Below are 129,036 nucleotides of genomic sequence, written 5' to 3'. Positions count from 1 at the left end.
CAGCAAAGCCCGGCACTTCCCCAGCTCTAAAGCCCGGCCGCCCCGAGCGCAGCCCGCAACAGCAGCTCCCGGCCCGGCCCCGCACGGCGCTGCCGTGGAGCAACACTGACACCGTGTGCCGCTGCCGGGCTTTCCTGCAATGACCGCTCACAGCACGGCAGCTGACGACAGAAATCCCACCTGTGTGAGAGAGAAATGCGGGGAAAACAGCGCGCATCGCAACCCGCACCGCAGGCCGGGATGCGCCGCCAGCCCCTCTCACCTCTCGGAGCCTCCTCCTTCCTCCCAGGAGCCCAAATTCACCTCCCGTGTTTCTTTCTATGAAAACCAGCAGCCACGTGCTGTGTTGGAAACGTGTTGGAAACGCCGCGCTGCTCGTGCAGGCTCCTGTCTTCAATCCAGCTGGGATGGAGTTGTTTTCCTCCAGTGCCCGCATGGCGCTGCGCTGTGCGTTAGGAGCAGTGGTGGTGACACAGCGTTGGTCCCAGCTGCCGCTGAGCAGCGCTGCACGCAGCCAAGGACACTCGCTATTTCCCACTGCCCTACAATGGGGGCACAAGGGGCCGGGAGGGGATGCAATGAGGGCAGCTGACCCAGCCCAGCCAAAGGGACGTTTCCCATTTCACTGTGCGACATCGTGGGGAGGGAGAGTTTAGAAAGGGGGGATTCTGCTCTCTTCCTCCTGCTGCTTGGGGGGAGCAAGCTGGGCATCGGTCAGAGGTGGTGAGCAATTGTGTGCATCACTCGTTACATACATACATGTATTGTCATCACCGTTAAGCTTTTCCTTTATCTTAATTAATAGTTTCATCCCAGCCCACAAGTTCTACTTGGCTTTTCCCCCCTGTTCTCCACTGGGGAAGGGGAGGGGGGTCAGTGAACAGCTGAGTGGTGCTGAGCCACCCACAAGGTTAAACCACAACTGTTCTTACTGCAACTACTGCAGCACATCCTCCATGTTAATTCCAAGCTGTACTGCACTTCTCCATGTGCTACAAAGGGAACCTGATCACTCACTTGCAATGCAGAAAGGATTAAAAAAAAAAAAAAAACATTCACAACAAAAGATGGAGATAAGAGCCTAAGTACCAAGTTCCAGTCCGATAGAAATGGCTTAAATGACTGGTTAAAAATACCCCAAATCTTGAGCAAATAAGCCAACAGCACACTTGTTGCTACGGTGGTGGTGTTGGAAATCACAATAGTGCATAAACACAAACACACAGCTCTGCTTTAAAGCAGCAGTAAGACTGGATGGGCTTTGACCAAAGCTGGGAAGCTCAGCACTCAGGCTGCTGCCCAGCAGCTCTTGCTGTGCAGTGGGGACGCACTGAAGCAGCCAGCAGACACACACTGCACGCAGCAGTTGCTCAGACCTGATAAACCAAAGGATTTAGGGTTGAACCTGCAGCCAAAAGTTTGGGAAAGTTCCATCTTTGGTCATAGTCAGCTCCCTACAGCTGGCAATGGCAGCATGCAGTGTCCCCAGCACTGCACTGAATCATTCTTTCTCCATCTTATTAAACAAACTTCCTGCAGCCTCGTTATTTCTTAAGCTAATCGAAGCTCTTTTCATCCATAAATTAAGGAACCTCAGAACTCAATTACTTTCCAGTAGCATCAGTGACAGCAATATTTCACGGGGCAGCACATCATTAGAGTTTCTTCAGGCACCATATTAGCACCTAATGAAGAACATACAGTCAAGGGCAGAAGCTCACAGCCCCCATCGTGAGAGGTATTTCAATTAAGCAGCATTCTGTTAAATATGAGTCCCACCTTGGACTTTTCTTTGGACCTAAGTGCACAGCACCACCTTCATCTCACTGACCAGATCTCTCCCCAGCAGAGTGACAGAGCAGTGGATGCCCACTCTTCTGTGCTACGAGCCCAAGGACACAAACACTTGGCTGGAACAAATGCAGTCTCTCCCTTGCCCCCCACACATCAAAACCCTTCATTTGCTCCAGCCCTGCTGCCTGCCAGCCAACCTGCAGCCACACCGCTGTGGCACCAGCAGCAGTTCCCTCACACCTCTCCTGCCCGTGCAAAGTGCCAGAGCACCATGGGCAGCCTGAGCTCAGAGCAGAGGGATGCACTTCATCCTCCACGCTCGCCTCTGCCACCACCTGCAGACCCTGCACCCCTCCTGTGTGTCCCCACACTGCAGCAGGAACAGCCCATATGGATGGGACAGATGCATCCTATGGGCACTAGCAGGATGGCAGCAGCCTGGTGTGTGTCCCAGGGAGCGCCCTGACCCACAGGGGATACGCTTTTCTGTCCTGTTTTATCCCCATAGCTGGGCTTAGCTCTTTTGGATGGGTTCCAATCATTCTTGCCCACCCAAAGTACACACACACACCCCCCAAAGTACTTAAAACAGTAAAGCAGGCCTTTGCCAAGCTGGAGTGCTAATCCTTTATCTGCAGCTATTAATGGTATTTCAATTTACAATGCTTCCTGCCTGAACCACAGTTATCTTCTCTTATCATTAAGTCACAAAGGGAAGAAGCAATAAATAAAACAGCACAGCACAGTTGTTCTAACCGGTAAAAATAACTGGCAGAACAGGAGCTCCCGGCAGAAGCCCAGCCAGAAGAAGGACGGAGTGGCTGCTGCCCCCGCCCAGCAGCAGCACCCGGCTGACACCGCAGGGCCCATCGTAGAGCAACGCTCACCTCAGTGCTGCACACGTGCGCCGGGTTGGTCTGCTGCACCGCCGGGCTCAGCGCTCGGACCTGCGGCGATCGGGCAGCTGGTTCTGTGGGCTGGCCGTGCCCTCGGGGCAATGGGGAGCAGCGGGAGGTGCGGGCACGCGCAGCAGGTGCGACCTCCTGGGAGTTTTAAATCGCTGAAAACGCCAATCGGGTTCATTAGCAACTGCCGTGCTTCGTTTAAGGTGCATGCAGGGAGGTTCTGGTGCGGCTGCCGAAGGGCCCAGCAAAGCAAAATCACTTTGGGCTGCACACGGAAGATATAATACAGCTCATCATGTATGTAAGTAACAAAACTTACACTGTTTTGTTTAAACAAACAAAAAAAAGAAAGAAAAAAGCAACACCAACAGCAGCGGGTTGGGCGCGCGTGGACACTGACCGCCCCGCGCAGGGCCGTGCAGCAGAGCTCAGAGCGAGCAGCGCGAGCAGCCGCGCGCCCAACGGCTGTGGCGCCAAACACGGCCGCCAGGGGGCGCTGCGAGGCCGCCATCTGCGCTGCGAGGGACCCGACTGCAGAACGCGGAGCTGTTCTGAAATGCCGGAACCACAATTTCAGTTCCATCCAGGTGTGGATTTAGGGAAAACTCTCCAAAATCGATGTGTGCGCCCCCCCTCCTCCCCTTTTTGCAGCACATCTCACTGCCGGAGCTCTGGGCCCACCCTGTGCTCCTCTCCTGTTGCTTTAGCTCACCCACCAAGATTTTTCGTCTTTTAAAGCACCTGACCACCACCTGCACGTGAGGCACAGCCACCAGCAGCACAGCACAGGGAGCAGGCACACCAGGCACCTCGCAGCCCCTGCCCAAATGGGACTGCTTTGATCCACCACAAATCTCTCAACTTCGAAGCCTTCATCTGCGCTGATCCAACCCCTCTGGAGCCAGCTGGGTCCTGGTCCAAGGCCAGGCCCATTTTGGCTCATAGGGTCGCATATTTCTTGTGCGAGTATTGCTATGAAAAGACAGTTTTAGGATGTGACTCCCCATCTTCCTACACTCCGATGCTGAAGAAATTAAGCTGACTGCTGTCAATGAGTATTCTGTTGCTGCAGCAGTTATAGAAGTAGTAACCCCCAGGTACAGTGCTTCATGTTTGCTCTTTCAGAAGCATGGAAGCCTTGCAGGACTGGCCTGGCAATCCCCCCAGGGGAGAGGGGTGCTCAGCAGCAGACAAGGAGCAGCACCAGCCCACCCACCTTCCCTGCTCTGCCTCTTTCCTCACTCCTGAATTTCTCCACCTTGTGGATTCCAGGACATGGTTAGTGGACATGGAGGGGCTGGGATGGCAGCTGGACTGAATGATCTTAGAGTTTCTTCCAACCTTCATGATTCTGTGATTCTACCCACGCCAGGCCAGCAGCCTCCCCATTCCTGTCACTAATCCTGATGCAGCTGCTACTCAAAGCCCTTTCCCTGCTGCCTGCAGGGATGCTTGAAGCACTCCAGCAGAAGCAGCAGGCGATGTGCATGCAGGGCACATCAGATCCATCACACACCCTCCCCAGCCCATGCTGTGCACCACAACATGACGCCAGCTGGAGCCATGCTGGGGATGCACAGGGACTTGCTGCAAGGTGGCAGGGCTGCAGCCCAGCACTGAAGGTGCCAACCACCCTCACTTTTCCAGGCTTTGGTCCAAATTTGATAGCTCAGCAGCACTGAAAGTGATGCCAACAGTGTAGATTGACCCCAAAAAAGAGCAACGTTTGGCCCTGAGTCCCTCCAATATTTGTTTTTACTTTAAAAGGAATCAGACTGTAGATGACACACAGCTGAGCTGATGTGGTTGCACAAGTAACTGGGAAAACAGATTGTTGTGTTTTCAAATGCTCTTCTCTGCTTTTGACAGCTCAAATTCTTTTTAAACTTCACCTCAGACTTCTTGAGCCGTTCCATTTCCAGACCTGCAGCTGTGCTGTTTTGAGCCCTATCAAATACAATCTCACTACCAGGCACTGCTCATCACAGAGCAGCTCCAGCCAATGGCCTCCTCAAGGCCTCATCAGGGAATGCAATGCGTTGGTCCTCCATGTGTTCAGACCCACTGGGCTGACACTGCTGTCATTCCACAGATGTTCTACAAGTAACACCAAAGGATAAAAAGCAAAGCTGCAGGGGCAGCAACAGCAAATACAGCACAAAGAGCAAAACCTGCTCACAGCAGGTACACAAGCAGACAAAGCATCTCTTTGTGTTAACCCTCAAAGCACCACAGAGCAGCACCAAAATAAAATCAAGCTGAAAACATTAAACTGGCATTTTTGATTGCGCCACCCAGGTGGAAGAAGGGATCTGCAACCAACAACGTTGGTTGGCTTCACAAGGCCCCACGGCTGTGGAAAAGCAGCAGGCAGCTCTGCCACGCTTTGCTTGCTGCTTCCATCAGGGATGTGCAACTTTCCCCTTCCCACATCTGAGCAGCGATGCTAAACAGTGGTAGATATCAGTCTTTGGTGACACAGCTTTCTTACAAAAACAAGAATAACATTTATCCAATCACACAGCTATCAGAGTATCTATTTTTCTGGCACTCTGGTGCTGCTTTCCCCTCAAAGAAAGAGCATTTTCATGAAATACCAGCGCGTCAGGCATGACTTTAAAGAGCACCAGAAATAGTGTGTGGAAGAAGAGCAGCATCACTTTCTTCCACATACACATATCAGTTCCAGTGAGGGATTTACACACACAAAAATCATCCCTTTTGATTCTGACACGCCAGACCCACCAGCCCAGAAGAGCCCTGCCCGTTAGTTCATCCCATGGCTCAGTTCTCCATCAGCTTGGGGACAAAGGGCCACCTCAATCCCCAGGAACACTCTGAGGCTCACAAGCCTGCAGGAGGCTCAGCGCCACACAGCTCCTAGCCCACATCTCCCACATTATCCCACAAGCAGCAGACTCACTCCCATCCCAACGGCGATGGCACAGCTCCCATTTGTCCCAAGAGCACAGAGCTCTTTCAAGAAGCCTTAAATTCATGCACAAATACCATTCAACACCACCCAAGGAACTGCTATGATTTGAGCAAGGGCACGCTGCCACAGCCACCACGATTTACAGCATATGGTTGGGGGAAGTCTGTGAATATTAATTCAGTCAATTCTGCTGTCATAAATAGTCCTGGGCAGCCAACACCCATAAAGATGCAAATGGTTTGGTGTAGCTCCTGCAAAACTGCAGCACGAAGCACAGCCTGCTCATGGACCCCCAGTGCAGGCCAGGGCACAGCATGGCACAGTGCAGCACAGCAGTTGGCTCTGGGATACAAACAGACAAGGAGAAAGCTCCATTTTTGCTGCCTTCCCCATCTTGCCTTGAAGCCAAAGCGTTCCTATGAATAGGGCACAGCTAGGCTTGCAGAGCAGCTATCCATCACAGAAACATGAAAAAGAGCCACAGGCACCAGGGCAGAGCAGGGTGCTGCGAGGCAACGTGTGATGCTGTGGTTCTCCATTTAAAGACTTGACATGTCATCTTCACAGCTCTTCTTGAGCAGACACTGACAAAGTCACCTGGTTTCTATGCATTCCAGATGGCCCCAAGTGCCCTGTCTGCCCCCAGAACACCTCACCCTGGGTACCAGGTCCTGGCTGAGCTCCAGCGGACATGAGAGCATCCACATTCCTACAGAGTTACAGTGCTTCCTCCAAAGGCCAAATCTGTACTGACATCCAAAGTAAACAAATCCTGCACCGCAGTCCCTAAAACAACTCCTTATCATGCCTAGTGTGAATAACAAAATGTCACAATATTTGCTCAAGGCACGTGGGTTGTTTTCAGTTACTGAGGTTTAGCAGAAAAAATACAGAGGTAACGGTTCCTCTGGGGGAGATTTGGCACCTCCCAGGGGATCGGGGCCTTCACTGGTGCTGCTCCCTGCAAGGAGCAGCTGGAGCTCGGCAGACCTGGCTGCAGTGCAGGTCTCCACATGCTGCAGTGATGTGAAAGTGAGGTGCAGGAGGGCAGCAGCATGCTGTCAGCACCAGGAAGCCCCACTGTTCTGCAGCAGCCCCTGTCATGCCCCCAGCATTAACAGCAGCTGTGGGCACTGCAGAGCCTGAGGTGATGGACTGGGGAAAAAGCACTCATGGTGCTACCTGTTATCGAGGGCAGGAATTAGAGCATAGCTGACACCAGGCTCTAGCAATAACCAAGTCTCATTGCTGCTCCAAAACCCATCTTCCCAGGCAATAAATCAGGCTGAAAACCATATATTGAAGCACTGAAAAAAGCACAGCTCTCAGCAGGGTGAAGTGTGCACCTGATCTGCCGCAGCACCCAAACTCCACAGCACAGCACAAGGTGCTGAGCTTTAAATTCCAAGCAGCAACAGCACCTCCAGCTCGCTCAGGAACTGCCCCCAGCCCTCCACCCCCAGCTGGGTCCTCACGGGAGCTCCCACAGAGCGAGGTCTCTGCCACGTGTAGCAGATTTTAAGGCTGGGTGACCGCAGTGCTGCACAGATCTGGGCACAGTTTGCACCTATGCTCAGTCTGGGCAGCACCCTCTGAGCTGCTTAGGTGACGCTGTGCACAGAGCATCCCCTGAGGCAGTGGGCAGCACTTCCCATGGGCTGCAGCTGCCATGGCCTTCGCACTGCATTTGGCAGCGCACTCAGTGGGGACACAGATCCTTCCAGGACTGACAGCATTCCTTCTAGCTTACAGCAGCCCCGCTCAGCGCAGCACCCACCCAGGTCCTGCTGGAGCCGCAGGAGCCCCAAATAAAGCCTTGGCTTTACCACTGCTATTTTGGGGGGAAGCAGCCAGCACCTGGATGGGCACCTGGGGCCATCACAATATTCAGCTTCTGGGCAACAGCTGTGGGGCAGAGCTACAATATGTCAGGAGCAGGAACAGAGGGAAGAGCAGCTGAAGCTTTTCACATGCAAAGCTCCTGGTGCTAGAAATAGGCCTCTATATTCTGCTCTGTTATTAAGGGCCTAACCTCCCTCCCAGGGCTGGAAAGGGCAATTTGATTTGTGTGCAGCAGGAGCCTTCTGGGCATGCCACAGTATTGATCAGCCCTGCGCAGCGCTCCGCACATCTCTGCAATGACATCACCCAAAAAGCAGCATCTTCTCTCATTTATGAGGGGGAACGTGCCTTGCTTTTCAGGGTTGCATTTTATTTTTGGCTGCCTTGTACAAACACTTCACACAGTGTTTTACTCAAAGCTCAGATTACCCTAGCTGCCTTCAGAGAAGGGCTGGGCTTCTGGCACAGTCCTTGGGCCACAAATCTCTGCACATATCTCTACCAGCATATAGGCAAGAGAACCCCACACATCCTACTGGGCTGGAAGGGAATTGTCAGACACTCCTACAGGGGTAGCAAAGTGTTTCCCAGGTGCTAGGGGGGGATCATGTGCTTGCCAGACAGCTTCAGCTGCCAGGTTTCTGGCTGCCTTCACTACAGTGTGATGCAAAACTCCCACCTGAGCAGTGACCACAACCATCCATGTGCTGGCACTGTCCCTCCTCACTACCTGAGCCCAGATTCACAGACTGCAGCAGTTCATCTCTGCTGAAAGGGAAAACATTATTCTATGGCTGCATGGGTTTTGGTTAAAGGAAAAAAAACTAATCAAGCCTCGTTCCCCAGAATAAATAGCCAGTGGTGAGATAGGACCCCAGTTCTCAGCAGCAGCACACGAACTGGTTAAATCTGATTAGAGGAGCACCCAATTGGGTATGACAAGTGATAAATCAAGAGAAGGTCCCACTAGATAAGGCAAAGCCAAACAAGGCTATTTTAAAATGAAAATCCAGAAGAATTTAGAGTACTGGAGAGAGAGATAAGCGCTGCAACTGAGAGGAGCTGAGAACAGGCAGAGTAGGGCAGAGGCTGCTATACGGCAGCTCCCTGAGCCTGCAGCAAGCGAGGGCTGCCCTTGAAGCAGGCTCAGCACCACTCAGCAGTGCTGTGAGCAGCTCAGCCCGGTACCCTCTGCTCTCCCAGCACAGCCCCCAGACCCTGAGGCTTCACCAACCCTGCAGCACCAGCCAGGACCCCACAGCTGAGGACACGGAAGGAGCAGCTGTGTTGCTCAGGCACCCTGACTGCTCCAGAACCTGATTCACTTCATTATTCCCTTCCAACTTGAAATAGGACATTTATTCAACATTTAAAACACAGCTTTGCCCACAGCCATAGGGTTGTGATTAGGAAGTAGGTAGTGCCTGCTGAGCTGCTATGGCACCACAAATACAGCTGCACGTTTCCTGTGATGCTCATTGCACTGGGCCGATCAAACCCAGCACTACATGCAGTACCTGAGTGCCCACTGCCAGCTGCCTGCCCTCATCCCACATCCACGCGGTGCTCACAGACTGGGTGCACTGTCACACCACCAGCACAGAGCTGCTCCAGCTGCAGCCCCATGAGAGCCAGGACATCTGCACCAAAGGAATCTTGTAACCGTTCAACCCAAGGAGAATTGCTGACTGCAGGCCATTTCCCTGCTCTGTGCTGAGAGGCTCCCACAGCTGTCCCTCTGCTCCTGGCACCTGTGGCACACAGCACCCACTGCCCTGTGAGAAGTTTGAGCTCCCACCTGAGCACCTGTAACACAGGCAGGAATGGAGAATGACTTGGATATTGAATCCATGCCCTCACGGGTGTACAAACACCACAGGTTTTGCTCTCCTTTAAAGGGCAATCTGCTTTGGTTTGAAACTAACTAAGGAGACTCAAATGATAAATGAACGTTTTTCTCTACTTCCACCTCAAAATTTAATTTTAATTGACATTGCACACGACAGAGCTACTACTCAGACTTTTGTTCAGGAGCCACTTATTTTGGCCATGCCATTAAGCCTCCAGTGCAGCCCCAATGCTCCTGGCACCCAGTCTGAGCAGCAAGATCCAACCCAGCCCCACCAGACCCCACACGCTGACAGAGAGAGGGCCCAAAGGAGCTCACAGGAAGGAGGCTTGAAAAGGAGCCTCTGCTTTGCTTTTTTAGAAAAGATGCAAGGAGAGCTCTGCTCCAGGCACTGCAAGCACCAGGCCCTTATGCTCCATCCCACCTGGCGACAGCTTCCCTTCAATTGCAACAGCTCTGTTCATTTGTCCCCTGACACAGACCAAGCTGGGCATCAGTCCTTCCCCCACTCTGCCCCAACCCAGATTTCCAGCACTGCTGTCCCTCCACCCCCATGCCATGTGCTCTCAGGGCACAGCACGAGCTCCCTGTTTTGCCATGCTGCTCCCCAACATTGTCATCTATTTCTTTCCATAGAACTTTGATTTCTCTGGACTTTATTTTTTTTTTGCATTTATTCCTCTCTGCTCTAGAGGAATCTACTTCACTGGCTGGGCCCAAGCAGCAGGTTATTTTGCTGACCTCTAAGAAGGCTTCTGAATTCACAGCACGGTCCCTGCAGCCCACAGGCCAGCTCTGATCTTGATAATCACTTTAGGAAAAGAAACTCCCTCTTTGAGACCACATCTGGCCAATCCTGGGGGGGCAACGGGAGCTTGGTTTCTGCAGAGAGAAGCCTGTCGGATTTCTAGCAAACATCCCAAAAGGAAAAGTCGGAACTTTGGTGTGACCTGGATGCAGCACAGCAGCATTCTGCATCAGCCCCCTTCCTCCAGCAAGGCAGACATGCAACAAATGCATTATTGCCTACAGATGGCACTTGAGCTCCTGGTTGCCACTAATTGCTAACAAACCAGCACTATTTTTCACCCCTTGCCAGCTGTGCATCACGACTTGTGTGGTGTCCCACTTGCACTCCGACAGCACCCCAACCTATTTATATCCCCACAAGCAGCTCCCAGCACTACCTCAGACAGCTGCTGGCTGCACACAGACAGCCCAGCTCTCATGTTCCTCCTCCCACACCCTGGACACCGGATCCGCATGCCTGCAGCACCCAGCTGCAGCCCAAAGGCAGAGTATGACGCACACTGCAGGGCATGGGGCTGCACCCAGCTCTGCAGGCCCCACACAACCCCGCTGCAGCAGCCCTGCACTGGCAGGCAGGCAATAGCGTGGGGCAGAGCAGAGCAGATCCAGCTCCCCACCACACAGCAGCTGCACTCCTAAACCCAGCGCTGGGCCCCGGCCAAGCAGCACTGCTTCTCCATGAGATGGCTGTCACACTCCTTGAGCCCTGAGCCCCACACGCACCAGCACTGTGTGCTTTGCTTGTCTCCCAGCAGCACCCATCACTGCCCATATCTCCATGTTTAGCTTTGGTGAAAGCTCAGCTTGAACGACCAGGACATGGCTATTGAAACCTGCCCCAGTGCAGCAGCCAGGGCTGCCATCTGCCCAACACCCCGCACTCATTCACCTCACAGCATTCTCCCGTCCCTACCAGTGCCATTTACTGTCACACAGACTCACAGGTTTTGCATGGTTATTTCCCACTCATTTTGCTCCTGTCTCTTAGAATGCTTTGTGTTGGAAGGGACCTTTAAGATCACCTCGTTCCAACCCCCTGCTATAGGCAGGGATACCTCCCTCCCACTAGACCAGGTTGCTCACAGTCTCATCCAGCCTGGCCTCGAGTGCTGCCAGGGAGGGGGCATCCGCAGCCTCTCCATGCAACCTGCTCCAGTGACTCACCCACACAATGTGTGCTGAGGACATCTGCTACAAACTACACCACAGCAGCTTTAGCCAAGGATGTGTCAGCCCCCAGAGCCCCCCCCAGGCCACAGGGTCCCTCCAGCACAGCCCCTTTAAGGGCACCAATGCGGCACGACATTAATTTTAGCCTGGAGCACAGCCAGGGCGTGGGGCAGCTGCTCAGCTCTCACAGCCTGCCCTCTGCACTGCCCCAGCACTGCAGCCCAGCAGCGCCAGAGCCATGGCTGAGGAACAGAGAGAGCTGGAGGAGAGGATCATCATCAAGGACCAGCACACCAAGGAGATCGACCTGGTGAACAGAGATCCAAAGCGGATCAACGAAGACGTTGTAAAGGTAAGGACTTCCTGAGCACTGCTTTTAGGAGACTAGCTCCCTTCCCATTGCACAGAGTGTAAGCAGCCAGGTCTTCATCACTGCCATGAGAGCCAGGGGCTGCACTGCAGGTGGCAGGGGGAGGAGAACAGCCTCTGCCCCCACGGTGCACATGGCCCCATTGATGCTGTGTTCTATTCCTTGAACGCACTGCCCGTCTCCACTGGCCTGAAAACATATGGGGCTGCCCTCACTGGTCACAGCAGTGGGAAGCCAAAAATAAAATGGGGTCAGCCCATACCACTGCTTGAAAGGGAACCTTTGAAAAAAGCTGTGAAGATCTTGCTAATGTTCAAGGCTCAGCAGTTTGAGCAGCAGAGCACTGAGATAAGCACTGTCCTGTTTGCAAGAAGACCGTTTCCCCTGCATGCCAGCATGGGGTGCAGCAACCCGCCTCTATTTTTGATCAAAAGGAGCACACGTCTCTGAAAAGGGGAGAGGAGAGAGAAAAGGGAAAAGGAACGCCTCTTCCTAAGCAGTGACCATTGAAACTTGTCCGCTCTGTCAGCCATGTAATGGGATTTGTTAGAATAATACTGGGGTAAGGTTGGCCCAAAGTGGGGCAAGGAGGAGAGGGATGAGTTTTATTAAAACTGCTTTGAGATCAAAGCAAACGGCACACCAGGAGGGATGGCACAGCCCAAGCTGCTCACAAAACTTCTGAGCAAGCTGTGACCTTGATGGCACCAGTGAAAAGCATTTGTGTGCTGAAATGCTTTGTATTCCAGTGGAGCCCCAGCAGTGCCCTGAGGGGCTGCGCAGTGACAGCCATAGGAGGGCACCTGCAGGGGTGAGGGGTGCCTGCAGGCCTCTGTGCAGCAGAGCTGCTGGGGATAAGGGCCAGCCGTGGGAAGGGGATGCAGTGCAGGAGCAGCACCCAGTGCCTGCAACAAGGCCTCCCCCCAACCAGGGGCCATTCCCATCCCCTTTTTCCACTCAAGCTCCAAAAACCCTGCAGAGTATTTTCCAGCCCATCAACTCATGTAATTACACTGCTTCCTCTGCTTTCAAAGCATTTGATGAAGCCACCTCACATTCTTCCAGACCCAAAAATAGACCAGATGATAAGCTGGGCAGGGAAAGGCACAGCCACAGCCCCAGTACTGTGGAATAACATGGGCAGCCGAAGCCTCTCCGCAGTGGGCAGCAGCACACCAGGAAACACCCTGGGCATACATCAGAGCCGTGCAGGGGGAGGCAGCAGCCACACAGGCAAAGGGCACCCACCTGCAGGCAGCAGAGTCCTGGCACACACACGGCAGCAGCGCATGGCAAAGCCCTGGAGCCTCCAGCCTCCTCCCAGCAGTGGCACAGGATGTGCAGGTAGAGCCTGGGGGCATTCGCTGAAGGCTGTGGGGCAGAGCCCAGCTCGGCATTCAGCCTGCGTCCTATCTCTCCTCAATAGCCCCTCCTGATACACAGGGAGCAAAAGGAAGAGAAAAGGGCAGACTCCTTCTTATAGCCTGCTGCTGCCCTCACTAATCATCCCGATTAGCTGGCCAGGCAGCTGGAACCTGTTTGGATCTCAGCTGGGCAGGGTCTGGAGGGGATTGGAGCTGCTCCCCTGTGCCCACCCGCACCCACACACAGGGCTGTTCTTTCCCAGCTCATGTCTGTGTCTGTCCTGGTGCCTGCTGCCAGCCCCAGGAAATTAAAGGTGATGCGGAATGACCTTATGATCAAAGAGCTTTCAAAAACAGAAGAGATGCTGCAGTTGGACATAAATGCATAAGCAGACAGGTCAGCCTAACCAAGGAAAGGTGCTTCTTCTGAAGAAAATTGGCTTGGTTCATACATTCCCTAAAAATGGCTTCCAATGCAGCAAGGTCTGTGCATGATTTGGAGGCTCTTAGGAATATTTGCAATGCTCCCAATGGCTGCGTATAGCAATGATATTCCTGCAAGGACATGGCCAGGCTGATCCCTCCCCCTTCAGCAGAACGCAAACAGGCAGAACCGGGTATCTCACCTCCAGATGTATAACAAGAAAATCATAGATCAGGAGCACTGTGGGGTTTTACTAGCACCAACACCTCCTGCGTGTGGGCAGCCCGTGTCCTTGAATGCTAAAAAAGCATAGGAATGGGCTCTGTCTTCCTCAAGTATGGCTGTGCCCATCCCTGCCTGTGGCCATGTCCTGTCCTGTGGGCACAGTGCACTGCTGGGCACGAGGCCCCTCCAACCTGGGCCCGGTGTCTGTGCCCACCCTGTGACAGAACCAATCCCTCCCCCTGAGCTTCCCCACACACAGCAGCTCCTGCACCTCGCCTTGTGCCAACGCTCCCTCCCTCCATCCCGTGCCAGGTGGATTTTGAGGATGTGATAGCTGAGCCCGTGGGGACGTACAGCTTTGACGGTGTCTGGAAAAGCAGCTACACCACCTTCACCGTCAGCAAGTATTGGTGCTACCGGCTGCTCTCGGCCGTGCTGGGCATCCCCCTGGCCGTGGTCTGGGGCTTCCTCTTCGCCCTCATCTCCTTCTGCCACATCTGGGCGGTGGTGCCCTGCATCAAGAGCTACCTGATCGAGATCCAGTGCGTCAGCCGCATCTACTCCCTCTGCATCCACACCTTCTGCGATCCGCTCTTCGAGGCGCTCTCCAAGATCTGCAGTAACGTCAGGGTCGTGCTGCGGAAGGAAACCTAAATCCCAGCAGCACCACAGCCGCCACGCTGTGCCGGTCCCCGAGCAGCCACAGTGCCCGCTGGGTCTCTGCTGCCGTGCCGGGGCTCTGGGCACAGCTGTCCTTGGGATGTCAAGGACACAGAGGCACCTGTGTGCTCTGCTGGTGCTGCCCCGAGCGCTGTGCTGCCCTGGGGCCCGGGAGGTCTCTTTGTTCAGATATTATTCTCAATTTATTCTTCCCTCTGCTCCCAACAAGTATTTGAGGCCAAAGTCCCTCCCAACGCGATGCCACAGAGGGAGGCACAGTTTGCATGGTGCTCCTCTGCTGCGGGGTCGTGGAGCTCTGCTGCCCTCAGCAACGTTGCACTGATGCTGCACAGCACTGCGCCTCGGGGTGGCTGCAGTTACATGTAGTGAAGGATATTTGAATGTTTGTAGGAAAAAAATGTTTCTGAAAACACTTTATCACAGGTATTTTTTTAAAGGCTTTTGTTGAAATAAAAAGAATTTAAAACCACATTGGAATTATGTTCTTTGTAGTGTTGCCGTTGTTCTGCTTATTCCCATCCTGAGCCAAATCCCAGCCCAGCTCCCACCACCTCCCACCCCCACGGCCCCACAAGCAGCCCACACCGCCCTGCCGCAGTGCCTCTGATTCCCTTTGGCCCTTTGAGGTCATGGTTGGTGTCCTCCTGTGGCGACAAATCCCCACCATGCCTCACTGCCAGGAGAAAGAAGATGAACACGGGGAAAAACGGTGTGCTTTGGGAATGCCTTAAACCAGTCTGGTGGAAGGTGCTGAGATGGGCTGTGCATGCTAACAGCTCACTGAAGCTCCTGGAAAAACATGGAAAGGAAAGCCACAGCATGGCAGGTTAACAATGTATGTGTTGGTGACAGTGAAAAAAGAAACTGGTACAGATTTCAGTGCGCTTTTTGTACCCACTCCCAGTGCTAAGGCTGAGCCTTGCTGCACTCACGGGGTTGCAGGCAGTGAGGAGAGCAGCACCGGGCCCCCCTCAGCGCTGCCTCATGCAGCACATGGAACACTGCACACAGCACTCAGCGCACTGCCCTGTGCTCAACAGCACCCTCACGCCATGTCAAATGCATCACAGCCATCCATGGCCTTTGCCCTTTGGCACAGTGCTCCTCCTGCACCTCCCCTCCATCAAGACACAGCCAGAAAGTTTTATTTACAGGTATTCCTTAACAATTAAAAAACCCATGCTGTGAGCATGACTTTGTGCGTTACAAAGCAAGAAGGTTGCATTGGTGGAAAAGATCAAATGCTATCAGCTGCAGACCCAGAACAAGTGCTTGGCCTCGGAGGACCAGATGGCAGCTCCTCAACCCCACGGAGCCCCAGTGTAACCCAGATGCCTTAGGAGAAGCCTGGAGCACGCTCAGCAGATGCGTTATTGCACAGATCCCCAGTCCCACGCTGGCGTTACTCAGCCCCGTCCCAGATGAGCTCCATGCAGGAGGCAGGAGGGGCTCCGACGACGGTCCGTGCATTAAAGCCGCCGGTGGGAACGGGCCAGGCGCTGCTCAGCCCCGCACAGCCCTGAGCACGGAGTTCTCCTCGCCGCTGCCCGGCCCGACGCGGCGCGCTGCCCGCGCTCTCCCGCACACACGTCTGCACCCCTATTTATTTACACCGCACTCCCCACCGCAGTCCCAGCGCTTCCCAGCACTCGGCCAGGTGCCCTCACGTGGAGGGCGGCTGCGCCAGGCTGCGCTGGCTGCTGCTGCGGCAGCTGAGCACGAAGGAGGACGAATGGCTCTTCCTGCCCACGCTCAGCTCGCAGGCCGGCCGAGCCTTCAGGTACCGCGCAGAGCAGCAGAGGAAGCGCCGCATCAGGTCGTGGAACAGGTGCCCCGTGTACAGCATGTAGATCCAGGGGTTGCAGCAGCTGTTGAGGCTGGCCAGCAACATGGCGATGATGAAGGGGGAGGCTGCAAGGAGAGAGCGCGTCAGGGTGCGGGGCGCGAGGATTTCCTGTGGGCCCCCGGCCCCGCGCTGCCGCTGCGAACGCAAACAGCGGGCGGAGGGCGGAGCCGCGGCCACGGCACAGCGCTGGCTCGGCGCGAAGCGCTTTCCCTCCCGACGGCCCGGAGCTCAGATCGGTTCCGTCCCATCAGAACAGGGTTGCTGACCCAGAGTCGCGCCAACCCCCAGCCCTGTGCCCTCGCCCTGCTCTCCCTGTGCCCTGCTGGGAAGCACCGGGTCTGGCTGTGCCTGCTCCCTCTGCGCCTCAGCCAAAACGCGCTCACACCTCTGAAACCAGAAGAAAAGCACAAACTGTGGCTCCGGTTTCCAAATTCCCCTTTAACCCGCTCACCCATAATTCCTGCTCTAGTGACAACTGCTCCAGCTGCTCCTAATAAAAGGAAACTGCTGAAAGTCCGTGGTGAGAGAACTGAGGCACATCACAGCATTACAGACTACTTTAGAAAAAGATATACATCCATCTTTCGCGGACTCAGCTCTGCTGCCCCTGGTGCTGATAAATTGCACTTCGTAGTGCATGGCTGCACCATTAGGCCCCCAAGAGCGCCCCAGGAGCACCCCGAGAGCCAGATCGGCCTGCCAGGGCAAGGGCTGGGGACATTACATGGCGGAGATGGGGATGTCACACTGAGGGACTCCCTGCTCTGTTCAGGGGCCAGCAGAGGCAGACACGGCCGCGGTCTGTGGGCAGCTGCAGCTGAGAGCCCGGTGCTCCGCGCAGCCTTGAGGACAAAGCACCAGCGTTTGCTCGATGATGGGTCAGGAGAAGCCCTCGGGGCTGCGGGTTGGATATACAGTGAAAGACACGGCATCGTCAGCGTCTGAAAATCAGACATTCGGACTAGACAGAATTCGGAAAACCAAGAGAGAGCTGTCGGGAGCATCCGGGACGGCTTAAAAAGCTGTGCTGAACTTCCACACCTGCAATAAGTGAGCAGAGAGAAGCAAAAAAGGCACAGCGAGGGCTGCTGGAGCCGGGCAGGAGAGCTGCTCCGGCGGCAGGGCTGCGGGGACATCGCGGTGCCACCAACAGCCCGGTACTGGCGGACCGGACCCAGCCGCAGAGCACAGAGCCGCAGCCCGGTGTTGGCCTCCGGCAGCCCCACGCTGCGCACTGCCGCTGGTGCCCAAAGCGCTGCCCCTGAGCGCACTTTGCTGTCCTTCCTCTCAGCTCACAAAGTTGTGCAGAGCTTTTCCGCGCGCGGCTTTTCCCAGGTGCTGGGACGCTCCCGTGCAGGGGCAGCAGCGGCTCGCACAGCACGCGGATCTGAGCCGGGCGGTGAGTCTCACTGCTTGCAGCCCCGGGGATGGCAGCAGCAGCCAGCACCGAGCTTAAAACATAGCAAAGCGGTGACAGCGCACCCAGGAGGCAAAACTCCTAAATCGGAGGGCTTTTGGAAGACCTGTGCTTCATCCAGAGCCATACAGAAGCAGCACAGTGCCCGGGCGGGTGAGAACAGAGGGGAGCGACGGGAGGGCAGAAGAGTTGCAAGCAGAGAAGTCAGCGGCGACAGAGCGGTACCGCAGGAAAAAAAAAAAGGATTGGGCACGGGAGACGCGCGGCTCCAGTGAGGGGAGCTCAGGGGCAGCCGCCGCCGCCTCTCCCGGTGCTGCTCCGCGCTCAGAACCTCTCCTCTCCCCTCCAGACTCCCGAGCCCCCGAGACGTTGCTGTCTCTCCCAGCCCCCGGCCCGGAGCGCCGCAGTCCCTGCACGCACACAGCCGCGGGGGGAGGACGTACCTTCCTGCGGAGCGTTGGTGTCCCACACAGACCACATCTGCACGAAGAAGAAGGGCGTCCAGCACACGATGAACGCCAGCACGATGATGAAGGTCATTTTGACTGTCCGGATCTTGGCTTTGGAGATGAGCCGCGTGCTGCTGACCCTGGCAAACGCCGCTCCGCCGCGGGCGGTGGAGCTCAGCCCCCCGGGGGGGCCGTGGGCCGTCTTCAGCTTCACGTTCTGCCAGATTTTGAAGCTGATTAAGCCGTAGCAGACGCTCAGCATCAACACTGGGATGATGTAGACCATGAGGGTTATCCAGGTGACATAAGCTTTGGGTCCCCAGGGCTGGATGAAGTCCGCCCAGCAGTCGTAGACTCCGTTCCCCACATCCCGCAGGGAAAAGATGTGGATCTGGGGGATGCTGACCAGCAGGCACAGCAGCCAGGTGAGCAGCACGGAGACCCGGTCCGCCCGCCTATGCAGGGACCGCAGCGGCTGACAGATGGCCAAGCAGCGGTCCAGGGACATCAGCAGGAGCATGTAGGTGGAGGCAAACATCCCTACCACCTGCAAGTACTTGATCAGCCGGCAAAGGAAGTCGGGGCCGTAGAACCTGAAGGTGATGTCCCATATGAGCTGGGGCAGGACCTGGAAGACGGCCACCACCAGGTCGGCGATGCTCAGGTGCTTCATGAAGAAGTACATGCGGGAGTGCTTCTGCCGGGTGGTGTGGATGGCCAGCAGCACGCACAGGTTGCCGCTCAGGGCGAGGAAGAGGATGAGGCAGAGCACGGTCACCTCCACCTTGGCCATGTCCTCGTTCCGCTTCAGGGGGTCCGCGGTGCCGTTCCTGACGGTCGCTCTGTCCTCGGGCTGCAGGCTGCCGTTCCCCAGAGTGCCGTTGGCCCACAGGCCGCTCCCCGCCAGGTACAACTTCTCCATGGCCGCCCCGCATAGAGCCGAGCACCTCCCGGCCCCTCACGACCCCGCTCCCCGCGGCGTCGCGTCCCCCCCGGGCGGCTGTGCCCGAAGAGCCCCCCGACAGCGGCCCCCCCCCGGCCGCACCCCGGGCTCCCGCCGCATCCGCAGCCCGCGGTCCCGACGCGACAGCAACGCGAGGAGCGGCACGCGGGGGAGCCGGCAGAGGAGCGCCGTCCGGCCGGCAATCCGCGGCCCCGCCGCTGCCGCACGCGGCTCCAGCACGGGGAGCGCGGAGAGGACCCCCAGCCCCGGGCGGGGCGGGGATAGGGATAGGGATGGGGAGGGGGCCGGCTCCGTCCCGCCCCGCCCGCGGGCACGGATGGGACCGGGGTAGGTCCCGCCCGCTCGGAGCGGCCGCGAGAGGGAGCGGCAGCGCCGCGCCGTGCGGCCCCCGACCCCGATCCACGTTCGGGGAGCTCCGACCCGAGGAGGATCCCCTCTGTGCGGCGGCCGGCAGCGGCGGCTTTGGGCTCTGACGCTGGGAAAGAGCGGCGCGTCCCTGAGCGATGCCGGGTTCGGGGCTCTCCGCCGGGGCTGTCCCCGTGCCTCGGCGGGAGCGGATGGCAGCCGCGTGCCGCTGCTCGCGCTGTGCTGCCTGGCAGCCGGAGCGGCGGCGACCCCCGAGGAGTTTTTCTTTCGGGATTATCTGCGAGTCCTGCTACGCCACCGCTAGAAAGGAAAACATACGCGGCTACGTTCGATACCGTTCGCCGTCAGTGCCGACCTCGGCCCTCGCACGGCGGGGCAGAGCAGTGTTTCCTCAGCGCTCGCTGCCCCGGCGGCCCAGCATCTCTGCTCAAGGAGCGGAGGAGCACCGCGCAACTCCGCCCGCCTTTCCCCGCAGCAGCGGCCACGCGGGGCCCCCCGGCGCTTTTTCACCTCGCAGCCCCGAGCGGCCTCCCAGCGCAGCGCTGCCGCCGTCCCACCGCGCTGCTCCCCGCCGCTCCCACCCTTCGGCCCCGAACAAACATCCCCGCGGTTATTTTTAAAGATTTTTGGGAACCTTTTGCTCTGTGCGAGATGTAAAAATGTTAAACGCTTTGGCGAGTTCTTCCTTCTAGGGTTCACGCTCTTCTCCCTCCGGGCAATGAAACGCTGTGGGAATCGCTGAGGATAGCAGCTCACCATGGGCAATGCTTTCTTTTTTTTTCTTTTTCCCTCGTTCTACTCTTTTCAGGAGAGTTCTGTAGGAGGAAGGGACCTCGCTGAGATCCTGGCTGTGGTGGAGTCAGGGAGAGCTCTGAGCTGCCTTCGGTTTCGCTTCGGCGCTGCTCCTTCGGCGTCCCGCTCCAGCTGCAGGCTGTGCCTGGGGGCGGGTTGGGGCGGTCGCGCTGCTGCCACACACCTGAGGTGTGGACCCTGGGATGGGGCAGCGCTGCCCCCTCCGTGCTGTCAGAAGGTCGTCAGCCCTAGCTGCAAGGAGCCCTTCGTGGGATAGGATGGAGCCCGTGGATGCAGACCACAGCCTGTGCTGCTTCTGGTGCCCGGGAGTGCTGTGCTGTGCACGGGGAGCTCACCGGGGCTCGTCCTGTTTGTCTCCCTGCCAATGCCAAACCTGATGCTCTGTCCGTTCTGACCTAGAGGTGCAGAAGGGTCCTGCTGAGCTGCTGAGGGGAAGGGCTGCACTCCTTGTGTCCAAACACGGGGTTTAAGGTGTGGAAGGTTTCCATCAGCCACACTTGGAATGTGCTGGCTCTGGGTGAGGCTTCATGCTGACATCTGCACAGAGCACAGGGTGGGCTGCAAAGCCAGGCCAAGCGCTGGATGTTCTGCAACCAAACCCTGGCAGAGCAGCAGCAGGGAGCGCCTGTGGCCTCTGACAGAGGGCTGCGATTTACTCCTCCCCATCCCAGAGGGGGATCAAACCAGAAGAGCAGTGCTGCAAGCCACATGCTACACGTGCACCCTGAAGGGAAGCCTGCAGCCCCTCACTGCCGCTGGGGTACCGCAGCACAGCGTGCCTGCAGCTTTCCTCTCCCATCTCCTGCGCACCCCCAGCTCCCAGCACATCCCTCAGCTTTGGGGCTGGGCAGCCTCATTCAGAGCTCTGCCTTCATGAGGCCTGCCTGTAGCGAGCAGCGAGCAGCACCGACAGCATCTCCATCCATACGAGTTTCTCCTCTCCCGGGTGGCTCAGAGACACACATCACTCGCTGGGTTTTGGCACCTGCCCCACCTATTATACAATATCTGATTCTCCCACACGTTTTCTCATCTATTACCCCGAGTTTTGGCTGTCACCATTTGGCAGCTGACACGTCGTTTTACCAAGCCACAAAGATTCACCCAAAGGCAGAGAACGAGTTCCTGCAGTGTCCCAGGCTGCTTCCCAAGCAGTGGGACCTGCAGTGCTGCACGAGGACAGGAGGTCACCTCCACCACATGCAGCTCTTCTCCTGGCTGTGGGCTGAGACTGAGCCCAGCGCTCACTGGTGGGGGCCATGCTGTCCTAACCCTGCCCCATCCCTGTGCCACCCCTCCCAGCCCAGCCGGGCAGCTCTCCCCACCTCCAGGGCTGAGCAGTGCTGGAGCCCTTTTCCCTGCAGCAGCAGCACTTTGGTGTGCAGAGCAGGAGGTGCAGCGGGCAGAAATCACAGGACTTGTTCTTTTGAACATTCCTCTCCTTGTCAACTTTGTTCAGTTGCCATTAAAGGGAAACCCCCCGACCCATCCTCAGAACGACTAATTCCAGTCAAAACAAACTCCCTCTGTAGTTGCCAGCTGCCATAATGAATTATTTCACGGTGCCCATAAATGCTGCTTTGAGCAGCCGAGGCTGTCAGCGTCAGATGTGAACCAGCTCCTACAGGTAGCTCCCCGGCAGGACCCGGCCGGGCACGGCACGGAGCAGCGCCTGCAGGCACGGCGGATGAGCAGCTCCCACCCGACAGCAGCAGCGCAGTCACCGAGCAATCAGAACCCGCTGCTGTCAGCCGCACGTGGCCGCTGCCGCTGCTGTGCGTGCCGCAGGAGCCCTTCTAACCGCGCAGCTCCAAACGGCGTTACTGACTGGCAGTGCTGCTTATGCTTACCCCCTTCTAAAGGGGAACAGCAGGAGATGCGTGAGAGCCCGGTGCAGTGCCATCACGCTACCTGCACGTCAACTTTCTGGCACCAATTAGTGAGGGCGCGGTGCCAGGCTGGGCGGCCCGATGCCGTGAGAGGGTCCGGCCGTGGGGCTGCAGCTGCAGCCGGCAATGTCTGCGTGGGAAGGGGACCGCAGGAGCGGGACGTGGCGCTCCGCGGCGCCGGGAGCACCGAGCGCTGGCAGCCCGGCGCGGGGATGGGGCGGGGACACCCCGCAGCTCCATCTGCAGGCAGAGCTCCCGGCAATGAGAAAACAAACAGCGCTGAGGCAAAGAGGCCTGAGAGAATCACAGGGTTTTCTGAGTCACCCCCCGCTCCTTCCAGCTTTAATACATCTACAATGCCGCCGAGCTGGGAAGATATTTGTTTTAAAAATACATGCGTTGGAATAATCAAAAGCGCCAAGGCTAAATTTAATTTCGATTTACTGCTGCATCCGAAATAGCAGTTTTTCCAACAGCTCTCTGGAATCCCAACTTTACAGCCCCCATGGCACACGGGCCTGGCAATGCTTCAGGTCCCAGCCGCGGCCGCTCAGACGGAGCTCTCACCAACAGCTGCAGGCGTTGCAGGCGCTGTGCAGTGGGATGGGAGGCTCACCTGCTGCTCCTGCCCGCTCCCTCCTGCCCACCCTGTGTGCCCAGCACTCAGCCTGCAGGAGGCCTGGCTTTGGTGACTGCCTGCAAACGCTGAGATGTGTGTTCCTGTGCACACACCGCCCGCAAAAGGCAGAACTCTGCTTTGGTAACAAAACTGCAGAATGTTGCCGTGTTTAGGTGAGGGCAGGGAATGAGGATAGAGAAAAGAACGGTTCTGCTGTTCTTCACAGGAGGGCACAGGAATGACGTGGCAGCCGTGACTGAAATCCCTATGGATCAATCCATCAGAGCTCTGATCCCCCAGCAATACAAAACACAGCATCATTGGGTCCAGAATGCCCACTGAAAGTCCATTATGTCAGTGAGCTCTGTGATGTGGGATAACATTACCCAGAGGTAGGGTCATGATGAGGGACAGCATTGCACACCTGGAGGTGCAGGGAAGGTTGGCCCTGGACACACTGTGTCTCAGTGCATGTGATCCCATCCGACCTCCCAGGCACAGCCCAGGGCACAGCACAGTGAACCAAGGAGAAACGCTGCATCCCACACTGGTGGCAGCAAACAAACCCAAGGAAGAACACAGCAGAACCGCCGTCATTCCAGCATTCCTGCTCCACACCGCACACAGCTGCAGCTCTGCACAGCGGCCGCGCCAGGAGCAGATCTGCCTTTGGAACCTGCAGCATCAAAGCATTACTTAGGGGGAAAAAGCTGCAGGGACCGACTGCCCGCAGACAGGTGCTGCAGTCCTGGGGCTTCTCAACAGAAGAGAACTTTCATGAGTTCCTGCGGTGCATCAGGACCATTTCTTCCCCCCCCTCCCTTCATTTATCTGGGAACACTGAGTCCCAACCGCCAGCACAGAGTGCTCTGCACTGAGATCCCTTTCCATCGTGTCACTGTGAGGTTCACGGGAGTCAAACCATTTCCTCCAGAGGAATCCCCTCCTCCTGCTGCCGCGGTCTGAACACCGCTGGCATTGAGCCAGAGCCGTCACCAATTACCTCGGTAATCATCGCCCTTAAGAAGGCAGTGCTGCACGCAGGACCTCCTGCCGGAGCCCCTGAAGGTGCACTGCTCGTGTGTGCGCCTCTGTGCCAAATGAAACCGCAATCCCAAATCACCGCTAAAAAAGGAAATCTGAAAACGCGGCCCAAAATTCAGAACCGACCTGGAGCAGAGGAAAGGGACGAAGGGTGTTGGGTGCTTATGAAGCGGGGCAACAGCAAATTTCGTGGGACCTGCAAAAACCAGGGCATAAAGCAACACATTCCTGCGCCTCATGCTGGTACTATGGGACGTCCCCACAGACGCAGATGGGACTGCTCACACCACTCACACCCTGCCTGCAGCTGCAGCTCGTGCACGTGGCAGCTACAGAACGCCCTGCGGTGCCAGAATGAGGCACACCAGTGTGAGCATTGCATCTTCTCGTGTTCTGAGAAAGCCAGAGGAACCAGAACAAAAACTAAGCATATGTGCATACTGATTTTAATACAGATTCACATGTAAATTGCATGATTAATATGCACGCACATCCGTATGAAGGAAACAGAATCGAGTTTACTGCTTATCACTGCCTCAGCAAAATCAGTGCTGCCTGACATGAGGGACGCAGCCCTCGGCACAGCTCAGCTGGGAGCGCAGAGTGGGGCAGCTGATGGCCCACAGCAGGGCTTCATCTGAAAGCAAGGCCCAGCTCCATTTATTCCAGCTTTTTTGCGTCACCAATTATCTCCAATTGCAGTTCTGTGTTCACCTTCTCCTGGCTGCAGCCCTGCTCTGTGCATGCAGCCAGCTGCTGCACTCAGCACAGACTGCACTGCACTCTGCTCACCCAGCCCCATATCAACCAAGGCACCAGTCACGCTGGGCCCTATAGTCACCATTTTCTCATTCTCTTTTACATGCTGGGCTTTTTTTCTGCAGTAATTCCTCAGATTTGGTTTTCTCAGTACGATCATTACTTTAAAAGCCAACACAATGGAGTACAAGACAGCAGTTTTCTGAAGGCCCTCAGCACAGATCCTTTTGCAGCAATATTCAGTTATGCAAACTAAGACAAAAGGAAACCAAGCCCTGATGTGTGCTGGTTTTCCTTCCTTCAGACACAGTCAGCCCCCTCACCCCCATCTCAGCAGAGCAGCAGTGGGGCTGTCCTCAGCTGGCTTCTAAAAGGAACTAGCACTCAAAGGGCTCTGATGGGCACAAATGAAAGCTAACCCAACAGGAATTAACGAGCAAATCGAAAAACCGAGCTGTCATTTGTCATCCACAATCACGGCTAATTAATTGTTACTAATTGCAAACCGGTGTGCAATGTGCTGCTGCCCTGCCAGTGGTTCGCAGAGCACCGTGGGGCTGCGGGGATGGAGATGGCAGCAGACACCCACAGAGCCCCATCCAGTGCCCAGTGTGCCCGAGGGAAGCGTGGAACCAGGGAGTCATTCCGGTTGGAAAAGACCTCCGAGATGCCCCAGCTCAGCCCAGCCCAGCCCACCATGCCCTCCTGGGGATGCTCTGCACACCGAGCAGCCCAGTGAGTGTAGGGTGAGCAGGGAGGGCACGGGGTCGGCCCCCCCCCGGGCTGCCAGCAGGGGTGGTTTGGCCAGCACCAGCGCTGCTCCCAGCCCCCGGTGGGGACACGAAGCAGCGCACAGAGCATCCCCAGGAGACGGTCACTTTTCTGGGAAATGAGCAAAATATGTTCCCTTGTGCTCTGCATGACGAGGATCGTTAACCCAAGCAGGCGCTGCTTTGGGCTGGAAATTGCAATCACAGTAACACAACCATCAGGCTATAAAAAGAGACATGATTCAACCTAAAAACAAGGTTCTTCCCAACCATAAGTGGATTCAACCCACGATGTGACCAGGATATTTTCAGACCACCCCCGTGGTGGAACAACCAGGGCTGGAACATCAGCCCCGGACAGCAGAGATGTCCCATGGCCATCTGCCCCAGAGCTGGTGAAGAGCCAAGAGATTTTTGCCATCCTTCTTTGTGGGAAAAGACTTACAAAGTTCTTCCGCTGAAGTTTCATGAAGGCACTTCATACACACTGAGGTAATGGCACAGTATGCACAGCCAGAAATCCACACAGGGTCTCCAAACCCCCAGCTACCACCTCTGCCTCCATCCTCACTGAAGCCATGTTCTCACCCTAAGGACTTCCTCCTTGCACAGCTTCACCTGCTGCTTTACTTCATCTCTTAATTGCTAACCTTAAACTCCAAGCGAGGCGAAAACAAGAAATTAGATTCAGGCTTTAAAAGGTTAGGTTAGGGGGTTAGCATCAAGTACTGGGAAAGAAAGTATTAATTACCACTGATTGCAGCCTGCTGGAGCATGGCACAGCAGCTGTGGGCTTAGGGCCAGCTGTGCTGCTGCTCCTGACCCAGGGATGCAGGAGGAGCTGCCTGTGGCATTGCAGCACTGCACTGCACTGACCCCCCGCAGCACCTCGCTGCAGCAATGCATTACAGCAGTGCATTGCAGCACTGCACCACAGCACCACACAGCACTGCAGTGGAGCACGACCACACTGCCAGTCCCCAAAACTGCACAAACTGCAGGCAGGAGGCAAACACAGAGCAAGGCAGACCCAGAGCTGCACTCACTGGTTTGTAGCATGTGGAAAAGTTTTGTCTGCAGTCAGCAACTGCAGCACCTGCCGACTGGTCATGGGAGCACCTACACTGACCCAGCCAGGGAGGTTTGTAAACAGAAAGAAGGAAGGATTTGTAATAAAGAAGAAGCAGCAGCAGCACCATCATCCAAGAGCCAGTTCAAATCCAAATGTTGAAGAAATACATTTACTGCCCAGGGTCTGAGTATGAACACGCAGCTGAAACGTGTTGGAGCTGGGGCTGCTGTGCTGGAGCTGAGTCCCACCGCACTGCGGCTCCCTGATCTTGCCCACACGCCACTGCTGCCCACCTGCAGCCCAGGGCCTTCCAGCAGGGCTCCATCGGTCCTTCCATCCCCAGCTATGGGCAGGAGGGGCTGCTGTGAGCCCACCTTGGGTGTTACTGCCCACATGTTCTGGTGAGCACTGAGGGCTTGTGGCTGGACTCAGAGATCTCAGAGTGCATGGGTGAAGATGCTTACAGCTGATATCTATGACACACACAGTATATATTCATTATGCAAAACCTCCAACTTCAGCAAGCGTAACTGTTTTAGACTGTAGGCGGTGACTTCAACAAGTGCTGCAACAAATTGATCCCAACAGGCCGTCAGCAAAAGAGTTTGACTTACGTCTGTATTTAGTGCCATAGCAGCTCTGCCTCAGCTCTACAAATTCAAGTAATTGCTTCATTATCTCAACAGGCCGATTACGGTGGTAGCAGGGTGCTGGAGTTTGTCAATGAAACTGCCATTACCTGTGCCCACAGCAGTTTGCACACAGGAGTGCTGCTGACGGACGGCCGCCCCATCCCCACCCACTGATGTCCTCCACCGCCCAGCAGCAGCCCGGCTCCTTCTGCTGCCTGCAGGACGTCCTCTGCCACATCACGTCGCCTTCCCTCGTGCAGGAGGTGCAGACGACGCACGGCACAGCAGCGACATTTGAGTTTGCGCTGCAGGGTCACAGATACCATGGCAGCACCTGCAGGCTGCAGGTCTGGGTTGTATGAGGTGCTCCTACATCAATCTGCAGCTCAGAGGAAAGCGGCCCACGGAGTGAAAGCGTACAGCAGAGCAGAGCTCAGCCCTTAACTCAGCGCTTGGCTCTGCACCCCGGGCGCTGGGAGCAGACACAGCAGGCAGGGCTCCATGCTGACCTCCCTGTGTGTGTGGGGTGCAGGGGGACCACAGTGCTGGGCTCAGGAACCATGGGCTGCTTTGTTCCAGAGTGACATTTGAAGAAGCCTCTGTCTGTCTGGATCAGGGGCACAGCGCCTCAGAAGGTACAGCACGTATGTGCACAAAGCCCATCCATTCTGCAGCAATTATCACCCAAGTCATTTTTCTTTTTGAGTAATCATCTGTAATGGTCAGGTTAGCTTCATTTTGCCTCATCTCACCACCGAGCACAGGGCAGGGCCCTGGCTGGCAGAAAGCAGAGTAACTCAATTCTCCCCTAATGGAATCACTCGAGTCCACTCCACCTGGAATCAAAAAAGCAGGTGGTGTTGGTGTTATTTTCACATGGATTTTTATACAGAGCACGTTGCTGCTGCTGCTGCTGCAGAGGCTCAGTGCCATTGCCTGCAGGCTGTACCCACAGCGGGCTGAGGTGGAGAACAGCCTTACTTACAAACACCACTCACGTTGTTTACAAGTGCTGGCACAGTGTTTGTCTTTTACACTGGGCAGAAGCACTTGAAGGCTTTGCAGCATTAAAATGGCTCCTTACTGTCCGACTCACATCGGCTGCCATTGCCCTCTCTGTCCCTTTAGTGCTTTTTGCCAAACACACAACAAACCTGACCTGCATTTCCCCAAACCTGTGATGCTTCACCCCACTGCTGACAACCACGACTCTCTCAGCCCTTCACACACTGCCCAGCGCTGTGTCTGGACCTGATGTAACCCCAACACAGAAAAGCAGAATGAAAATTTGAGGACGGGAGCCTGAGCTCAAACTCACTGGTATGAAAGGGCTATAAACCATCAGCAGCATGTCCTGAAAGTGGCAAGGGAGATCACTTCTCCCACCCAAGGGCTCACAAATCTGCCATTCCCACAGCATGCACTCGCCATTTGTCACTGGGCTGTTCAACTGAGCAGACACTGGAGAGGAGAATCTGACTCATGACACTGAAAAACTCCTCTTTGCACCCCTAACTCTGTCCTTCAGTGCCGAGAGTGAAATTTGCCCCCTATAAAACTCTTTGGTGAAAGTCAGAGTCCCTCCTGAGCACCCAGCCGCCACCACTGCACCCTGGCACGCACTGGCTGTGCCGTGGGCGAAGGTTGGGGCCGTGGGCTGCACCATCACAGCTGCTGGCACCACTGCGGCCAGCAGAGCCCCGAGCACAGCAGTGAGAAGTGGTGGGGAAGTGCAGCCCTGAGCCAACCGCAGCCAGGGCTGTGAGTGCCACGGCCGGGGCTGCTGCAGCACTGTGCTGATGTCCAAATAAATACCTGTGGAATACCTTCAGCTGCATTCAAGGCCTGCACTCCTATTGCTGGAGAGCAGAGAGGGATAAGAGCTGGTACCAATAGATACTTCCAGCAGTGCATTCACTGCTGGCAGCACTCGCAGACAGAAGTGCTCTCGCTCAGAGCCCACGCTTTGGTGTCACAGTGATGGTTTGGAGGACCTGAGGATGGACTGCAGAGCAGACACCAGCCCAGCACGCGGCACAGAGAGCCACTGAGCAATAAACCACTGCTAGAGCTGTGCAAGCAGTGCAGCTGAACTCCCTGCGGAAAGCACGCGCCGTGACTCACTTGCTCAGCTGCAACCAGGAGATACAGGTATTCAATAATGTGGAGGGGAAAAAAAAAAAGAATGTTAAAAGGCTTTTTGTAAAGATGTACCTCAGCTAGGGCTGCCAGCACTGGGCAGCACCACAGCCCCAGCACTGCAGGGAGAAGCATTGCTTTATGGAGTCCCTTTATGACTGCAGTGCTCTCCATCACAGCATGAGAAGGGCTCCAGGTGCCGCTCATGCCAGCAATCAATACTCCCAGGAAAACAAAATATTTTCTTTCATTTCTAAAGTATCTAGGCTGTAAAATGAGTTCCAAAGTGCCTAGCAGTCCTGCTCTGGGCAGGGACCAGCCTGCTGCAGGAGAGGACGGGGATTGGCATCTGTGTTACCCAAAGCTCAGCTCCCTGCAGGGAGAAGGCCCCACGCAGCCACCTGGTCTGCACCTGAGTGGATCCAGCACAGAAATACTGCAGCACGTGGATCACAGCAGCACCTGCCCTCAGCTGAGCAAAGCAGAGCCCTTTGCTGCTCCACCCAAAGCACAGCATCTGCTGCTGCTGCTGCTCCAGGAACAAGGCAAGAGCAAAAGTAAGGCTTTGGCACAGCAACGCTTTCAACAAAACGTTAACTACAGAAATAAAATAGCAGCACAGTGAGTGGTGGCAGCAGCTCATTGCAGGGCAGTTTCACCTATCAGATCTATCAGAAACTGTGCAGGTACTTTCCTCAGAGCTGCGGGCTTTGCTTCCGAATTGATGCACAGGAACAGCATGACCTGCTGCCATCCACAGAGGCACATCCCAAACGTCCCACAGCACAGCCTCTTCCCATCAGCAGCCATCACTGTGCAGAGCTCAGCTCTGAGGCCTGGCAGCACAAAGCCAACCACACAGCAGCACAGCCCTCTGCGTGGGGAGCTTCAGAGCACTGCCTGCCCACGGCACAGCGCTGCGCTTTCCATCACAAGCTGGCACCTTCCAGCACCCTGCTGCAGGATCATGTAAATGTTTCTGCTCCCAAGCTCTGCAGAGCTCAGCACTGACACCCACACAGCCTCAGCCCACCACGGTGCTGCACGAGGCAGTGCCCCATGGGGACCCACTGCAGTGCCAGCAGAGTGCAGCCAGACGTGTGCACAGCTGCAGCACAGATCTGCCTTAGCAAAGATCCGCAGCAGTGATTTATTATGATTTATTACCCTGGGCAAAGAGGAACTTTACACAGATGCTCATCTGCGGCCAGCACACACAGACACGGTAGCAGAGATCACAGGGTAAATGAGGAAAGCAATTGGCAATTAGGAACTCATTTGAGCTCACATTCCAACCATGCATAAGTAGCATTGCTCACAGAGAAGTGATGGTTTATGGTCAGAGTGCATCAGGTGCTCTGTGCAGGCAGAGACCTTTGTAGTACCAACAGCAGCTATGGCTGAACTACCACTTTCTCCAAAAATGAAACTTTCCTTCTGAAAATCTTCCTGGTGATGCTCTGCCTTGCAGTTTTGCTTTCTCCATGAATTTACCTTCACGCAATTTTGTGCAAAGCTCTTTTAGCAGCTTTGCCAGTGGTACCCTGTTACTCATTAGGAGCTTGAACTTCTGAAATGAGCAATGGTCAAACTGTGCCCAATGAAGGATGCAGAGAATGCCCAGCAGGACTCAGCACTGCATCCAAGGGAAGAGGTTTGGGGCTCCAGAAGGGAGCAGGGGGCAGCACAGAGTGGGGCTGGAGAGGGCAGCACTCCTACAGGGAGCTTCAGGCCAAGGAGCCTTGCTTTTCTTGAGGGGCACCTTCTGAGCTGCCGTGGAAGGAGGCAGGAATCCATTTCCTACTGAGCAGCACAAAAAATCCCAGTGAAAATCCCAGTGCCGGTGCTCCTAAAGCAGCCTCTCCCCAACACCCCAAAGCAGGCTGTCATCTCCTGGGCTGCTTCCTGAGCTGGAAGGGGAGAGCGAGGTGTGATGGGTGGGACATACCTGATAGGCAGCAGCTGAGCCTCTCCTCCCGCCCAGGGCAGCGGCCAGGTGGGACAGCAGCTGACACTGATGATGCAAGCAACCCTTGCTTTAAAGGACACAATCAATATAGAAAAATAAACAGCTGAGAACTGAATTTGCAAAGGATGAATGGGATGCACTTAAGAAATAAAAATCCGGGTTTTATTTCAACTTAAAATGGCTCTTTGGGGAAAGCCTGCTGCAGACGTAAGGCACCAGGCCATGGTTTGGTTCACTGCAAACATCAACAGAGCGGTTTATATCCGGAACATTTCCAAAGATGTAAGAACTGTTATGAAGCCTTGTGCCTCCCCATGGGCATGTAGGAAGGAGTCCTCAGAAACTCAGCTGAGGAGGATCACACTCAGCTTTCCTGCTTGGAGGGACTGTGTTTGAACAAAGGACTGCGGAAGGAAGACAAATTCCCAAAGCTTCAGCTTGTGCCACGCTCAGGGCATTCACCTTTTGAAGACGTGGCTCTTCACCACATTGCTCTCACACAAGGGGACACACACTGCAGGGCTGGCAGTGACCACGCAGAGCAGCACCCACCCACGGGAGCAGGGCTCACGCACAGCTCTGCAGGTTTTAATGCGACCAAGTAAGCATTTGTTACTAATGAATTCCCTTTGGTCAGCAGGTTGGTTGCAAACAGCTGGCCCTGCCATACTGCCCAGCATCCCATGCCAGCCCCCTGCTCCCCAGCAGAACAGAAAGGCAAGCACAGTGCCTGGCACCTCGCCCTGCCTCACTCCCCTTCTCTATTGATTTTTCTGAGTACTCTCCAGCCCCTACTCACTTAATGAATTAAGACTATTTATCCCCTCTGGAAATGGAAGTATATTTTCTGCTCAAGTCAGGATTTATTGCCATCAACTGCAAATTTCCGCAAGCAGCATCTGGCTTCAAAGCCAACAAAAAGCCTCAGCTATCAATACAGTCACACAGGTATTAATGAGCAAAGCTCCCCATGGGGCTGCTTCCCTGCTGACTCAGCGGAGTTGCAGTCCTTGTGCAGCACACAGCACTCAGATGCACTGCCACAGCTGGGCTCAGCAGATGGCCAGCACTGCAGCCCAACTGCTCAGGTTGCCATTGCACTTAAAACCAAGAGAGCGATGCTATAACTTCAAGCACCCACCTTGCACCAGTGCTGGCTGGGGAAAGGTTTTGACTCATCCTGAGCCATGATGCACTTACACTGCATCAGAACCAGAGTTCCACACCAGCACAGCTCTGCAGAACATAGGCCAGAAGGCACAGCCCTTTAGCTCCTGCCAGAGGAGTGCTCACAGCTCTCCTCAGTGCCACAGCTCACAGCGTGTCCCAGTGTTACTCACAAGAGTTTTTTGAGGATGTTTTGTGCATGACAATGAATATCACCAAGAAAATGAATTACTGTTAACTCAAATACAATCAAACCATAATGATAAAGACCTGGGATGCACAGCAGAGGATGGAAGCTGACCTGCTGCAGTGAGTCTGACACTGACCATTACATACATTCCTACTCTTCTCTGGCAAAGTGCACACAGTATTTTTCTGTTCATCATGGATTACTATGATTTAAAGGTGGCCCTAAAAGCACAAGTCAATATTTGCTCTCTTTCAGAAGGCATGGTCTTACTGACAGCCAACCAAACAAAAAAAATCTGCTCCCTATTTTTCCCTCTGCATCTCCTCCATCCCACAGAGGCATCACCCCACACTTGCCACAGACACAGTTCTTCCAGGCACCTCTCGCTTCCACACTACATGCAGTACTTCCAGAAGCACAGTGCTGCTCCCACCTGCTTATTTATTTTAAAGGGCAGAAGGCTCAAAACCTTCCAATTTATTTCAGCTATAATACAAAGCTGAAATAGCAACACCTGCTAATGAACATGCTTCCAAGGATGTATTCAAAACCAGCGCATTTCTGCAGTTTGAGTTTACAGTTTATTTCACTAGCAGAAAACCAAATTACACCAAATCAAACAAATCTATTGCCCTTCTAGTGTGGTGCTCAAAGGGGGGAAGGGTTTCCATGCAACCACGGCCTGCAAAGCCCACACTGCAGGCACTGCACATGTGAGCAGGGCAGGGCTGCAGTGCCACACAGAACCACTGCTTGGCTGCAGGAGGGCTCACCCAGCACCCCAGCAGCATTAGAGTTATGGGGCACAGTGCTGCAAACACAAAGTGCCTGTGCACTCACTTGGTTATTTTAAGGCAGCCTGACTGGCAGTTATGCAAGAATTCAACACCTTATTAAGTACCCTGATACACTGCAAGCAGGAGAAGTCTAAGAAGCACTTCTCAGCCTTAAGCCTTCTGCACTACCTAAGCCCAGTGGCCCCACAGCATCAGCTCTTCTTCCTCTTGCTCCTGGGAAGCAGTCGATCCCCTCCTGGCAGCTGGGACTGGCACGCCTTCCTCTTGCTAGTTCTCAGGTCCAGAAGACAGTTGCTGGAAAAAAAAGCGGAAAAAAGGGTTTCCAAGGTGCTCTGAACAGGCAGATGCTGAAGGCTGTACAAAGGCACAGCAGGCACTGGGTGCACAGTACCCACAGCACACAATCCCTCTGGGGCATGAACAGAAGCACGCTCCATCCCCGTGTCTGAGGGTAGCAGTACCCACAAACCCCATGGGCACAGACACGTCCAGCACTGCCCAGCTCTGTCCTGGAACTGAGATGAAGGAAAAACAGCCTTCCCAGTACTTCACCCACAGCCTCCAGTGCTGGCACACTCACGTGACATCAGCAAAGGTGTGCATGGAACAGTCATGCACAGCACAGCCACCAAGAGGAGGGACAGCAGCTGTGGGGTGGCTGTCCCACCAGGACAACACGTGGGGCTCCCACCTTCCAGCTGCAACCCTTCACCTGAGGCTCTTCCCATTACGGACAACGAATGTCACTGGAAGCTCAAAGAAGTGTTTTCATTTCAGTTACAGCTAATTTTAAAGGGGAAAAAAAAAAAAGTTAAGCTAGCCTTATTTAAATTATACAGCTAATTTCCATCAACCTGCTTTGAGCTTGGAACACACATAGAGTCAACGTGAAAGATACTGCTCTGCCCATCAACAGCCATTACTAATTAAACATTCTTCATAAACACATTTTTTCAAAAGCCGTTTGCTAGGATGAATCTACCCTACTATTCACTCAGCTTAAACAGGAAATTCACAACTGGAAATAAGATGAAATCTGGATAAGAGTCTGGATGAGGTGCTATGAGACACAGCTCAGTAGCTCAGTGGGTAGTGATGGTGATAGCAGCACGGTTTCAAGCAGGTGCTCTCGTAGGTCCTTTCCAACCTCGTGATTCTAAGGAACTCGAACGCTGCAGTCGTTTCCCCGTTGGCAGCAGCAAGGAGCACACACGCACGGATCAGGAACAACGTGCACCCCAGAGCCTCCAGCAGCTCCCCACGCTTCCTCCTGCCCACCTGCAACGCACGCCGCACTGCAGAGCACAGCGGAGCCGACGGCACGATTCCCTGCCTGCTCTGCTCGCGAGCAGCTCCGACAAGCAGCACGGCCGCACCGGCAGCCAAGCAATTTGATTTTCTACTATGATTGCTCATTTGATTTGCTACTCAATTATCCTTCCAGCCTCTTGGTATTGCTTTCCATTTTCTTCACTGACTTGGTGCGCTTCAGATTATGGGCTCCACAATGAGCCCGAGCTTCATTTACCTACTACATCTGGACAATACTATCACAAAGCATGTCCCAACATCCCCAAAGGCTATGATGAACCCTCTGCAGAACCTCCCGTGTCTTCAACACCAAACACCCAATAACAAAATAATTACCTCTAAGCCTAAAGCTCTTGAGAACAACGGGTTTTGCTTTTTACTCACATATAGTGCCTACACACGGAAGGATGTCAGCACTCTCAGATAACCCAGCAGACATCACTTTTGCGTCATCCTTGTCCAGATTTTGTTTTATAAGGAAGCCTCATGTTTTCTACCTTTGTTTCACTGAACTGAAGATAGGTTACAAACACTAAAAGTTAGCATTGAATTAAGAGAGCGATTAACTATTTTCTAAGTAAATTCAAATAAAAACCCACCAAGAAAACTCAGAAAAATAACAACGGAGGTTGACAAAGTGACTTACAGTAACCTAGAGCTAGCACTACTCCAGAGATGGCATTGGTCACAGAAACCACCCCAGACCAGCTGATTGCAGCCAGCCTGCACACACAGTGCCCTCTGTCTCAGCTGGCGCTGCTCACAGGAGCCACCATTATGCAGGTTTAGGAGAACAGAATGGTGGAGCCCTGGGAACACTGAGCAACACGAAGCAGTGCCACACAACGGCTCTGCGACTTGCTGCAGTACCCAGTGCTACACTCCTACAGTCTGCCTTCCCAAACCCTGCAGAAATAAATAAGCCAAGAACTAATGCTTTCTAAGCAACAGCTTCACTTGTCAGCAGATGGGATCCAGGGTCAGCACAGGGCTGGGTGAAACCTGGGGACTCTAAAACCTGTTTCCAACTCAACTGCCCACGTACATCTTTGCATACAGAACAAGTAGCATTGCTGAGAAAGCACTGCAGTGCAATCACTGCACGGAAACAGCACTGAAACTGGAAAGAAAGACAATGTCATCCAAAGATACCCTGGTAAACAAGCAATCATTGCTTAGAGGTTTTGTCTAATAAGGCAACTTCTGCACACAGGGTCTCTGTCAGTACATTATTAAATGCTTCTCAAGCCACGACTCTGCAAAGCCATTGACATTTGTATAACCCTGCATGCCAGCAAAACCCTGAAGGGAACAGATGAGTTCAGATACATAACTGCATCCCACAGCAGGTCACATGCAATTCAGGTGTCCATGGCCCTGCTGCTAACACATACCTGTACAAAGATACTTGCTTCATCAGAAACTGAGTCTGAAGGACTAAAGCCCTCCACACCATTTCTGAACTAGAACTTAAGACCATTTGTCTGCCAACAGCTCTGCAAAAACATCGTGACCACCAGCACAGACCAATAAGGAGCGTGGCTGATGGGAAAAACAGGCAAGGCTCAGGTATGCGACCCAACGTGGGGAGCAGGAGGCAGAGGGCACCACAGGGATGTGCCTGCAGTGCTCGTTCTGCAGGGCCAGGCCTGGGTGAAGGAGCACAGCAGCAGACACAGATCACAGGTCCTCTTGAGCTGAGCAGGCACTCGTTCCAACAGAACACCTCCACCCCCAGGCAGGGCACTGCCACTGTGCGGGGACCAGGGCTGCCAGCCGCTCCTTCGGTTTACGTTCATTTCATAGGTCAGAGATTTTTGTACTCTTCAGCTTTGATCTGCTGGCCACGTGGCACAGTGCCACCAACAGTGAAAGCACAAAGCAAGCATGGCTGACCTTCCACAGCAACGTGCACATTTGGATCCTTGGGAAAGGCAGCTCCCTTCCCATACCGTTGGTTCACTTTGTAATGTGGTTGGGCAAGGACACAGCTCCAACTTCTGGCATCCGACACCTGAGACGGAGGGAGAAGAAACAGGAAAGCCCCCTTTCTTTCAGAATGAGATGAGCTTGTTTCTCAGAACACTGAAGTATATTGTGAGGTAGGCAAGATATTTTACTGCAACTACGCACAATTAAAGATCCATCATCCTTTTATCCTTTTCTTTATTTCACATTGCACTCCTATAGGAAATACATCCACCAGCTTACTCCCCAAAATCTCACTGCCAGCTCTCCAGCAGAACTTAGCTAAGGTGTGAATGGTGAAGTCACCACAGAAGCCTTTCATCAACCTCACACCAATTTCTAGGCCTTCAGATCCGATGCTTCCCACAGAGCTGAGCAATCCCTGCAGCTCAGCACTCGCACACTACTTGCCACACACATCACGGAACCATAAGGCTTTCATTAAATGGTCACCAAGAGGTTACTGAGAGCCTGAAACGCTGCCTCACTTTCATCAGATAGAGTAATATGAATTTATGTAGTCCCAATAGCATTATACCACAGCAAACGGATTTGTTACTTAACAGAGGATATGAAAAGCAAGGAAAAAAATTTTGAGAGCTCAGAGAATGCTTAAATCGTGCTTAAGTTAGTTTCAGGAATGGAATGATGTTTTGCTAAAAATATGCAGCAAATTGCCACTAAAATATCCCAAATCTGCTCCATCCGTGCACTGTCACAAACAAATGGCAAGTATGACACAGAAAAATACTCGGGTTTATTTTTTGAGTATTACTGTCTAATCTCTTTGTGTCAAAATAAGACAATTAGCAGAGATGAAAGATGACTCCAGGGAATTTAAGTAATGCCTCAATTTTCATTACGCGCTTCATAAAATAGACAATCCACTCTAAACGCAGAATATGAATATTTATTGCTTCTTTATTAGATCTATCATGGAAATTAAGGCTCAGCAGATCACCATCTCCAAAAGGCACAGCATGCTGCAGTTCAACTTTTCCAACACCTTGAGATGTGCTGCAGGCAGAGCTGCTCTGCTCAACCTCAGCCTGACGCTAAGCACTGGGAAGGCTGCTTTGGGAACTGCAGGCACAGAAGCTGAGGTCCAAACACACCACATCACTGCTGCCACCTCCTCACCTGCTTAGGGAGAGCAAAGCATTCGCACAAGTTTGAAAGTTTGAAGCTTTTCTTTTTTTAAATAGCATTGAATTCTCTTTTAGAGACTTGCACTGTGAAACCATAAGAAACCTGCAGCTCACCAAAGCAGCCCGTGGTGCAGCTGGCAGCACACACAGCTGCTCCCTGCCCCACTGCACAGTGCTCTGCTTCCCTGCCCCCGGGAGCGCATTCCCCAGCCACACTCAACCAGAACCAGTGACCACTCTGACTGCTGAGCAGCCCCTGCAGACTGCTTCCCCCGGAGCTTCAACTTGAGCTTAACCCTTCCAGAGACACAAGAGACCCTAAATCTTGTGAATCCCATCTGTGAGAAACATGAAACAGACGACATAGTTTTAAAAGTACTGAAAAATCACATTTGGCAAAAGCAAGTAATGCTCATGAAGAACTATTTCCTCCACTTCAGTTAACACAGAAATCCTGCAGAAGAGCAATAATATGGACTTATATTGTTAGCGTAGACAAATGTACTCTGCCTCATCACATCCATCTCTGAACAGAGACTCTTCTGCAGTCTTGTCCTGAGAGAAGCCCACTGAATTTCATAGCTAGACCTGTCCTCAGCATAGTGCCCATCTCTAAAGTGAGATCCTCTAGGGCTGCACACAGCAATGTTTTCAGCCCTCATGCCCAAATACCAAATAATGTCATGTGGAATTACGGATATAAAAGGATGCAGAAGTCTGGACACAGCACTATTTAGAAGTGTTCCCTTCACCAAGAAATTGACATTTGAACCTAGGCCAAATACAGGCCATCCTAAATTATTTCCAAAGCATAATGTTAATTATCTTATGTACTGAAATATGTCAAAAGCTGAAATTTCCATATCACTTGCTTTGCAAATACCCAATCATCAGCCATAACAAAAACAGAGAGATGATCAGCCCCAAAACCAAAAATCTGTGCTGGTTATGAAATGTTTTTGTGCTGGCCTACGCCTTCACAGGTACTGAGCTTACCAAAGCAAAGCTCTCCCCTGCTGCAAACAGCAGGACACAATTCTGGAATGAAGAGCAATATAGCTGTAATGAAATGCATAGACCTGACTTAATTAATATTCTTGTGCACTTGCCAACCTGGCCAAAACTTGGTACCACGCAAATAAAACAACCAAAAGACTGAGATTTTCTGAGTGAAGGAAACCATCAAAGTAACAAATTATTTTTGCTCTGGATATATTATAACTAACATTAACATCCAATACTGCTAAAGAGAAACGCCCCATTAGGGAATCCAGCTTCCACACTTGACATTCCTATTTCTTCTTGCACTAATGAACACAATTTGCTAACGCATGCAAGAAGTCACAGATGCAATCAGTCTTCATTCCTGTTTCTTTGTACAATACCTGCAAAGCTTTTCAGTTCATCTAACACTGCACTGCTATAAATCTCACTATACCTGCACACCCTCAGCATCCCCAGATAGTCCAACAATTGCTCTCCACCTTCATGCATTTCACTGCTTTTCTTCAGGAATCATTGGATGATTTTGCAGCATTTCTTTACAGAACACCTTGCACAGCCAGACACAAACTTTAAATCTTACCAATAACAGAAGGGGATTTTTGTTCTTTGAAAAGATGACATTAGGTTCTAGAAACAAGAATGTGCTTTTCTCTCTCCTAACAGAAGTCAACCAAAGCAAACGCTGCAATTCCAGGACGTTCAATTAGACACAGAGATACAGGTGAGGACTGGCAACAACCTAACACTAATTTTCTATTGTATTTAGTCTCTTGTTTTCCCATAAAACTGTGTTTGTTTTGTTGGTTTTTTGTTTAAGTATGCATCCATACTCAATGTACACTTTGGAACAATGATTTTCAGCCACTCATCTGGGGATTCTAGGGGCACCCATGCATTATTTTCCGGCAAACCAACAACACTGTAGAAGTTTTGCCCCCAATAACTGTGGAGGCTCTCACCAAACCTGATGTTTTAATGGCATTTGCCTCTCTTGCAGAAAACATGTAGGATTCAGCAAAACAGAAGAGCCTTCAAATCAGCCTCAAGTACTTTTCCCCCCGTCTGTTTCTACCTACCTGTCAGAGGGCACCGAACAAATCTCAGCTTCCAGATCTCTCAAGATGTCTGAACTGGAGCTGAAGGGAAAAGCAGAACACACGTCAATTATTTTAACAATGCTCACGCCAAAGGTCTCTAAACAAAGTGATTAATTCTGGCAGCAGAGCTTGTAAATGAGACAGACCTTACACACAGCACCAGCAATGGGGAATCATTTCCACCAAAGCCCAGAAGGTTCCTTTTTTTGAGAAAATGAATAAATGGTGGGCAGGATTTCTTCTCCCTTTCCCAGTCAGTCTCCCCCCAGCTCCCATTCCTCGTCAGGGCCAAAGGAGCAGCACAGTGACTGCAGCACCACAGATAGGAGAAAAACACCACTGGCACAGAGGAGTTCAAAAAAGGGAAAACACACACAAAGCACTGCTGCCATATGCAGAACATCATTCCGAAACAAAACGGACTTTGAAGCTGTGTGTGCAATTTTAGAAACTCATCTGTGGTTCCCGAGGAATTTTTATGAACTGCTGAATAAATTTATCTAATTACAAGCATTACTCAACAGAGCAGCTTTAATTTGGAGATAAAGGCAACTAAAATTAAAAGCAGTGACTACATGTAGAGGGAACAACGTTTCATCCCTGCACCAGTTACCAATCCCACCACGCACAGCACCTGGAGGAGTGAGAGCAGCCCAAACCCCAGCACCACACGTGGGTGCTTGGAGGGAACATCAGGGAACCCCAGCATGCCCAGGCATTTCTTACTGCACTATTAAAGATGACATGAAATACTCAAAGCAAAAACACAGGAGAGCACACTGTAAAAAGGATGGTGACAGGGAAAGTTGGGAAGTCTAGCAGGTTTATTTTTTACTCCCAAAATTTGCACTCTGTCAAGAATTCATCTTCGGCACACAAGCTGGATTCCCAGGGAATGAGTTATCATACTTCTGAATCCTGCCCTGATGCTCCAGTTACATTAAAAGAAGCAGGGAGATTTTAGCGTTTGGCTCCCTAAAATAGAAAAAGAACAGGTTTGACGACTGAACACCATGTACTTTATTGCCCTGAAAAATATATTCTTATTATCATTAATCAACTGTTTGTCACAAGCAAAACAATATAAGTGAAAAGATTTGGCTAGCACTCAGCACAGTAATGAAAGTTCATAATTTGCATGCATATTTCAAAGTTTATGCCTACCAAACTATTTTGAAACCAGGCACAAAATGTACTGGAGTTACTTACCACCTCAGAGCGTGCCTGTGGAGGAGAACGGGATATCAGCACAAGAGTGGTCCGAGCCCCCCACGACCCAGGTCAACCCCTGCACTTCCACTGTGCTGAGTGAAGAAGGACATCACACCTGAGCCCACAGCCAGCCTGCAGGGCTGGGATTCCCAGCTGTGGCCAAACTGCCCTTTTCTCCAGCACTTCTTCCAACACGTCCATCATTCCAAGGCAGTTGCCCACTAAGATTGCTCCCCATGTCTATCTAGTCTGTGCTAAACTCAGCTTCTTAAAGATCGAGCCATCTCCTGACACTGAGCTGCAGCAACTCCATGCTTTGTACTATTTTCCACATGTGGGGAGGAAAAACAACTCGAAATGGATAGCTGCAAAACAATTATCAAAAAACATTTTTCAGCTCTTTATTGAAACGCTGAATATTAAGCCAAAAGGAATGCTGACCAACTGAGCTCAAAATTTTAAATAATTTTGCTTTCCCTCACAGAAAGCTTCCAATATCTCCTTATTGTTGAACAACCTGCACTTAAACTGAAGAAAATGAATTAAATTGAGAAGAAACAGCCACTCATTCTGCATGCTGGTTTTACAGATTTTAACTTACTGAGGCCAAACAGAACTCAGCATGCAGTTTTGCTCATTCCTTCTGCCTTCCCAGCCGGCAGGCACAGCAAGGCCAGGCAAGGCACAACACATCTTCAGGCTTCACTTGGACTCCAAATCCAAGACAATTTCCTGCAAGAGCTCTACTGTCCTTCCCTTTAATAAAAATTATTCTTCCTATCTTGCATTGAGAATTCCAGATGAGTAAATCCACAGCAAAACCAGCAATGCCCTGAGATGTAAATGCTTGTGGTGCAGAGAGCTGAGGAGCGCAGTGAGGGCACAAAGGGTTTGGCTGCAGCACCCACTGCAGGCTGAGGGTCAGCTGCCTTGGGGCACTTTCAGGCCACAACGAGCAAACTGCTCCTTCCTTGATCATCAGCTGGATTTTACACCTGCTCTCCCTTTGTTAGTGAGGCTTTGGTTTGGTTTTGCCTTTTAAAGATAAACACATCACCTTAAAATAGAGAGAAGAAAGCCGACAAGTGCGAATAACACGTCTCATTCTAAAAATGAAAGGAGCAAACGTCTCTGTTTGCTTTATGGCAGATTAAGTTCCCTCTTGGCTGCTCAGCAAGCAGAGCCCTTTCATCAGCCTGTCCTGCCCTGCACTCCAGCACGTGCATGGAGCAGTTCTCGCTGCTGGTGCCAACTGCAGGCTCTCTCACGTCACCAGCTCTGTTTGAAGGTGAATGCCCAGCCACAAGGACCGAGGAGAAGCATTTTTCTGTACCTTCCTGCCCCCATTCCAAACTCCTGCCTGCCTGCGACGGACAGCCATAGTGTGCAGGGTGTCAGGCAGCCAAGGCAATGCAGAGTGCTGGTGCCTTCACGTCTGTTTTCAGGACTCAAAGGTGCCCAATCCACAGCTGTGTCTGATGTCCTGACAGCTATCCTATGCAGGCACCATACCCTGCACAAACCAGAGGCCAGCAGCTGTTCCTTTGTCAATGGCCTCCCCAGGACTCCACCTACAGTCCTTGCAGCTCTGTGCCCATACATCACAGTTCACAATTGTTGGAACAAAGGTATGAATTAGCAGAGAAGCAGCAGCATCCTTATGCAATGGACTCACATTTGAAGCCAAAAAAATCAAAGATAGAATGCTCCCATCTAACACTTGACGCTCACCTCCTCTGGCCCACAGCAGCACAAGATTAACTCAAAACTGAACAACAGAACTGAAAAAAGACAGCTATTCCCCCACTGAAAACAGCTCTCGCGCACTGCCTCGAGCCAGAGACAGTCAGCCCCAGGACCAGGACAGCACTCTGGTTATCCCAGCCTGCAGTGCCAGGAAGGCCCTCTCAGCTCTGTAGCCACCCTGTGCTGCCAGCTCCGGCAAAGCCACGGCTGTGAGAGGTCTGCAGGGGATGCTGCTCCGGCCTGCACACGATGCCTTCTCCAGCTGATGACCTAAACCTCAACTACTGCAAAGCAGCTAAAGCCAACGCAAGCGACTGGCTACATGCAGACCTTCATCCTGATCAATAGCTGCCAAGCGCAGCGCCAAGGAGCCCCACTGAGTGCCAACGAGAGCCCTGACTTGGGCAAGGAGCTCAGCTGGCAGAGCTGCAGCAGCTCTGTGTATCCCAGAGGCAGAGATTTACACAGGCTGCAGGTACAGCACTTTCAGTCAGTGTTTCAGAATTAAATCACCCTGTTTTGCTGTACAATATAACATCGTTAGACGAGGCCAAAGATGTATTGCCTGTGCTGAGAGTCCTCCACTCTGCTCCTAAGAACTGATGCTCTCTTCTAACAGCAGTTTTAAAGCGAAATAATTTGTTTAAATGACTGAATGTTATCTCAGTTTTATAGAGTACTTTTAATAAAATATTTCCTCTGTGTGGTTCGTTAACTGGCTTATCACTGTCCCACCTAGTTTCTTTTATAATTTTTCTATTGTTTAAACTCTTGCATAAAGCTTGGCTTCCGTCCCAGAAAGTAAAAGAACGCAGTGAGACTATTTATATAGAGAACTAAAGTTCCATGAAAGCTTTATGAATGACTTCACAGCTTTGAAAAATATCCTTTAAGAGTCAGGGCTTTGTTCTGCTGTTTATCTATTAGGAGCGTTTGGCTTCACTGGTGGGATCATCCATTTCTGAAAAGACCAAACACGCTCGGATCGATGCTACCACCTCCACGTCTGGCTGATACCTTTCCTCCAGCAGAGTTCTCCTGTCCTCACATACAGCAGTGACTGCTGATAACATCAGCACTGTCAGGATCGCTACAGACGTACAGATATGTTGGATGGTCTGACTGCTCCCTTAGTTGTACAAAGCAGAACTTTAACTACTGGTACTGGATTGAAAAGGCGTAGAAGTTCTAATGAGGAGAGGAGGTAGAAATCACCAAGTCCACTGCAGTGTCATTAATAGAACAACGACGTCAGCTCTGCGCCTCTGTGACTGTTCAGCTGTGTTCCATACACTGCCCAAAATCCAAATTGTCTTTTAATGCATCACAGCATCGGGCCTCCACAGAAAAGTGCTCTCTCTGTGCTTAAAAGTACAGCACGCAGATTTGGACTCCCAAATATATTTCAAGTTTTGACATTTCAATGTGAAATAAGTTCCCCCTTGTCAAAGGATATCCTCTTATTATCAGAAAGAAAATGCGAGTCTCAGAAAATCGTATCTTGATGAAAAAGCACAATGCTACAGACCACCCCCACTCTAAATCATTCTTCTTTTGTTTTCACTGCACTTCACAGAACATTAACTCCATGGCAGCCAGAGACTGACACAACACATCTTTCTTTCATGCAGTTTATATGACTGTTTTTCCACAACCTCTGAAAATCATGACCTAATGCTACTAATTAAAATGGACCCGGATGATGTCAACAGCACAGCGTGGGTGCGAGGCACAGCCCAACACACACAGTGCAGCCAAAAGGCACATTGCTCCCAGAGCTGCTGCTCAGAGCCACAGGCAAAGCAGTGCAAGAAGGATGAGCCTGGCCCAAGGAGCACACTGCAGCCAAACAGCAGTGGCCATGCACCACACAGCATCCAGCCAGGCTTCCCTGCCTCATCGCTGCTATTTTCGTCTCTATTTCAGCCAAATATATACTAAAAAAAACAAGATGCCATGTTATAAAGGATGAGCACCTACAGTCCATGATGGTCAGGCACACCACAGAGCCCAGCAGCCGGTCAGCTGAGTTTAATGCAGAAAAGAAAGGAAAAATAAACACAACCACAGCACTACTGCACTGAACTTCTTGACCAACACAGAAGCTAACTTTTAAGGTTATGCAAACTGCACTAAACTTAAACAAATATAAACACATTGCACATACAAACCAGAGAGTATGCACAAAGTAGGAAAGCAAAGAGAAAAGTCCCAGAGAGATTCTGAAAAAGCAATTCTGTGCCATAGGAGTTGAAGCAAAGAATTAGCCACAAAGAGCTAGTAAGTGTGTTTGTTGGCTTACATTTGGTTTTTTAAAGAGATCCAAATATCTGAGGCATACTGAATGGTCTTTACAGCTGTGAGATCCTGTGTTTGAGTCAAGAAATCTATGGAAATACTTCATTTGGAGAGAGCAAATACATGAAAAGAAGGAATAAACAGCTTTGTCCTCAGCCAGACATGACGCAAACAGATGTGCACTTCCCAACAAAATCTGCCAACTTGCCTTATGAGAGCACATTCAAACCATCAGCAGCAGTGGCACACTGATACCCTGCAGCCAACAGTCTCTTCAACACACTCTCACCCAGACTTGAGAATAATAAACATAAGTCTGCAGACAGAGAAAGGTAAAGAACGAAAATGTAACTGTGATGCCAAAGGCCACAGGAGGGTCACTCAGGACATCATTTATATACCAAGTTAGCAGCGGAGCAGATTTAATGACTCCTTGGATGAGCTAATAAAAGGAAAACTTTCTCACTCTGTCAAATGAAAATTCTAGATTTTCTAGGGTCCTTAATGCTAAAAGGTGAGCTTGCAAGCAAGAAAGAAGAAGAAGAAAAAAAGAATGAAACGGGAACATCTCATTGAAATTCTGGATAGGATCAAGTGAAGGGCATTTACTTTGTGCAGCTGAAATCAGAGCCCTAGGGCAGGTGCCTTGCAGACCCAGTGGAGGAAGCAGCTCCATGTACCATGTGCACGTCTCCAGCACGACACCTGGGTCTGGAGAGCTTCTGCCTGGGCTCCCATCCACTGCTGCTACACAGCCAAAGCACGGCCCAGCCACCACACAGCTCCCATCAGCAGCACAACAGCCAGTGCCACAGCTGCCAATTGCAAAGTTGAGGTTTCAGCACATGAAACCAGCCTGTGGGACAAAGCACCACAGCCAGATCCTTCCCTCCAAGCAAGGGCCCAGAAGTTGCTCCTCCCAGCTGAGCCATCCTTCAGAGCAGGTCCTGCATGGAGCAGCTAAAGGAAGCTGCTGCACCCAAGCAGCACAGACATGGAGATGCTCTCGGGGTGCCAGTCCTGCCAGCACAGGGCTCTGCTCTCTGGTGCACCAAACAAGGTGCAGGCCAGGGTTTGTACCAAAAAACAGTTATCCCATCTTTCAACTACTTTCCCTTTTCCCCTAGAAGCTGGGCCTACAGCACCCAGTACTGGAAAAGATGTTTATCTTAGCATCAGTCATCTTCATCAATCGATAGAGCAGTACCTAGCAAGTTGTGATCTGTGAAGCACATGTTTTCAACAGACACAAACTCTATCTTTAAAAACTATGTAGTTAGGTCTTAGTAACTGCTGAGTCTTTTCAATAACACCAGCACTGAGGAACCAAAAACATAAAGCTTCACATTTATAAAACCTTCCTTGATGCTTCATTTCCTGTGACCAAATAAAGCCATTTCAGTAAGCAAAACTAAATGAATTAAGAAAGAAAAGTAAATGGATGTCAGGACTTCAAGGTTCAGTGACATTCTATCCCTGCCTGCAAGTAATGGGTCATTTAAATTCTATTTCTCAGAGCAATACTTGGCTCAAAGAGCCATTAAAAGATTTAGGCTATATCAGTTTTTGAACCTCTTCAAATAAATCCTCAAACAAAAGGGAAGATGATGCAGTAAGAGAGAAACATCAAACATCCTCCTGGTCCCGCAGCCATTTCATTCACTTTTCTGCACAAAAAGGAACGTTTCCACTACAGTGCCTCTATCAAGCCATTAGTAAACTATTAAGTGAATCTGAATGCATTTCAGCTGCATCCCTCGAGCAACTGCACAGCCAGAAACATGGAAGAGAAGGAATGAGTAACACGGCCGAGGATCACCTTCCATGGCTCTGGGCAGCCTGGTCTGGTGGTTGGCAACCCTGCCTGAGGCAGGAAGGAACTAGATGATCACTATGGTCCTTTTCAACACAGGCCATTCTACGATATGAAGTATAGATACAAAAGGCCCAGTACTGGTGCCAAAGTTCCTCCAGTTGCTCTAACAGAGCACAAAGCGATGAGAACAGGCTCTCCTGTGCTGACCTGCTCGATGATCCAGATGACTCTGAGAATGCAAGAGAGACCGAGCCCTGCCCTTCCTCTGGGGAACGAGGGTCACTTCTTTTGCCATCAGGAGTTCCTGCTTCGAGAACCTGGGCTTCTCCAAGGGCCGCAGCTGAGTGATGCTCTTCAGGATCTTCCCCTATCAAGAAAAACAACATTGCTTAATTTTTTGCTGCCTGAAGACAGATTTTAAGAACAACAACAAGTTTTGAGCATTTGAATACTGATGCCTCATTCCCACTCACTTCCCAAACTCTTACAATTTCAAAGGTTTATTTTTTTTTTTTTTTTAACTGTGGCAGAAAAAGAACCATCACCAACAGCAACAAAAAAACAGCAACAACAAATAGCCTCTAGGAACCAGAGCCTGAATCAGAAATATTCCCTTGTTATGAGTTTCAAATAAAAACAAGGAGAGCAATAAAGGGTAAGGTGATTTGTCACATCTCAGAAATTAGCAAACACTTAACGAGACAGCCCCGTTCTCCGTCCTTGCAACCAATTCACTCTGCTCATTGCATAAGACATCTTGATAGCTTCAGAGTTTCACAGATCAAGATAATAGGCTTGTTTTCAATAAAAGAAACATAATGATTTATTTCCTCATGCATGCAAGAAAGATGAAATGTCAGTCTAGATCATTGGTATTTCCATTTATCTTTATAGGAAGGAACATTTCTAGACAACAGAAACAAACTGTGAAGCCATTCTATTATTTTCCTATCAAATATTTTTATCTATTAGGAGATGTACAGTCCTCTCAAGACATGCCTCCTACCTCTCTACATACGTAGAGAATACGGACTAGGAAGTGGGATAAAACAGAAAACTTGCTTTTACGTTCTGCCCACAAGTCCTTTCCAAGGGATTATTTAACCAGGAAGTTGCAAGGGATACTAAAGCCATGTTGAGACTCATCTCATTAATAATTCTCATTAAGGCAGTTCAGAGTTGTTCTCTGCACCCACACCAGCCAAGTTATATTTCTACTCAAACCACTTCCACTTTTGTACCTCTACAAAGTGTTCTGACAGTGTTGGCCAAACAGAACTATAGCAACAATGTGGAATAGCTACACAATCTATAAATTCAGCCAGGGTTTGCCTTTCCCCTGTGCTAAAGGGCATATTTAATTGTTAGGAGCATATTTCTGTCAGTTGAAAACAACCAGCAGATTACAGTGAGTCAGCTGTCTAACTAATGCAGCATTACTGACATCAGGAGATTAAAAATAAAGGCCCAGTACAATAATACAGCTCAAAATAGATACATCAAAGTATTTATCAATTTCTTACGGTGCTTCTGCTAGGCAGTGCAAAATCCTACTTTATCAGTTATAAAAGCAGACTGGAAATTATTATTATTATTATTTAAAGTTTGAAGATGTAAAACAAGATCATGTGAATTGGAAGGGATGTTAAAGTCACTGCAACAAAGCAAGATTTTAATAGAGATATAAGCTACATCCATCAATACTACAGTTAGGGGCAATGGGAGACATTAAGGTTTTAAAAAGAACGTTTTAACTCTGCATAGTTCCAGGATTACCATCTACCTCTTTCAGACTCCGAATAATTGGGTAAGGAATGCATACAAAGCCTTTGCTCTTCTTGGAAGCAATGTTTTCAAACGGCAAGTCATCAAACCAGTGCTGGTTTTCTTTCTTTCAGTGTTGCAATCTCCAATTTAATAAAAAGGTACGTGCTGTTAATAACAAACACAGAGGAAGAAAAGGCCTTAAGCCTTATGTTCCTTCACCCCTAAGTCTTCATGCTTTTCTTGGTGGCTTATAAGCAGCCAACTGGGTACATCTGTTCAGCACAAAAAGGGAAATTAATTTCAAGGATTGCTTGCATGCAACATTTTAAAGATCACAGAGTGCACAAGAAGAGTAACAAGTATCTTGAAGGTTTGTCAGAACCCCAGATGAAGGGGCATCATCATCTTAAGTCAGCATGATACAGGATGATACAACTCTTGCAAGCTATTTTCTACCTGAAAATTTTTCAGGTATTTCCTCCTATTTTTTCTTTTGGAAAAGCTGCATGGCTTCACTTAGCTTCTCAAAGCCTGCAGTTCAGGGCACAATGAAAAGGTAACTCACAGGAACCAAACTCTCCACTGATCATAGCAAGAAATTAAGATTTCAGTCTGTGATCCCATTATCTAACAGCACATTGCTCCTGTCTCTGCTGTAGTTACAAGTTACACCAAATGAGGCAAACTTCATCCTTGAGATTCCTTACCTTTCACCCTTCGCAGGGAAAGGATTACACATTGCATCAAGATCTGCATGGAATGATAAGGATCGAATTCATACTACTCCACTGATAGTTCCATTTCTTTTTATTCTCTGCTGGAGGTGAAGCACAGGACACAGCCTCACACCAGAGGTGAACGCAGCTCAACTCGGGCAGCACAGGACGTGCAAGGGCTGCTACCAGCTGAACTGCTGTACTTCCCCAAGGTTACAGACATCAGCACATCCAATGGAATGCTCTCTGAAATTCAGCATCCTGAACACGCTGCAATTCCACAGATATTAGGCCAAGGACTGCTTTTCCAAAGCACACATTCAAAGATTAACTGCACGCTGCCACAGCAAACAATACCATAAAACAAATGAGACTGAACAAAACTACAAGGAACAAGTTAAAAGCACACAGAGGTGTTTCTCTGATGCTGTGGGCATCAGTGAGGACAACAAACATAGGCTGGATGCTGCTCCTAACTCCAAGCATATCTGCAGAACTGAGTGAGTGCAGCTGTGCATTCCCACTTCTCACTGTGCTGAAGGGTATGAATACAAAACGAAGCAACTTAAAAAGAAAGGCAATGTACTGTATAAACATTCTAGAAGAAGCTGAAGTACTTTACTCCTTCAACCTCAGGACGAGAAAAACACTTGTCCCAGTCCAAACATGCCCACAGTTCTCTGTTACTGACTCCTTATTACACCAATAGAGCAAAGCAGGTAATACCCACAAGCACCTTCATTTCCACGATGCCTACCATCACATGCCTGTTCCTAACTTGGTACGTGTGGCTCAGAACCTAAGGCCCCATTTAAACAGCTAGTTCAAATATGCATCTGATACAGTACACGTGTACACAGTCATTAAAATCAAACACACTGCACATTTATTACAAGTTGATTCTAGTGTGATTCTTAAGCACAATGGCAGCCCATTTCTTTAAGCTCTGCTTGATTTCTATGTTTGTTTGGGATTTGTGTTCATTTGTTTCATGGTTAAGAACTGTAGGAGGGGAGGAAAGAACATTTCTCCGGGAAATGCACTGATCAGCACGGGAGGCAGGGAGGTGGAGAGGGATTACGTTAAAAGGCATCACTAACCTGTGCCTGCTGGTAATCCTATGAAAGTGCCTTCTTTTTTCTTTTGTGTGCTTTCTGTTTTCCTCTTACCACTTTTCTCCCACCGATTTTTTACTTGATCCACTAAAAATTGAAATTCGCTTCTGTGTTTGTTTCCTGGAACATAAAAGTGCATTGCTGTACAACAAGCAGGCAGACCTGTGCCACAGAACTCCTAAGGCATACCATAAACAAGTGAAAAGAACATGAAATAAACACAAAATACTGAATCAAAAACGTTTTTGTTACAGCAAACAAAAATTCACTCCTCATTGCAGCGTTCCATATTCTGTCAACAACCCAAATCCATGTTTATGCTTTCAGGGTTGCCCAGCAGCCAAGACAGTTGCATAAAAAAAACACCTTAGTTTTTGCAGAATAAAACTGTTTGTTTCCTCTTAACATCACCACGTTTCTGTTTGTTTGTTTTACTAAACCCATTAAGTACTGCAATTGTCACTGTAACAGCCTGTAACACCAGAAGATTTCAAGCTCCTTCTGAATACTGTAGCACTGCATTCATTCATAACCTCTCTCCTGAATTAGATGGAGAGGCTGCATTACTCAGTGGAATAATTAGCCATTCAGAGGGCATTTTTCACTTGTGTTGCTCAGAAAATCTAAACGCACAAACACCTTACAAAAACCCATCAGCTCTAAATGCACAAAGGGCTGCACAGCACTTTGCCAAGGGAAAACAGAACCTTGGTGCCTGAACAGCTCAACAGAAAGTGCAAGTAACCAGCTGCAGAAACTGTGACATCTCTTATTCTGTGCTGATTTACCTTCCAAACGCAATTCCCAGTTCTCTGCTTTTTGAGACTGACCTTACTGACAACAAGCCCCAGGGAAGCCGTGTGTTGCCAAGGCGCACTTTCCCAAACAACCTAACAGAAGCTAATCGAGGCTATCAGCCCCATCTTGGTAGCCTGGTTGGCACGCCTCTTGTTTTACCACCTCACAGCAGGGGGCAGCATCCCAACTAGAGAGAAAGAGCGTGGATTTTCCCATTTCTGCAGTAAAGTAATTCCACTATAACAAGATGGTAAGCACAACAATGACAGCAGAGCAGCAAGTAAGGTTTTGCTCAAATGCAAAAGAAGAGGGCACAGAAATAAAACAAAGAAGTTGCTTATCTTCAGAAGGCCTCAGATACACAGGGATCTCTAGAGATGCCCTCACCTCCACTGCCAACCCTTAAAAGAGGTCTGGGAAGGGGTGGATCCTGGCTCCACTCTTCCAGTCACTTGGGTACACTGCATGCACCTGAGCTCCCCTGGGCTGGCCCTGCCTTCCACCAGGTGCTCCACCACTGCTTCTAGCTGGGACTTAGCATTGCACCTAAGGCTGCGTTTATGGACCAGGAAGAACCCCAGCATACAGAACAAGCACCAAACCAATGTGCATCCTCAGCCTGTGGCAAGCTGAGGGCTGGGGGAGCTCCCACAGCTCCCACCTCAGGCCAGGCCTGGCCTCTCCCCAACACCTCCTGTCAGGTTCTGTTCCACACAAGGAAACACATCTGAAATACTTTTCTCATGTTTTGTTTAGAGCTTACTCACGCCTGGTAGAGCTGAAGACTCCACATAAGGTCAACAACTCCTTGTAGTAAAAAAAAAAAAGTTCCTGCCCAAGATGCTTGTATGTGAAGCATGGCATATTTATTACATAATCCCTTTGGTGCTTCAGTTTTTCCAGCGTTACTATTTTTTGTTGTTTTGTTTCATGCTGCATCTACAAAGGTCTTCACATCACAATAAGTGTCCTGCCAATACAAGGCAGTGCTCAGATGCAACATAAATCACAGCTGTGCTGAAGCTACGTACCACGTACAGCTCGTAAAACCATGGGTATTTCAGTAATAAAAACAATTGCAGACATAATTACAAATATTTCAAACACCAGACAATAAATCACCGAGTGTCTGAATCCAAGTGTAAATTAAAAGACTCAGAGGGCGCAGCAGATTACATTTTTTTCCTACGCATTTTTTTTTCTTTTTCAAAGCTTGAAATAGAAGCCTGGCCATAAGGAAAGCAGGAGGTGACCCTGGGGATGGGAGGGAGCATCGCAGTGCCATTGCTGAGCTCCCAGGGAAGAAGGTGGCTCCTGACCAGGACAACAGTGCTGGTTATACCCCACAAGGCAGCAGCGAGTGGAGCACTGATGGCAGCTGCTCCAGGGCTACCAAGCACTGTGCTTTGGGTTTGCTCTTTAGAGCTGTTTAAGCTTCCTGGGGAAAGATACCCCACTGAGGGATTAGTAAGTTCATGGGGAGTTTTTTTGTTGTTTGTTCGGGAGGTTGTTTGTTTCTGTCATTGGTTAGATTGGCATTTTTTGTTTTGCTTTGTATTATATTGCTAGAGATTTCTGCAAGGCAAGAAAGCAATTATGAACCAGTTACTTGAAATTAGAAGAGAATGATTCAAAACCACAAACAGTACAGCTGGAAAAAAAAAATTCTCAGGAATAGAAGCAAAAAGCAAGGGGAAAAAATTGCTAAAGATCTAGGCCCTTATTTAGCCTTTACAGAAACCCAACTAAAATCAACAAAGCTAAATCTAGCTGCAATATGGCATAATTTATATGCCCGAAGCAAGAGAAGAACACAAGGAAACAAGGGAAATGTGACCATATTGCAGATTTAAATACACCCCTAAGTACCACCAGAACAAGTTGTCCCTTCAGTGCTTTGCTCCTCCATGGCAAAAGCTGAGAGGCCTCATGTGTGCTGAACGCTGTTCTCCTGTCCCATGGTAGCCACCACTTCCAGGAGTGCAGGTGAAGTCTTGCAATAGAACTCTCAGAAGAACCTTTGCTTCTAAACTGAGCCTAAAAATGACTAAGCTGCTTAGATGGCTCCAAGGACAGACAAAGGGGTTTTGGTGGTGGTGGTTTGGTGGTTGTTTTTTTTTTGTTTGTTTGTTTTTTTTAAAGACAGCTCATGAGGAAAATGGAGTGAAACCTGGATTTTACTCACGATAACTGGTGTGAATCTCATCTATTTCCTCCTCTGTCTGGTCCTTTGTAAAGGTCAGGCTCTACAGAAATCACACAAATGTTTATTTACTAAGAGAAAAAGTTGATAAAGCTGCATAGTTTACAACTAAAAACTAACTGGGGGAAGGCTCACACATTCAATGTTCTCACACCAGCTCCTAGTGTCCCATCCACAGACGTAACACATGTTTAAAGTACACGCTGTCTTGCTTTGCTTTCACAAAGACAAAGGACTAAACCAAAATACCCTGGGTAACACCCGGCATGTGTGGGCCATGAAGTTCTCCCTAATCCTGGACAATAAACGTGCACCAAAAGTCACAAAAGTATCATATGTCATGGGAAAAGAACAGGCACTACTGCTAATAGGGAAGCAAGGAATGTGCTAGATAAATCCTAGAGAATTCTAGAAAGCCAAATATTCCCCACACTACCACGGAGGGTCAAAGTCTTCCAATACATCCAAGGGGAACATTACTTCAGAATTTTTATTGCAATCAGAAAAAAAGTTCTCTTACTTAAACAGTTTGGACATAGAGATATCAGCTATACTAAGAACTGCCCAGGACAAACGACTGATAAGAGAAAATCAAGTCACAAGATGGTACACGCCAAGTCCAACATGCAGCCCAGAGTTCTGGCAGTTGCCATAACAAAGTGACAGGCAGACACACTGAGTGCCCACGCTGCAGTTTCTCCTGTCCCTCAATTTAGGAACAAGGACAGTCAGCTTACGTTTTCACCACTTTTATTCAGTTCAAGCTGAACCCGAATCTTCTCATTCTTCTCCAGCTCTTTAACAATCTCTGCAACTGTTTGAAAACACAAGAAATGGATCGTTAGACAGGACTTGTTAGGGATGCAGCAGCACTGAACAAAACGGCTGCTAACAAATCAGAGACAAAGCCAGCAGCTGCCAGCAGTGCCCGCTCCGCCTCGAGCCGCACGCACGCTCGGTGCTCAGCTTCAAACAGTGCCCAGCACACATCCACTGGCAGCCAGCATTGCTCCGCCACGGCCGCAGCCCTTGTTTCATTTCCTTTGGGTTAAATTAATAGAAATAGGCAGTCTTTTTGAACCTTGTCTGAATCTTTCTCTACCACACTATGCTGTCTCTGAGACATAAAGGCATGCTGTTTATAAAGTTCTCATTCTATAGTGTATCTTTAAGTGGAAGTTGAAATAACAAAACACACCGCTTATCTTACTTTTCCCTCCTAGCAGCTCCTCCAAGGCAGTGCGGAGCTGTCTGCAGGCTTCTGTCCAAAACCCATAGTCCAGGGATGGATTACAGCCTCCAACCATTAAGTCAGACACCTCAGCAGCACACAAACAGGCACAGCACTGTCTGCAGGGTTTGTTTTGACATTTACTTTTACAGACATGTTTCTACCCTTAATCATTGTCACAGAGCTCTGAGGTAGCTATGCAGATTACTAAAACAAATACTTGCACTAGTGAAGCAGCCTGAGAACAAGAAGCTTATTGAGCTGTGAAGGAATAAAACCTGCTTAAAACTGGTTTAGGCAAAATCCAGGAATTTGGCACCTCTGCTTCCACAGAAGCTCAACAATTTGTATTTTATAGTGACCTTTGGTTCACTGCTACCACTGAAAATGCATGCCTGTGTGAGCTGGTTTAATAGTTCACCCTTCATAAATAGTCACTGAGCCAGAACTCCATAAAAGCTTTGCATTATTTAAGTGATCCCAGTTGAAGCACCCTGCAGTGCCCTGTGGAACTCTTCATTAGCTAGCTCAGATGAACTGTATGCATAGGGGTTATGTGATGCTTCATTGCAAGCACTGAGTGAAGAACTGCTACAAGAGAGCAGCAGCCCCCAGCATGCCAACACAGCCAACAGAGGGCCCTGTGCATGGCAGAGCTCCTGCCCCAGCACCTCAGAGCAGGCACAAGGCTCCAGCCTGGCAGCGCAGTGCTGCTAGCCCTAGACATCCCTGCTGTGGATGAGCAGCACACAGTGAATGTGAACATTGGGGGTGCCACCCCAACCCCTACATACACCCCTTGCCCACACCAACGAGGCCAAGCCCACCCATCCCAGCTACTGGGAGCACTGAATGCACACAGATGCATCGACAGCTTCTGGAAGAAGCAGTGAACACGCATCAGGACCTCGCTGAAAACACGAAGAGAAAAGGGATCAGCTATGGGGTGAGGAACGTCATTCCCCAGCCACACACCTGGGCTGTGCTGCCAGCAGCAGGCTGAGCACTGCCAGCAACCAGCGTGAGTGCTGCGGGACCCCCGCGCCTGCACTGCTCCAGAGAGCTGCATCACAGCTGGTCCTGCCAGAGGCTGCTTCCAAAGGGCTGCCTGCCATCAGCTTCCAGTCAGATACAGAGCAGTACAGCCAGAAATCCCAAGTCTCTCACACACGTCTGTGTCTTTGCGCCATTACTGCTATCACTTGCACAGCTGAGAGATGACGAACGCCATCTTTAAAGAGAAGCATATTCTCTTCTTGTATAAATGGAATATAGCAAGAGCCATTCAAGATGTAAGAAATGGCCCCACTGCATGCACAGCCAGGCAACACAAACGCATGCAAAGAGCCTGCGATGATACAAACTTTCCTAGTATTTCTAACTTACCCGATTTGGGATTTAGAGAATCACACTGAGCATTATACATGTGCACAAATTCTTGGTGCCTTTTAACGAGCTGCTGACGGCTCCCACGGGAAGACAGTCCTTGCTCCTTCAGCTTCCTCTTCAAGTCACGATCAGAGAGCAAGTTGTAAACAACTTTAGGCATAGGCTTCCTTTTGTGAGCTGAACTGCAAAGGAGAAAGAAAACAACCCTTTTTTTAATTAATACTCCTACCAGGAATCCAAATGCTGACTTGTATTCTTTCAGGGCATCCCCTAGGAACACTATCTTGCATTATACTTTCCTAAATCCCAAGCAGTCTAGACAAAACAAGCAAAATTTAAAATTCTATTAGGGATGCGGGCTTGATACCAAACAGAGATCTGGCTTTTATTCTCATTCATTAGGAACAGTGGAAACAGTAAAAACATCCCAAATGAAAATTAAAATGTAACATCAGATTCCCGTATTAGTTTACCACTTATTCATCTTCAGAACTCTCTAGCTTCTGGACTGCAATCTCAGCATGACTGAGCAAATTCAGAGCTTTAACAAAGTTACTTCCTAATTTAAGATTCATAGGACCTGGATCAAACTGCACACAGTAAGAGTTCCTCACAGCTGTCAAGTCTGATCAGTGAACCACAGCAGCCAATGTTTATGTTAGTAACAAAGACTAAAGGTTGCACTTCTGATGTGAATGTGGCAGCTATAACAAACTCTAGGGTGGATGCTTAAATAGGAAGACATGCATGAACCTTATGAAATTTAACATCTTAAAAGAAAAGACCTTAACCTGAGTAATTTGAAGATAACTACAGCGAGCAGAGAAAGGTACAGTTGTTATTTTTGACTTGACAAGTAGTGAAGCAATTCTCTTTTGGCCCATCTGACTCAGAGGAAACAAGTCATTCACCAGATGAAAAATGGGAAGAAGTGTTACAGAATAAAATCGTAATGCTAATGGATGGGAACCCGATGACAACGACGTCCAAAGTTTTACAACCTATGTCAAATTCCTTAAAACAGCACTCAGTGTTTTCTTACCTAAAACTAAAACAAACAGAACAAAACCCACCACCAATTCTGGTTATCCACAAAGCTGCTTTGAAAGAGGCAGATCACTGCAACAACACAAATGCAGCAGCTTCAGACTGACAGTAAGCAAGGGAAGCACGACGCCCTGCCCTGCAGCCCAGCAACTGCTGTGGGCTCCGCAGTGCAGAGCACTCCACGTGCTCACAGGAGGCTCAGCCCTCTCCTACCTCCTGAGGCGGTCCTTCTTCTCCTCTCTGCTCAGGCAGCTATCCAGGTGTTTGTTGATGTATGCCTCTGGAATAGCAACTCCACAAACAGGGCAGTCCACTGAAAGAAAGGGAGAGTGCTTTTACTGCTGCATACGTCTCAGCCAAAGTCAAGCTGAAAAACTGTCGAGTAAAATGAAAATCCAGAATTGCAAGTTTGGTTTTATGTTCTTTAATAAGAAGGCAGATCTACGTGGAACCTTCCCTTTTAGCACTTATCTTCAGAGCACTCATACTCCCCATTCTATGTACCATCAGAACGCATCTCACCTTCCTCCCTGCAGCTGGAGGGCACGAAAACTGTAGTAAAATCGTAGAATAATACACACAGTACAAAGAAACTTCAGTACTAATATAAACATCAGCATATCTTTGTGATAATGCCTTTCATTTTTGCAACATTTCACTTTCCTTTATTTCAATAAGGCAGTAAAGCAGGAATCTGTGCATGTTAACATTGTGTCCCCATCCATGCTTCTCGCCATCATGCCACCGCATGAGTTGGCAAACCTAACAGGAATCCTATGACCCAACCAGGTGTCCTTTTTTCAGAAGCACCTCTAAACTAACATGATTTCTGCTTGGAGACTCACAAACCCCTGCAACAGAGTCCCACCCGTGTCACAACTCTTCCTGCATCAGATTAGCAAGAAATACCTCTGCAGGCCACTTGCAAAGACACTCAAAAACAACGTCTGCCTTTGGCAATTACATCCTGGACGCTGTCAAAAACAAAAAGCTAACCTCAAATGAACAGTATGAGATGGATTCTTTTCCCATTATCCTCTGTATTATCACGAGGAAAGTCAAGTTGGATTCAGAAAACAAAGCAAAACACAATAGCAAGAATACCATGAAATGCTGTAGGAATTGAGAGTTCACTGACAATACTGCTTTGCAATTCCTGACTTACAACTAATTAGGACAGTTACGTTAACACGACAGTTATCAGCAGCCTGTTACTTTATTGAGTACAGCATTTCAGCTGTTAACACAGCAATCAGTCATCCTCACAAGGAGAACTTCAGCACTGCCTCTTTGAGTTTCTCCTTTCTGTTCTTTGACCAACTACTTTGCACTTGTGGAAGCAATTTCTGTGCAACACATCCTCGAGGACTTACTAAGGCCATAAAACAGCCAGCAAGTGAAAAATTCAATTCCTTAAGAATAAACGAGGTAAAATTTTATATTAGTTGTAAATTACTAATATGAGCAAGTCTGATGCATAGAACTAGAAAACATAGCAGCTGGCTAAGTTGACATTATTTTCCTGCAGCTACTTTTCTAGCTGTGTTATGTTTTAAGCAGTATTTACCTGGCTAATGAATAAATATGAACTTCCAGGTCCCAGTCAAATAAATCGCTAAAAGAATAAAAAAATACAAACTATTAGGTCTGAGTGCTTTGCTCCAACCAGCTGCACACCGGCCCCCTCCAACTCAGGACCATCCTAGGATTCTCTAAGGCCTCTAAATGGAAAAGCTGCCCGCCACGATATTTATTTACGAAGACACTGCCAATTTTGTTGTAGTTGATTAGTATAAATGAACATTTTCATGCTTCAGTACATTAATCTTAACACCGTAAGATTACAGAATATAAAGCAGGATACTTGTAGAGAGTCTATAGGTAGGAACATCAACAAAACTGAAACCATGATCAGTTTGGTTGTGGGTGCACCCTCAAATGACAAACGTGATGAAATACTTTGCTTCTGGTTATTGAGGATAAGCAAGAACAACAAACATCAGTGTCTGTGTGCTCGTGAAAGGGAAGAAGAGAAAATGACTTCACTTATTACTGAGCAAATTTGTTGTGCAACCATTGTTTTTAAGAGTTGTTATTCAATACAAAGGAATCTGTAAGAGTCGAACTCGGTTTAATTACTTTGTATCAGCCCAAATTTCCTCATCAAGAATATGCTTGTAGCAGTAATGTGAATGAAGCACAACCCAGCTAGACAGGAAACATCTGAGCACGCCAACGCTCTAATTGCAGATCAGAACAGTGCAGGAGATGGATGCCACAGACTGACGCACTCAGCCAGATGCAACCACAGACGTGGGGAAGTGATCAGAACAAAAGCAAAAATTCAGTATCTCACCTTTGTTGACTATTTTTACCACAGATGTAGAAGGCTTCTCACCACTGTTGGTGCCTTCAGGACTCCCTCGTGGTCCTGCTTTATTGTCTCTGCTAGCAGCCTCTGGAGAACTGCTGCTGATGTTACGATGTTCCTCGGTTTTGCAAACTTTCCAATCTGTTCCTGCCAGACCATCTGTCTTTGTCAGGGTACAAACATTCTCCTTTTTCAACAAACTGTCAATCACTGGCACCTCTTCTTTTACAACTGGCGAAGACGCGGAAGTCTTGGCGTGGCTTTTGCCAATTGCACGCCTACTACAAGCCAATGGAGATGAAATCAGTGGTGTATCCAAGACCAACTGGACCAGCTGTTGCCTGGAAGCATCCAGAAGACAACTGTTAGCTACATCTAACAGTTCTGTTAGCTCTTTCTCTGAAAACAGAAAACAGCTGGAGTTTTTCCTCCATTCCTTCCTCTCTGAGCAGTTGCTAACACGAAGCACTTGGGAATCATTTCGCCCACACAAACCAGGAGCATCCCAGTTCAGTGTTACCACGCTCTACAGATTGCAAAAAATCAGTTTCCCAGTTTATAAACAAAACAAATTACATTTCATTTTGCAAATGTTATAAAATAAGCATCAACATATCACACGGAACGCAAAGAACAAGTTTTCCCCCTTACTTGAGAGTTGCAGATAACTGCTTTCAGGACAGCAGTCCAAGCACTGGATCAGCTGAGGCAAAGGCGTACCAGAAAGTTTGTGTGTTCTTTGTCCCCTCCTGCTGGGGATCTCCAGAGCACAGCCCAACAGGCACCCACCAAAGCAAATAACCAAACACCCGTCAGCTCGTGAGACCAAGCATTAGGTAACCCCACCTACACACCTCAGTGACAGTGAGACAACAGGAACAAACACTCCACTGTTTCTGTAGCTGGAGTGAGAAGACCACCACAGGTACCACGCTTAGGGGCTGCTTTAACAAGGTGCACACCCTGAGGCACAGAGCAGTTCACATCACCCACACACAGAGCCCAGAAGAACCTTTGCAGCCCCTCACCTGGTCCCCTCTCATGTCCTGCTGCCCTCTCACACAGCCTGCACACAACCCTCCTGCTGAGCTCCCCATGCAGCAGTGCCTGCACACCTGCCCTCCCTGCCCCAAGCTGTTCTGTCCCCACGAGGTGGGCAGAGCCTCCCCCCGATCCTCTTCACAGCAGGGTAACAAGGCGGGAGGAGCAGGAAGAAGGGGCAGCTTCTGAGGACACTGAGGAGTCCAGGAGCCGCTGCCAACAGCAGCACTGCACTCGGGCACCTCAGGGCCCCCACCTTGCCGTGCACCCTGCACTACAGAGCAGCAGGGCAGGGCTGTGTTCAGGGCAGGGCCATCAGCACGATGCCATCTCCTCCCAGAAACAAGCCGCCGCGCAGCGTGCCTGCTATCCCTCAACACATGTATGAGCCCAAAAGAGCACAGCAAGCCTGTAACACCACAAAGCCTTCCACATCCACAGCACACTGACCTCCTCAAGTACAAGGTACCTTCCGTGCATTTTTGCTACAGCTGCTGCTCAGTAAGTTCATGCTTTTCATTTAAGCACCGTGACCTGAAAGCTTGGATTTTGACGATTCTCTCCCCCTGAGGTGACAAAGCCTGTGAAAAGAGAGCAGCTGGGGGAGTGGAGTTTCATTTCTATGCCTCCCCTCAAGGCCCCAAACCATACAACTGTCTGGTATACGGCCTCCCTGTTCTGACATAAACACAGCACAAGGTGCTGCTCAGACATCAGCTGTTTCAAGCTATCCCTGCACTTAGCCAGCATGCCGAGCTGAAGAGAAAGGAGCGCAAACCAGCACAGCAGCAACATGGCACTCCTGCAGCATTCACAGAACAGAAAGGATTGCCCCTGAGACACACAGCTCTAGATTTTCAATTTGCAAAGTTTTTAACTCAGAAAGAATAAATAAGAGTTGACATAATTTGGATTACTATTCATTTTCTGCAAAAAAAGCAAGAGACACTCGGTGATGCGGCTTTGGAACAAGCACTGCCATTAAACTGCTTCTTGCCCATAAGAATGAAATGTAGGTGTGCTTTATGATTGCACAGCTGAAGACGTTTCAGTGTTAGGTAACTACTTGGAAAACTCACCAGTCTTTTAAGGTAAAGATTCAACATGCATCTGGGAAGAACTAATTAATATGTATCTTTGAATGTTTTGAGAAGGTACCTAAGTCAGTGGGTGAGCCCACAGTCACACTGCTTTAAGATCAGTTTGTAGTGAATAAACAGAGCACGGAGCTCAGCACACTTTGCATTCTGTGCAGTTATATTTGAGCTACACTCAAAGCCCAGCCTGGAGTTCAAGCTTCCTGGATTACCCTATGCAATGAGCACATTTGTCAGTAGCAATTCTCATGCATCCCAAGGCACTGTGACTTTTTACAGTACAAACAAGCACAATTAAGCGTGGCAGCAAAACTATGTTATTCTGTCTGCACATGCCTAGATATGGACTGGAAGTTTTTCAGGAGGTTAATTCCCCAGCTGATGCAAATATAGAGTGGAGTAGCCACTGTTGTCATAGGATCAACTTCACGGGAAACTCAGGAGCCAGCTAAATGGGAACATGAACAGAGTCCCTTTACACAACCCTGTCCCAGCTCTGCTTCACATTTGCTATTGACAAGGGCTACATTTCATCCTAAAGCATCATCTGACACAGCACTGCTGCCCAGGGCCATCAGCAGCAATAATAGGCATTATTAAGCATCTCACCTGCTGCAGATAAATGCACAACATTCTTCAGCCTACAGGTTAAAACTGCAGCCACAGAGGAGCTGACACAGCAATAGAAATGCAAGAATGGTGGTTTCTTCTGACTTGCCAGGTTTCCATACAGCAGCCAACCATTCAGGTAGATGGGCAAACAGCTCATCTTTTCAGTGCATTTTCTACTGCTTTGAGAGCTCCTCCTCCTGTCAGAGTAACGCAGTCTGTACCTGCACCTATCAGATACTGCTGTTGATTTTCTCCCAGCATATACTCCTTAGCTGGCACGTATCACCATGTACTCACACTGCCTGACAGCACCCGTAGAATTCAAGATTCACATCAGCCTCTTTTTGCAAGGCTTTCCCCTGATTCACCGTTTCACCACATTTCTCTCTCAGGACACACCACACCACCACTGCTCACAGCACCTGGATCCTCTGAAGAGGGCTCTGCTCCACGCAATGCTGTCCCTCAGGAAAGCTCAGCACCCAGTGACGCGCTGTGCCAAGGGACAGGCTCCTGAGCTGGGGGACAGTGGTGTGAGAGCCACAGAACAGAGCCCTGGTGTACGAGCACCTCTCTCTGAATGCAATAGCTAACACTTGCACAAAGACAGCCAGAATTGTCACCACAGATATGCAGCTCACCTACAGATCGATTCAGGCGATAAATGTTAGCACAGTGTGTCTTTCAGAGGGCTTCTCACTTTGCATGGTTTTTTCCAGTTACTTCCACTTAGGTTACGTTCTCTGTGCTCTTAGGAATTTAACACAGACTACTGTCAGCTTGGAGAGGTTGCAGCCGATAAAGTTTTACTACACTGGCACAAAAGCAATACATGTGTCATAGCTGACAAACCCGTTTAACTGCACTGGATACCTTCTCAACGGTGAAACACGAACGCACAAGATGTCAGCGTGTCCTTACGCTCGCTGTATAACCCAAAAGCCCCTCTGTCCCCCATCCTTTTCAACAGATATTTGGGCTGGGCAAGCAGTTGCAGTTACTTCAGTTTAGCTGTGAACGGACATTCATCCTGGCACACCACACCTGATAAAAACTCCGTTCATAAAGGAAAGGAGGCACACGTAGCACTGCCATGCCAAGGGCTGAGAAACCCTGCGCACGAAGCACCGCACGGCAAGCCAAGGGAGCAGAGCGCAGGCTGCTCTTGGTCCCCAGCAGGAACTGCAGGGTGCAGGTGAGAGCGCTGTGCTCCCTTCCCTCATGCACTGCTCGGCTCCTTCACGAGCACAGCGCGAAGGCAGCAGTGCTGAGCGCAGCCCATCGCCACAGCTGCAGCTCTGCAAACACACGGCCGAAGGCTGAGCGCGGATCGGCGGGATCAGCACGGCTCTATTGAGAACCATTTCCATTCCCACGCACACGCTGACCTTGGAGCACAGCTTTGACTTCGCTAACTACTCAAGCATTAACATTTCCTTTCCCTACAGGCCTGACTTCGAAACGTATTTGCATTTTTTGAAATATTGAAAAGCCTTAATGCCTAATTTTCACAACTGCTGAATTACCCGAGGCTCAAAGTCAAGGCACGACGCACTTCAAGAACTTTACGCGTTTCAAAAATCAGACCCTGGAGTTTGGATTTGTTTTAGGGCGGGCCAAAGGGAAACAGAAGCAGGGGAAGGGAGCCAGAAGACACGTCCTGTACAGCACATCTAGGCAGAAAATGCTATGGATAGCAGCACACAGCATTCTGCACCAAGCAGCCCCTAACTCACAGCTGCCTGCAGTGCCAGGCTACAAGAGAACAACGCAGGGTGCCCAGCATCTGAAGCGGTGCAAAGTTTGCTTGCTGTCTGCATTCCTGTTCCATTTCACTTCAGCAGGCACCTCTGTCAGCCGTTCACCATCAGGCATTTCTCAGCGAGACCCAGAGCAGCTCTGCTCCCACAGCTCGCCCCAGGTGAGGAGCAGGACACCAGCACCCCTTCAGGCTCATTGATTCAACTTCACGTTGAGAAATTGATCGACCTCCGAGTCACAGAAGGAAAGGTTATTGATCTTAGCTCTGCTAAGATTTATACCGATCCATTAAAGCAGCCCAAAAAATTAACGGTTAAGATTCATTATCATAATGGATCCAAGTCAGCACTACCTGTTCCCTATGAAATTAGATGTTACCAAAATACAGTAATCCACTTATCAGCAAGAAACACTGAAGTCAGAGTTCCAGCTAAAATACTGGAACTGCAGAATCTCAATTCTTGGAATAAAATCAATTAAATCTAATAGCAGTCATACAAAAGATTAGTTCCTTGTCACACAGAAACTCCCTTAAGAAACAAAGCCATAAGGACTATGCTTCCTGTTGCTTACGAAGCCAAGAATCCCAGTGATTTAAATCTCCAGATTTATTTCAGTAAAAAGTGCCCTATCATGCATCTTCCATAGCTGTAGGAATCCCTGCAGAAAACAGAGCAGTCATAGAGCTGTCTCCAGGCAAAAGCAAGCAGAGCTCACACATCTGCAGGATGCACCTAGCACGTCACATTGATTTTGTGCTTCTTTTAAGGAGATGAGATCAAAAGTGAACCAAATCAAACAGAAAAGAAGGTGAAAGCACAATATTCCATTACAACACCCCAAGCCAAACCTTCCTTTGGCCTGCCAAACTAGAGACAGTATTCATAAGTCTGCAGCATACCTTGCAGAACTGAAGCTCTTTACCAGCTCATCTAAGGCCCGGTTGTTTTTCAGGTCAGACTCTGAGACAGCCTGTTAGGGGAGAAGAAAAGAGAGGAAGAAAGCAAAACAAACAGTCAAATACCATGAAAACAGCAGGTATCCTGAAGGTGTCCACGTGTCCTGTAACTTCTGTGGACCTGTGCTTGAGCCACCAGCCCCCCAGACTGTAACGTGAATAAGAATGCATGGAGCATAAGCATTTTTTCCTTAAAAACATCTAAAATAAGAGCCTGAGGACTGTGAGTCTGCCAGGTGATCAGCAACATAGAAACTGCAGCAGAAAGGCAGAAGGAGCAAACCCAGTGCACCCCAATGCCAACGGTGCTCTACTGTAGCCACACTACAATCATTTTGGAAACCAAAACAAGGAGCCAATCAATGTGACAAGAACTTTAAGCAACAGGGAATGAAAAGAGATGAAGATGGAAAAACAAACTGGAATCATGAGACAGCTTCACACATTCAATTCATTCTTTTAAAGCAATTCCTGGTTTTTATCTCTCTGGCTGTTTCTCTTTGCCCTTCTTTCACCATAACTCAACTCCTACTGGTCTTGTTCATACCACTCGTGATGCTTTTTAAGAAGGCACCAGTGAGATGTACTCCCAGAAACATGCATCAAATAGTCTGTGCTTGTTTGAATGTTTGAAAACTGACAAAGTTACAGCTAGCTCTGCTTTTCAGTCTTGAAAAGTCTCATCTGGTGGATGCTTTACAAACACAGAAGAAAATGCCTTCTACCTTGCCGATGCTCACAAAGCACCACTGATTGGGCAGCCTAACATTTGTAAGGATTCAATACAACACACTGGCTTAAGACAGAAAGCTAGCCTAGGGCCACGGGTAAACTGCATGCTGTGTGCTTTGAGCAGAAAGGGCCTCGAGTCAGATGGCAATGGTCAGCCAGCTGCAGGGCAGGCAAAGCTGCAGAGTGCTTCTCACACGTGGGCTCACTCTGGCAGGACACATCTCCTCTCCCTGCCATGCAGCTCTTCCATCCCCAGAAGGCCACACAGCACAGCCCATGCACTGACCACTGTGTGATCTGTGGGTGCTTCTAAGCTGTGAAAGAATGGGAAGTGAGGCCTCCCAACCACAGAACACTGAAATGCTTCAACTTAGCACTCACATTTTGACTTATTTTAAACAAATCAGGAGGCAACGCTGAATGCTTCATGACAGATTTCGTACGCAGCTCAGAGCCAAAACTGAGCTTTCGTGCTCCATCTGCTTTTGCTGACTGAGAACTACCAGAGAAATTCACCTACTACAGAGATCAGAGCACCACACTTTGTCCAAACTGCTGCCTACGAAAGGGAAGGTGGTAGAACACACCCAGAATTGCAGCGCAGACAGCAGCGTGCTGAGATGGTGAAAAACAACACAGAGACAACCACTTACCACACAGCACGTTGGACACTGAGTTTTGTAGGACAAAAACTTGCGTATGCACAGGGAGCAATCTGGAAAAAGAAAAGATACGACTTTCAACAGGTCTCCTTCCACACGCAGTTCAACACACACTTGTTAGTATATTTTGATATACATATACATGTTTTCCTATCTACATATGTAAGCTATGCCACAACACACCAGTTGTGTTGAAACTATGCCATTTTTCCATAGAATTAAATACTTCTTTCCCCAGATTCTATGGCAAACAAAGCCAACACGTTTACTGAGAAGAACAGCTAAGAATGGTGAGAAACAGCACAGGAATGCTAAGTGAGAGGCAGCCTAAACGTTTCCTGGTAAAAGCAAGTCACATCGCCGCCAGGGGATCGATCCTTCGGCAGCCTCTATGGTGAAACACACCACAAGCTTCATTTTGTTGCAATAAATCCCTGCTATTACCCCACTGCCAGTGCTCATCCGTGAGCTTTTATAACCACTTCAAGGGACAAAAAGCACCGCTACTCTCCAGCAGACTTCTCTTACAGAATGCGACTGGAGAGTTTCAGCAGATGCTTTTATTATGTGAAGGAAACAGGAACGGCCCTTCTATTCTGTCTCTGAAGACACAACCAAAGCACTGCAGCCGTGATTGGCTCTTGCCAGGAGAGCTGCCCAGCACCACCCACTGCAACAGGGGAGGGGCGTTAAGGGGCAGTGGGCGCAAACATTACAGATGGCTGCAAGCCCCACAATGGGGCATTAAGAAAAAGAAATCAACAGAAAAAAGTTCTGCCAGCAAATGCAAAGGTAGATGCATCTCCTCTTCATCTATTTATAAACCATCATTAACAGGAGAGGATTTTTTGGTCCACTGGACTGAAGAAATGACACAGAGACAACCTAGTAGGAAACATTTCAGGACATCTTGATTTACAGAGGAAAACAGAGGCTTGCTGAGAAGTGCAGGGGAGGATCAGAGGAGAACCTGCCAAACAAGGCAGGCAGCCCCGTCGGAAGCCACAGGCATCAGAGCCAATCCACGGGCAGCTCCGACACGCCTGCTGCAAAGTGCGCCCACTGCAGGCACGGCCTTCTCAATGCCTACAGCTTTGCCAAGCTAAAGCAGATTTCACCACCGAGCTACAATGTCCCCTTCAGGTAAGTGCTACTGTTTCTGAACAAAACAATTGTAAGCCTTTATTTGAAGGCTTCCCTCTTCTCTGACTCCCCGGGAAGCACTTTGCTACCGCACCCCGCAGGCAGCAGCCCCACAGACAGCTGTACCTCAAACACTTCATGGGCTCAGCACTACAGATCGGGTTTTGTTCCACCCTCATGGCTGAATGAAGGACATTTAAGCGAAGGATTTCAGGACCAGGTGATCTCTAAGTGCACTGACCCCAGCAAGAGGTTTTCATATTGTCAGAGAAGTCAGTGTCCGCTTCACAGCTCTCACCCCAAACTGCTCCTCCACAGCCACACACAGGAAAACATCCCTGCTGCCCAAACCACTCAGGGAAGGGCTGCACATTTCGTAAGGAAGCTCAGAACCAGAGACCTCTGTGCATCATGGTGGTAAGTAACAAATGGCCAAACCACGACTGCCCTGTGAAACTCTGCGGGAGAGAAAAATCTCACGCAGACATTTCTTAATAATTTTGTCACCCACACGAAGGAGTTGAAGGTTCGGTCAGCCCTCGGGGCCGCCGCGTTTTGGCCTGCACTCCTTGTAACGACCGGGAGATGCGCCACGCAGGGTACGGAGTAGCGGGACGGGGCGGCAGCGACCGCAGAGGGCAGAACGGGCCGCACTTACAGTTATGGGAGCATTGCGGGATGATCACTGCGATGCTGAAGTAATCGAAGCAAATCCCACAGCGCAGCAGATCGTCCACGGCCTGCAACGAGAGCGGGCTGGGTGAGCGGCTGGGACACCGCTGTGCCCGGCGGACAGCACGGCACGGTATGATGCGGTATGGTGGTGCAGTACGGTAGCACGGTATGGTACGGGTACGGGTATGGCATGGCACGGCACGATAGCGCGGCACGAAACACAGACCCGGGCCTAGCCTCCATCCCTGCAGCGGCTCCGCAGCAGCCTCCACCTGAGGCCGGGGCCCGCGGGCCGCCGCCCCCCAACTCCCTCCGCCTCCCCGCCCAGCCCCACGCACCTTCAGCGGTGACAGGCTGGCCGGCCACGGCGGCTCGGGCAATGCCAGCGCCATGATCCCGCGCCCGATCCCCGCGGCGCGGCCCGAGCCGCTCCCGGTCCGAATCCCGCGCGCCGCCGCGCGCCACTTCCGGTCGCGGTGGCTGCCGGGAGCTGTAGTCCCGCGCGGCGTTGCCGAGACGCCCGGCTCTGCGCACGCGCGCGGCCCGCGGTGGCGGCGCGGTCCCGTAGCGGAGCTGCGCGCGTTCGCCTGCGCTGCCGCTGTTTGCCGGCGGTCGCGTCGCTGCGCAGCGCTCTTGGCACGCAGCGCGGTTCACCTTTGAATGCATCGGTCCGCGTGCCGGTAACGCCTGGCGCTGCATCCTTCCTTTCGCACGTCTCTGTCAACCGCTTCGGCTCTGTTGCTCCTTACGGTGGAAATCACCGTGCCGTTACCTGCAGCGCTCGCAGCCCGGCTGCCACGGAACCGACCCCATCTGTTCATAATAAACACCTGATAATGACAACACCTGAACTCATCAGCAGTTCATATTTCCTCCTTTCTGTTTGCAGTCTTGTTGGCAGCTCAGGTTTTCAAAGTCCCATTGCATGTCTCTGCCCTCTCTTATGCTTCAACTAAAATGTGGCATTTGTCACATTGCTAAGCAGTAGTGCTGAGCACGCGGGTGGTTCTGGCATCAGGAATCTGTTCGTAGTGTTTCCCTGCGCATCGGCCTTCCAGCACAACATTGTTTCCCGCTGCTCCACCAAAAGCCACCTGCAAGCTTCAAAGTAAAGCTGCACTGACAAAGCCGGGGTGGGCAGCGGCTGCAGGAGCTGCCGTGGCTCAGCTCCTCGTCCCTGAAGCACAGAAGCAGCACCCAGTAACAGCCCATGTGTTTGGCAGCATGTAATGCAGGACTGAGAGCATCTCTGGGCAGAGCTCCCTCTGTGCCAAACCACACCACCAGGCTGACAGCAAGGAGCCTCAGCTGAATGAGCACAACACAAACGGCTCCTGAAATGGAGGGGTTCCACAATCATGGGGACATGGCACTGTGGGATGTGGTCGGTGGGCACACTGGGATGGGGGGGCTGTGTGGGGATCCACCTCTGCTCACACCACAGCTCCGTGCTTCTCATGCAAAAGTGCCTCGAAAGTGCAGCGAAAACTCTCTTCCTTTAAGGGTTTGTTTGTCTTCTTCGGTGGTTTCAGGCCAGTGTAAATCAATGGAAAAAATGTCACAGCTCAGAAGAGCAGTCTGGAAACTTCCATCGCAGAGCTGTCAGAATGAGCATCTGGAGCAGCCAGAAATAATATTTAACTTTCTCTTGAACTGTCATGAGATGGGCGCAGTGAGCACAGCCAATCTGAGCATCTGATAACGCAGCGATGCTGATGGGTCGGGGCTAACTGAGGGCAGAGGTAAATGCTATGGGGCACCAGGGGGGAAGAATCTACAAATGGGAGAGTTTTCAGAAAGGGCTGGGTTGGCTCAGCCAGACATTGCCACGTTCACGCACTGCCTGCTTGGCTCCTTTCCCTTGGGAAAACATGGCAAACACTCCAACCCCCCGTGCTGCAGTACTTCCAGGAGATGGGTAACACCACGATCCCCAGCGCCTGCTGAAGGCCGTCTGCAGTGTCTCAATGGAGAGCGGCCTGCAGGGCTGCAGCAGTCATCTTTTTTAATTTCTCATTCTAACAAAGGTGGGGGGAGCTGATTTTCACAGCACAGGTGCAGAGCTCCTGCAGTGGAGCTGAGGGCAGGGCTGGGATCGGTCCCGGCAGGCACAGCGCCGTGCTGTGCGCTCACTGCCCCGTGCCCTTCGCTCCTGCTCCAGAGAGAGATGGAAAATCTTTCCCTCATTTGCTAAAGGCACTTCACTGATTTTAAATGTGGGGTGGGGAGAATTAATAATTATTTGTCTCATTCAATCCAGCCAGCAGGACCGAAAGCACTCACTGGGCTCTGTGCCGAAGCTCAGAGCATTAACCACTCCACGTTCTGCCACCGTTTCTTTCCTATTTCGCTCCTGCGTTCTCTTCATCCCGTACCACGAGCACCATACGGACAGGCTGCTGACGGACAGCGCGCACTCGGGACGATCGCCGCCTCCATCAGAGCCCCGCAGATGACGGACGCGACCCCCGCCCGCCCCTCCCGACGCGCCGCTCCGAGCTCCGCGGTGGCAGCGGGCGGCGCCCTCTGGCGGCCGCGGGGCTGCGCGCAGTTCCGGCTGCGCACGGATGGCTGGCGGAGTTCTGCTCGGCGCGGAAATTCGCAGCTGAAGTTGAGCTCAAAGCCCCGCGCAGCTGCACAGCCCCCACCCGGGACAGAACTGCGGGGCGAGCCCGGGACGCAGCGCAGAAGCTCCGCTCCGGTCCCGCACCAGCCCTCAGCCCGCTCTGCACTCCCGGTACCCGTTGGCAGAGCCGTGGATGTCCGCCCAACACCTCGAGCCCACGCAGCCCCCTTTCAGGGCTGCCTGCTGTACGCGCAGTCGGCTCTCAGGCAGGAGCCGGTCTGTCTCTGTGCTTCCCCACCAAAGCGGCTCTCCATTTCAAGATAATCTCATACTGATTCACGAACATTAACGAGCTAAACTGCTTAGAGTCGCTCAGAGTTCAGTGCTGGGGAAAGCGCGGTAGCAGCAACAGTTGTTGTCATGATCGCCCCAAACGCTCCCAGCACGGACCTGGTGAGCCGTCCATGCACGAGCCCTGCTTGCACGGTGGGGCCCAGCACCGCCCCTGTGCAGCTCCAGGCCCACGCAGTGCAGCCCCATCACCGCCGTGCCGGGGACACGGACCAAGCCATGGCTATTGGGCAGGCACAGGGCTTCTCCTCGCCCAGGAAGGGATGCTGCTCATCCCAGAACACCCTGCCCATGTGGCCACCCATAAGGACATCCCCTACACCCTGTGTGCCACTTTTAAACATTTGCATCTGCATCCCACCTAAACATCCCCTGCCTCCCCTTGTTTATGGACTTACTATCTTGTTCAGACAACTGTAGTGTTTGCATTGGCAGGACAGCATGTCTCACTAAGCTGAAGCTCAGAGCAGAACAGCACCAGCCCAGCATGAGTACCAGCATCCCTGCCCATCCCAGCAGCACCCACCTCCTCACCTGCACTCCAGAGCTTTGGTGCAGGGACCCTCCAGGCAAAGACTTCACACTTTGGGGAACATTCCCGCTGGGTTTGCAGAAATGCATTTTAAATGAAAAACAAGCAGCTCTGGAACACAGGGCACATCCCCGGCTGGTGTAGATCCATGCAAGTCCTCCCACATCCATAGAAATGTATGAATTTACACCTGCTGGAAGCTTTAGGTTTTTATTGGCCTACATCTCCTTTCCCCGCATCTTCCCCACTTGTCCACGGCTGAAAGCAAAGCATCCATCTGCACTCTCAGCAGCTGGGCTCCACACACCACAGGGCACAGCAGGCAGTGCCAGCAGTGCAGGCGCTCAGTGCTGGCTGCGAGGCGCTGCCAGGGCCGGGAGCGGGGCACAGAACCACAGGGGGTGAGGGATGGGATGCAGGACAGCCCCGCAGCTCCCCAGGCAGCAGCAGGGAGGCAAACACTGAAACCACAACGGGTGATTTTGAGAAAAGTTAAGCAGTTTTATTCAACAGGACGAGTCCACCTCCAAGCAGTGGCTCCATCTACACGGCATCATCAGCGCACAGGACAGAGGACCCAACCGCTCTAGCTGACGGCATCGCACCACACGTTACAGAGACAACACCCACGGGGAGGACGACGACCGCGACGAGGGGCAGCCCACAGCAGTTCCTGAGGTTTCCTGACAGAACCAAAGCCCAGCAGAGCACGCAGCCCAGCACCAGGAGCCCATCGGCCTCGGGACATCCCTTGCCACACTGTGAAAACACAGCGCCGCTCGTTAGGCGCACGGCGCAGCGCCGCAGGAAGGGCAGCGGGCACCGCAGCCGAAGGACGAGAGATGCGCCGCCGCCGCAGCGCCAGGGCCGGGCACGAGGGCCTCCCATAGCAACGCTCGCTCGGCCGCAGTCCCGGGACGGGCTCAGGGCTGGGGGCCGCAGGCGCCGGGGCGGCACCGGCTCTGCATGGCAGAGAAGCCCCCGGGGCGGCCCCACCTCCCGCGGGCCGTGGCCGGGGCTCAGCAGGAACGGCCCCGGGGCACCGGGCGCCTGCAGGCTGCAGCCAACCGCCCCGGGACTCGGTGAGCCTCCAGTCTTTGAGCCTTGGAAGAGATATCGAGGAGCAGGATAAAGTCACTCACAGAACATGAGCGGGTTCCAGTTATGATACTCCTACCGTGTGGTTACATTTTGTGCCGAGTTACAGAAAAATACATTTCCCCCCGCCCCCCCCCTAAATTTACAGCAGTTAAAACTACAATTGGAATATCGTATTAAAAAGGGGTTGCTTACTCTTCAACAAAACGTCTCGGCTTCCTTTCGTTAAAAAAACAAAAATGATAATTAGCAGTACTTCAAAAGCAACCGGCCACAGCACAACGTAACTGTACAAAGGAAATCGGGACGCAGCTCCAAGGACATCGATTCCAGGCCTTTGTTCTGGTGCTCAAAAAGGCACTTAACGTTAAGAAAATAACTGTATTAAAACCCACAATAAAACAAAAGAAAACAAAAGGAAATAATTTAATAGAAAAACACTGGCATTTGTACCGCATCTTCAAAAGAAGGTAGGAAAAAAACCAAACCCAACAAACACAGTTTGCTCCCAAGTCATCTCGGAAAGTATATTAAAAAATAAAGGAAATAAACAGAAGAGCCAAGTGAACGTTCTCCAGGAGCCGGATGGAAAACGCGGCCGGCAGCGGCTGCACAGCTCTGCGCACAGCGGCTCTGCTCCCCCTCGGCTGCGGATCAGCGCGGTGCCGGGATGCCGCAGAGCCGCGGCTCAGCCCGCTGTGGGAGGGGAGAAGCCAGGAGAGAAACAAACACCCATAGGAACTGACGGCGGGAGTTACAAATGTCACCGATGGGAATCGACAAGCACGTCAACACCATTTCCCCTTACAGCGTTATACCGAGGAACAACGACAGGACCACTACGTACAGTACTTTCCCCCACTATGTACACCGAAAGGTCAGGTTGCTGCTTTTATTTCTTTTTTTAACGTTACTTTTTATTTGTACATTGAGCTACCTACTAAGTGCAAAGATCCGGTGAGAGGCATTGGCTTTCATCTAATCTTACCCTATTTTTGTACAGCTTACACTTCAACAGTTACTTCCCAGCACCGAAGCAAATACAGCGACGAAGAGCAGAGCGGGCGCGCAGCCCCGCACAGCAGCGGCACCCGGAGCCGCCGCGCCGCTGCCCCGCCGCCCTGCCTGGGGGCCGGGGGGGGGGCGGGGGCTGCGGGCCGGCAGTCAGGCGCTGCTCGGGGAGCGACGGTGGGGATGGGGCTGCGTTACAGCGCGGGTCACAGCGCAGAAAGCTGCGCACGGAGGGAGACTGCAGGAGAAGCACAGAGCGTCTTGGATTCAGCGCTACACAGATGTGGCTATCGGACAAACCCCATGCAATCCCCAGCTCTTTCTGCATATCTTTTTTCTCTGGGTTAAACGTTCCGAGGAAAAACAAACTGTCGATTTCTTTGCATGAACTCAAACCGCTGCATTATACAGTACAGTACAGAAAGTGCAAAATGTCGCCCCATCAGATCGGCTACACGTCTGATATGGTCAAATATGGCTCATGCTTTGCATGCAAGACGCAATCTGAATCGAGACCCTCACGTACTGCTGTGCAACTGCCCAGGAGTCGCCGCCCCGGAGCCCCCTCACCTTCGGCCCCATTTGTTGAGATACTGACAGGTAAAACTAAAAAAAAAGTGTTACGGGGAAAGGGAAAGAAGAATCATCTCAGGCTGCGTAAGTTCTCTATTTATGCTTTACCACAGGTTTGGTGCCAGTTCTTATCCGCTGCTGATGCTGAGGCCCCAGCACAGGGCCTGCGCTGTACCTGGCTGCGCCAGCAGGGCCTGCCGAGCCCCTTCTGCTTCCCCAGCCGTGCAGGGTGCAGCCCAGCTCCCAGGAGCAGCCCGGCACCGCTCGGCACACAGCTGCTATGCAGGGCCACGCACACACACACAGAGCCTGGAAGAAATGACAGAACCAACCCAGCGTCTCCAGCGAGGACATTTCAGAGCCAGTTTCTGAGGTAAATCTACTTTTTAAAAAAGTCACCAAATTCTGTACACTTCTTAATATATACTTCAATGTGTAACGCGCATTCTCCAGTGATGACACGCAGATCTGCCATCCCCTCTGCCACACGGCCGTGAGCCCAGGCAGCGTCCCAGCGGTTCGGGGCCCACGCTGCACACCCACAGCTGCGTCACTCCATTGGCGCTGCCTGCAGGCTTCTCCCGAGCGCGGCACCGCGGCTACATGGTGCCCGACTTGTCCGCCGCGCCGCTGGGGAACAGCTTCTCGGTGGGGGTGATGGCGGGGCTGCCCACCCCCGAGCTGCTGCTGCTGCTGGAGCGGTGCTGCACCGCGGGGCGCGCCGGGCGCATGGGGGGGGGGCCGCAGCTGCGCCCCGGCCAGCCGGGCCGATAGCGCCGGTTTGAAGGTGGTCATCATCTCGGCGGTGGAGCTGCTGCTGCGCCGCATGGCGGCGTCGGGGTCCCGGATGAGGATGGTGTGCAGGGGACTGGCGGGCTCCGAGTTGGCGGCGCCCAGCGGGGGGTTCTTGAGGAGCTCCAGCGTGTCCAGCACCACGTCGGGAGCCTGCTTGGCCGTGTTCTGCCGCTCCAGCTCCCGCAGCTCGTTCAGGGCCGTGCTCATGGTCTTCTCGATGTCCTGCCAACCGCACCGGCACAAGGAGGTCAGAGCCGCGGCACCGCGCCCGGCCCCGGGTGCCCCGCCCTGTGTGCTGCAGGGGAGCTCCGGCCCTGGAGTCCCTCAGTGCAAAGCGGGAGCTTAGGGAGAAGACGAAGCCACGCTCTGGCAGCACAGAGGCGCCCGCTGGCTCGGATGTCAGTGGGGGTTTGGTCACGACTCTAAAAGCAATAAATCCCACGTGACACTGTGACACCAACCCCGGTACCTGCACCCTGCCCCCCCGGGACAGACACCCCCGCTCCCAAACCACAGCCCTGTACCCTCCAACAGGCGCACAGGATGCGGCCGAAAGGCGGTGATGTGCGGGGATGAGTGGCACGAGGGGCTCAGGGCTGGGGGAGGCAGCCCCAGGCACCCCCCACGGCACAGGGGCAGCAGGTCCCCACCTCCCACCCGCCAGAACCAGGGCCCCCCACAGCCAGCACTTCCCAGCTACCTGGCTCACGGCACCCCTGGGGCTGCCCAAGAAATCTGTCAGACAGGGAGCCCAAGCCAAGGGAAAATGTAAACTTAAAGCAAATTTGGTCAATTGCCTACAACTGGCTGCTGATCTTCACGCTCAGAGATGAAGAGGCCCTAATTTGGCTTCATTTCAGTCAGCCTTAAATGAATTAAGGCCACTTTAACTCAGAGGCCATCTGAAAAGCGATTCACAGCAATCGAATCCACCATTCCAGAAGTAACTCCGCTTAACTCTCCTCGCTACCCTCGTGTAGACAAGTCCTTATGTCTTCTCATGTATACAAAATACTTAGTAAGCCTTAGATCACGTTCAGCTGAAGGGAATTAATTATCAAGTTAGCTCCAATTAATTTTATTAAACTGAGCAGAAAATGAGTGGAAATAATTCTCCCACAGCTCAGCCTTAGGACTACCAATTTCAGTCCAACTTCACATAAATGCTTATTTTAATCAGTTGAGCAAGAATCCTTTCCAGAGTTTAAAAAAAAAAAAAGTGAAGGAAAGGAAAGGGGGCAGATCGCCTCCACCCCCAGCACTTCCTGCTCCTGTGGAGGCACCCCCTGCACTGACACTGGTTCACACATAAGCTCCCGATGAACAGAGAAGCGGGCAGAGTGCTGCAGAGCAAGCGCACAAGGAGCGTGATTGGTGGAAAAGCAGACAGGACAGCAAGAGTTCTTCCTTTCTGCCATTATTGTTACTTATCCCACTGAAAGCAGGTGGTTCTACGCAATAACCTGCCAAGCCCCACAGAAGATCCTTCCATGTGACAGGCAGCAGCGTCTCCAGCAGCCATTCTTCTCCCACCTCCATCGTGCCTGGCCAGGAGTGGCACACAGCACGTGGCCTGGAAGTGCTGGCACATGGGACTCTTCTGCATGGCCCCGGCCACACAGAGGCACAGGAATGCTGCAGCCTGCTCCATGGAAGTACCACACTCCAGTTGTTAATGGGTTAGTGGCGCCTGGCTGACAGCCCCCAGCTAGCAGCAAGGAGAGCAGACCACAGGCTGTGCTGACAGCAGAGTGCACTGATCAAGCAGCATGAAACTGCAGCGATGCTGTGGACCACGTGTATGGCTGGGGACATCCCACTGCGCTTAGACTAAGGATCTGAGGTCCTACACATAGCCAAAAAAACCTGAAATGCACTAAGCACCAACTGAATGCTGACTTACAGATGCTTTCTATGGAGTGCCCAATGCAGGTCACGCACGTCCTGCCCTGCGAGCGGACGGCAGCGCATTTCAGTGGTGCACTGAACACCTCTGCCTGCTGTAGCACAGAAGCAAGGAATGTAGAGCAGCTGTACCTCCTGTTAGACCAGCCACAGGGCTGGAGGAGCAGACAGCACGCTGCTGGCTGCTGGCTTCCATCTCTAAACCACTGCAGCTGCAACAGCTCCACCACCCTGAAGCGCTGTGAGATGAAAGGGGCTCTGCAGTGCTCAGCCCTGAATTTTACCTCTCGATCCGTGGGCACCAGGAGCCACTCACCACCCTCTTACCTCGGCAAGTGCTTCTGCTTCTAGAGATTTCTGATCTCCAAGACTACTGTGCCTGGTGGATCCACAGGTCGATCGCAGCGGGTGGCCGTCAGACAAGGCCTTCCTGTCTGGGAAATTGATGCTCCCTGCACTGCCGAATGTCGCCATCCTGCGCTTTTCAGGGCTCTCAATCCTGCCTCTGCTTAGAGGAATTTTGTGGGGGCTGCTAGGGCAGGCGGCCGCTCGAGGAGGAGTGTCTATGCCAGGACCCAGCCCCCGGGGTGGGCTGTGGGTGTCCCCCCCGCTTCGACGGCGAGGGATAGCTGCGCCGTCAGACCTCAATCTCACTCTGCAAAGAATTCATCACAAGAGCGGGTCACTGCGCGTCAGATACAGGCGTCCGCTCGCATGCTGCAAGGCAATCTCAGCTCTGGAAGCCAGACCAAATCAGACTCAACCCCTTCAGCTCCAGAAGACTAAAGCAAGAGGACAGACAGACGTTTTAGCCAGCGCTGAGAAAGGGACAGCATTACCATTTTAGTTGTTAAGATCGACATTGGCAATCCACGGGAACAGAACGTTCCCCTCTGCCCTGCCCTGCACACCGACTCTCCCTGCACGTGACAGTGACCACCTCTGTGTCTGCAGAAAAGGAGAGCTCCCTACCGGCCCATGACCCCGCCAAAGCCGTAGTCCACGAGGTGATCCGTCGGGGACTGGATGTCGTTCTTGGAGGAGGCCTTGTCATCCAGCAGCGGCCCGCTGCTTGCCTCGCTGTCCGCCTTCTGGCTCAGGCTGTCAGAGAAAGCATCGTCCCTGTGGAAACGAGACCCCATTCAGGCTGCCACTGTAATGAATGGTGTGGTACTTATAACAGGAGTGGCATCTACAAAGGACAGGCAGAGCGAGCAGCGTGCAACAGCAGCTGCACACACAGACAGAGACCAGTGCTGCATCTGCACCCTGCTTCCGAGAGTAGCCGGGACACACATGGTGTAGGCACACCAAGGACAGTATTTATTGCCTGGCTATGTCAGCTTGAACAAGAGACGATCTAAGCCAACACATGGAGAGGCATACCAGAACAGATCCAGATTTCTCAAGTCATTAAAAATCTGGGAAAACCAGACCTATTTAAGCAGCTAAAGATGGACCTCATGTAGGTGGGCGATTCTGACACCCCGGGTCAGCGCACAGTGCCTTTACTCACATGTCTTGCACCACAATGTATTGGTGGGGTATGAGGCCATCCACACCGTTGTGTCTCCCTTCCCACCAATCTTCTGATGCCCGATGGTACAGGAGGAGCGACGCCCCTTTCTTAAAGGACAGCTCTCGTGGAGACCGTCCAACATAGTCAAACTTTGCTATGGCTTCAATCTGCTCCACTTCTGCAAAGGAAGAGAAACACAGACAGAGAAGCTCAGTATGACAACCATGAGAGTGAAATAAGCCCCAGAATGAGGAAACCTCACCTGAGCAGCTTCTCATCCTGCTGCCCAAGCTTCCCAAGAGCATCTTACACTGAGCACAGACCATCTTATTTTTAGAGCAACCGATTCTTTTTGTCCTTTCAGCCATCCTAGAGTTTCTCAGAGGCTCACAATCTACAAAAAGCTGCAAACCAGATGGGGAGCAGCTGAAATTTCCCTGTGTACATATGGCATCTTTGTCTACACTCATATTTTCTTCCAATAAAGTGACTTCTTTGGTTACAGAACACCATTATCTTCCAGACTGAGATCTCACCAAGCTGTATCAGATACAACACCCAAAGCCCCTCCTCCTCCATTACATTCTCTTCAATTCCTTCCCTCACCCTGGAGACAGCTTGGCCTGAATTACTGGTGAATAACAAATGTCCCTTGGGGGGATCCCTACAGAAATGACAGTATCAGCTCTGAACTCATCTCTCTGCCCAGAAGGAGGTGCAAGATCAGCAGCCACCACTCGGCCAGCTCTGACTGCTATTGGAGCCACAACAAACAGCTAACATAACCCTGCAGGGATACCAAACGTTTTAAACCCCATGAGGACCAACAGCGTTGGAACAAGAGCAAAGCTGGACAAGGCAGATCAGCCCAGCTCCTTCAGATCTGCCACGTTCTCATGAGGACATGGAAACTCGCCCTGTTCCATGCGTGCTGTCACTAACCATGGGCTCTGCACTGAGGTGCGCCCTGCTGCTCTGCTCAGAGCAGGACCCACTGAAGGACGTGGGAGATGCTGAACACGAACCGCGTCCCCTTTCGACACGATGGTCATTTCCATGGACAGACTGTCCCTAGCTGAAAATATGGCTGCACCACTGTGAGCATGGCAGTGCCTGGGTCTGCCACCACGGGATCGATGCAGAATGCTCTCTGGAGGACATAGGGAGGAGGCTATCAGAAGGGCTTTCCAAACCAGATGCAATATTGAGTTTCCCAGCAGGAGGGGTGCATACGGTGAGGGGAAGAAGGAACGCATACGTTCACAAAATAAAGATGCTCTTCTCTACACTTGCACTACAGTTAATCACCCAGAAACTCCAACCATAGCTATTATTAATGTGGCCACCCGGGCAAAAAATTGGCTGAAAGGCAGCTTGCTCTCCTTCATCTTCTCACCCTGCTCCTGGCTGTTCATCACATGGCAACAGCAGAGGTACTTTGTGCAGGCACACCTCAGGCTGCACTCTGCCCAACCCAGCTGCCTGCTCCCCCCTGCAGGCAGACCCCACTGCAGCCGGCCAGCCAGGGAGCACCAGCTTTTGGCAGAACAGGAGGCACAGGGGCAAGGCACCAGCACTCAGCTACGCAGCACCTGCCGTGCAGCACCGTCCCGCAGTGGCACTGCTGCCGTGCGATGACATTTGCTGTTTCTCAGCAGCACCAGCTCGATTCCCAGCCTGCAGTGAAGTCGCAGGTGACTCATGGGCAGGGAAAGGCCATTGCCTTCTCTGGCTCTGGGCACCACAGCTTGTACGGAGCACACCTCATGCCCAGTTCTGCCTGCACCCTGGTCTTGCACTCGCCTTTGTGATCGATATGAAGTCCACAAAGACAACTCCTGTATTCTTCCCTGGAGTCAGACTGCAGTCCTTGCACATCCTACGAGGAAAACCTATAAGCAACATTAACTAACATGCACATACACTGCCAAACACACAGAAACATCTGCATGCCAGACAACAGCCCAGCCTGATGCGATGAGGGGCAAAGTGCACACTACTTTCCTATAGACACAGTCCTCCTAACACAGATCCAAGTTGCTGTAGCTCATGTGTGTGCTCACCATCATCACTGGTGTGTGGCTCCGTGCCATTGTCGTGGTCAACTTCATCAATGGTGCCTGGCTCACTGTGAGGGCTGTCACTGAAATAAACACATGGTGCTTTAAAAGAGAGAGCAAGATTCTGTTCCCAAGGCAAAAATAAGTTGAGGAGCCCCAGTGATACTCAAAGGCGTTCTGGTTTTCATTTTAAAATAAATATCTCAGTCCTACAACATCACAGCAAACCTTTGAACTGCTCTGAGTACGGCAGACACGTGCACCACCACAAAGTTCAAGCCCAGAACTTCATGTCCCATTGCTCATGAATGCCACTCATATTTGGCAAAATAAAAACAAGCAATAGCAAGTAAAATTCCCTATTCATTCACAGCGATCTTTTATCCCCAGCTCTTGCATACCTTATTTGTAACATCTGTCAAAAATAAAGGTAAAAGGGCACGCTGCATCTGCAGAGTCAAAGCCATCCAGCACTGTACTCAGCTGCCCTGGATATTACATCTGAACTTGGTCAAAGCTTTCTTCACAACTCATCCTCTCAGGAGTCTGATCCCCACAGCCCTTAACACTCAGGCAGCTGGAGTCAGTTCTGCTTATCATGAATCCTGCCAAAGGCCTCCCTTTTGCCACAGATTCACTCCTAATTTGCAGCACAAGAAGATAAACCCAATGAGGGGATCCGGTTTTGCTGGGTTTTGAATGCAATGAAGTTCTGCCCCTGCTCCTTACCAGTATTCCTCCCCTCCAGTCATGCACTTCTCATAGACAGGTCCTTCCAGCTCTCTGTGGCTGGGGAAGATGCCCTCGTGGTTGACGATGATGGTTTTGATGACCTCATTGACATGGGCTTGACAGGACACCGGATCCTGCCCGTCTGGAATGTGCATCAGAGTGGGCCCAAAGCAGATGGCCAGGTTGTAGGGATCCATCATGTTCTCATCGCTGTACTGTGACAAGCTGCAAGCACACGCATTAGGAGGTGTGGCGTCCTCTGTCCCTGTTAGCTCAGAAAGATGTCCCACCAAAGCCCCCCCAGCACCCAAAGCCATCTTCCCCAAACACACGGCCAGGCCACGCCAAGGAAGTGGCAAAATACAGCTCTGTGGCAATACCAACGTAATTCACAGAAAAGAAGACAGAGAGCCACTGAAATAAAGGCAGATAATGAGCAATTTAGGAAAGAAAGAAAGACTCACTGATTGAGGAAAGCAAATAGATATCTCATGACAACAATGACAGCCCGGGGCAGAGTGACGATGATTTGCTGGATCTGGTGCACCCTCTCGGTGGGATTCTCAGTTTCTGGAACACATGGAATAAGAAGTACATCTTTAAAACTCAGGACTAGAGCGCATGGCACTAAAGGGACTTGCTCCAGATTTAGTAGCCAACTACACAAGGAAAACAACAGCACAAATCCTGATTCAATCCACTGGTTTACACTGTGGAGTCGGCAGAGAATCAGCACAGTGCTCTTGCACAGGTCAATTCCTACGTACAGCCAAGATTAAGTGTAAAAGCAAACAAAGGCATTTCCATGGTTCCATTTTTAAAATGCCTGTTAATGCATTATTTAGTTACTTATTCAGCAGTTCCTCTGTTTCTCAAAAGCTTCAGCCAATCTGGCACTGGAAAGCAGCATGCCGTTTGGCGTTCTAGTGCAGATTTTAAGATAAGGTTTTTATTAGCTTTGCTCTTTCATGGGTATAAATATCAGGTCTTCCTCAGCCCTTCTGCTTAAGTTTCCCACTGGTTTTAAAGAGAATTTAATCTGAGTTGGCACTTGAAGATTCGCTTCTGCCCTTTGGCAAAGAGCACCAAAGCCTGGGGTCAGGCAGCCCTCGAGGCATGGAACAAACCACATGAGTGGAGGGCTCCTTCCCCGTGCCGGCTCAAACTCTGACATTTGCTAATCAGAATGAACTTCCCTGGCCCACTGCCAGGCTGCCATTCGTTCAAAAATTCAGAACCAATTTTGGCTTCAATCCCAAACCAGAAATCTTTATAATATTTTGTTTCAGAACTTTTTTCCTTCTGAGGAATGAATTCATCACACTACAGCTTACCGGTTCTTCATTTCTTCCCTTTGTGTTTATTTAAGAATACATTAAAAATAAAAACATCAAACAAACACGGGATAAAGCAATACAACAACAGGCATCTGTTCTGAAACCCAGAGGAACAAGCTGCCTTGAAATTCTTGCCTTTCTACGTACCAAAACGTTTCAAACTGGCTGCAATTCAGAGGATTAACGGAGTAACCAATTGCTCTATAACACACGCATACCCCAGAATGAACCTCTGCTAGCAAAGAGCCTTTCCTACCCATCTGCTTCCCACGGGACGTCTCCACGTAAACTCTTAGTTCCCCACAAAGCAAAAGGAGAAAGCAGCCCTGCCTTTATCATCACCCCATCGCGCCGGCAGGGAACCACGCAGCTCCCAGGGGCAGAACCCAGGAAGTTAACCCATTATGTTTGCAACAGGAAGCTCCCAAAAGCTTACCAAATGGTGCAAACCAGCATTAACTAGGGCTGGCTGCACAGCACCAGGCACACTTCCCACAGCTCTGCTCCTACAGAGCCCAGGGGTGGCTGCATCTGCTCATGGCCAGACGAGCTCCCTGCCTGGGGCAGAAACAGCTTCCTTTGCTTGCAGAGTTACAGGTGTGTTGCACTGTTTTACACATCAAAAGGGAAAGGCAACAGCAAATTTCAAACAGCTACTCTACAAAACAACTGCTCCTGAGAAATAAGAATACATTCCTCTTCTGGAACAAACCCATCCCTGAGCCCTTCCCCTCCAGGTATCATCTGTCTGTCTTGACATTGCTAAATCTCCAGCAGCTATGCACATCGACATTGCCAGGCAGGAAGGAGCCCTGAGCAGTGACAGCTGAGCAAGGGCACAGCCCTTCAGCCCCAGAGCACCTGCAAGCCAACAGGCAAACCACACAGCCCAACACTGCTCCCATCAAACAAAGCTGTCCTGTAGCCACAGTGCACAACATTCTTCTACTGTCTCTGATGCACTGAATTTGTTCTGCCTTCTTTTGCCCAACGGGAGCGATTTCCATGACTTGCCAATAAACAAATGCTAAACAAAATCACTACCAGGTACTGTGAGAAATAAGGCTCAGCTGGGAGATCCGATTCTTCAGTTGCACGGGAACAAGTTGAGTTGAGAGAAGTCAGGACAGAACATAGGGGTGACCAGGCTTCTCCCCTGAAACCAACCCCAACAGTTGGTTCACATCATTTCATGATGAAGCTCAGCTTCTACCTCTGCTCACATCCCAGTGAAGTTTGTTTTTCTTTGAGGCACACAAACAAGCAGCAAATACTTCGAGAACCCCTGACTCTGTGAGGCTGCAACCACCTTTGCTGACTTCATGGATCAGAGAAGTTTCCTGAGTAGCTATGAAGTACTGACCTCTGCTTTGCTTAGCAGACAATGCTGCAAACTCTCAGTCCCAGCTGCACGGCATGCAACAGCTCAAGAACAGCTATGATCTGTGTAGACAGACTGTGCAGGAAGACACTGCCTGCTGTGTTCAAGCGACCAAAGAGCCCTCATGCAACAAGCAACGTGTATACAGCCCACTAGCCTAAGCCTGAAGTTGATTCTTTGGATTTTAGAGGAGCCATAGCAAGATGTTACACCTCTGCCTTACCTCCAGCACTGACAGCGCGCATCCTCAATGTCTTTTCCTCACAAGTTCCATTGCAGACCTACAGCCCTTCTGACAGTATATGCTGCAAAGCACAGGTGTATATGCCCTGTTTATTGCTTTACTTGTCCCACCCTGTTCTCCAAGAAGACGTCATACATACTTACTTATAGTAGATACCAAATCTTGAAACCTTTCCTTAGGAAAGAGGGGGTTTTCCAGTCCTCGAAAATACAGCTTCAAGACTCCAGCCACTGAGTTAATGTCACGTTCATTCTGATCATCAGCAAGGGGATCTTCACCTGCCCAGGGAAGAGTTTCTACTTGTAGCATTACAGTCAGATTGGACCAACACCACAAGCTTTTTTCCCCTCACTTGGTAAAAACCTTCCCACAGTTCAGACAACCCTCCCGTGTGGAATGGCAATCGTGTGTTTTCTCAGCAAAAGAGCTTAACGAGGCGCTCTGTAACACTGCGTCACACTCAGGCTTGCTGCAGCCTTACCTACAAAAGGCCACAGTATGTAGTTTACTGTTGACATCTCAAAACTTTCCTGAAGAGGAGGATGTTATTAACTGATTCTACTGCATCATTTTCAGTCCAGTGCATTTTTTGCATTTAAGGCAACAGCTTGGAGAGCTGAGCAGATCTGAGCTATAGTAGGTGATGGCATGAGAAGACAGGCTTGCGTGCAGTATGCAGTTAGACCACTGGAACAGACCAAACTGCTCTGGATAGCGCTGTCACTCCCATATTGTCCTGGAAACTGACCAAAGCTCCATGAAAATGGATTCTCAACAAATCATTTTATGGCTTCAGCAGCAAATGATGTGGAGAGGATCTCTGCAGCTCTCCCCACCGCAGCTATTCTCCCGCTGGGTGACTGCCACTGCAGAGATACAAAACTAGGACAGCCAGAAGGAGACAGCCTCCTAGCTTCTCTCACAGGGAGGCTTTTATTTACATAAGGCCTGGTGCCCCAACATCCCCCAAGGCGCCACAACTGTCCCAGAGCACAGGCAGGAGGAGCCTGGCCAACCACATGCTTTGCCAACACACCTCGTTCAAAGGAATTCTTGATGTCGTTGACTTCTACCTGTGAGCCAGGAACTCGAAAAATGCCCTGCTGCTGAAGGCCTGGAAAAGAACAATTATTTTTGGAAAAGATTTGCATAACTGTTGTCCAATACTTTCTGGTGAAGAAGAGCAGAAACCAGCAGTCAATGCACCCACAGAGAAAGGCTCAGAGAGCGAGCAGCAGACAGCCTAGCATGAGCCAGCCCTGCTCCTACTCTCCAGCACAGCTCCCAGATTAAAGTGCTGGAAGAGCTGCTCCTGGCCCAGGGCCTGAGCAAGCAATTTAACATGGATGAGTGCTAACAAGACCTAAATATTTGTCAGTCATCCAACATTACATCACAGTCGATGCCACTGTAATTATAACCTGAGGCAATACAGCAAGGTCTGAGGGCATCTCTGCTGCATTTCTCTGCTAGCTGCAAATAACTCATTACCTCTGCAGAAAGTTTCACCTTCAGTATTGCTGAATTAACTTACCATACAAATTGATGTAACGAATGCAGCTTTCTACTACAAGTGGAATGGCCTGTCCGGAATCCTTCATGAAAGAAAAAGAAAAAAAAAAGGCAAAAATGTACTGGCTGACTGATAATAAAGCTTGGGAAAAATGCACTAAAGGCTGCAAAAACAGATTTGAGAAACAGTGCCATTGAGTTTAGTAAGAGGACAGGCAAGAAAAGGAGGTGTTACACACATCAAGCCATCTAGCAGTGCTGAATACACTGTGTGCACTCGATTACTCACAAAAAGCTTTCACTGAAGTGTGTGACAAAGACTTGCTCACTATCTGGTTGAGATAGCGGGCTGATGCAACTGGATCACAGTTACTCCATTTCACAGGTGTAATGCTGAACCAAAATAAATCTTGTGCTGTACCTGACTGATGAAATAAGCTTCCAGTAACAGAGCTTACAACAATATTTCCACCTAAAGAAAGAGCCATTATCAGCAGATGCTTAAGAAAAAAAAGAAAGAAAAAGAAAAAAACCCCATTACTGTCTGTGAAATACTGCCTGCGTCTGAGCCTATGGCGGGTTCTGGCTTTTCCTTCACAGCCGCCCCTTGGGGCAGGAGCTCAGAGGAACATGAGCAGTGCCTGCTGTCACAAGGGGAGCTCATGTTCCTCAGGGCTTTGTTTGGCTCTTTTTATCCCAGTACAGTTGCATCTCCCTGGTCAATTTACTCCGTCTCACAGACGGGCCTGCAGTAAATACCTGATTTCTTGTTCGCGCATTCCTCCTTCCTCTGAGAACACAAAAAAGCAGCAGAGCAGGAAAAAAAGAAGAGATTAAGCAAAGATGAGTTCAGTTAGAGGTAAGCATCTCCTTGGAGGCCATGAACGCTCAAATGCAATGGCAGCTTAGCAAGGTCCGAGCCCAGCCCTGTGGCACCCGCCCACCCTCCCCAGCCCGTGCCAGCACTGAGCCTGGCGGCCGGAGCAGCCCCAGCAGCACCCACAGGCAGCACCCTGCTGCAGCCAGCAGTGCTGTGGTGCTCAGCAGGAATGGCTCTGACAGCACCTTTTTTAAAAATCAGCCTAAATACAAAACCCCGGACAGCTGGACAGCAGGATGTGCGCTGTGGGCAAGGCCAGCCTCTGCCCAAACCAACACCGCTCCTCTCTTGGCTGCCAGCAGTCACGCTGAGATGCACCAATCGAGCCGCTCAGCGTTTTTCTTTTCCTAAAGGGTCACAGTGGCATATCTACCCCCCAGTGCAAGGTATTTCATCTTAAGGTTGCGGTCCCCACAACTGGGAGACACATGGGAGCTTGTAAGTCTGTTTGCTGCTTCCGCCCTAGGGCAAGAACACCAAATATGGAGGAAAATGGAGAAAATAAGGGAGTACATCATTAAGGCTTCTAATCAGCACATTCCAGCGAAATCCACCTTGAAAATCGTGCGTACTCCTCAGCAGTTTCCCCACCTCAAATCTATTATGTCGTATGAAGAAAAAAACCCCTAACCCCGCCGTGCTCCACGGGGCCCAGCAGAGCCAGGCTGCCCTGCCCTCCTCGCTCCACAGCAGGGAGCCGCGGCTGGAGGCAGGAGCTCAGCACGGTGCTGCGGCCCAGCGCTGCACGGCCTCCTGCGCTGCGTGTGGGGCGCCGTGATGGGCTGCGCTGCGGGTGGAGCCGCACCGATGGGCTGCCGGCCGCTCGGCTGGGTGCAGGGCAGGAAAGCAGTGGGCAGATAGGACAGGAAAGCCGCCATTACATTCACAGCGTTCATCAGCTCTTACTGACAGCCAGCGAGTACCTTAATGAACGTTTCCATATTGCCGTTAAAGAGTTTATGATTATAGACTGAGAGAGGCCTAGGTCTCCTCATTTTCTGTGGCTTAGGGGGAAGACATGGGGGCCTGGGAGAAAACGGAACAAAAGAAATCAACAAAACACCAACATAAATGCAACGACCGGGTGAGATCTCAAAGGTTATGACTGAGAACAGCAGCTCAACCCAACAGAAACCCCACGGCGAGGGCTGACACGTGGGCTGAGCGCTGCGCACACCGACCGGCCGTGCAGCGGCTGTGCTAACCGGCGGTTCTGATGGGTGTCTCAAAGACTCCTGGTTGATACCTCAAAGAACAAATCGTCCCCAGACAGCGGCAAAGCAGTACAGACACCGGCAACCACAACCCCAATGGATGATGGCAGCAATTTCCTTCGCGCAGGATTTCCTTCATTCAAGCAAGAAAACAACAAAGCTGCTGAGCACAGCTCAGCACAGCTGCCTTTACACACAACCCGCAGACAGTTCTCCCTCTCTGAGGTGTGAGCAAGTGCAACCGCTGCCCAGTGTTTGCTCTGCTACCAAGGATAACATTTTGATGTAAAATGAAGGATTTTAACACCAGCCTCCTACTTCTACCGCTTCAGCACTCTGCCAGCATGAAAAAGCACCAAGAGCTGCTGAAGCATTCAACCAATCCCCTGGTACACCCCAAACACACGGCAGCTAGCCTTTGGAGAACACCAAAGCAATCCTGTTACTGAGAAATGCACCCTGTTCTGCTCACGCTCTGCCTAAGGGGACAGTGGGAACCTCCCTCTGCAGCTACTTTCTCTCTGGGAAAGGCTCACAGGGATGCAGATGGTTGTTGGTCTTTCTGGCAGGAAGAAGTTGCCAGGAACTCAAGATCCAAAGAAACAAGCGAGCCCTGTCAAAACACAGCACTGAGCAAAGTCTCCCTCAGCACCACCAAACAACACAGCGTGGCACTGCACCATGAAGCACTCTGACCTAGCCTGTGTCACCCAGGGACGAGTGGGCCTCACCAGCCTGGCAAACAGATCCTGAGGACTCCACTGACTTCAGCAAGGGTTACAGACACACGTTACTCTTGGAACACAGCCATGGAAAACACATGACTTATTTTAGCGTCGTGATCAGGGATCTGCTTCTGTTAATGGTGTTTGCATTCTGATTTCTCTTTCTGATAACGAAGGACATTAAGACACAAGCACCCACATATAGGAGAGAGAAAAATAGCATAAATTCTCTGAGTGATTCTTGGATCCACCCTCCTGCCCAGCCTACAGTGACCACTGGAGCAGAAATGATCACTGCAGAGCGGAGTGCCCCTGACCCTCAGCTGACAGCCCAGGGCTGCTTGCTGAGGTGCCATCTCCTCTTGCAGTGGGCAGTCCTCCTCCTCCAGCTGTGTCTGCAGGAAGGTTGCTCTGCCTGAACTGACAAGAAGGAGATTGTCTCTTGTTTGTTTTCCTTTGTGTAGTAAAAGCAAAGGCTGAAACAAAAGCAAACAGAAGCAGCAGGGAGTTGTGCCACCATTCTGCTATTTACTCCTTTGATTGTTTTGGCCTCCATCATCACCAGTCCATGGGCACCCACTCCTGAGAAACAAAGTAATCGAGAGCAAACTATTTCAGGTTTGGCCTGGTTTCATCAGCCAGTTCAGCAGAAAGCCCAGCTTGGGGCTCCCAAAGGACCAGAGCTCAGCTCACAGGAGCGTGTAAGCCAATGCCAGGGACTTGAGATGAGAGCCCTGCAGGGCAGCTCTGCTGGGAAAGGCAGTGACAGAGGAGCAGCAGCTTGGTATCCACTGCTCTGCAGGGACCCTCCATAAGCCAAGTGCCCTAGGGCACCCAGCACTGCAGTGGGCTGAAGGGCCAAGGGCAGCTCCAGGAACAAAAGGCTGCAGTGATACCTGACGATGTCTGGATTTCTTAGCCTGCGTCCCTGCTCTCTTCCCCACTCCAGGCTCACAAGTTTCTTCTTTGTCTTGATGGCACCTTGTACTGGAAGTCCAGCACTGATCCTTCTTGGCCTGGCACAGCACTGCACTGCAGCCCATCTCCACCAGCAGGCAGCAGACCAAGGCACCCTGCTCACCCCGCTCTCTGTCAGGAAACCTCCTTCCTGCCTGCCTGGGCAGCCCTGCCTTTACCATCTGCTTCAGCATTTCAAACATGGAATGCATGCAGCTTTTTTGCTGGTACTGCAAATTGAATTAAACATTGAAATGGGATCGTAAAAAGATGATGCACAGAGAGGTACTTCACATTCTGGGGAGCCATCAGCAGGCTTTGCTGGCCCATGTCTTACTGTTGTGAAAGCAGCACACTCAGAGCAAGCCACCAGAGCTCTGTAGAGATGCTTTACTGACTGGATACAGATCAAAGTCTTCTTCCTTTACATTCACCCCTAGCACTATCTCCTGCCGTAGCTGGATGAAAGCATTGGAAGACACTCTGTGTTACTTCGCCTAGGAGCAAGAGGCAGGAGAGGCTTTCAGAGGATGCAAAGCCTTTAAACAAACAGGGATGGTAAGCAGCAGGTGGACATGTTCACGTTGCGCTGCCTGAACACAAGCCAGGCTGTGCCTATCAGGCACTGCAATGCACCGTGCTGACATGGCACTTCCAGGCAGTCAGCTAGAAATTACACTGCAACGCCAAGGCCCTGCTTGTTCTCAGCCCAACTACTCCACTGGAGGCAGTGCAGTGGGGAAGCATGTCAGCAAAGTGGAGAGCGGGGTCTGCCTGCCCTCCAGCCCCACCAAGCTGCATCAGCAGCAAAGAAAGCCACCCTCACCACGGCCAGTACAAGCCAAAGGTTATTCCCAAATACAGATGAAATAAAAGAAACTTCTCACCTGGTTGTTCCACATTCAGCTCTTTCACCTATGAAGGAAAATAAATTCCCATCAACTCTTCATATCACTAGAAAATTGACCCAAAACACAGCTGCACAAGCACTCATGCCCCCATTCTGGCTCTGTAAGTCCCGAGTTAATTGCTTGTGGCAAAGAGGCTGACTGTGCCTGAAAGCCCTGCAGGCTGCAGAAGATGTCAAGCTGATTGCTATGCAAACCCCTTCCATATGAGGCATTAGAAGTCCAGGGCTCAGTCACAAGGGAGGGAAAGCATCTTCTGTTCCCACTGACATTAAAGGTTTATTTGCAATACGAAGTCCATCTTGGAAAAAAATAACCAGATGCACTGCAGGTCCTCTGCAGTAAGTGCTCATTTACACTAGCTGGGTATTGGCCAAATTCAAATAGGAAAAGGAGAGGCTGATAAGGGCTGAAGCCCCTGGGGAGGCTGCTGAGATTATCCAACTGCCTCATGGAGGACCACTAATAGCATCTAAATACAGTGGTGTAATTCTGCTCCCTGGCTCTTCCTATGAGATAACAGCCCATCTAATCATCATCAAGCAGACTATTCTGGCTGTCAATATTCTCATTCCCTTCGTGTATTTTTAGCGCTTGGATTTCACATAAACAGCAGTATATTACCAGTGATAAGATCTGCTCATTTTTTGAAGTGCTTGTCAATCCACTGAAAAAAATACATCCATTTCACATGCTGTTTGTGCTTTTCTCCAAAGGAAGCCGATTTAGCCTTCCTTTTTTCTAAGGCACATAAAAGGAAGCATTTGGCTACACGTGCCTCCTTCCTGCTCTCCCTTGGCACCTGCAGAAAGCAAGCCTGCAGCCAATTCCTCACTGAAAAAGCAAAGAATTCCACACAAGTGTTCTGCAAACCCAGACTTCTTCCTAAAGAGAATCACTCATGCTGAAACACAGCATTCTGCATCTCTGGGCCAAATATTTGCCAAACGTCTACATAGCAGGACAATCCCATGACCTGGAAGAAATTCAGTTTCCATGTGAAAATGTTCCACAGCTGCTTTTGCACAACTCTCAGAGAACTGCAACGACTGACACCACACTCCTCCTCCCAAGTACAGCCACAACAGTGCTCGTGTGTGAGAGCAGGGCAGTCATCAAATCATTATCAAGAGATTAATCGCTTCCTGCACCGACCCCAGGAGCCGCAGCCCCGCAGCCACCAAGCAGGTCTGAGTCTGGTGCTAACATCTGGGATGGGATCTCTGGGAAGAGCTCAGACAGGCCCGTTTCTGCTCTGTCCCCACACCACCGAAGCCAGAGCTCAGAGCCAGATGCCAGAGTAATGCTGGCAGCACTTGTTCCCTCCCTGTGCCTAACCCCACGACTCACCTTCCCCAAGAGTCTGCTTCAGCAGGTCGTGCTTAGCCTGGAGCTTTGTGATAAGGTTACTGCCATTCAAATACTCTTTAAATTTCTGGAATTAAGAACAGAACAAGCGAGGTAGGTTAAGACTCTTGGCAATAATCACCTGAAATTGAAGTACACTTTTGCCTGGGGGGCTACTGAGGGGACACAGAGGCTGTCAGGCTCCAACAAACGAGGAGGCGGACGCACTGCAGGATGGAGCAGGGTCTAATAATCACTTCCCACTGCCCCAGCTACAGTCTTGAAGATCTTATTATTAGCCTGGTCTCCTTGGTGCTGCACCCCCTGCCTGGGAATGCAAGTTGCTCCAAAGAAAAAAGTTCAAAGCAAACTTTCTTTTGTCAGGCTTCTGAGAAAAGCCTGGAAAATCAAAGAGGTTTTCCCTCCCCTGGCGGTGCTTTGGCCCCATACACACAAGTGATGCAGCAGAGCAGCCCAGGCAGTGGACACACAGTGTTGGGCAATGAAAACCATGCAGCACGACTCACTGCACTGCAGTGCTGTGCACCCAGCAGTGCTCCAGAGCAAGTGATGTTATAGAGGAGGAGTAAGGGAGACACGCATGGAAAACAAAAGATGAAAAAAAGGAAAAAAAAAATCACAAGTCTTTGCAAAATTAAAGAAACAAGCACAACTCAAGACAAACTAACATGCTGATTTCCACCCTCCCTGCCCACCCAGAAATGATAATACCACGTGAGAAATCACACTCACGTATACATCACAAGACATTTACATACATCAACTGAGCCTATTAACCACATTTAAATGAGGGGCACTTCTGCCAAGCTAATGTCTCACTGCTTCACGAGTGATAACAGAGAACCTTAAGAGCAGTACAGGTGCACAGTACCTGACCAAAGGTGCTGCTGCCCAGCACGCACACAGCAGAGAACCCCAGTCAGCACAGCTTCCTGCAATGCCTGTGCAAGATGCTAATGGCAGCTTATTTCAACCCTAGGCCCAGTACAGATTTTAGCTGTGCAGACCAGAAAAGGCTCAGCTGAGGGTTCAAAACTGGAAAGGCCTCCAAAGGATCCATCAGCTGGGCCTAACTGGAGCCTGCTGCCCAGTGCTGTGCCACTCCTGCTGACTTCTGTAAACTTTGAATCAAAACTGCTTGCTGCAGTTGTTCCATTAAAAATGAGAGCAAGACAGACACTAAATTGTCATTCTCCATGTATTTCCATGCTGCTGTGAAGTACATTCCAATCCCAAACTATACAGAAGGCTAACAGTGAAAGACTGAATTGGTTCTTGCTCTTCACTAACGAGCACTTAAAATGCAACTCAGTCCTCGCAATTAATGCCCTGTGTCCTGCATCACGTGACATGAGACTCACTGTAAAATAGAACATCTCAGTCTCCTGTTGGTTGGCTCTCCTCTTGGCGATGTTTATTTTGCTCATGTAGGTCTCTGAAGCAGCTGATTTGACCGACTCAGTGGAGCGACTGTGCTGGAAGGCATCTGAAACATCAAAATCTTCCACTGTCAGCATGTCCTGCAAAGTCTGCATTGTGGCATCCAGAGTTTTTCGTACCTATCAGGCATAAAAGACAGCACGTTTTTGAAGCAAACAGGGAAAAAATGACATCTGGAGCCAAAACAACAGGCCCACAAGCAGCTCATAAGTACTAGGCTTGCCCCAGCATGAGCTGCAAAGGGAGATCTCAGCACTGCACACTCCCACACCCGAGCACAAGAAGGGGGGTGGAGGATGAGCTCTTACCTCTTCATTCTCTATCTTAAGGGTGGCCAGGCGGGACTGTAGCTGGTGGTACCGCATCAGCAGCTCAGTCTGCACAGGCTGCTGGGCACTGACTTGGCACACCTGGGTAGGAGCAAGGCAGAGGCAGGAGAGGGGTTCAGTGGGTTGCACACAGACCAGATACACGCTTTAACACCAGAAAGATTTTCTCAGCACCCACAAGTTCCTTGCAGCCCTCTCAGGCAGTGTGGTCCGGTTTCTGAGCAGCAGTGCTGTGGACCTAGCACAAAGCATTTCCACTCAGCTTTCTAAAGCTGCACTCCAAAGACTCCGGATTACAGCAGGTAAATCAAAGTCCCAGCATCAAATCTCTTGGACAGTTTAGCTGAGGATGAAAACACAGGATTTGTAATTGGGAGAGGACAAAGAGCAGATTGAAAGGAGAAGTGCTGCTAATGAGCTAAGTGCCTGACTGAAAAAGGAAACGCGAACAGCAGCAGGTGAAGACAGAGCAAAGGGGAAGAAACGACGTAAGGCTGACGGCTAAGAGGGACCAGGCCTAGACCAGGCTGTGAGGCAGCTCCCCAGCACCGAGCGCCGTACCTCATCCCCCATGTGGGGCTGGAACTCGAACTTCAGTGGAGGGCAGAAGACCTGATTGCACATGTCCATGATGGTGTGCTTGTCGCTCCGCGCATCCAGGTTGTCCACAGCATTCTCAATGATGTCCAGGCCCTCGTGGCGGGAGGTCTCCAGGTTGTATTCAGCAGACAGGTACGTCCGGAAGGTCCGTGCAAGGCTGGCGTGGAACCCCAGGTCACAGCACTGCGGCACAGCAAGGCAGGGCTGAGTTAGGAACAGGTACCACCAGCACTACCATCACTGTGCCATCAGTGCACGGCAACACCGCATTTCAGGGCGCACCAACAGCTGGGCCGTGCACCACCCTGCACTGGTGTCTGGGCACAGCACGAGAATTTAATGCCCCTAGCTTTGCTGGGAAAAGACACAACTGGCTCTCAGACAGGAGAGAGCTAAAAAATCACACAAAGGCATGGTTCCTCTGGCTGCTCAGCACCAGGGCAGGGCGGCACTGATGGCAGAACTCCTGCCCTGCAGGAACTCTGAACTCTCTTCAGTTCCAGCAATGCTGCCAGTGCCTTCTGCACAAAGAAACCATTCCCTGAGTAACCCCATACTGACAGGTGCTTGAGCACAGTGGTACCAAAGGACTCTGCAGTGCATGCAAGGCCCCTCCACCCTCACCAAGAAGCTCACAAGGCCATTCCTCATGCACAGCTGATCATCCTCATCTTGGAGAACATGATAAAACTGAGCTAACTGCCTAGTGCACAGTATTTGAGCAGCAAAAGCCTGTTTTTAAACTCTTTTTTATACAGTTGAATTTAGCACATTAAGTATAGCAACAGCTCAGGGATTTGCTGCTCTGAACACCGAATCACGGCTGAGCAAGCAGCAGCTCCATCCCAACAGGTCTCCTCCCAGACTAAAAAGGACAGCAGCACGGCATCAGGCACGGCCCTGCTGCAGGCACCCAGCACAGGGATACCAGCAGTGGCTCTGCAGGGAAAGGAGGGGCACAGCGAGGCACAGCTGGGAGCTGAAGAGCAGCACATCAGACTGAGCCATGCTAGCAGGGCTGCAAGAAGGCTGCAATCCAAAACTGAGGGACATCTATTCCTAGACATAAGAGGGCTGAAGTTCCTGATAGAGGATGTAAAGCTGGATAACCACAGCTTCACCCACTGTTAGGAGTTCCATAAAAACATGCCCCCTGCACGCCCTGACTCCTGGCACAGCCGAGGCACAGTGACACACGCTGTCACCAGCACAGCCTGTGAGCAGCAGTCACACACAGGGTCTGAAGATGGCACAGACCTGCACACGAGTGCAACGCCCTGCAGAGCTGCAGCACAGAGCAATGTCCATTGGAGGCGCTGAGGCAGAACGTGCTGGTGGGCACTGTGAGCGCTGCTGCAGCAAGCAGAACTGAGCTGGCACCTGCCAGCCACATACATTACAATTAAGAAGCTCTGTTGTCACACAATTTAAAGAATGAGTAGAAAGTCCTCATTGTCTGAGCTGTAACCAAACCACCCAGAATCCCAGCTTACCCACCAGGTTCCCCTCTGCTTCTGGCAGCACAAAGCCATCTTCACGGGGCAGATGCCATTCCTCCAACTCTTCAGTGCCCAAAGGAATCACTTCTAACCAAAGGCACAGAAAGTGCCTCTGCATCAGAACATCAGCACTGACAAACTCGAAGTGAAGTGAAGACTCAGCTGGTGCCACGAGCAGCTCCAGCCAGAGAAGTCACCTCGCTCCTCCTGCCATGTGAAAGGACAACCCTCAGCTCACATCATGTCACACAGAGCTGTGCTCGCTGGTCTGTGCTGGAATGAGCAGTGACAGCACAACAGGACTGCTCCTGTTTGCAGATCTACGGTGTGCTCTGCTTGCCCCCGGTAGGGGTAGGACTGATTAAGTGGTTTTAATCCATTATTTATCCTACTGCTATTTATCTTCTACATTTATTAGTTTAAAATAGGGACAGTTAAGAACTGGTGCAGCTCTGCCTTCTGCAAACAACACTCAAAAAATGGTTCTCTGGGGAATCAAAGTGGGGGAAGTGGAGTGCAAACTGGACACAGCACCGTGAGTCTCTGAGGAGGTAATGCATGACACGTGTGGAAAGAAATGCTACTGAGATCCTCCCTGCAAACAGAGCTCGTGCTGTAGCCAGCAGTGCCCAACACTGACAACCAGGCAGCACCTCGCTATGTGTCCTGTGCTGAGGCTCTGCACTGCACTAGCACTGCATGCACTGCTGCCTGGAAGGGAAAGGAGCATCGGCAGTCACACTGCTCCCTGAGAAACACATCAAGCATGAATGGAAAAAAAAAAGAAAAGAAAAAGGACTTCAAACTCCAGCTCCCAGCTCCAGAACAAATGGCATTTTCTTACCCTTCTCATCCCCCTTCGATGGAAAATAATTTAGAAGCACAAATAACAACCCTTAGTACTTCTGCAGCACCTTTCATCTGAAGAGCTCAAAGCTCTTCATACGTTAATTCATTAAGTCTCTCCAAGGGCTGGAAGTACTGCAGTGCTACCCAGAGAAACAGTGAGACCCGGGAGGTCACACAGCTCTGCTCAGAGCACAGAGGCAGCCGCACGTATCCTGCCCTGTGCCCAGCACAGCTGCCAGGCCGGGGGTGCAGAGCAGCAGCTCGGGGTGAGTTGAGGGTCCCTCCCTGCCTGCTCCCCCCAGAACTCTGGTACGGCAGCTCTGCAGGAACACAAAGTTCTCGTACAGCAAGGCTACAGCGGTGCCAGACCTCACAGAAAACGAAGTGCTTTCTGAAGCACTGATTCATCTCACTGTTTACACAGAAGATATTTAACTCATTTTAAAGCATGAAGTAATGCTTTACTAAGGTAATACTGTGCTTGGCCATGCCAATGCTGGGTGCCAGCACCTACCTCGCACCTGGACCTACCTTCAGGTCTTCAGAGAAGCGGTCCAAGAAAACACAGTGCTCAGCTCGTGGCCACGGAGAACAGAACAGCAGCAGCCCTACAGCCACCACACGTCCCTCAGAGCCATCAGCACGGAAACAAGCCTGGCCACAACAGCACCCCAGCACAGGTACAGGAATGCCTGGCCCAGCGCACTGGGACACACCAGAGGCTGCACAGCACAAAGCTGTGCCTGCAGCCCCGCAGCCCCTGCACAAGGCCAGCAGCACAGGGCTGCTGAGGGTGGGGGCACAGCTGCGGCCACAGCCCAGAGCTGCCACCGAGCCCTGCGCAGCCGCTCCACAACAACACGAGGACAGCAGGTCAGGGGGCAGAGCCAGCTGCGCACCTCCCCCCTGCAGCCAACCCACGGCCGTGCTCCCTGCAGGACGAGGCTGTGTGCCCCTGTGCCCACACGGCCCTGCAGCTCCAACACCACCTCTCCCAAAGGAGCGGCTGTGGCCATCGGGTTCGGTACCTGAGGGAGCACTGCAGAGCCCCCAAAACCCAATTCATTCTCAGCCAAACACGGAGCTGTGAGCGCACAGGGATGGAGCAGGGGAAGAACGGGGCCCTCTGACTTCCATAACCAACTCTGAAGCACGAGGCTGGATCACCTCCAAGCAATGCTCCTTCTTGCAGCACTGCAGAGCGCAGCTCCACGCGGCCCCTTCCAAACCCCGCTATGGTAATTACCTCTGCAGACCCAGAAGGGGTTTCTTTCCAAAGGATTTCTGACCCACATTTCACTCTGGCCCTTAATCTCCCTATTGCACTCCTCTCCCATGTACACCTTCTTAGGCCCTTTGTGCATGTGTGCTGGTTTGGGTTTTTTCCAAGATGAACTCATTGGTAAATTAATCTCCTAAAGGACATTGGGACCTTGAGGCTATTCGTTCACGCTACTGGGAAAAGCACAGAAAGTGTCGAGAAGGAATTCTTCTCTCCCAGGGAACATCCTGTTGCCTTTTTGTGCCGCACTAACAAGGTTCATCAGACAAAGGCTGCTCACAGCCCTCGAGCAGCAGAATTTATAGACTGCACGATACTCCAAGCCATAAAACAATCTGCAAGCGGGCTTCATTAACCTAGCGAGACAATTTCAATGTCTGTGGTGCCTGCATGAGGAAAGAATCGTTCACTAGGCGCAAACTTTGGGGAAAAAACCACATAGTTTTGCTGTATTATTATAGCCAAGACAGGCAAAGTTAAAGAGATGAGCGCTGGCCGGGTTCCGTAGTTTAACAGAGCACGCTAAGAACAGCTTAGAAAAAAGCACTGTTATTGGATTATCACAATTTAAGGCGTGCTGACAAACAGGGAGTATGGCAGCTTTTTTATTAACCACCTGCAAATAGAAACAGAACGTGAGTTTACTAAAGCAGGGCACTGGTGTGAGAACAAAAGGTGTCCAACTCCTGCAAGAAAATCGAGCCAGCGCAGCTCTCCCCTCCCCTACAGCCACATCAGCCCTGCTTTGAAAAAGATCACACAAAGCAAATTCTTTTTCTCCCATTCATTCCCTCACTCTGCATGAGGCTCAGAACACAGCAGGTCCATCCGGATTCTCATCTGCTGCCATTGCCACCTCCGCAGGGCCAGCCTGCCGTGCCACACACGCTGCCCACAGGTCACTGCAGAGCAGAATTCTGTTCTTAGCTCTGGCCCCAGCACATCCTGCTCCTCACTGCATCACCACCAGCAGCTGCAGCCGCCTGGGGCACGGCAAAGCACTGCTGAGCAGCAGTGCCTCCTCAGGCCTCAGTTCTCTGCCCAGTGAAAGCTGTCCCTAAAGCACATTTCTATTCCCTCCAGTCCCACAGCAGGGCGGCTGCCTGGCTCTGCTGCTACAGCTACCAGTGGCTTTCCCAAACTGCTTCCCAAGCATCACTTGACCTTACTAAAAATAACAATGTTATCAGCATTTTCTAGTGACCAAACCTTTCGACAGTAATTTAACATCCCTAAGAGTTCCCTTCCTTTACCTGTTTGTTTGTCCCAATGCAGCAAAAGCTCCATGCACGCAGACACAGCGGCGGTTCAGGGCGATGTCGGGGAGCTGACTGACTGCCACACCGTGCCCTGACCTGGTGACATCCTCTGTGTGAGCCTTCAAATAGCACACAGCTACTGAGCAGAGAGCACCATGCGGATGGAAACAGCTTTATCTCCATTCCACATGCAAGGCCACAGAGATTAATCTGGTCACACACTTAACGACAGAAACAAGAACACAGGTGCCTTAATAGAAACATGATTCTTTTGAGGGAAGAGGCAAATGATGCGCTTTAAGCCCAAATCAACCTGATGCGTCTCCCTATTTTTCTCCTTCCTACAGAAGGACCAACGAGGCCATTGGACACAGCAGGGCACAGCCCCTCCAAGTGTTTCATCTGCCATCACAGCCGGGCCCTGGGAGCACGGCTCACCCTCACAGAACAGCTGGGGCCTCATCTCTCACCGGAGTGGGAGATCAGCAGAGGCTTTGTTCTAGCAGTCTCATTTTGCAGTGCCGCTGAGGGCACAAGAAACATCAAGGCTGTGCCTAACAGCACAGAGCCCTCTGGGATTTGGGGAAACGCCGCTGGATCAGCTGCTCCAGAGCTGTGACTGTTCAGATTTATGTACAGATAGGAACTGCGTGTGGCAGCTCTGCTCAGTGTGAATGCTGTGCAGGAGCTCCACACCACGCGGCCCTGCACAGCACAGCAGCTGCACTGGGCATGAGGGCAAAACTCACGTCCTCCACTCACAGCCTCTGCTGCACCCCATGAAGTACCAGGACGGCACCAGACAGCAGCTGACTGCACCAACCTGGTATCTGCAAGCAGCACGAGCACTTGAGTGAAAGGCACTATTGCACCATCTCATTAAGTTATTAAGATTAAAATGCTAACTTAAAAATCACAGCTAAAACACTTGGTTTCTTCATTTGCCTTCACAGAGATTACATACGACAGAAAGCACAACGTCGCTGCCTGCAGGGGCACCAATGGAAAGCATTACATGGGATCCCCTTCCTCTGGAACTTTCTGAAACCTTCTGTGCCATGCTCTTGCAAACATTTGTACAGAAGTCTGTTCAAATGAACTGCTCTCCCTTTGGGGATTTAAAATTAGCACCCACGTACAGCACACGCATCCAATATTTTGTTTCCATTGGTGACCAGATGTGTCATTAGGGGAATTTAGTTGCACAGCGTCAAAAACGTTTTAGTTCAAGTCCCCTCAAGGGATTTCCTGGAGTGTGGAAGAAAAGCCATCTGCTGACTGTAGTGGAAGGGTCAGCACAAGGAAATAAAGCTGGAAGGAACAATATAAGCAGCCAGAACTGAACTGGAACTCATCGCCTCTCCAGGAAATCAAAGGCTCAGAAACTCCACAAAAATAAGGTGTTCTTTCTTAAAAAACAAAAAACACACAACGAGGGAGAGAAGCGTGTGTGTGAGGAGAGAGAATGGACCGCAGGAAGAAAATGCCTTGGATAAATGAAGGAGTTATCACACCTCATTGCTCGACCGTTTTCATGTTTGAGTTACTGAGTATTCTTTCTAACCAGGCTAAACTCATCTGCAGTAACAAAGAGAATAAGGACATACTAAGAATATTTCACCATACCTTAGAATCTTGAAATCCTCAGTGGGTTTTGCATCAGACTTATTTTAATTAATGCTTGGAAGAACACATACACATCAGTTGGTTAGAAGGAGATAAACTCTTCAACACATTTTTTAATTATGCATTCAGTGATTACCAGGCCAGAAGGCCAACCTGGTGCTCACAGGTGGGGCAGTGATCTGCTCACTGAGCTGCCTTAGCAGGAAGGAGCTGCGCAGTGCAATCTGTACCACTGTGAGGACTCCTACTAAAGGAAGAGATGGAAAACTCTTCTCCTGAATCATTTAAAAGCAGCTCATAGGAGTCCCTGATACACACACGTTTTCAATTCCTGTCACAAAAGCTGCTCCTGGGAGTTGCTGCCCTGAGGCAATTTTCTGCAAGGAATGTTTTGGATACAACTCAGCAGGAGCCTTTCCTAGCGAGGGAAGCACTTCCATCTGCTTTATTGCCACCAGAGCTCAGGAGTGCTCAGCACCATCCAAACTGATAGAATCTGCAGACACACGTGGCACAAAGAACAGGTTTCTGTTTTCAACAACAAAAACGAGGATGCAGGTAATTTTTACGAGAGATTATCTATTTCAAACGCAGACCAATGGCTGGGCCAGGAGGAAACCTGAGGACCACCTGGTTTGCCCCAAGGCAAATTCTACTCAATTCTACAAATTCTACAGAGCACGAGCTCTGGACTTCACAAAGCTCCAGCTGCAGGAAACACTACGTGCGAGAGCCACAGAGAATGAGGCTGCCATTTAACATTGAAGGAAGCACCATTTCTGCATGATTCCTAAGCCAAAAGCAACATACAGTGACACCCAGACCACAGCCTGCTTGTGATACCACACAGAAGATACACGGAGCTGGCTCCAAATCTGGCCTCCTCTGCCTGTGCACTCCTGAAGGCACTGCTATGCATGTTGGCTCATACCACGCAGTTAAAACCAAAACTCTGTTTCTTTTTTCCAGACAACAATAACAGAAGCTTCTATATAGCATAAATATAAATTGATTACTTTGTTGTGTGGTCATGCGACCACCATAAAATTCAGCAGGCTGAGTACCATATAGTGACAGCTCCAGTGCTGCACACACACACCTACCTCAGCTGAGAAGGAAGTCACATGCATGCATGCAACTGCAAGGGGAAAAAATAAATGGGGAAAAATCCAAGCTTACAGCACATTATCAGGCCTAAGTGAGTACATTTTAAAGTCCAAACAAACTCTCCTTCATTGCTGTCATGTGGTCACAAGTGCATTTAGGAACCAAACCACGTCTAAGATTGAGCTGTGCGCTCATCAGTGCCAAGCAGGCAGGATGCATGCAGAGGAAGCACTTACATCAATGAGGTCAGAGACATCGTGGATGTAGTATTTACTGACAGCTGCGTTGGTGGCTGCCAGGTTCAGCAGGTAGTCATTCCTGGCTTTAGTACACTTCAGCTTGTTTTCAGAGTATTTGGCTTGTCTCTGAAAAAGCAAAACGGAGCATTAGAGCCTATATAGGATGTTCCTGTCACAGTCCCTCTTGCCTGCAGGGCCCCACAGCGCCCCGGAGCCAAGGTGTGACACATGAATTAATGAAGTTTGGTATCAGGTATGAAAACAGGCATCTTTGCCAGGCTGGAGGGATCACATCTGGACGTCCCTGGTACAATCAACCAACGCACAACAGGCGCGTTCTGCTCAGATGTATCTACAGCATCCCAAGCACAGCTGTTCTTCCTTTATCTGTGCATTCATGGAAGCTTTGGCAACAATCACAACTGGGGGGCCAAATTTTCCTCCCAGATACGCTGACATGCATCTGGATTTACTCCAGGTTTAAGCAGCTGTATCAAAGTGGAATCTGTCCCAGAGGCCCAAACTCCAAAATTAAGAACAGTACCCACAATTCTAAACTGCAATAGCAGATGTGCTTGGATTTGGGGCATTTGCTCAGGAAGATCACTAGCCTGAAGGTTTAGCACAGAAGATCAACCCTTCCCAGAGGTCTGCCTGCATGACAGCACCCCAGTGCTGGGCCGACACACATGCTTAAGAAGCTATTGCTATTCTCAGAAATTAACAGAAGAATTAATCAGTTTTAAAGATCCCAACACCCAGGGAGAAGCTGAAGCTAGAGTGGTGTTACACGTTTTGACCAGCAAACCATCCAAGGGCTGCACCTTAAATCCCAGGCAGCCTACACATGAAAAGCACTTATCTTATATATCCAAGACATTTTTATTCTGTCTCAAGGTACCCTGAGACAGCTACAGGTCACTGTCAACAGCAAAACACCCGAGTGCAGGTACAGCTACACTTCCTAATGCCCTCCAGGGAGACAGGAGCAGCTGCACAGAAGTGAAATGGATCAGAGCTAAGCTCCCACTGCACAGGCAGCCCCAGACAGCCCTGGGCTCCTCACCCCACGCTCACCTTCTCCTTCATCTTCTCAATCTTCTTGACGGAGCTCCGCCGCTGTGGCCTCTCCTCGTGCCGCAGAAGGTTCACGCTGACATCTCCTGACTTGTTGAACTGCTTTTCCTCCTGCTTCTCTGCCTCCTTCAGCTTGCTCTCAGCACTGATGCTTTCTGCATGATACATGTGGTAGGTCTTCATCACCTGAGGGAACAAGACTGAGTGAGACAGCTGCTCCACAGCCAGGAGGCACCAACGTGCAAGGGTAGAACAACAGCTGTGGCAGTGGGAAGCTCAGTCCCCGCTGTGCCAAGGCTGTCTGAGGCTACTATGGCATTAAGAAACAAAAAGGGAAGAAAAAGCCCCAGAACAAGTCCTGTTTTGAAACAGCACAGTGCTGGCATTACAACCACCATGCACTGCTTCCCCACTGCAGCAAGAGCAGACGGCCATGCCTCCAGCACACACTGCATTAATGGCTCATCTTCCTACAGGGAGATGAGAAATGTCCTCCAGTGCTTGGCAGATGGGATTGGGGCGTCCACAACAAGAGACTGCTAGGAGGACATGATCAGCCTGACACCACTTTGGACCCAATCCCTCTCTTCCTGCAACTGAACTTGCTAAACCAACAGTGTGACAGAGCACATCCCTGCTCTGCCATCCCAACCACAGATTTCAGCTTGAAGGTGGAGGAGCTGCAAGTTCAAGCAGAAATGGAGTTTTTCTCCCATCACCCCCGAATTCCCATCTCACTGCTGCCATAAGCACAGTCAGTGACAGGTGGAGTACAGCAACATCTCTTACTACAAACCCAACATCACCACCAGGGACTGGACACACAGCACCGATCTGCTGCAGGAAAACTCACAGCCTCCACCGCAGCATTTTCTTTCAGATACAGAAGCCCAAAGGGCACAGTTGTGATCATTTTAATAGAACTGGCAAGGGGAACACATCTGCTCTTCTCTCTTTATGTCTTTAGTCACACTGTCCCCTTTTATCATTTCCCCTCGGGATCTGGATGTCTCAGTTCACATTGCCCTGACAAGGCAGAGGGCTGGCTTCTCACTGAAGATCAGAGCTCTGGCAGAACACTCAGGCACTCGCAGGACAGGACAGCCCAGGCAGAGCTGCAACAGAATTCCCCTGAAATGGCTGAGGTTAAGCACAGCTCCAGGTAGCAGGTAGATGAACACTGAGCCCATTGCCCTCCAACTGCTGCAAGGAAGCCTGCACGAATCCCTGGGATTTATTTCAGGCAGCTGCAAGGAACAGCAAGCAAAGGCTCCTGCCCTTTTCTGAGATGGCCTGCTTCAAAATCCTGCATATTTGAGCCACATATTCCAAACTGCAGTTTCTGCAGTGAGCACCATAGCATGCACACTGAACAGACGCTCCCTAGGCTGAAATGTATTTAGTCACTTTGGCATAAGCTGGAGACAGCAAACTGCAGAAACCTGTAAAAAAACTACACAGTTTCTGCACACTGACCAGAATTACCCTCTCAAGGCCTTTCAAAGCAGCCCAACCCAGCACGTGTCCTACATACAAGGCTTGGCCACAGGTAGAACAAACACTTTCCTTGTGCTGCCTGCCCATGGATGACATCTCACAAGAACAAGCTGTGCCCATTGAGGCAGAGGTCCTTGCTCTGCACCTGGTTCTGTCGGCAGCCAGGGTTACGAGGGTGCAGCTCCTGGGCTCACAGCCTGCTGCCATGAACACAACAGCTCAGCCCTGAGATGTCCCAGAACAACACAAGCACACAGGATCACCCTGTAGCCAGGCATGCAACCAGGCCTCTTCTACCTGAAACCTCAAGGACAGGAGATTAGGGACTGGAGGTGAGCTGGTCAGTACCGAGGGACTTAAGGCAGTCCTGTCTGTCTGATAAGGCCCAACTTTTCACTCATGTTTCACTGTAACTTCTGAGATAAGCATGCCTCTCCCCACTCTCCCCCAGCAGGATGATGTAACTGGTCTGCCATCTTAGTAGCAAGGTCAGCTCAAAGAAACTGCAGAGTTCCTCCAGCCGTTCCAGTCTGTCTGACCATTCAGACACCTCTGCTCTGCAGGTGGGAGCAAAGCAGTAAACACAGTGCTCTCTCTGTTCTTGTGGAAACAAGTTTTGCCACAGACTCCAAGAGGACCAAAATTACGCTGTTTTCCTTGCAGTTCCTTTCCCTGCAGTTCAGCCCCCAGAATGCTTCCGATGCTCACAGACACAGTGGTGTCCCTCAGGTGATGCTGCTGTCCCAGGGCTGTGCTCTGAGTGCGCTGCTCCACAGGCACCGAGGCCAATCCAGCCCTTTTAGTTTTCTACTTGCTATGCATCTGCCTTGCTGCCGCTGTAATTATTCTTAATTAGTCACTGTCACTAATGCAGCTTGTGACATTCAACAATCAACAATGCAATCCCAGATCTCTGGCAGGCTTTTTATCCAACCTGGCTGCCCAACCAAGCTGCAGGTCTCACAAAAGCTGTCCTTCAACAACCAACGCAGAAACAAACCTGCAAAGAGAAGTTCTGTGCCAGAAATTCCAAGTGGTATCACTCACACTCTGTAGCTTAGGTCTATTTTTCAAAAAAGTGGAATAAAATGGTAGTTTAGGTATAAACCTTCTGCTGTGTCATTTGTGTAACAGAAGCATACAGACAGGAAGAAAGCAAATACATCATCTCCTTCTTCCAGGAGAAAACGTTACACTTCATCACTGATCCCAAAATGCAAAATTAAAACAGAAGTCTGTGGGGCAAGAGCCAGAAGCAGCACAAAGACTTTTACTATGGCAACCCACATGTGCAGAATAACAGCACTGACTTCAGCCAGGGCAGTGGAACCAAAGTGCACCTCTGAGCAGGGAGGTGGAGCAGAGCACACCCAGACCAGCGCCCTGTGAAGGTGTGCTCAGCCAGAACCCTCCAGCCAGCACAACATCAGCAGGTCAAGTTCCAGCCACAGATCAGCTCTGCCAGCTCCGAGCACAGCCTGGGAGCCATCAGTGCCTGGCCAAAAGCACCAGCCCACAGAATGTCAAGAAAGATCCGGAGGCAGCACTGTGCACAGGGCACAGCAGGCAAGGGCCTTGCAGGCACCAGAGCCACATTGCAACACACCCAGAACATCTCATCCACAAACATGTGGACGGCGCCATCCACTGCCTGATGAAGACACAGAAGCTCTTCACCACCTGACAAATGGAAATTCCCCTCCACTTCATCGAAGCAACGGGTGAAACATTCCTAATGAACAGAACACAAGGCTGGAGTGCAGCAAGGCACAGGGCGAGAGCCCCCCGAGGTGCCTGCAGAGCCTGATAGACAGTTTGCTCTGACAGTCACACTGCTGTGCTCCTGCACTGCACACAGCGTGAGAGCCAGGAGTCCACGCTTACCGTGTACAGCTCGTTGGTGACTTTCAGGAGTTCTTCATGCATCTGTAAGCCAATTTCCTTACTCTGGAAGACAAAAAGAATAAGAATTGACACTGTCATGCTCACAATGTGCATTTCTGAAAGCAAAATACATTTTGGAGGGAGAGTAAAATCACAGGACTTTAAAATATTCCACACACACCTCTTTCAATCCTCTCCTGCCAGCACATTTCCCAGGCCCACCACCACGGCACCAGAGCCCTGCAGGGCCAGCAGTCAGCAGGGCTGGCAGCAGCGAGCCACCAGTGTGTGCATGGTGGGATCTGGGGCCTTGGCACCCAATGGTGTCATGAGACAGAGCGAGAAAACGGGGCCCACAGGAGTGCCCAGCCCCAGGGAGGTGAGCTGAGCTGACAGCCTTCTCCGACTCATCAAGCCGAGGCACACAGTGGCCTGAATGCCTTGGGTTGGAAGGAACCTCAAGGATCATGAATCTCCAACCCCCTGCCACATGCAGGGCCACCAACCTCCACTTTCACAGCAGCCCAGGCTGCCCAGGGCCCCATCCAGTCTGGCTTGAACACCTCCAGGGATGGACAGGGCATCCACAGCCTCTCTGGGCAGCTGTTCCAGCACCTCACCATCCTCATAGTAGCAAACTCAAGCAGTAAGGAGCAATGGAGGAGCACTGCCTCTGCAGAAGTACACGGCCCACAAACAGGGAAGCTGGCCAGGAAGCAGGAATTGTTTTCCTCTGCCTTTGTAAACTGCGTGGCGAACCCAAGAGCAGTGAGGCACGAAGCATCTGTTCCAGGCCTCCCAGCTCCCGTGTCCAAGAGAGCCCTGCTCATCTCCTGGAAATGCGTTCACACCCATTCCACAGAGAACAAAACATAGCAACGTATTTAGGCCGCTGATATCTATCTGCATTTTTCACATTGCTATCATGCCTGCAGGGTTTTCCTTTCCTTCTTTCATTTCTCAGTACAGTGGGTGGACCTTAGCAGCACAGCTGGGTTTGGAAATGCCTTTCTTCATGCCTTGTGCCCCCAGAGATCTGCCCGCACCACTCCTCTGCCTGTCACAAGGCTTTTCCACTCTTTGCTCTGCAGCAGAGTTAAAAAACAACGGCACATTTTAAGTACAGATATTATTTTTAAAAATGAAATGGCTTCACAGCATGAGAAATGCCTCAGGGGCCTTATTTACAACACTGCACAAACCCTGTCTAATGTCCTTCCTGCTCCAGAAGCTGCAAAGGCAGCATCAATGGGGCTGCCGGCCCACAGCTGGGCTCCATTTTTTCCATCTCTAAATATTAAAACCAAAATACAGATGGCCTCCTCTTCCAGTCTGCCCATGACAGCGACATTTAGAAATAAGGGAAATCAAAATGCTGCTTTAATTTGCTACAAATCCTTAACAAAACAGAACGTATAAACACGAACACACACAGTACAGCAAATCCTCATGCTGTTTGGGAACTGCTGCCCTTTTATTTGAGGTCTGTGCTGGTCCATGCATCACCCAACCCCAGTTTCCAAGACAATAATGCAGATCAGCACACACCATTCCGTTATCATCGTGCAGTAGCCCAGGATGGAGCTGGAATTCCAGCAGCCCACTGGGAACACCACGTGCCCTGCTCCACACACAGGCTGCAGCCAGCAGGGAAGCAGGGCTGCCTCACAGCCAGAGCAGTGCATCACAGCTCCACTGCCTATTTCTCGACAAAACCCCATAACTGAATGTGGCTGAGTGCTGCACTCCCACAGCCATGTCAGCACCACGCTAACTGCCCTGTATAACAAAAGCAAACACCTGTGGGTACCCTAACTGCCTCTGTTTGCACTCCTCAGCTGTAGCATCACCTGCCACTCTACTTTGATTTGACAGGTTTAGTACAGACACCCGCTGCCAGATGGCCAACTCTGTGCTTCAGAATAAGAATTATCAGGACTCTCAGCCCAAACACTTCACGTTTTGCTGTCACAGCAGCCATAAGCCAGCATCCCTGCTCTGCCCTCAGCGCTCACTGTCACTGCTCTGACCTGAGCTGGCCACAGCATTGTGAAATGACTGCACCACAGTTACATAATGAAGTTTCCAACTTCACAACCACAACAGCCAAAGTTCAGCAAGCTCAGGATAAAGCTCACTGTGAGCTTTGAAGCCCACGGCCTCTTTCTCTCCACCCCCTCCCACTGAGCCCATCTACTCCTGCGGTGCTGCGCTCCCCCAGCACGGAGCAGAGCAGCACCTGGGGGGCTGCACCCAAACGCAGCAGTGGGTGCTGTGCAGCTGCACGGCTGCTGCTCTCTGTCTCCCCTGTAATTATACCACAAATCTCTCCGTGGAATCTTCTTGGCTAGGAAACATTAATTATAACTTGAAGATATGTTTAAACTAAGTGCAGATTCCCCTTCAAAACACAAAACAAAGACGGCAAGTTAAGAAAGAAAAAAAAACAGTTTATTTCAGATTCCTCAAATAACTCCATGCATCTTGCATATAAGGCAAAACCATCCCATTGGCTGAGTGAAGACACAGAATTCTCATGAAAGCCAACTGGAAAACCTATATACATTACAAGTTTAACGTCAGATTATCAATAATTAGAATTTAATGCGAAGAGTGAAGCAAGGAAAGTACAGGATAAGGGCACACAGTGTCACAGGTCACTGCAGCTACCTGGGAACCAGCACCACAGTACTGGAATTCAGGCCCTCCACAGCCAGCTCTGACACGCAGCTCCTGCTCAAACTGCAGCACCAAGCAGAGGGCAGTTAGCAGGAGGTGCTGAGTGCCTGGACAGCTGCTGAGAAGCCCCAGCCCCTCTGCCCCCACCCTCAACTGCCTGGTCTTGGGACTCTCATTCGGAGCAAGCACCAGAGCCAGCAGCAGCAGGCACCACCACATCGCAGGGAGCATCCAGGACGTGAGCTGCTTCAGCAGGGATCTGCACGGAGGCCTGTTGGACCCCAAGTCCCAAGCGTGCAGAAGATGAGGGCAGGGGCACCCAGCACTTCCAGCTGCCCCTCCTCTGCAGGAACTAGAGCTTGGGTCCCAAAGCGAGCTCTTCCCACAGCCAATGGCCCAGCTGTAGCCACTGTCCTTGCTTTCTTGTGCAGCCCAGGGGGAGCCCACAAAGCCATCATTTTCAAAGCTAATTTTAGACATTTAAATAGAGCACAAAGAAATGGCTCGGTTCCTGTCCACATGAGTCTCATTGCCGTGGAGGGACCACAGGTGTGCACTGTGTTTACAGACCTACTTCTGTGCAGACAGTACCCAAGAGCCCTGCAGCCAACTGATGGGGACCAGGGTGAGCAGCACTTGGCCCAATAGCATCAGAGCCTCTCCCGGACATGGGCAGGTGAGAGCTGACAGATTCACCTCACCTGTCCCAATCCTGCTGTCTGCCCTTTCTGTAATAGAAAACTGGTGTTTATGTATTGCAAACAAAGCCAAAATGCCATGCAGTGGCTGAACTGTCAGGCACCATTCCCCAATTTAGCTGCTGCTTTATGCCAGTCACTTCAACCAAAGGAGTTCTCAGTGGAACAGCAGTAACTTTGGCTTTGCAGGTTTGCCCAAGTTCCTGTGCTGAAGACAAAGTAGCAGGAAGAAGCAACACAATGCCAGCAACAAAGAGCTCTTGTTTCAAGAAACAGAAAGGAGCTTCCTTCCAGACAGACACCGCTTCACTACACCTCCAGCTGGACCCTGTGGGACACGAGCACACTGCCACAGTGCGTAACAGCAGCCTGGCCTGGGAGCACTGCAGCACAGTTCAGACCAGCAGTGCTGCCTCAGCGCTGTGTCCCTGCATCAATGTTCTCTGCTCTGTTTCCAGCAATGCCTTTATACATGCTGCAGCTCTACGAAGGTTCTCCGGGAGGAGGAGTTTCAAATCCCAGCTGCACAACATGCCTCATGTTCCATCCCACCAAACCTCATCAAAACCCTGAATGCCACCAGCACTGTCCTGAAAGCAAGCCCTCACCAAGTTCCAGCTCCCCCAGGGCTGCAGGCTCTTCTTCCCCTACTTCACAGCGCTCTGCGATATTAAAAAGCAGCGGACAATGAGGGGAGGGGTTGCATTTTTCCCTGCAAGGCTTCCTCCTTACTTTCAAAGTAAAGAAGTCATCACTTACAAAGCCAAGAGGAAGCAATCCAGCTGTGGAAAACATGGAAGGGACACAGCAGCCCCGGCAGCTGCTGGAAGGGCTGCGGGGCACCTGGGGTACAGCGTGGGAGAGTGGAGCTGAGCGAGGCACAGAGCAGTCTGGGCAGATCAGCTCAGCACTCAGCACCTCCATTGGCAAATTACCATGGCAGTGATCAATTGCTTCTCGACTATGCACATCCTCACACCCCAGATATTATGTAGCTGCTGCTTCGCAGCAATTGTTTACATTTACATAATGAAAGCACAAAACAAAACCTTCCAGTTCCTCCGTGTAACCGCAGCATGTCACAATCCATTAATAAATTCTAGATGGGAGGAATTAAAAGTGACATCTCTGGAAAATAATGTTACCTTAATTTACCATCAAAGAGCAATCTGCAGCAAAACTAAGCAGCTGAACCACATCTGTGGCTGCCTTTAACCCTTTGGAGCTGGCTTGCTCGTCCTGCACCCACATGGCAGTGTCACCAGCAGTGTCCCATGATCTTTACTCATACTCAAAACCAGATCAGATGAAATACTGAAGGACACCTGCTCTGAGCAATCTAGCACCAGCTGCAAGGCTGGACCTGATGTCTAACAAGCCTTTTATCAGGATGCTCTTACTCCCACAGACGTGCTTCTCCACCAAGCACTGCTACAGAAGGCAGCCCCATATTCCACTTCGAGCACAGTATGTAGCAGGTTAAGAAAGCAACCTTGCAGGGGGGTTGGAATGAGATGATCTTTAAGGTCCTTTCCTACCTAAGCCATTGTATGATACCCCAAAAAGTCAACCTCCCTAACCCCATTAAGGACAAACGATGACATCAAACACCCTTTTGGTGACTGAGCTGATCACTACTCCCAAGGACATGCGAGTCCTGCTACAATTTAAGCCTCCAGGGACAAATGCAAGTGAAATCACAGATCCCCGGGACTCAATTGCAAAGCTTCCCTCTGATTAAAAGCAGGCACTGGCTTTGGCAGGCTGCAGACAGAGCTGCTGCTACTTCACCTCTCTGAGCAAAAGACGGGGGAGGAAAAAGTAAGGAGCAAGAATTTCCATACAGCGTAAGGAGATGGAGGAAAAACAAACACTAAGAAATAATTCCATCAAAAGGATGAAATTCTTCATCTTCACCTGGCTGAAGACTGAATTACCACGAGAAAAATGCTTCCAACATCCATACCCTCACGTGAGCGGCGGCTGGATTTGTCCTGTGGTTTGCAGTGATGCACGCCACCGCAGCCTGCTGAAGGCAGGACAGACTCCACATGGCTCAAAACCGAGTTCGGGGTAACAAGAAAATGGGAGGGAGATTGTGACAGCTTAGAATTAACCAGGACTGGAAAAGGGATGACATCTCTCATCAGAACAACTCCAAACCTGCCCTTGCGGCCTAATTCCTAGGTCAGATCCATAAGGAGGAGGAAACTAGTCATAAAAGCATCATGTTTCATTTACTCTCCAGCTGGGCTAAAATTTCAAGATAACCAGACTTCAGAACGCTGCTCCTGTTGGAGTCATCCCACAGCCCCTGCCCTGCTCCTTGAGCTGCAATTCTCCACCCACCCACTGAAAACAAGTTGCAGCATTAAGAGTGTCGGAGCGACGGCCCAGCGCAGGGCCGGGCAGTGCGGGAGCCCCAGGAGCTGCAGGCCACGAGCCCAGAGCGCAGGCCGTGCCCCACTGCCAGCAGCAGTGATGGACACAACTCCTTCACAAGCCCTTCTGACCGCCTGAGGACTCAGGTTACCCACACAGCTTCCAAAAGTAATATCACCCAGAATAGCGCAAATGTCATAAAATACACGTAGTAATAACAGCATAAAAAGTCTTTCCTTGTCACCTTCTCCTTTCAGCAGACTTTGTCAGCCTGCTGCTTGTCCTTTTTCCAAATGATTACAAACTCCACTAAAATTCCCCTTTCTCTGGTTCTGTCTTCAATCAGCCACTCATGCAGAACACAAAAGCTCTTTCCTTATTCCTCAACAACTCTTCTTCAAGAACTTCAGCGAGAGCCTTTTCTAAAGGCTGTAAGACACTGAAGGTACCATGCCAACCTGCTCTCGTGATCACTGACTCCCAAAAACACTTCCACCGGGCTTCCAAGGCATGACTTTCCTCTTCAGAAAGCCACACTCGCTCCCCCTGGTTGTACTTGGCTGTACATCTGTAATCCTGCTCTTTACTGAAGTTTCAACCAACCAGTCTGTTTTTAAAGTCAGATTGCTATTCTGCTCTCTGAAGCCCTCCAGGAGTCTTTAAACAAAAAAAGTCGTCGTCACATTTTCCACCCTTCGTTTCTCCAGCACTGACGCCAGTTTCAGCATTAGGTCACACGTCACTGCTTGTCACTTCAGAGCTTTATATCTCATTTCTTTAAAACTCTTGAACAAAGAGTATCTGGAAAGAATTCTAAGCAACAGGCCCTTGTGTCGGTTTGCTCTAAAACATCCACTGGAGGTTCGGCTGGGAGAGGTTCCTGCAGCTGGTGCTGCTTCCCTGCCCCCAAGCAGATCTCCACACATTTCCATTCCAGGCACCCAGACGAAGCCAGGCAGCCTTTGGCTGTTACCTCCTGCTCTTTTTGTACTTCAAACATCTATTCTCCTTCACATCCTGTGTCCCTTTTCTTTCTTCTGATTTTAGAGAAGTTTTTATTAGCTTTATGTCTTTAGCAAACTGCCTCAGAATTTTATTTGGCTGCCTTACTCTGGCGTTACATTTTGATGTTCAAGAGTTCCAGCTCCTCTCTGGTTTTCTCACTGAGTTGAGACACGTATTTAAAGTCTCACTGCTTCCTCTAGCTTTTACCAGTGCTTTCCTACACCTACCCAAAGAACCATGGGGCAGAGATAACAGCTTGTACCCGGACACCAACACTTCTGCTGTAGTTCTGGGCACAACTTTGCTTCTCTGCCTGCTAAAGCCTGCTGCTGTGCTGGTCCAGGACGACAAACACATGGTGTTCTCCAACTGGTCTCAAGCTTGCCTTTACACTAGGACTTTACACGGGGTTCTGTAGTGCTAAGCCAGAAATATGGCTAAGCACAGTCTCAAAAAATCAAACGCCCAATAAGTAGATTCATCCTCCATCCTCGAAAAAGCCTCCCGTTTGTGTAGAAGTCCACAATGCATACATATATTTCCAAACTAAAACCTAAGGACAGGTCCCCACAGCACAGAGCTCCCCGCACAGCAGCGCTACCTTCTTGAAGAGCCTGATGACATCCTCGCTGATCTGCGACAGCCGCACGATGACATTGTTTGTGAAGATGTCGTTCAGGGTGGCGTGATCCCTGCTCTCCCGACGGGTCTGCGTCAGCACCAGGTACCAGCAGTTCACTGGGGAGAGGAGGTGCTGATCCTTCCTAGGGGAATAAAAAAACAAAAGCAGAAGGGTGAATGGGACAAGGCAGGAAGGCACGCAGTTTTCCAGGGAATGCTGTCAGCCCTTCTTGCACAGCACACACCAGCTGGAATTTGGCATGGTCCGGAGCACAGCCTTCAGTGCTGACATTCTGCACGCCCGCACCCACTGCTCAGTACTCATGGTATTGGGAGGGCAAGGGCTTTGCGACAACAGTCTCCCAGTTTTCATTAATACCCACTGTTTGTCCCCAGAGTGTGGGGACATGCTTCTCTTCTTGTCTCTTCCCTTTCCCTTTTCTATGTATTACACTTAGTATAAATGGCAAATAAAGTGAACTGAAGTTTTCAAAACGACACATCTGAAATAGAGCACTTCCACTGTCCAACTGCGATGCACGGAGAGCCTCCAGACAAGGAGCTAACACAGCCAGCCCTAACAGTGCCAGCCCTCCGCCTGCACTGCCTCCCCGGTGACAGCGTTCCTGCAGAGCAGCACGGCAGCACGCACTGCAGAGCTGACCCTGCCAGTGCCTGAGCACTGCAAAGCAGCAGAAACTACTGTCACCTGCAGGCACCTCGCAGCACGAGCACCTGTCCTACACGTAACGGAGTCGTGCCCCAGCACCCTTGGCAGCACCAAGGCACAGGCACCCTGCACAGCCTGCTGCCTCCCATCCTGGCCCTGCCCAGCTGCCCACCCGGCATCGCACGGCTGAGAGGCAGCACAAAACAGCAACTCCCTGTGAGCAGAGTTCTGTGCGAGTCAACTACAAACCCCTGCTCACCAGAGAGACCGAGTAAACAGATTAAATGGGATTTACTAATATGGAATAAATAGGATTTAGTAATGTAACAGCAGAAATTGCTGTTCTTGCAGTTGAAAGGGGAAAAAATAATCACAGGAGGTTATAGAGAGATTGAGAAGAGTTGGGGATTAGTGAGGCTAAGTGCACCTAACAGGCAAAACCTGTACTTCCTAGGAAAATGGCCACATTCACTGGCCTATGGATTGAATGACACCTGGTTCACCTTCAGCAAAAGGCACGAGCTGCCCACTGAATTCAGGGACACAGCCATCAGAGATGAGTGCTCTGGGAGACCAAGGCGAGGAACGTCAGCTCGGTGCAGGGATGGCTGTGTGGTGCCAGCACGCAGGGCCGCTGCACAGTAGCACTGCTCCCAGGACCCCCAGCTCCATCCCCTGCAGGCACACAGAACATCCCCTCCTCAAGTTCTTTTTTTGCTTGTTTTGTTTTTTGATTTATCTTGTTCCATCCATATTTGAGAGTATGCTTATTCTCAAGAGAGGCTGCTGTTGGAAACTTGCACATATTCACACATTCAAGGATTCTTCAGTTTTCACCATGAGTTTGAGTTTCACACTATTCCAGATTCAGTTTGTATTTCCTATTGCAAAGCTTTGTTTTAAAATATTTACACAGAAAACATACATATTTCATTTTTAAGAAGCGTAATAAGTTACATTTCCACAAGCTGCTCCCAAGCCAGAAAGCAGCTCTATCACAGCGTGGTGCATTCTGACATCCACAGACCAAAAGGGCCGGCGCTGTGCGCACCACCAAACCCACAGATGGACCTGGGCCTCCCACAGAACAACGCCAGGGCTGCACACCTCCTCAGCCAGACCTCAGCTTCTGTTCTACCGCTCAAAGAAGCGCGCAGCAAATCCCATCCCAGCAGAAAAGGTGTGTGATGCTGCTGGCTCTTTGTGAACTCCACACCGTGGTGACACGGACAAGGGCCAACGCTACTCAGTTTAATGCACTTTCGGACTCTGCAACTACAGAAACCCGCTCAAGCCCAGTGCTCAGCTCCCCTCCACCCCGTGATGCCCACTTACTTGAACTGGTGCTCACGGGAGCCGCGGATCTTGGAGGAGAAGCGCTCGGCCAGCTTCTCCAGGCTGCGCGAGTACTCCAGCTCGATCTCGGCCTTCCTGCGGAAGAACTCCTGCAGGTCCTGCAGCAGCTGCAGGCGCGACTCCGACTGCTGCTCCAGGCATTTGAACTGCTCCACCAGCTGTGTGCGGATCTCTGGGGACACACGAGGGAGAAAAAGCAGGGTAAGTTACAGCTACACACAGAGGGCCATCTGAGCACCCTGGAGCAAGTCCCCCTCAATTCAAAGTGCAACAAAGCAAACAAAATGAGAACCGGAAAATCCCATTCACCAGTCTCACATCAAAAACTTGCTTTTTGTCAAAACACACCGAACCTGACCTGCAGAGCTGTCTGGTTGCTGCTCTGAAGGTCAGTGATGCTCTCATTTCATCCGCGCCTGCCTGCGGAACACTTTGCTCATGTGTGGCCCCAGTGCGGCAGCAGCCTGCAGGGCTCAGAGCCCTATGGCCACGGCACTGCGCCGTCCTGCCCAACCCTTACTCCACACTGAACGCTGAACTGATAATTTCTTGATCAGTCACCACACAAGGCACCAACGGAAACCAGAGATGAGTCACAGACAGCTCTGAGCTCCTTCACTGAGCAAGGATCCCACACAGAGGAGATTCCAGCTGCCACTGTAGGCACTGTTGTTTATCAGCATCTCCTCTTGATAGGAAACACAGGGCCTGTCAGAGCCTGCCAGGTGAGCTTTGAGGTGTGAACAAGGACACCTGCATCAACCTCATCACTGCTTAACTGGACAGCAGCACTAACAGGACCAGAGGCTGCACAAAGGTCACCTAAAAATACAAAGCACCTTGGAAACAGCGAGTGTGCTGACAAGGCTCTGCAGAGGCCACGCAGGTGGACATGGCAGCTCTGCTCCTTCAGGAGCTGGTGCTGGGGGACCCCAGGGACAGCCACACAGTGCCAGCAGGTGCTCCAGGATCCACCAGGTGCTGCTGCTGCCACCCACCAGCACTGCTGGGCAAGGAGCAGCTGCCTTGAATTAAGCCTCCTAAAAACCCCCAGTATGTTCCCACAGGACGCAGCAGTACCAGTTCCTAACAAACCGCTGTTAAAGCCTTCACACTCCGTGTTGATGAGAGCTTCCTTCCCACACAAGGTCAGTGGAAGTTCCATTACACCCCACACGGATTTCACATTCCCACTCCCACTGCTGCCAATGCAGGACTTGCTTCACAGCTCTCTGCTCTGCTGAGCCCATTTGGTAGAGGTTTGTTTTTGTGTTGTTTTTCTTTTTTTTTTTTTTTTTTTTAAACACAATTCTGATCCCTAGCTCTCTCTTCATAGAGAATTACAGCCTGAGGTGCTTTCTTGAACAGCCCTTAACAGATATGGCAACGCGCAGAGATACAAAGAATACCAACAAAGCTTCTCCAATCTTTTCCATTCCCTCTCTTGCTACTTTTCCCCTGGTCTGAGCTCTGCGGCCCATTCCTCCTGACACAGACACCTGCCCACAGCTCCAGCACAGCACCGGCACTGACGGAGCACCGCCAAGCACGCGTGGCACAGGGCAGCCACCTGCAGCCACCACACGGAGCCCAGCAGGACACCGGCCTGCAGGGGTGTTGCTGCATTCTACATGTGAAAGGTTCGCAGCAAAAAATGAAATTAAGGGTTGGGCTGGAATTAATGCAGGAGAAAGCAAAGCATGGCAGAAACTCGTACGGCTGGTCCCGTTTCCACACGAGCTGGTCTGACTCAAAATACACAAAAACACAGTGCCAATTAACCCCCAGATGAGCTGTTCTGCAACCAGTGCACAACACAGTTCCTCAAGTTCCCTCAAACTCTGCTGGGCAATCAGCTTTCACCATTTGCTGCTTTTCTTTCCAGTTTTGTTTGGTCCTCTTTATATGAAAGCAGTTTCCAGTAGGAGCACTCCTGCTATTTACAAAGCAGGATGAGAGGCAGAAAATTATTTCCTCGGCTCTGCTGAAATGCAGCAGCAGGGATATTGGAGAAAACAAAATTCCTTGGCAAACAAAGGCCCTGCAGCAGCACACGGGATGAACGGCAGGACCCTGCTGAGACACAGAGCAGCTGCACCCAGCGCTGCTGACGTGGTTTGGGGAGCGCTCCCCTGCCCTCGGGGCAGCAGGCTCTGCACAGGTTGGTGCTCAGGGCGCTGGCTGTGGGCCTCCAGATCCCACAGCACAGCCAGCCCTGCATACAGTGGGGCCGCAGGCAGAGACCCACCGGCGTGCCACCAAAGGGTGCAGCAAGGCGCGCCTCTGCCTTTCCCCAGGCTCCAGAGCAGTGGTGGCTGATGCAGACATGTTGGCCAGCAGATCAGGGTGAACCTCATTTTTTCCTATCTTGGATTGCTCGTCTCACCCCTTCCCCAGCGAGGACAATACTGGCAGGACACACAGCCAGAGCACGACTACATGCCTTCAAATAGCAAACCTCTGACTGCACGGATGATGCAGTACTTCACAAAGAACAAAACTCTTTGGGACTAACTGTGGCCAATTTGAGCCCTCGTTTCACCAGCAACATGCTTGTGTGGAGAGGTCAGGATGAACCCGGCACGCTCGGTTCCAGCTCAGCATTAACATGCTGCTGCTCAACCAGCTCCACCCACACTTCGCCGAGGTTTATTTTCCACATGGTTTCATCTCTCTAAAATCTAACCTTAGATGATTGCCACCAGTACAACACAGCCTTTACTAGAGGTATGTTCTTATGAGCTCCTTATTGTTTGTGTCCTTAAGTAGTTGAAATATTCTCCTGGGCACAAGAAACTCCCAGACGTCACGTTGAAATCCCAGCCCCAGCTGAGACAGTGGCAAAGCTCCCACTGAGCTCCGCACAGCAAACTCCATCCCTCAGCAGCGCACAGCAACACGGCAGCGCTCTCCAGAGGCACTTACACAGGCCTGTCCCTCTCCCAGTAACCCCGGGCTCCAGTGCCCCCTGCCTCAAAGCAACAAAGGCTGGGCTCCTGGCAGGACACACAGCACAGCAGGGCTGGTTGGACCCGATGACCTTACAGGACTTCTCCAACCTAAATGACTCTACGATCCTGTAAGAAGTACAGCACTGGTCACTGCTGCTCTAGGAGCTACGGTCCCTTTTGGAGGCGAGGAAACATGACAGAAGAGAGCAATCCGAGGCCTGCAGCACTGGCAAAGGGCAGAAGAAGGGATATTGCTGCTGCAGAGTCCAGGACGGGACAACGTGGCCAGCAGAGCTCCCTGCTCCAAGGCAGCGGGAAGCTCTGCAGCTCTGCCACATCTTCTCCATTGCCTTACACAACCAGGAGACAACCAGCGTCTCAAATAAGCCAAGAAATACCTAAAAATGGTCAGCACTGTAGGTATCTTCGAGGCGAGGCTCTTTAAGAGCTGCAATACTCACTGCCCTGGGTAATGAACGTGAACAAAGGTGAAGCAAACTCAGCACTTGGGAAGAGGCTGCATTTCCTGCCCAGGAGAACAACGCTGCACTGACCCCAAAGGAGCAGCCCTGCAGTGGTTCCTGGGCAAACGCTTCACCCCACTGAGCTGTGACGAGTGGGAAAGCAAGCCTGGCAAGAAAAGCCATTGTTTTCCTCACAACAGTGATTAGCCTCAATAGTTTACTGCAAATATCAGATGGCAAGCTGGCTCAAAAGAGAGCACCCACCCACACCACAGCACCATGTGCAGAGAAGAGGAGAGCTGGGCTAGTTATCCCTGCCCTGCTGGGAGGGCTTGCTTTCCTTGCACAGCACTGGGGGTAAACAGGGCTTATTAGCAACTCCAGCCGAGCCTCAAAACCAAAACTTCCCGTGGATAAACACTGTCTGACAATAAATGTAATGCTGTGTTGCAATTACATTAAATTTAAGAACAGAATTCCAGACCCTGAGCAAACCAGATGGGAAGCAGAAGCTGCAGAGGAGCAGCCCAGACCAAGAGCACCCAAAGCACTCCAGGCTGCTCTGCAATACCAAGAACGCTCACTATGCTTCTATCACAGCCAAAACCAGCATTTTTCACACACTGCATGTTGACTGAAAATCAGCAAAGGGAAGTTATTTCAACAAATACAATTTTAAAAGCTGGACTCCAGAGTCAAAATGCATTTCTCTAAGTATGAAAAACAAATTCAAGTATTAGCAAGGGGGAAGGAACAGACAAACCCAAAAGCAGAACTGGTCCTCAAATGAATGGACTGCACATTTTTCCATCAGCAGCTCTCCTAAAGCGGATTTGAGTGGCAGCCCCCAATGAGTTCCACACACTGTTTTCTAAAGGACTTGGCAAGAAGTTCAGCATTATTAGAGAAGAGAGAAGACAAAGCAGAATTCAGTCATTTCATACCCACCCCAATAACTGAAGAAGTATCCTCGCTCCATTGAGATCACTGGGAGGATGGACAGGAGGGCTGGCTGTCAGGAGCAGCTGCTCCCCAGGGCGCTGCTCAGCACTGCAGCCCGCACAGCAACGTGAGCTCACCTCTGCCACAAAGTCCCCGTCCTCCATTTCGGTCTCCACCACACCTTGGCCAAAACTGTGGGCAGTCCATAAAAGCCAACCGTGTGATACCTTCCTCCTTGTATGGTCAGCAATTCGCCCCGGAGAACAACTTTCCTTCTTTCTTTGTATTAATTACCACATTGGCCAGAAACGATTTGGGATTTTGCAAGAAAATTCTAGCACAGAAAGTCCATCTCCAAACCAGACTGCAGTGCAGCCAGCAGGAGAGGGGGCTGTGAACGTGGTCTGAGAGCACCGCCACGATGCGAGCAGTCCCACAGACCCAGCACGGCACGAGGCGATGTGTGACATGACAGGAGAAATTCAGTCCAACTGACTCCAGAGCACGGCCCACCATGAGAAACCCGTCACATCTTGAGCATTCCAGAGCAGTAAGCAACTACCCGACTGCTGGCAACGACAAGGCCATCAGTGAGATATTCCAATTGCACCCAGTCAACATCCCTGTTTGAATTTCATACATCTTCTCTTTATTTAAGTGACCTCTAGAGCCACTCAATTTCACCATTCTTTCTTCAGTCCTTCTCCTTCCTAGGAAACAGCAGCACACACACAGTGAAAGGAATTGTTCTGTGTTAACAGCCAGTATTCTCTGCACAACAAACCGCAGCTGCACAGCACATATCTGCACACCGACAGCCCAAGCACCACCTGAATGCCTGTGAATCCCCCAGTCTGGACTGGCAGCACCATTCTGTCTGGCCTCCAGCAGCACAGAGGATGTAAATCTCAATTACACCCTGGTACGCTTTGTTGTCAAGGCTACTCTGCCCTGATTACAACAATATTCTGGGAGCTACATTTTATAGGACTGAAGACAGGGAGACCAAAGAAACACTTGCCATTGCACAGTTTCTTTTTCTGTTTGTTTGCAGACAAACCCCAAGCAGCCAATGATGCCAGCCCTGGGGAGGCAGCTGCTTACAGGCACGTCTGGATGCCCTGCCTGTATGTCCCTGCCTACATCAACACATAACACATCACAGCAAGAAATCCCATTCAAACAAGTCAGCCTTGCCTGCTTCCCAAGCAGGTTTCACTCTAGCTCCAGCCAAACCTTCCAGGGAAAAAAAAAAGTTCCAAAGTCTTTAAGTGTGTCAACGTAGCAAAAACAACATCACAATGCAGAACACAAATCTGTACGAACAAAATGAAATAAACACAAAAAAAAAGAAGATGAGGAAAATACTTTCCAGACTAGGTTAGGCCAACTGTTTAGTAAGCAGAGCCAGAAGAAGACAGAGCTGGTTTAGGAAAACATTTCCCTGACCACCTCAGCAGAACCAGCAGTGCAGATGGACAGAGAAGCAGGCTGGCTGCAGAGATGGAGAGCCACGCTGAAAGAACCATCCCCAATCTCTGTGCTGGAGAGATGCTTCCAGCCAGAGCTCCTATGCCAGTCTGATGAACTGTGAAGAGGAAAAAAGACAACCAGAGACTTCAGCTTCCTGAGGGCAGGAGTCACTCAGCTCGCTGGGCAGGAGAAGGCCAGGGCTGCAGAGGCAGGAGCGGAGGGCTGGAGGCAGGCTGCCAGCTGCTCCACTTCATGCTGCCTGTGCTCTGGTTAACAGTGCAAGGAAGAAGTAAGAAATCCACAGAAACTGGTTAAAGTATTGAAAAGAAAGAACCACGCAGACCGGGTGCTGGGTTACTCAGGATGTGACAAGGACCAACGCAGCTCACCGAGCAGACGCTGTGCCCATGCCACACTCACACCATGGGGCTGCACAGCACTGGGCGCTGCCACAGCTTCTGCCAGGCTGCACAGCACAGCCAGTCCCGGGCACAGTCCCTGCCAGGATCAGATGGAGCCCCGGCACATGCTGAATGTCCCAGATGATGTCACTGAGAACTCTGTGTCTTGGGGCTATTAAAATGCAAAAGAGAAGATACTTACACTTTGAGAAAGAAAGGGAGCTGTGCAAGAGCGCGAATCGCACCCCAAGACATTGGAATGGAATAAAGGAGCAGATCATTAAACAGTTCATTCCACCACCTCACGTTCCTTAACCCAGACAGGGAAACTCCACAGGGAGGAGCCTGGCAGCCCCCAGCTGGGACAGGATAACCACGAGAGCAGAGCACCAGCAGCTCAGGTCAGCAGCAGCTGCTGGGCACCTGCAGGCACAGCATAGGTTTCTTCAAGGCCACTGAGCCTCTTTGTTCGTACACGAACAGCATACAATCATGCCTCAGAAATTCTCATCCAGCATCTCACAGCAACCTACAGAGCCCAGCAGTACAACCTCACACAGCCTCTGGGAAGCACCACGACTGCACAGCGCGAGGCCACGCTCCAGGTACAGCCCTGGGAAACGCTGGCTCAGCAGCTTTGAAACTCAAGACATGGCGTGTGTCCCAGGAAAAGGCCAAACCAAACCCCTGGAAGTGTCACTGCTGAGAACAGACATATGCAGAAGAAAAGCCAGAGGCAGCACAGGGTGGCCTCTTGAGGGAAGCTATGCCCTCAAACCACAGCATCCCGAGCACTGCCTGAGCTTCGTTTGAAGCACAGAACCGTTATGGTTGGAAAAGACCTCCAGAATCCCCATGCCCAGCCCCAGCCACCCCACCATGCCCGCTGCCACATCCCACAGAGCCACATCTCCGTGGCTCGAAACACCTCCAGGGATGGCGACCCACCTCTCCCTGGGCAGCCCGTGCCAATGCTCGAAGCACGCCCTAACCACCTAGCAACACTCCTCTTTCCCACCCCTCCTTGTTATCCCCACCACACCCCTGCAGCCAGGCCCACCTCAGCACGCTCTGCCTGCTGCCCAGCTCAGCAGCTGCCCCCAGCCCTCCCACAGCACGCAGCCAAGCACAGCCCTCTGCTGCCAGCAGCCCTTCCTGCCGAGTGTCAGCAGCGTCAGCCCGAGGCAGGCACCTCACTCCTCCTTTCCAGGAAAAACACAACATGGGAATAGTAAAACAAAACTACGCTATAACCAATAAAAGAACATCGTCCTCATACCCAGCCAGCTCGGAAACCGCAGGAAGGAAACATACAGCAAAATATCTTTGCCCCTGCCACCAGCCCTTAAATGAGGTCTGGGAAGGGGTGGATCCTGGCTCCATCCCTCCAGTCACTCAGGTACAGTGCATGCACCTGAGCTCCTTAGGCTGGCCCTGCCTTCCACCAGGTGCTCCACCACTGTTCCACGCCATGACTTAGCTTCTCCACTACAGGTGCAGTTAAAGATGACTGACGGTTTTTCTTGATCCAAGCCAGCAGAACTTTTGAATAAAGGAAAAGATCCCCTTTTGGAGCAAGCGGTCAACACAGACAGCAGCACTGCACTCCGTAGCAGTTTAATGAACTAGGAGGAAGTTTTGCTCACAAGTTGGGTGCCCATCCTATATGTTGGCCTAGTTTTCACTGAACTCAGATTTAGGTTAAAAAAGCCCTGTGATATTGGGCATAGCTATGCTGCAGGAGGACGGTGTGGGTGCGGGAAGGCAAAGCACACAATGGAGAAGCCAGCAGGTGCAGAGAAGTGGTCTCTGAAGGACTCCCAGGCAGGGCCCCAGCCAAACCCTTCACAATTCCATGATGAATTCATCACCAACTACAGACCTCAAGCAGGTTGCAGGCTGCAGACAGCCCAAGTGGAGGCTAATAAATGCAGCTTATTGGGATCATTGGATTGCGCAGCTGCCACCCACAAGGCAGGGTGATAATCACCCTCACTGCTTCATTTTTGCATGAGTCATCGCAGCCTCTGCTATGAAGTGATCACGGTACTTCCTCCTCCAAGGAAGATCAGCCAGGCATATTGTCTCCTCACACTCTTCGCCAGCACCCCAGCCTTTATGTATTAGTGGGCACAGGACCAGATGGTGACAGACAAACAATACAAAGGAAAACACACACATCCTGTCGCAGTACAAGAACTCTTCCTCCTCTCAGACCCTCGGGCGCTGAGGAGGCGGGACCAGCAGAAGACAGACGAGCAGCAGGGCAGGATGGTGCTGGCCACATCCTGCCACGTGCCAACACCGGCGCTGGGCTCAGCCCGCCAGCTCACGGGGCTGCGCTGGGCACACAGCTGTTCCAGTCCCAGCAGTGAGGTGGTTCAGGCGCACATTACATTCTCCTCTCATCACCACAATGTTTCTTCTGTACTACATTATTTCCTTACGCCACAAGTCTGGGAGCTCCCATACTAGTTATTTGCCCCAGCTTTATTTATTACATACTATATTATATAAATATTATATATTTATTGCTGGCCGGCAACAATGCCCGCACATAAATGCTGCGCTGCCCTTGGCTCACACCCATAGGCTGCACGGCGCGCACTGACAGCAGCTCACATGGGGCCCAGCCCCCTGCATGCGGCATCGCTGCGGCTGCTTTTTATAAATTCCTCCTGAACCAGATTGCTAATTGCTCCTCATTTCTGCTCTTCTAAAATAAGCTCAGGCTGCAATCTGCATAGCTGCTCCCAAAGGACTAACGAGCCACTGCCCACCTGGAGCCTAAGCTCTGGCCACATGCAGGAGGCCCCTGGCCCACCAGCGCCTGCCCCCCACGACACACCAGCTCTGTGAGGCCACAGGCTTTATCTAGGGCAAGCAGCACCGAAAATGAAGGCTGGGAGGATGTGCCAGAACCCACGTCACTGCATGCTGGAAGCAGGCTGCGGAAAGCACGGGGAAGTGGGACGGTGGCACAGCCCTGCAGCGTGCAGCACAGCGCCCAGCAACCTCCAGCCTCTGCCATTCATTCTCTCGCTGCAGCTGACCGTGGCGAGGAGCAGAGCAGTGATTGTGTGCACAAATCCACAAGCAAACACTGCATACAGCGCATCCTAGGGCATTACCACCAGATTGTCTTCAATAACAAAAGCACATCAAAACACTGCTTTCCCTTCATCTTCCTGAACTGTCAGCTGGGACCGGGACAACTCTAACGCACATCCACCACTGAGCACCGAGGCACGCCACCCCCAGAGCCCTGCCCAACAGCCTCGCTTTCACACACAAGAATACAGACCCCATTTACCTCCTGCATTACGACCACAATGTTCTTCACTCCTTAAACCCCGAGACACTCTCATGGAGCAGAGATCTGCTACCACAGCAAGGTCAGGAAACACACACGAAGCCTGCAAGCCCTTTATGTTCACATTATCTGCCCCACACAAACAGCACGCACAGTCACAGCTACACACCTCCAGCTCGAGCAACTAACTGTGCTGCCAGCCACAGCTCAGCACCTTCCTGCACAGCAAACACAGGGCATGAGTGCACGTGGGCACACACGCACCCATCCCGTGGGGTGGGCAGCGCCAGCCCCACTCACACCAAACCCACCACAGGCACAGGGCAGGGCAGTGCCTCCCAGCACCACAGTGCTGCTTCCAGCTCCCCTGTGGGACAGTGAAAGCACAGCATAAAAGGAAGCAGATGCTTTCACCACAAAGAAAAGCCTTACAACGAAGCAATGGGAACAAAAAGCAAGCGTCTCCTCCAGACAAGTTCTTAGAGACTCAAAGATCCATCACACCAGGAGCAGCATGCTGTCTGGCACACATGGGCTCTTGTACCAGTGCCCTCCCCGGCACAGCTCTCCCAGAAAGAACAATTAACATTAAAACCACCACTGCTGCAATTCTGGTGAGCACAAACAAGTCTGAAGCCATTAGGACCCTGCACACTATTACTCTTTTTAGGACCAGGCAAAGCTTTCCCAACCAAGCACAGTGCTGGCGTGCAGACACCTCCCAGCCCGTGCAGCAGAAATCCCGAGCTGCCCCTGCACAGCCTGAAGCCCAGCAGCTGCAGAATGCAGCACAGCAGCACTGTGCTGAGCGCCTGCTGACTGCTCTCCTCCCTTCTCCTCTGCTCCTCTTGGTGCAGACACAAACTTCAAGCCTTGAGGATTAGTCAAAATATTCCATTTATCTGATGTTCACAATCCTTCCTTATTTTGCCCTGTGCTTTGTTTAGAAGATCACTTTCAAGGATCTCCCAAGTCCTCTGCCCTATTTTCTAAGGCTTCTGCTCACCTTCCACGCATCCATTTCCTGTCCCTGCTGCCCCGGCACCCCGCAGGCGGCGTTCTGGGGAGCACAGCCATGCTGGGACACAGCTGCACAGGAGCCCTGCAGCAAGGAGGCCCACTTTCATCAGGGAGGGCAGTCCCAGGGTCTCTGAGCAATGCAGCGTGGGACCGGCAGCAGCAGAGCCGCCTGTGCCCTGCCTGCTGTGTGCCAAGCAGCCGGATGGCCGCAGCCCTCCTGTGGCACATTGGCTCCCCTCCAGAGCTCTCCCCGATTCCCTGCCACCCAGCTCTCCTGCTGCAAGCACCTGCTGGCCTGGCACTTGGGTCATGCTGAGCATACAACATTCCCTGGAATTCAGTGCAGGCTTCTGACATCTGTCCCACTTACCTGACCTATTTGTCAGAAATAAAAGACACCAAATTCCATTTTATTTATTCAGATCAGACTTGCAGAAGAAAACAGTCCTGTCGGCATCCCTGCCACCCTGCTCCTTGCTGTCGGCCGTCTGCTCAGCCTGCGAGCTGCTGACTGCATCCTGCATCTCCCAAACACAGCCCACACAGCCAGCTAGTGAAGACTGTCTGATTTAAAGCTCAGTTAAACTGAGGACATATTTACCACTGTGAACTCTCCCTCCACAGTGCTGGAAATAGAAAGGAGGCCCTTCTAACACATGCAGACAGCAGGCCTTCCTCTGACCAGTGCTGGTAGGGAAATGATCCTTTCTCCAGCTGACCCACAAGACAGGAAAACGTTGCTGCTTCTCCAGATCGTCCAGACTGAGAGCAATGAGATGCGTAACGAATTTGGAAAGAGTCCGTTCACGGTTGCTGTATGGATGAGATCCCCGTTGGTGGCAATCTGGCAAAATGCTTTTATTTTCGAGTTAAAAAAGAAATTGAAGTGCAAAGCTGTTACACAATACCTTACCCAAGTGGTTATCCGAATACCCAGCAAAGTGACCGTAACTACGGCAAGTCATGCTTAGCAAGACAACAATTGAAGACAGGTAGTTTGCTTTGTTCCAAGCAGCCTGAAGCGCAGCCATTCTAAACACAGTTCCCTGAGCCCACACGCGATGTGCGATCTGTTATGGCTGGTCCTGGTCCCCAGGACAGCTGCCTCGCTGGGGAGCAGCGCAGCGCTGGGCGCTGCCACGTGTGTTCAGGGGAGAGCACAGCAGGTACCAGTGAGAAAACCTCTATTCCAAGCCACCCAGGGCACTGAAAGGACATGCGGACTTGGACCCCAAGCTGAAGAGAGGTGCTCAGAATCTGCTTGTTTCTTTGCATCTGCATACAAATGCTAGCCAATTCATTTACAAATCAAATTTAAACTTGTCAGATTTCTGCTAGAAAACAGTACTTTTCTCATTCACCTATGCTCTATGCAGATTTTTGGGTTTTTTTGATGTAAAAAGTTGCACCTAGATGAAAATATGCTCCAAGTGTTCCTCACACCAATCCCTAGTTTTCTGATTACATCCTACCATCAGGGCTTGGAACAAACAGAAGACTGAACTCAAATCACAGTAATTGCAGGATCACAATGGCAAGCTGTGCTGGAACCATCCGTGCCAGCCCGGCACACGGCCATTCCTGGCACCCCTGGCACCATTCTCAGCCTGGCAGCACAAGGATGAAGCCAATGCACTGCTGGGACGCGCTCACCTGGCAGCCTGCATCCATCGCTCACCTGCTCTCCAACCTAGTGTAACCCTGACATTCCTTGCCCTTCTCTAGCATTTACTCTTCCATCACCTGTCCTTCCAAAGCACTCTTTGCCTTGGAGCTAGATGTGATCTGATGAACTAGCCAGAACTGCATCTGCCCACTGTAACTCAAAGCAGAGCAAAAAGATGTGGCCTAAATTAAATATGCTCTACAAAAAAGCCAGGAAAGCCCAAAAGAGATCTAAAGACAGCACCCTTCAACAGCACAGCAGAGACAGGGCGTCACGTGCCAGGCCCTCCATGCTCCGTCAAACCCCTCACGCTGTTGGCGCCCTTACACAACGCACACTGACCATGGCAACCAAGAGGAGACTTCAGGGACCATCCCTGAGGCCCAAGGAAGGCAAGAACTTGTTGAAGCCCCAAGCTTCAGACACTCCTTGATAACAAAAACAATGGAGAATTTAAGCCTATTTCCTCGGTTACAGGCAAGCAACTTACATGGTAGAACGATGGTTTTTGGCTTTTTTCATGTGTTGTAAGATAATATTTTTCCTTACTGAAGAGATACACAAGACAGATGAAGAGCATAACGGTACTTCTGAGACGGGCAATGCATCTAAGCGGCTGCCTGTAGCACCAACCATCAAACTGAGTCCAAACAAGCAGTCTGAAGGAGAAAGCCAGCAGTGAGTTGAAGCCTCGTGCACAGAAGCGCACCATACATCTTCTGGGCCATATCCTTAGTCACTTTGATGTACAATCATTCCCTGCTCCTCCTGGTCGCTTTTCAAAAGCAATCTAAATTAATGTGAACTGGTAGAGGGTAATTATCTCTACGAATAATTAGCATATGCCAG

At 50.9% G+C, this 129,036-nt stretch overlaps 4 protein-coding genes across 9 annotated transcripts; 1 reads left to right on the top strand and 3 right to left on the bottom strand.

The window, feature by feature from the left end:
• Nucleotides 1-11,531: 11,531 nt before the first annotated feature.
• Nucleotides 11,532-14,342, top strand: CAV3 (caveolin 3). Its single transcript, XM_042823759.1, has 2 exons — nt 11,532-11,657; nt 14,001-14,342. Exons 1-2 carry the CDS (start codon nt 11,544-11,546, stop codon nt 14,340-14,342), a joined length of 456 nt encoding a protein of 151 aa, XP_042679693.1. The 5' UTR covers nt 11,532-11,543.
• A 1,150-nt stretch (nt 14,343-15,492) lies between these two features.
• On the bottom strand, nt 15,493-19,003 carry OXTR (oxytocin receptor). The gene is made up of 2 exons (XM_042823633.1): nt 18,076-19,003; nt 15,493-16,280 (listed from the first exon to the last, which is right to left on the bottom strand). The coding sequence occupies exons 1-2, from the start codon at nt 19,001-19,003 to the stop codon at nt 16,033-16,035; spliced, it is 1,176 nt and encodes a 391-aa protein (XP_042679567.1). The 3' UTR covers nt 15,493-16,032.
• Nucleotides 19,004-33,041: 14,038 nt separating this feature from the next.
• RAD18 (RAD18 E3 ubiquitin protein ligase) lies at nt 33,042-68,607 on the bottom strand. Of its 4 annotated transcripts, none has more exons than XM_042823625.1 (13): nt 68,529-68,607; nt 68,174-68,255; nt 66,364-66,425; nt 64,922-64,992; nt 59,495-59,850; nt 57,352-57,451; nt 56,089-56,273; nt 54,209-54,285; nt 53,454-53,514; nt 50,456-50,590; nt 47,080-47,239; nt 39,780-39,839; nt 33,042-33,565 (listed from the first exon to the last, which is right to left on the bottom strand). In XM_042823625.1, the coding sequence occupies exons 1-13, from the start codon at nt 68,580-68,582 to the stop codon at nt 33,463-33,465; spliced, it is 1,506 nt and encodes a 501-aa protein (XP_042679559.1). In that variant the 5' UTR covers nt 68,583-68,607; the 3' UTR covers nt 33,042-33,462. The 4 variants fall into 4 exon arrangements, 2 of the variants coding, with proteins under 2 accessions (XP_042679559.1, XP_042679560.1); XR_006169718.1 differs by having other exon boundaries at nt 33,527-33,565; nt 39,780-40,775; XR_006169719.1 differs by lacking the exon at nt 33,042-33,565 and adding an exon at nt 37,454-37,690 and having other exon boundaries at nt 39,780-40,775.
• Nucleotides 68,608-75,218: 6,611 nt separating this feature from the next.
• On the bottom strand, nt 75,219-113,990 carry SRGAP3 (SLIT-ROBO Rho GTPase activating protein 3). Of its 3 annotated transcripts, none has more exons than XM_042823451.1 (19): nt 113,912-113,990; nt 106,547-106,609; nt 103,166-103,351; nt 102,086-102,214; nt 94,189-94,410; nt 93,607-93,708; nt 93,220-93,417; nt 91,841-91,925; nt 90,470-90,497; nt 87,610-87,712; nt 85,829-85,889; nt 85,331-85,408; nt 84,438-84,572; nt 81,797-81,902; nt 81,330-81,557; nt 80,604-80,683; nt 78,538-78,718; nt 77,994-78,143; nt 75,219-75,338 (listed from the first exon to the last, which is right to left on the bottom strand). In XM_042823451.1, exons 2-19 carry the CDS (start codon nt 106,586-106,588, stop codon nt 75,320-75,322), a joined length of 2,133 nt encoding a protein of 710 aa, XP_042679385.1. In that variant the 5' UTR covers nt 106,589-106,609; nt 113,912-113,990; the 3' UTR covers nt 75,219-75,319. The 3 variants fall into 3 exon arrangements, with proteins under 3 accessions (XP_042679385.1, XP_042679384.1, XP_042679386.1); XM_042823450.1 differs by lacking the exon at nt 75,219-75,338 and adding an exon at nt 75,775-77,676; XM_042823452.1 differs by lacking the exons at nt 75,219-75,338; nt 77,994-78,143; nt 78,538-78,718; nt 80,604-80,683; nt 81,330-81,557 and having other exon boundaries at nt 81,825-84,355.
• Nucleotides 113,991-129,036: the final 15,046 nt, after the last annotated feature.

Source organism: Centrocercus urophasianus, unplaced genomic scaffold (genome assembly GCF_019232065.1).
Source record: "Centrocercus urophasianus isolate 14NV4802_14NV808 unplaced genomic scaffold, USGS_Curo_1.0 seq_22, whole genome shotgun sequence".
Lineage (NCBI taxonomy): Eukaryota > Metazoa > Chordata > Aves > Galliformes > Phasianidae > Centrocercus > Centrocercus urophasianus.
The sequence above is the reverse complement of the archived record's forward strand: the minus strand, read 5'-3'. Positions and strand labels throughout refer to the sequence as shown.

What these genes read in the sequence shown, in the direction of transcription:
- CAV3 (XM_042823759.1), top strand. Translation starts at nt 11,544, where the DNA reads ATGGCTGAGGAACAGAGAGAGCTGGAGGAGAGGATCATCATCAAGGAC. An exon ending in TCAACGAAGACGTTGTAAAG is followed by an intron (nt 11,658 to 14,000) that starts GTAAGGACTTCC and finishes ATCCCGTGCCAG; the next exon opens with GTGGATTTTGAGGATGTGAT.
- OXTR (XM_042823633.1), bottom strand. Translation starts at nt 19,003, where the DNA reads ATGGAGAAGTTGTACCTGGCGGGGAGCGGCCTGTGGGCCAACGGCACT. An exon ending in CACCAACGCTCCGCAGGAAG is followed by an intron (nt 16,281 to 18,075) that starts GTACGTCCTCCC and finishes CTCTCCTTGCAG; the next exon opens with CCTCCCCCTTCATCATCGCC.
- RAD18 (XM_042823625.1), bottom strand. Translation starts at nt 68,582, where the DNA reads ATGGCGCTGGCATTGCCCGAGCCGCCGTGGCCGGCCAGCCTGTCACCG. An exon ending in AGGATTACCAGCAGGCACAG is followed by an intron (nt 47,240 to 50,455) that starts GTTAGTGATGCC and finishes TTTTCTTGATAG; the next exon opens with GGGAAGATCCTGAAGAGCAT. An exon ending in TGTTCGGTGCCCTCTGACAG is followed by an intron (nt 33,566 to 39,779) that starts GTAGGTAGAAAC and finishes TTTTTTTTCCAG; the next exon opens with CAACTGTCTTCTGGACCTGA.
- SRGAP3 (XM_042823450.1), bottom strand. Translation starts at nt 106,588, where the DNA reads ATGCATGAAGAACTCCTGAAAGTCACCAACGAGCTGTACACG. An exon ending in AGCCCCACATGGGGGATGAG is followed by an intron (nt 93,709 to 94,188) that starts GTACGGCGCTCG and finishes GCTCCTACCCAG; the next exon opens with GTGTGCCAAGTCAGTGCCCA. An exon ending in GCTGAATGTGGAACAACCAG is followed by an intron (nt 87,713 to 90,469) that starts GTGAGAAGTTTC and finishes GTTTTCTCCCAG; the next exon opens with GCCCCCATGTCTTCCCCCTA.